The sequence below is a fragment of the Mirounga leonina genome, unplaced genomic scaffold (genome assembly GCF_011800145.1).
Source record: "Mirounga leonina isolate KUSES-001 unplaced genomic scaffold, KU_Mleo_1.0 Mir_366, whole genome shotgun sequence".
In the NCBI taxonomy this organism is placed as follows: domain Eukaryota; kingdom Metazoa; phylum Chordata; class Mammalia; order Carnivora; family Phocidae; genus Mirounga; species Mirounga leonina.
The window spans coordinates 9,739,549-9,853,050 of record NW_023270709.1 but is presented as its reverse complement, the minus strand read 5'-3'; the positions used below and the strand labels follow the sequence as shown (position 1 = coordinate 9,853,050).

Here is a 113,502-nt window from a genome sequence, read left to right as displayed (position 1 = left end):
ATGAAGGGGGAGTGTGGACATGGAAGGGGAGAGTGTGGAGATGATGGTGGAGTGTGGAGATAATGGGGAGTGAGCATGGAGATAATGGGGGTGAATGTGTAGATGATGGAGAGAGTGTGGAGATGATGGGGGAGTGTGGAGATAATGAGGCGTGTAAGAGGTAAACCAGACTTCCCCTCTTGTGCCTCAGTTCTCTTGCTACTACCGTGATTCCAACACCCAAGAGACAAAGAATCTTCAGGATTATTGCCTCAAGAGGGAAAATCATTCCCTTTTTTAATCTCCATCCCTCTTCTTTATCAAAGCAATCCTTCTGGAGGAACCTCACTACGAGGGCAGGAATGACCTGTGACCTGGGTAATAACTATGTGCATGGTAAATCCATGTACACAAAATCAACCCTGATAGGCTGTGTGAGGTATGTCAATGTCCACTTTTAGTTCTGGATTTTGTCCAGTCATCTGAGATCAGCAGGTGACTGTTTTTTCTTAGCACAGGTCAAATACTAACCTGGGAACCAGATAAAGCAGGGATGAGGATCAACCACTCAGTTGCCCGCTGGGAGTGAGTGAAGGAGAGAGGGTGGTGAGCTCCTGCCCCTCCTGCAGAGAACAGAGAGGCCTTGCAAGAGAATCCATGGCTCTGAATGGAATTCAAACCATTGGCTGAAGGTGTCTTGAGGAGAAAGAGATCCCTGTATCTTGGAGCCCAGGGCAACAAAGGAAGGGGGTCCTGGCCACAGACTGACCTGTCGCCTTAGGTTTAGGAATGTGGATTTCAAACACTTGGGGGAAAAAATGTTACTGCAACATGGCCAGAGAGTTTTAGAATGACTGCAAATCAAGACAAACAGGAAGTTCTAGAAATGAAATTGTCATTTCAGTCACAGCGTGGAGGGGCATAGCCCCTGCAGCTGAGGTGAAGCTCCTGTGAAGGCTCCACAGGAAGTTCTGCCCCCTTCACTCCTCCTGGGGACAGGACTGGCTGGTGGGTGAGTTTGGGAAGAGGAGCTGGGGATTCTCAGCCTGCAGAAGGCCGGTGTGCTGTGCTTCTCTCTGCCGCATAGGAACAGGGCCCGAGGGAGGGGTCTGCACTTGCCCAGCTGTGCCAACTGGGGGGGATGCCTCGCTGGTTGGCTCCCAGGATGAAGTCGGGGTCCCCCACACTTCAGCTGAGCATGAGCATCAGTAAAGCTGACATTACTTTTCCATCTGGCCCCTCTGTCCATCCTGTTCTGAATTTGGGTAGGGAGTAGGGGTATCATAAATCATACCAATTATGAAACAGTGGATGCCCAGTGTTTCTGTGGAAACAAAGCAGGTTAGTGGTTGCAGGGTTTGGGGGAAGGGAGGAAGGAATGGGGAGTACTATGGACTGAATAATATTCCCCCAAAATTCATGGAAGCTAACCCCCAGGGTGACTATATTTGCATATAGGACCTGTATGGAGGTAATTAAGATTAAATGAGATCATAAGAGCGGGGCCCTGCTCCCCAGGATTAGGGCCCTTATACCAAGAGATACCAGGGAGTTTGCTCTCTGTCCCAGAGCATGAACAGAAAGGTGACATGAGCACGCAGGGAGAAGGCAGCACCTACAAGCCCAGGGAAGAAGCCTCAGATTGAAATCTACCTTGCCAGCACCTTGATCTTGGACTTCTCAGCCTCCAGAACTGTGAGAAATAAATTTCTACTTTTAAGCCACCCAGTCTAGGGTATTTTCTTAGGTAGCCCAAGCTGACTCATATAGGGAGTGACTGCCAATGGGTACAGTTTCTTTTTAGGGTAATACAAATATTCTAAAACTGATTGTGGTGATGGACACACAACTCCATGAATATACCAAAAGCCATCGAATTGTGCACTTTAAATGGGTGAATTGCATAGTATGTAAATTGCAGCAATAAAACTGTTTTTTAAGCAGTGATAACATTTTATACACAGATTTTTTTTAAGATCTTATTTATTTATTTGAAAGAGAGAGCGAGCGCATGAGCAGGAGGAGAGGCAGAGGGAGAGGGAGAAGCAGACTCCTCTCTGGGCAGGGAGCTCGGTACGGGACTCCATGCTAGGACCCTGGGATCATGACCTGAGCCCAAGGCAAACGCTTAACCAACTGAGCCACCCAGGAGCCCTACACAGATTTCTTCTAGAACTTACACATAGTGAAAGAGAGTTAAGGTCAACACATGGCAGATTCCACCTGCAAAATGATGGGAGTAGCACATCAGACAGGAGGTTTGGGGCTTCAAGTGACTTTACAACAACCACATTTCATCTGGCACACTGAGAAGTCCAGATGAGGGGCCCTTCCAGGGTTGCCTTATTCAGAGTCTCAACAACCAAGAACCAAGTTCTCTTATGTTCCAAGCATCATACACAGCCATGCGCTGAGGTACAAAAGGGAACGCCTTTTTATGAGACATCTCTTTTTGAGGGCAAGGAAAGCCTTTCCCAGGAGGCCCCCGGAGACAGCCTCTTACCTAACATTGGCCAGAACGGAGTCACGTGACCACTCCAAGAAAGATCACTGCCAAGGGGGTGGGGTCACATGACTAGCTTAGACCAGGGAGCCCAGGGAAGCCATTCCCTGGGCACATGGGCTCTGTAAACAAGAAAAAAAGGGTGAGGAATGGATTTAGGTATGCAACCAGTGGTGTTTGCTAGTGAGCTGAATGATCTCTAAGGGTCCTTGCAGCTCAAATATCTGGCCACCTTGTGAAAAACCAATATGTAATGCTGGCTAAGTAGTGCTCCTTATCTCTAAGATTTGCCTCTTCATTCTTTTACATCAGCTCAGATCTTCCACTGAGAACCTCAGGATTCATTCAAGAGCTCAACCCAGGACAGGAATTTAGAACCACACTAAAAAGGTACCCAAAGTCACTACATTAGTTAGAATAACTTACAATTCGCTATGGTAATGAATTAATCCCAAACTATTAGTAGTTTCACATAACAAAGATTTATTTCTTCCTCATGTTGCACAGCCCATGTGGGTCAGCAGAAGGCTCTGCAGTCACTCAGCAATCCAGGCTGATGGAGGATCCACCAGCTCGTGACGCCACCATATTAACACAGCTTCAGAGTCTGATGTGACACAGAGCATTCACATCTGCTCATGAGTGCCTTCTGATTGGAAATGACACTTGTTTCTTCTTATAACCCATTGGCCAAAACTAGTCATATGGCCTTCACATAACTGCTAAGGATCTGGAAAGTCTTCTCATGTGCCTGGGAAGTAGAGAAAAATTAAATGGATGAACACATCTAGTCTATATCACAGACACTTTCCTTCTCAAATCATCAGAACCTGGACTCTTTCCCTGAACATGTCTATCTTCTAGTTCTACATTGACAGCTACTATCTGAATGATCAATTAATGTCTTGCATTAATTAATTAATTAGTTAATTAATACCTGATGACTTAATACATTATTTTTTAAAAGCAAAACCAATTTTTATTTTTTAGGAGGAGGGAGGGGCACAGAGAGATAGGGAGAAAGAATCCCAAGCAAGCTCCATGCCCAGCACAGAGCCCGATGCAGGGCTTGATCTCATGAACCTGAGATCATGATCTGAGCCAAAATCAAGAGTCAGATGCTCAACTGACTGAGCCACCCAGGTGTCCCAAAGCAAAACAATTTTTAAAGGACTCTCTTAGTTTTATTTCCTTATTCTTTTTTAAGTAATGCACATACTATGTAAGCAGATGACCAAAATAAGTGAACATAAACTAAAGGTTGGGTATCCATGAACATAGTCTGGGACTGTAATCAAATAATTTTATATTAAATATTAAATATATAAGTTCACATATTCAATTACAAATACAAGCATTATGCTATTGAAATAAAGCATAAAGGTGGGAAGTTCATATAAAATATTATAATTCATATTAATTCTAGGCAAACTGATAACAACTTTCCAACATCAAGTGGGTGTCTTGCAACACAGTTTTCATACTAACTACCTGGAGTTAGTATCACACTAACATAGGCTTAAAGGTTTCATATTCCACAAGACTGCCCTCATTTCAGATGCCAGCCACAAGTGGGGTTCCCAGGCCACATGCACTTCTGATCAACCAGCTCTACATTTGAGGATTCCCATAACCCTTTCAGGTTCAATAATTTGCTGGCATGACTCACAGAGATCGTTTAAAGCTTTACTTGTGATTTCAGTTGAGTATATAGGATGCAACTCAAAAACAGCCAAATGAAGAGACACATAGGGCAAGGTTTGGGGGCAGGAGGAGGGGGCAGACAGGAGGGGGCACAGAACTGCCATGCCTTCTCCTAATGGAATCTAACCATGTCATCCTCCCAGCCCAACAATGTGTTCATCAACTGGGAAGCTTTACTGAATCTCAATGTCCAGAGATTTTATTGGGGCATCATGATTACACACGATTACACATGATTGATGAAATCATTGACCACATGACTGAACTCAATCTCCCCTCTGTGGAGGTTGGGCTGGCCCAACATTCCAACCCTTAAGTGGTTGGTCTTTCTGGTGACCACATCCTAAAGCTATCTCAGGACCCACCCTGTGTTGCCTCATTAGCATAACAAAGACACTCTGGTCATTCAGGAAATTCTGTGGGTGTTGGAAGCTTTGTGCCAGGAACTGAGGGCAAAAACCAGATGTATTCTTTATTATACCATACAAACAAACCACATTTTCAGTCTTTCTCTTCATGCTCTGTTAATCCTACAGTATTTCTGATCAGGGATGATAATGACCATTTTCCTAATAGGATCATAGACCTAAATTAATATCATCAGGAAGGATCTTAGAGATTCCCCTTTTTTTACAGAAAAGGAAAGTAGGATTCATAGAAGTTACATTACTTGCCTAAAGCCAAACTAGTTGGTGAAAGAATTGGAATTCAATCCTAATCTTCTGCATACTTTATAGAAAGCTACAATCTCTTAATGCCATGTGGCTAACACACATTTTTAGAGAGGCCCAACTCCTCCTCCAATCCAGAGTTCCCTACAAATGTACCCCATAGCCCAAGTTAGCCCTAATTGGTTTCTACTTCCTGATGCCCCACCAGTGTGTCCCCAGCTTCTATCCTGGTCCTTACACAGAAGCAGAGAGATGACAGAGAAGAAACCAGTCAAGTTCCCCCACCATCCCTAGATACCACAGAATGACTAGAGCAGGCTTAGAGTCAGCCCAAGCAAGGGTATAAGGTAAGGAAATCCTTTCGTTTTATGATGATATGATGATATGTTCCAAAATTTCAAAACCCTGCAAAGGGAATACATTTATGCAAACTCTCCCTAGAGTGTGATTGACTGCTGTCTGATAATGGATTTTGCTTTGCATTTCATTTTAAAGTCAGAGAGCATTAACACCCACAAAGAAACTAAGTATATTAAGTGCATCTTGAAATTACACTCTGAGCTGATCACAGCAACACTGAGTGTACTTGTGTTTCATTTCTAATCCCTTGCTCCTGCTTATGATGGAGATGTTGATGAGGGTGAGGTAGGCAATGGGAGGAGAGGCAGGAAATGTATATCAACTATAAATTGATTAGTAAAATCTTGAACTATTTAATAATGAAGAATCATTGACCAATTGCCTATTAATGAAGAATAACCAAGAATCCTCATGAATCACTGCCTTCTTCCCTGGAAGACCAATGAATAAAGAAAGATATGAGCTTCTAATATGAAAGTAAAACTCAAAATTCTCATCTAAAACATGTGTTTGTTAAAAGCACAAACATACCATGTTTGTTCATCTAGGTCTTTTATCAAGAGATATCTCCTCTACCTGTTATGTATCCCTTCCCCTCTAAGGAATAAAAGAAATAAGTTGTTTTTTGACAATTCTTTCCCCTTCTCCCCCGAACCTCTAATCAAACAATTGCCTCAAAGATCACAATTTTCTTTTTAAAGATTTTATTTTTTTAAGTAATCTCCACACCCTACGACTCAAACTCATGACCCCGAGATCAAGAGTCGCATGCTCCACCAACTGAGCCAGCCAGGTGCCCCTCAAAGATCATAATTTTTAAGACCCCTAAGGAAGGATGAACTGTATTAAAACCTGATTGCTTTAGGTGCTTTTCGGTGGATCAAGCAGTAGTTCTTCAAGGCCAACCAGTGAACAATGATCAGGCCTTTTCATCAGAATTGCCTGAGGGGCGCTTTGTGACAATGAGATTCTGATGGCTTATTATATGAATGTGTAAATGCACTATGCTCTTGTTTGGGGCACTTATTTGATCTGTATTATATCAAAGTTGTTATTAAAAAGCAGTTGCTAGGGCTCCTGGGTGGCTCAGTGGGTTAAGTAACCAACTCTTGATCTCAGCTCAGGTCCTGATCTCAGGGTTTTGAGGTCAGCCCCAAGTTGGGCTCCACGCTGGGCATAGAATAATAAAATAAAAATAATAATTAAAAAAAATTAAAAATTGCCCTTCAAGTTATGCATAATTCATTTAATCAAAACTAAATTTTTTTAAACCTCTCTGCATTTTTTTCTCAAAATATAACACTTGATCATTATTGAATGGAAAAGACCATAAAAAGAAACATTTATTAAGTATCTGTAATATGACTAAACTCTGTACCAAAAGGAAAATTCATAACTTTTGATGATGTTAGTCTTTCATTCCCAAATGAATGCCTTGATTCATTGCCAAATAAATATTAAAGAATGTTAGTAAATCAAAAGAGTGATTATTTTAAAATGCTAATATTGGGAGTGGAAATAAAAGAGCAAAAACAGTGTGATTTATCTCCTGTTTTATGTGCTACAACATTCTCTAATTTGGACAAGTAGTTCCTTATATTCAATAAAACCACTAGGCTGAGTCATAAGAGCAAAGCAGCTACATAATTTGCAGGGCCCTGAGAAAAATAAAAATGCAGAGCTCCTTGTTCATAAAGCAGGAAAACAAAAATGATTTTTTCCTCTTTCATGATCTCTTTCTTGACCTGTCATGGTCATTTTATTTGTTTTCTTTTTTTTTTTTTAATATAATTTTATTTTGTTACGTTAGTCACCATACAATACATCGTTTTTGATGTAGTGTTCCATGATTCATTGTTTGCGTATAACACCCAGTGCTCCATGCAATATGTGCCCTCCTTAATACCCATCACTGGGCTCACCCATCCCCTTACCCCCCTCCCCTCTAAAACCCTGTTTGTTTCCTGGAGTCCATAGTCTCTCATTGTTCGTCTCTCCCTCCGATTTCCCCCACTTCATTTTTCCCTTCCTTCTCCTAATGTCCTCCATGCTATTCCTTATGTTTCACAAACAAGTGAAACCATATGATAATTGACTTTCTCTGCTTGACTTATTTCACTTAGCATAATCTACTCCAGTCCCATCCATGTTGATGTAGAAGTTGGGTATTCATCCTTTCTGATGGCTGGCTAAGATTCCACTGTATATAGGGACCACATCTTCTTTATCCATTTGTCTGTTGAAGGGCATCTCGGCTCTTTCCAGAGTTTGGCTATTGCGGACATTGCTGCTATGAACATTGGGTGCATATGGCCCTTCTTTTCACTACATCTGTGTCTTTGGGGTAAATTGCTGGATAGTGCAATTGCTGGGTCATAGAGTAGCTCTATTTTTAATTTTTTGAGGCACCTCCACACTGTTTTCCAAAGTGGCTGTACCAACTTGCATTCCCACCAACAGTGTAAGAGGGTTTCCCTTTCTCCACAACCTCTCCAACATTTGTTGTTTCTTGCCTTGTCAATTTTTGCCATTCTAACTGGTATAAGGTGGTATCTCAATATGGTTTTGATTTGAATTTCCCTGATGGCTAATGATGATGAACATTTTTTCATGTGTCTGTTAGCCATTTGTATGTTTTCTCTGGAGAAGTGTCTGTTCATGTCTTCTGCCCATTTTTTGACTTGATTATTTGTTTTTTGGGTGTCGAGTTTGAGAAGTTCTTTATAGATTTCGAATATCAGCCCTTTGTCTGTAGTGTCATTTGCAAATATCTTCTTCCATTCTGTGAGTTGCCTCTTTGTTTTGTTGACTATTTCCTTTGCTGTGCAGAAGCTTTTTTCTTGGTGAAGTCCCAAAGTTCATTTTTGCTTTTGTTTCACTTGCCTTTGGAGATATATCTTGAAAGAAGTTGCTGTGGCCAATGTCAGAGAGGTTACTGCCTATGTTCTCCTCTAGGATTTTGATGGATTCCTGTCTTACATTGAGGTCTTTCATCCATTTTGAGTTTATCTTTGTGTATGGTGTTAGGGAATGGTCGAGTTTCATTCTTCTGTATATAGCTGTCCAATTTTTCCAGCACCATTTATTGAAGAGACTGTCTTTTTTCCATTGCATATTTTTTTCTGCTTTGTCAAAGATTAGTTGACCATAGAGTTGAGGGTCCATATCTGGGCTCTCTATTCTGTTCCATTGGTCTATATGTCTGTTTTTGTGCCAGTACCATGCTGTCTTGGTGATCACGGCTTTGTAATATAGCTTGAAATCAGGCAGCATGATGCCCCCAGCTTTGTTTTTCTTTTTCAACATTTCCTTGGTGATTCGGGGTCTTTTCTCGTTCCATACAAATTTTAGGATTGTTTGTTCCAGCACTTTGAAAAATGTCATTGGAATTTCAATTGTCATTGAAGGTATAGATTGCTCTGGGCAGTATAGACATTTTAACAATGTTTATTTTTCTAAACCATGAGCATGGAATATTTTTCCATCTTTTTGTGTCTTCTTCAATTTCTTTCATGAGTGTTCTGTAGTTCCTAGAGTATAGATCCTTTACCTCTTTGGTTAGGTTTATTCCAAGGTATCTTATGGTTTTTCATGCTATTGTAACTGGAATCGATGACTCTCAGAGGAGAAGCGGAAAGCCACCAGGGAAAGCCACCAGAGAACAAAAGCCCCCCAAAACCGGTTTTCACTGAGCCCATCCCCCCCACACACAGGGGGCAGGGCAACTCTGCCCAAACAGGGTTGCCTGAGTAACAGCACGGCAGCCCCCGCCCCCAGAAGACAGGCTGGTAGAACAAGAGGCCAACAACCCTGAGGTCCCTATAAAACAGGTGGATCTTGCTTAGGTTGTGGCCAATAATTTGTACATTCCTTCAAACACCCCTCAACAGAATGACTAGGAGAAGGAACTCCCAAAATAGGAAAGACTCAGAGACTGTGACTTCTGCTACAGATTTACAAATGTCGGAAATGGACTTCAGGGTAACAGTTATGAAGATGATAGCTAGAATGGAGAAATCGATTAATGGCAATATAGAATCTCTAAGGGCAGAAATGAAAGCTGAACTGGCAGAACTTAAAAATGCTATCAATGAGAGCCAACCTAATCTAGATACCCTAACAGCTAGGGTAAACGGGGCAGAAGAATGAATTAGTGATCTAGAAGACCAATTGATAGAAAAGAAGGAGAAAGAGGAGGCCTGGGAAAAACAGCTCAAAATCCATGAAAACAGAATTAGAGAAATAAGTGATGCCATGAAACGTTCTAATGTCAGAATTATTGGGATCCCTGAGGGGGTGGAAAGAGAGAGAGGACTAGAAGATATATTTGAGCAAATCACAGCTGAGAAATTCCCTAATCTGGGGAATTAAACAAACATTTGTGTCCTAGAGGCAGAGAGGACCCCTCCCAAGTTCAAGGAAAATAGACCAATGCCCCGGCATGTAATAGTAAAACTTGCAAATCTTAGAACCAAAGAAACCACCTTAAGAGCAGTTAGGGGGAAGAGATTCCTACCTACAGAGGGAGGAACACCAGACTAATGTCAGACCTATCCACAGAGATCTGGCAAGCCAGAAAGGGCTGGCAAGAGATATTCAGGGTACTAAATGAGAAGAACATGCAGCCAAGAATACTTTATCCAGCAAGGCTGTCATTTAGAATGGATGGAGAGATGCAGAGCTTCCAAGACTGGCAGAAACTGAAAGAATATGTGACCACTAAGCCGACCCTGCAAGAAATATTAAGGGGGGTTCTGTAAAAGGAGAAAGACCCCAAGAGTGATATAGAACAGAAATTTACAGAGATAATCTATAGAAACAAGGACTTCACAGGCAACATGATGACAATCAATTCATATCTTTCAATAATCACTCTCAACGTGAACAGCCTAATGCTCCCATAAAACGGCACAGGGTTGCAGACTGGATAAAAAGACAGGACCCATCCATATGCTGTCTACAAGAGACTCATTCTGAACCTGAAGATACATTCAGACTGAAAGTGAAGGGATGGAGATCCATCTTCCATGCCTATGGACCTCAAAAGAAAGCTGGGGTAGCAATTCTTATATCAGACAAATCAGATTTTAAGCTAAAGACTGTAGTTAGAGACACTATATCATTCTTAAAGGGTTTATCCAACAAGAAGATCTAGCAATTCTAAATATCTATGCCCCCAACATGGGAGCAGCCAACTGCATAAGCCAACTGTTAACCAAAATAGAGTCATATTAATAATAATATGTTAATTGTAGGAGACCTCAATACTCCACTCTCAGCAATAGACAGATCATCTAAGCAGAAAATCAACAAAGAAACAAGAGCTTTGAATGACACACTGGACCAGATGGACCTCATCGATATATACAGAACATTCCACCCTAAAACAATAGAATACTCATTCTTCTCGAGCACACACAGAACTTTATTCAGAATAGACCAAATACTGGGTCACAAACCAGGTCTCAATCGATACCAAAAGATTGAGATTATTCCCCGCATATTCTCAGACCATAATGCTTTAAAACTGGAGTTCAATCACAAGAAAAAATTTGGCAGAAATTCAAACACTTGGAAGCTAAAGACCAGTCTGCTCAAGAATGTTGGGTCAACCAGGAAATCAAAGAAGAACTTAAACAATTCATGGAAACCAATGAGAATGAAAACACACTGGTCCAAAACCTATGGAATACTGCAAAGGTGGTCCTAAGGGGGAAATACATAGCCATCCAAGCGTCACTCAAAAAAATAGAAAAATCCCGAATTCACCAACTAACTTTACACCTTAAAGAACTGGAAAAAAAAGCAACAAACGATGCCTAAGCCATGCATTAGAAGAGAAATAATTAGACTGAAGCAGAGATCAATGAATTAGAAACCAGAAACACAGTAGATCAGATCAACGAAACTAGAAACTGGTTCTTTGAAAGAATTAATAAGATTGATAAACCACTGGCCAGACTCATCCAAAAGAAAAGAGAAAGGACTCAAATTAATAAAATTATGAATGAAAGGGGAGATATCATGACTAATACCAAGGAAATAAAAACAATTATTAGAAATTATTATCAACAACTATATGCCAATAAATTGAGCAACCTGGGAGAAATGGATGCCTTCCTGGAAACATATAAACTGCCAAGACTGAAACAGGAAGAAACTGACAACCTGAATAGGCCAATAACCACTAATGAGATTGAAGCAGTGATCAAAAACCTCCCAAAAAAACAAGAGCCCAGGGCCTGATGATTCCCTGGGGAATTCTACTAAACATTCAGAGAAGAAATAATACCTATTCTACTGAAGCTGTTTCAAGAAAATAGAAACAGAAGGAAAGCTTCCAGACTCATTCTATGAGGCCAGCATTACCTTAATCCCCAAACCAGGCAAAGACCCATCAAAAAGGAGAATTTGAGACCAATATCCCTGATGAATATGGATTCCAAAATTCTCAACAAAATCCTAGCTAATAGGATCCAACAATACATTAAAAGGTTCATCCACCATGACCAAATGGGATTTATCCCCGGGATGCAAGGGTGGTTCAACATTCGCAAATCAATCAATGTGATAGAACACATTAATAAGAGGAGAGGGAAGAACCATGTGGTCCTCTCAATTGATGCAGAAAAAGCATTTGACAAAATACAACATCCTTTCCTGATTAAAACTCTTCAGAGTATAGGGATAGAGGGAACATTCCTCAAGTTCATAAAATCCATCTATGAAAAACCCACAGCGAATATCACCCTCAATGGGGAAAAGCTGAGAACCTTTCCCTTAAGATCAGGAACACAACAAGGATGCTCACTGTCACCACTATTGTTCAACATAGTACTAGAAGTCCTAGCAACAGCAATCGGACAACAAAAAGAAATAAAACGTATTCAAATTGGCAAAGAAGTCAAACTCTCTTTCTTCACAGATGACATGATACTTTATGTGGAAAATCCAAAAGACTCTACCCCCAAATTATTAGAACTCATACAGCAATTCAGCAATGTGGCAAGATACAAAATCAATGCACAGAAATCAGTTGTTTTCTTTTATTTGTTTTCAATGTCATGCTCCCTCCAGGCATGAGACTGGTCACAGGTCAAGCGATGACTGCCATAGGAATACTGGGGTGAATGCACCCAAGCTCCCATGGGGCCAGGGGGCGGTGTGAGGAGCTGTCTTATCGAGGCGGGAGGTGAGAGAGACCACATGTGAACCAAGGCTCTAAACCCCATCAGTGCTGCAGTGTCCCATAGGACTACACTAACAAGACACAAATTCAAAAATAAAAACACACGATTAGTCATTCTTTTAGAAAAGAGAACAAAACCCAGCCTCTTTGATCAGGGGTGGGCAAACTTTCCCCCAAAATGGGGCAGATAGTGAATGTTTTAGGTCCTGTCTCAGTTGCAACTCCTCAACTCTGCTGTTGAATCTCCCACACAGCCGTAGACAATATGTAAACAATTAGGTGCAATGGTGTTCCAGGAAACAGTCATTATGGACATGGAAAATTGAATTTTATATGATTTTCATGTGTCATGAAATATTATTCTTCTTTTGATTTTTCTCCCATTTAAAAATGTAAAAGCCATTCTTAGCTCACAGATAACAAAAACAGGTGGCCTGTTGGATTTGGCCTGTGGGGAGTAGTTTGCCAACCCTTGCTTGAGAATATAGATTCAGTATGGGTGGTTAAAGAGCCTTTCATAGGGGCACCTGGGTGGCTCAGTCAGTTAGGCGTCCGACTCTTGATTTCTGCTCAGGTCATGATCTCAAGGTCATGAGATTGAGCCCCACGTCGGGCTCTGCATTCAGTAGGGAGTCTGCTTGAGGATTCTTTCTCACCCTCTGTCCCTCCCTTTGCTCACACTCTCTGTTAAATAAATAAATCTTTAAAAAAAAAAAAGGAAGTCTATAATACTCCCTCAATTCTATAAATCATTTTGATAGTGTGATCAAAGAGAAGCAATATTTATGAGTATTCAGAAGAGAGTGAGAATTCAAGTTAGAAAGCTTGGATTGTCTGGTTCTCTTCCATGCCAGCTAGATGCTATGGACTGAATTATGTCCCCCAAAATCCAAATGTGGAAGCCCTAACCCCCAGTGTGACTGTATTTGGAGATAGGGCCTGTAAGGAAGTGATTACATTAAATGAAGTCGTAAGAGTGGGGTCCTGATCCAATAGCATTAGTGCCCTTGGGGGAGAGACCCCAGACCTCACTCCCTCTCCCTTGTGAGGACACTGAGAAGGTGGCTGTCTACAAGCCAGGATGAGAGCTCCCGCCAGGAACCAAATGGTCAGCACCTTGATCTTGGACTCCAACAAATTTCTGTTGTTGAAGTCTGTGTATTGGCATCAGGAGAGACCAATACACTAGGCGACCTTAGTTTCCTCGCCTATAATATGAGGGGAGAGAAATGATCAGATAAATTCCAACGGCTTTTCTGGCCCTAACATTCTAAGATGTAAGAAAGTATTTAATAAAGTCTTTTAAAAAAGCACTCCTTTCTTTCATCCTTTCCAAGGTCATCAAAAAGTTTTCCCTCCTGGGCGCCTGGGTGGCTCAGTTGGTTGGGTGACTGCCTTCGGCTCAGGTCATGATCCTGGACTCCCGGGATCGAGTCCCGCATCAGGCTGCCTGCTCAGCGGGGAGTCTGCTTCTCCCTCTCCCGCTCCCCCCTCTTGCGCTCTTTCTCTCTCTCAAATAAATAAATAAAATCTTTAAAAAAAAAAAAGTTTTCCCTCCTTAAATTGTATTCATTTCTATGATTAGTACACATTGTGTGTGAAGGGGGTGGGGCTTTTGTAGGCAGTGCTTTGGAAACATGGAGTTTATCTAAAAATTTGCGTTCAGTCCCTTTAGAGTCACTGAACTTAAAACAACACCAACAAAAACACACATGGCTGACAATTACAATAGAATCCTGTTTCTCTTTTTCCTTTCTGTCGACAAATCTCTAACACAGAGTCAAGAAAAATAATCATGATCTTCCTACATCCTACCACCCCTCTTTAATTAGCCACTTTTGTTCTTGGTGCTCTCTCAATCCAGGTAGTTTATAAGTTTAACTGACATCAGAATTCTCTGGGAAATTTTCTTGGAATACAGATTCCTGGGTCCTATCTCAGACCTGTAAATTGAGATCTTCAGAGAGAGAGAGAGAGAGCCCCCAAATCTGTATTTGTTATTAGCCCCCAGTGTGATCATGATACAGCCAGCCCAGCAGAGGACAGGACGCGCCAGCCTATGTGGGACAGAGAGCAAGCACAGCTCAGCAACAAGTCGGCAGATGCGGGAGGGTGGGAGCGGGGTGCTTGGGGGCGCGCTGAAAGCTGGTAGTTAGTGCAGAGGGGCTGGGGCCCTGTGGGGCCCACCCGAAAAAGGTATCACATTGGAAAGGGCCCTGGGCCTAGAGTCACCACGGGGCGCACATGTGGCATTGGAGAGAAGCCTAGGGCTTCTCCCGAGCGCGCCACAGAGCTGAATTTCCCAGCCACGCTGATCTCACTCCCGACATCACAGTCCTCGCCACGGCCCCCTGCCCGTCCCTGCTCTTCTCCAACACTTCGTGCCTCAGCGGCTGTGGGACATTTCAGCCAGGACAAAGGCGTTGGTTTGTCTGAGCCGCAGTCTGGCCCCCAGTGACTGCCACACGCTGAGTAGCCGCACGACGTGTGTGTAGGGGCAGGGGGGTACCGTGAAAATGTAACCTGTGGTGAGCGTACCCCTTGGCCGGCAGGCTCACTTCCCGGAATCTGTCCCACAGAGGCGAGCACAGCGTGCGAAACGGCGGCGGCGGCCGACTCTCAGAAGGAACTGTCATCTCCTGCTGTCCGGGCACCCGGACTGGCCCTGGGACGGGCCCCGCCGACGGGAGCCCTCCCTGCGCCACGCCGGACTATGGACTTGACAACCTCAAAGGGTCTTCCCTTCCGAGCTCTCGAGGTGAGATGCTCGGGCCACATCCTCTGTCTTCTCTACCCCATTTCTTTCCCCTCTTCTCAGGATTAGCCGAGGGCTCCATGGAGAGGGGATGAAGGTAACGTTGAACTTCACAAGCTCTCTGAGGTGTCCGAGGCCACCTCTTCTGGCTGTGCTGGAAAGGGAGGGTCAGGAGCCTCCAGAGCACGGACCTCTGGAGGTCTGTGATTTCCCAGGGGAGGGAAATCACAGCTCCCGCCGCCCCCCCGACTGCACGTGGGACGCCCAGCGAATCCACCCCTCGCGCAGTCACCAAGCGCGCAGCTGTGGCCACGGGCCCGCACGTGAGCCACGGCAGGACCGGCCACGGGCCCCGCAGCACCCACCTCTGCAGGTGCGGGACGGACCCGGGCAGCAAGGGCAGGAGCAGTGGCCCAGGCCCAGGAAGGGGCAAAGGCAGCACTGCAGGGGGAGCAGGGGCACAGCCCCCCCCCCAACAGCCCCCCGGGGTCCTGACGCGGCACACCCGGCCCTCCCCCTCCGCGCAGGCTGCACGATGGGGCCGCTGCAGGGGCAGAGACGCCGGCAGGGGCATGGCGGGCACAGCCGAAGGCCGCAAGCCGAGCCGCGAGTGCCCCTGGCAGGGGTCGGCGACAGGAGCAGCTGAGGTGGAAGCCAGGGAGTCTCAGCTCCGAGCGGAGACCCAGGAGGGCAGCAGGGGGAGGTGGGGACCCCCGGATGGGGAGCTCCCCTCACCACAGGGCAGGGGCGCACACGACCCCCGCAGCCATCCTGCGGCCGCCCCGCCAGCGATGACAAAGGGAAAGGCTAGAGCAGCCCAGGGGCAGCCGACGCGGCTCCCCGGCGCACAGCGCCCCCAGCGCCCCGAGTCTGGCCATTCCCCAGCCGGCGGGGGCTGACACCACCCACCCAGGCCCTGCCGGGGCCGGGCCAGCAGCACCAGCTCCTCCGCGAGGAAGGTCAAAGCCAGCCGGGGGCAAAGCGGTCACCGGCCCACCGCGGGCTTGAGGGCTGGCGACCGTCTAAGGCCGTGCGGCTGCACACGGGCCAGTGAGGCGACAGCAGAGGGTGGCCGGGGCTGACATGCGGGACCAGAGAGCCCGCAACAGGAGCCAGAGCAGGACTCAGCGGCGGCCGGGGCCACACAGTGGCCCCAGAGCCAGTCGGCTTTCCTGACTTCGGGTCCGTGAAGGAACCGAGGTCAAAGACCCTCCGAATGAAACACGTCCTCGGCTGGAGTCCGTGTCCCACAGCCCAGCGGTGACCACACAGTGGATTCTGTGATGTCGCCGCGCTGCAGCCCGAGTCCCCAGGCTCCGGCTGGTCTGAGAGCCAGTGCCAGGGCCCCGCCTGGCCTCGCTGTCCCTGCTTCGCCTCCCTGGGCTGCTGGCGGGAAGGCCCGTCCACACTGCCTCCCCTCCTCCTCCTCGTCCTGGGGCCCGTGACTGCAGACATTCAGGCCACAAGCAAGGGCAGGACTCCTGTCCCCTCGGGATGGTCAGGGAGGCGGGGGGGGGGGGGGGGGATGCATCTGACCTGCCAGCAAACAGAACCGAATCGTCTCTCACGCAGCCCCAGCGATTCCAGAGGTCTGTGCTCTGGACAAACGCTCCGGGTGTTCCGGGACACCAGCGGGGATGCTGGCAGGGAAGTCGTGCCTAGCAGCAAACTCCGGGAGCGCCCACGTCCCTGAACAGAAGGACAGAGGAAGTACGGATGCACACACAGCGGACACAGACCGCAGTGACAGTGAGCACAGCCCGGCACAGAAGCGAGGCTGTACCTCACCTAACGCTGAGTGGAAAGCAGGTCACGGAAGGAGACACACAGAACAATTCAGACAGAAAATACATGCTGAGGGCACATGTTTGGAATCACAGTAGAGAAATGAGAGCACGGGAAACACAGGAGCCAGGAGTGGGGACGTCTGCAGGACGGGGAGGACGGAGACGTGAGCAGGGAGGCTGCCACAGAGTTGATACATGACAAAAACCTATTTGCCCCTTCCAATAAGATTAACAATTCCAAATGACAAGATCACAGGATCGCAACAAATTCTGTGCAGTGCCGTTACAAGGAGGAGAAATCATGCACATAAAGTGCTTGGCACGAACAGGTGCCTGATAATGATGCTAACATGAATACTGGGCTCAGTATTCATATAATGGTTCCTTTTCTCACAGCGCTAACCATCTAGAAAAAAAAAACCCTGAAAATATCCACTAAGTGATCAATAAGATGATAGAGATGCTGTTTTAACACTGAAGAGTGGAAGCTGGAGTAACCAAGGGAGGCCTTCTAGGTGGGACTTGGGGAATGAGCATGATTCTGTTAAAAGGAGAGATAAGAAACTTCACTGAAGTCGGGAGGAAATGAGTATCATGCATTTGTGGAAAAGCTTATAGCAGAAAACTAAGAAGAAATTACACTTGAAAGATACTTTTCAAATGACAATGTAAAATGAAGTCATTTGGAAGAAGGGTTTACTGTTATTTCTCCCTTGCAAATATGTTATACCAGAAACAAACAGGATAAGCAAACCTCCAGGTGACAAATGTAGCCCATGCAAGGTAGGATGGGGCGACAGGGTAGGGAGAGAATGTACCTGGGCTTGCAACCCACATCCCCACTGACAAGCTGGTGACCTTGGGCAAGTCACTTGAGTCGTGTGAGCTGTGAAACTGTGTAACTACCCAAGAGGGGTAGTTACGAAAGTCAAATGCACCAGCTACTGATCAGCTTCCACACCACACAAGAAATGCTGCTCACTCTCTTAAGTAGAAGAATTCCCAGGGAACCTCACCCAAGACATCGATCGATGCAAAGTGCCTCATTAGTAGAAAGCACTCAAGAAAGGGAAGCTGCCACATTTCCGGTCAAGATGCATGCTGTAGACTGAACATCTGTGTCCCCCACAACATGTATATGTTTAAATCTCACCCCCAATGTGATGGTGTTAGGAGGTGGGGCCTTGGGGAGATGATTAGGTCGTGAGAGTGGAGCGCTCATGAATGGGGTTCATGCCCTTATAAAAGAGACCCCAGAGAGAGTCCTCGCCCCTTCTCCCATGTGAGAAGACAGCTGTCTATGAACCAGGAGGCAAGCTTTCACCGGACACTTGAATGTGCTGGCACTGTGACCTTAAGCTTCCCAGCCTCCAGAACTGCCTGTTATGGAAGCCAACCAGCCTATGATACTCTGTTACCACAGCCTGAATGGTCCCAGACAAAGTGTGCCCTTAATTAAGCGATTAGGTGCTTACGAAACCACTGGAAGGGCTGGAGGACTAGGACCTGGGCTGGGCTTTCAGAAACAAATCCCACAACACCACCTGAGACCCGGCCCGCTTCGAAGGGCCTCCTCTGCCACAACCAGGATGCTGGCAGTCCGGAAGCTGCTGAGTGACAAAGATCCAGAGGTTCAGTGATGAGAAAGCTTCTGCCACTGTGGCTCCAGACACGCCCCTGGCTCAGAAAACACCAAGAAATCTCCCCCAGAACCACCCCTGCAGAGTACATGCCCTGCTTCCTGCCTGGGGGTCTGCCCAGGCCGCGCTCACGTGTGCCTGCCCGATGGCCCACAGGCTCCTCTGACTGGCTGACCATCTCCCCATCAACACTGGCTGTGACCCAGAAGAACGGCTTTCAGTGCAGGAAAACAAACGATTAGGAGGGCAGAATGAGTGCCGATCCCCCACCCCCACCCCAGGGAGCTTCTCTAACTGTGCCTGTCGCCTAGGAAGTGCCCAATACATTTCCAGCTAGAAACACACAATGAAAACTGATACGTGTCTTCCCTCTGGGTGTAGGGAAGAGTCAAATAAAAGGAGAAGGCTGACCTGTTTCTTTTCTTCCAGATGACTTTTTTGTTCCCAAACCGGAACGACTCCCACTGTTATCTACCCAGCAATAACACAGATGATTTTTTGGAGTAGCTGGTTTGCAAAGCAGCTGAGGAAGTGAAACTCCTAGGTAAAGTAAAAGAATGCTCCTTTCAACTAAGATGGTTGCCTTTTATGGCTCTTGCAGTGGATTCATTGAAAAGCTTTATTTTCCTGCAAATACACTGTTCCTTCTTAATGATTAATTAAGCCAACAAAGCCCTAGAAATCTCAGAAATTTTCTGAAATGCTTTACTTTCTTGCTTCCCATGAACAATTTCAAGACTGGTGACATTTGTTTCTGCAAGCGAGGTGAGGAGATGAGGGCGTTCATCTAACCTTCACCTACCCTACTCACCTCAGAGGTAAAGGGGACAACTCACCCTTCTGTTAAGAAGCCTCCACTGGAGGGAATGCCTGGCTGGCTAAGTCGGTAGAGCATAGCACTCTAGATTTCAGGGTTGTAAGTTCGAGCCCCACATTGGGTGTAGAGATGACTGAAAAATAAAATCTTTGGAGAAAAAAAAAGGTGCCTCCGCTGGGATACATGTGGGGAGTGCAGGGACAAGGTGACACATCTGTGCCCTGGTCATCAAGTCACCCCTTTGCATGATTCTGGGCGAACTACCATCTTCCCTGGCCTCAACGTTCTCACCTCTAAAATGGGGACTGAGCCTACTTTCTCCAGCACCTTCCATGGATATGAGGACAGAAAAGAAAACACAGGCATAGACCGCAGGCACGATAGAGCAGTAAGCTGGTCGGGCTGCCCCCTACTACATCACTGTGGTGGAGTCCTCACTAGTTCTTCTGCATTTCTGGGTAAAAATTCTTACTAGGGCTGATTTCCCTCTTTCTTTCTTACCAAACAAAGAATGCAGTCTGAGCTGCCAAGAGTGCAGCCCCAGGCTCCGGGGTTAAGAGCTGGGTCTTGGTGTCAGGACTGGATTTGAATCTTCTGCAACTGGCTGTGAGATCTTATGGGAGCCACTCAGTGTGTCCAAGCCTGTTTCCTCCTGGTCACCCTGGGTGCTGACAACGGCAGTAACTCCCACAGGGTGAAGCATGAACGAGGTAACACGCTCTAGTGCTTGCTGTGCCGTGCCATCCAGAGCTCGCCTTCACATGGAGCCATATGACAGCCACTGTCTGAGATACCCCCCAAATTGCCCTTGGTCAAAGGGAGACCCCGCCCAAGGTGACAGCCCATCCAGGGTGTTAGGTGGGAGGTGGAGCTTGCACCCAGTGAATGGTTGATGTGGGAGTGTAAAGGCCTGCTTCCTGCTTGCCCCAGCTGGAGACAACTCTGAAGGATCATCCCAGTCCCAGAAGCCCTCCTCCCCTGTAGGAGCAGCTAAGGCCTTTGTCCTGACTGCACTGTAGTTCAATTTCCCCTTCTGGCCAGTCCAGTTTCCTTCCCCATCCTACAGATGCAGATCCGGAGGGCACTCTCAGTAAACTTCCTGCATCAAATCTCAGTCTCAGAGACTGTCCCCAAGGAGCCGAAGACATGTATGCAAAGTGCCTCGTGAATAGGAAGAACTCAGTAAAGGGAAGCTCCGTCATCAAGTCTAAGAGTTACCAATCACAGGAGGCCCATTATTTTATGTACTAAGAAAGCAAAGTACCCCAAAAGGGAAGTCTAATGATAGGTGACCCCCACACAGAACCAAAACACCAACCAGAGTGTCCTCCCCGCAGAACAGGACAGCAAGGCTCAGCCACATGACTGGGTGAAGAATGGGGGAAAAACTGCCCTGATAATCTGCACTGAGCTCTCTGCAAGCAAAGAATTGAAGCTGAAGGAACCTCAGGTCAGGAGCACCCCTCTCATGCTGGCAGAAGCAAGCCTAAATCCTCTCTCGAAAAACTCAACATCTTTTCTCACCAACAGTGACGGCAAAACCTGTTCAAGTTGCAGAGATGTTAAAATAAGGAAAAGAGGTATTTATATTAGAATCAGTGATGTTCAGCAGCGTTCTGTTCACAAAGACGGGAGCACGCCCGGGTGTCACTCAGCAGTGGTGGTGACTCCAGTCATGGCCCGCTGTAGTTCACCGTAATCAAAGCTGCCCAGGGGAAATGAGCAGGTTTCCTGTGAACCTTGCAGCCGGCAGACCCAGACCAGAAGTCACTGAGATGAAAGCATAAGCCACTATGGGCAGAAATAACACATTCCAGTAAGCCTGATAATGGCAGGGAAGAGCTCAGAGTAGAGACTGCAGGGCCTGGGTCCCAGTCCATTTCTACTCCTAATTAATTAGCTCTTTGAACCAAGATAACCCACTTAACTTTCCTGAGGCTCGATTTTTCTCACGCCTTCCCATCAATGAGAGGGGGTAAAAAAGAAAAACTATCCTTCCTGCTCAAGTATTATATTAGATGAAACAGTACTTTGAAGAGTTAATAATTATTATTAAACATGTATTTATTGAATGCTTCCTACATGTTTTAGATCCCAGAGATACACCTTTTTACACATAAAACAAACCCCCTGCCCTTGTGGGGCTTACATTCTAGCAGATTCTAGTGTCGTGACTGTAAATTGTTCTTGCTTCTGCAGCAGACTTGCCATCCTCCTGGACCGCAGAGAAGGGTCATTTCCCCACGGGCAAGGCTTTGGACAGGGTATGAGAAGTGGAATATGGTAAGAGCCTACTTCCACACATACTGTTTAAAAACGTGTTAATCTGCGGCACGCTTGAGTTCTGGTAATGAGACATTTATTTGCTCGCAGGTCGTGCTGGGAAGGTGGGAATTTGGGGGAGGCGGGGGCGGCTGGAGACAGAGCACTCCTCTGATTGGCCACTGCCAGGCTCACGGTGTCCTTCCCCACTCCCGAGCGCCCCTCGGTGGTCCGGTCCCCTTGGATCACGCACCATCCACCGGGACCCTGGACGGGAGCACAGCAAGGGATGGCTTTCAGATGACTGCGACGGCGAAGCAGTGAAGTGCGGACAACTTTGTGTTGGGATCGCTTAGATGTAGCGGCTGTGCCGCCCTGGACATGCTCCTGGAGCTCTAAGTCCGGTTCCTCATCTGTACAGTGGGAATGGCGGTAGCTCCTACCTCCCACGGGGTTGTGGGGCTGAAGTGACATAATGCGTGTCAGGTGCACCGGACTCGGAGGGTACAAGTGTCCAGAAAATGACAGCGGTTATCAGTGCCGTCATTGTTGCCGTCGTTGCTACGGTGACCAGCCACCACGTCCCGTCTAGATGTAGGTCTGTGACGTTCCTGACATAGTTTCTGGAATGTTCCCATGGCTAGAGAATTTTCAGGGAATTGAAGAGTTCATTGCAGCTTCCTGATTAACACCTGCATGCCCCTCTAAGGGATGCCAAATCTGGGGGCCTGTCTGTCCTGCCTGCTGAGAGGGCGTCAGCTGCTGTCCGCTCACCTGTGCCCCCGTCCCTCCATCCATTCCCTCAGGCACCCGGCTGATATCTGGTGCTGCTCAACCCCCACAGGTCCTACACCGACAGTGAGGCAGGTAAGACAGGTAAGGAAGGATGAGAATGGGCGGGGGGGTGGGGGGGGGGCGGTTGGGAGCAGCTATTCCCTTCATCAGAGAATCCAACTCACCAGCTTTTCCTACTTCCGAAAGCCCCATGCTCTGAAATCTAGACTTGCTTCTTCATTTTGCCTTTGAATGTGCTTCCATTTAAAAGAAGACCAGCCTGGAGCCAGGAAAATGTGGCACACTGCCCCTTTCAGGGTCGCATATTACTCAGAAAACTCTGACTTCCTAGAATTTTTTGAAAATTCCAAATCTTGATTCTAACCTTGTCAAACAAAGCCACATTTATAAATAATCTTTTTTTAAAAAATAGACTTTATTTTTTATTTATTTATTTTTTTAAAGATTTTATTTATTCATTTGAGACACAGAGAGAGAGAGAGAGCACGAGCAGAGAAAGAAGCAGAGGGAGAGGGAGAAGCAGGTTCCCCACTGAGCCAGGAGCCTGATGTGGGGCTCGATCCCAGGACCGTGGGATCGTGACCTGAGCCGAAGGCAGACGCTTAACCATCTGAGCCACCCAGGCGCCCTAGACTTTATTTTTTAGAACACTTTCGGCTCACAGCTAAACTGAGCGAAGGTACAGAGCTCCCGACCCCATGTGCACAGCCTCCCCGACTGTCGGCCGCCCTCCCTAATCATCGTCTTCAATGATCACCTCTCATAAAATGAACTCTCCAAAGGTACAGAACCTTTTTTTCATGTATCTCATGGAATAACTTGCCCTGTGTATATAGTCACACTCTAACTTGGCAAAAAATTATGGGAAATGTACCTATTCTTGATAAAACCATAATTCAACAAAGCTATCAATTTTGCCTCCTTTGCTCCAAATTCTACTTTTTCTCCAAAGAAATCAAACTCTTTAAAACTGTAGCGATATTTTTGGGGAGGTGGGGTTGCTGTTATTTGTTTTTCAAGTGGGTTGTCCACATAGATCTTCTGTAACAGGGAGAAAATTCTTTCATCTCTTCAGGACTCAGCATCCATCTCATATTCGATCCCTTTCCCTTTGTGGTCTGAGTTCTTTTCTTTCTGCTTCTTTGGGGTTATTATCAGAACCACTAGGTTTGACACTTCATCTCAAAACCCATGACCCACAGGGATATGCCCACAAATACTCTGCATACGGAATAAACTTTTCTGTATGCAGTCTATGTATTCACCTTTACCATCAACCTTCTGGTACTTCTCAAGTGTTGTTTTTTATTCTCCCACTGACCGCCCTAAAGTCTGTTTCTTGCAAATTCCCAGGACTGGGCTGGACACACTGTGTGTATTCCAGTTGAAGTACAGTTGCTGCAAGCTGCCTTACACAGGGAAGAATCCAGAGTCCTTCCAGATGGACAAAAGTAAGATGGGAAGGCCCACGCTCACTTGTTACGAAGAAAGCCTCAGTTTTAAATTCCTTCTTCCAAGGAAGCTGGACTTGCTTCCCTCATTCCCATGGCATGGCTGAGCATTAGTGCTCACCAGCCCGGGGCATGGGGTTACAACTACCAACCCCAGGTGTGATATAACATGTTTAATTGAACTATACCTGACTCCTAATCATTCATTGCCTTAAGTTTTTTTTCCAGACTATCTTGACTCCCTACATAGACTGGGAGTTCCTGGAGGGGAAAAGCCATCATATTCTTTCTTTTTTCATTACTGAGTATTTTAATACAATAAAACTCACGAATGTTAGGTGTACGATTTAGTAAGTTTTAACAAATGTATTCAGTCTTACAACCAACACAATAGTGATATAGAACATTTCCATCATTCTAAAACGCTTCTTTGTGCTAATTTACAGCCCCCTCTCCCCACCCCCAACCCCTACCAACCACGGATTTGTCACTAGGTTTTACATCTTCTAGAATTGTACGTTAAGTGGAATCCTACAGTATACACTCTTTTACGTGTGGCTTCTTAACAAGATTTTGGGATTCGTCCATTGTTCACTCCTTTTTATGGCTGAATGGTATTCCACTGAATGGATAGATACTTTGTCTATCCATTCACCAGCTGATGGACATTTCAGTTGTCCCCGCTTTGGAGCTACTGTGAATAAAGCCGCTTGAATATTTGTGGACAGGTCAGAGTGTGGACATGTTTCCTTTTACCTTTGGCAACACAGAGGCAATCTAGGAACAGTCTAGGAGAAAGACTGCTGGACTGTATGATATATTTAACTTTAAAAAAGAAAAACTCACGCTCTGGAAGTTTTCTAAAGTGATTGTACAATCATACAATCCTGCCAGCAATAAACAAGAATTCTGGTTGTTCTGCATTCTCACCGACACTTGGTAGTATCAGTCTTTTAATTTCAGCTGTTCTGGGGTGTGTGGTTTCACTTCATTGTGGTTTTTAGTTTGCATTTCCCTTAGTAATGCTGTTGAGTATCTTTCCATGTGCTTATTTACCATCCATATATCTTCCTTTGTCGAGTGTCTACTGAAATCTTTTGTCCATACTTGGGAGGTTGTTTTAAGAGTTCTTTATGTATTCTAGATATGACCTTTGTCTGCTAATATGCTTTGTGAATACTTACTCCCATTCTATGGTTTGCCTTAACAGTGTCTTTGAAAGAGCAAAAGTTCAATTTGATGAAATCCAACCCAGTGCACTGGTTCTCTTTTGTGTGTCCTATTTAAGAAATCTTTGCCTAACCCAAGGTCACAAACAACTTCTGCTATGTTCTCTTCTAGAAATTTTATACTTTAGCTTTTACATGTAAGTTTACGATTAACTTCAGGTTGATGTTGGTATATGATGTGAGGTAAAACTTGAGTTTCCTTGTATTTCCTATGGATATCATGCTGTTCCAGCATATTCTGTTGAAAGTACTATCCTTTCCTCATTGAATTACCTCAGCAGCTTGTCAAAAATCAACTGATCACACATCTGTGCATCTATTTCTGGATTTGCTCTTCTGTTCTACTCATCTACATGTCTATCCTTATGCCAATACCACTCTGTCTTGGTTACTATAGCTTCATAATAAATCTTGAAATCAGGTAGTATAAGTCTTCCAACTTTGTTCTTTTTCCTCCTAAAATGTTCTGGTTCCTTCAAGTCCACTGCATTTCCACATAATTTTTAAATCAGTCTGCCAATGAAAGAATGGAAGTAAGGAAGGAAGCAAGGGGGTAGGGAAAGAAGGAGGGAAGGAAGAAAGGAAGGAAGGGAGGGAGGGAGGGAGGAAGAAAAGGAAGGAGGGAGGGAGGGAGGGAGGGAGGGAAAGGTAAGGTACAAAGAAACAAAGAAAGTAGGCCAGCCAGTCTGACAGGCTACAACATGGATGAACCTTCAGGACATTATGCTAAGTGCAATAAGCCAAACACAAAAGGACAAATATTATATGATTCCACTTAAACAAGGTTCCTAGAGTAGCCAAATTCATAAAAACAGAAAGTGAAATGGTGGTTGCCAGGGGCTGGGGGAGGGGAAATGGGGAGTTGTTTAATGGGTACAAGAATTTCGGTTTGGGGAGATGAAAAAGTTCTAGAGACAGATGGTGGTGATGGTTGCACAGCAATGTGAATGTACTTAATGCCACTAACCTGTACATTTAAAAATGGTTAAAATGGTAAATGTTATGTATATTTTATAATAAGAAATATATTATGCCTTTTTTAAAAGGGGCCTCCTGGGAATTTATTGCAATTGCATAGACTCTGTTGTTCAATCTAATGAGAATTGGTTCCTTAAAAACAGAATGTTCTGATTGGGGGGCATGACATATCTCCTATTAAAATCTTCTCTCAGCAAGATTTATTATACTGTTCAGTGTGCAGGTCTTGCACATGTTTTGTTCAACTTACCCCTAATGTATTTTATGCTTTTTGATGCTATTTCCAATTTTCATTACTAGCATATAAAAATTATAAGATTTCTGCATATTGACTATATAGCTTTGCTAAATTTATTAGTTCTAGTTGTTTTTTTGTAAATTCCTTAGGATTTTCTAGCTAGATGATTGTCATCTGTGAATAAAGACAGTATTACTTCACCCTTTCCAATCTGTACATTTTCTTTCTTTTTATTGCATTATTGCGCCTGTGAGGACCTTGGTACAATGTTGAACAGAAGTGGCAGAGCAGACATCTTTGCCTTGCTCCCAATCAGAAGAAATTATTCATTCTTTCACCATTAAGTACGAGCTTAGCTCCAGGTTTTTTGTAGATGTCCCTTACCAGGTTGAGGAGGTTTCCCTCCATTTCTAGTTTGCTGAGACTGTTTTGTTTTTTAAACCACAAATAGGTATTGAATTTTATCGTATGCTTTTCCTGCATCTGTGGAGGATCATAGGATTTTTCTTCCTTTGTCAATATGGTGAATTACCTTGATGTTCAATGTTGTATCATCCTTAAATTCCTGGAATAAAACTTACTTGGATCATAAGGTGGATTTTGTTTTTAATGGATTTGTTTGCAAAACATTGCCAAATTTTTGTTAAGGTGTCTATGTTCATGAGCTCTGTTGGTCGAAAAGTTTACTTACAATATCTTTGGTTTTGGTATCAAGAGGATGGCTGGGAGTTTCCTTCCTCTTCTATTATCTGGGTTTGTAAAGAATTGGTATTATTCCTCCCTAGACATTTGGTAGAATTTACCAGTGAAGCCATTTGGGGCTGGTTTTCTTTGTGGGAAAGTTTCTAACTGAATTCAATATATTTATTGGATATGAATATTTCAAATTGTTTCTTCTTGAGTAGGTCTAGGTAATTTGTGTATTTCGAGGAATTTATCCACTTCATCTAAGTTGTTGGATTTATTGGCATAATATTATAACACTCCCTTTTTATCATTTTAAAGTCCGTAGAATCTATAGCAACTTTTCCATGTTCACTTTTTTTTTATGTCCACTCTATCAAGAGTGAAAATAAACAATCAATAATTTGTGTCTCCTTTTTTTTTTTCTCTTTTCTTTTTCCTTTTTCCTCCTGGCTGGAGTCTGGTTAGATCCATCTGCCTAGAGGCTTGTCAATTTTATTCATCATTTTCAATTTTTTTTTAAGATTTATTTATTTGAGAGAGAGTACGGGGGGAAGGGGCAGAGAGAGAACGAGAGAGAGACTTTAGCAGACTTTCACGGTGAGCACGGAGCGTGATGCAGGGCTCTATCCCAGGACCATGAAATCATGACCTGCGTCAAAACCAAGAGTCATACGCTTAACTGATTGTCCTGCCCAGATGCCTCTCGATATTTTTTTAAAATCTGCTTTTGGTTCTATTTACCTTCTCTATTGTTTTTCAGTTTTCTATTTCATTGATTTCTGTTATTTCCTTCCTTCTGCTTAATTTGATCTTTATACTGTTTCAGGGTGGGAGTTTAGATCATTAATGTAACACTTTCATCTTTTCTTAGTCAAGCATTTAATATCCTAAATGTCCTTCTAGACACTGCATTAGCTACATCCCACAAATTTTGATATGCTGTGTTTTTGTTCTGATTCAGTTTAAAATACTTCCTAATTCGCCTTATAGTTTGGCCCATGAATTATTTAGAAGTAGGTTGTTTAATTTCTAAATATTTGAGGATTCTTCAGGTATCTTTTATTGATTTCTAGTTTAATTCTGTTGTGGTCAGAGTAATACTTTGTGTGATTTCAATCCTTTCCAATGCATTGAGAGTTGTTTTATGGCCCAGAATATGATCTTGGTCACTATCACAAGTGTGTATGAAAAGAATATTCTGGGGGCGCCTGGGTGGCTCAGACGTTAAGCGTCTGCCTTCGGCTCAGGTCATGATCCCAGAGTCCTGGGATCGAGCCCCGCATCGGGCTCCCTGCTCCGTGGGAAGCCTGCTTCTCCCTCTGCTGCTCCCCCTGCTTGTGTTCCCTCTCTCGCTGTGTCTCTGTCAAATGAATAAATAAAATCTTAAAAAAAAAAAAAGAAAGAAAAGAATATTCTGCTGGTTGTCCAGGTGGAGTGTTCTATAAATGTCAGTTATGCAACTCTCCTATCTCTTTCCTGAAGTGCTGTCTGCTCCTGCTATGAGTTGCTAAGGGACAAGTGTTGAAATCTCCACTGTAATTGTGAACTTGCCTGGTTCTCCCTTCAGTCCTATCTTTGTTGTAGGTTATTTTGAACCTCTCTTATGAGGTGCACATATATTTAGGATTGTTATGTCCTCTTGATGAACTGAATTCTTTGACATTTTGAAATGTTCCTCTTTATCTCCAGTAACATTCACTGTTCTGAAGTCTACTTTGATTGTAAAATAGCTTTCTTTTGTTTAGTGTTAGCATGACACATTTTCCCTATCTTTTTATTTTTAACCTATTTGTGTACCCTTATATTTAAAATGGGTTTCTTACAGACAACATACACCTAGGTCTTGCCTTTTTATCCAATTTGACCACCTCTGCCTTTCGAGTGCCTAGAACATTTACATTTAATGTTTAATAAGGTCAATATGGGTGGGTTTAACTCTACCTTCTTGCTATTTGTTTATCTTGTCTGTTCTTTCCTTCTCTTTTTCCTCCAATCTTCTTCTTTTGGATTGTTTTTAATGATTGTTTCCTCTCTACTATGGCTTCTTAGCTAGTCCTGTTTTATTTATGTAGTGGCTTCTCTAGGGTTTATTATATATATTCACTTACCATAATCTGTATTCAAATATACACATATAGTGCGAGACCCTTACAACAATATACTTCTGATTCCTCCTTCCACACTTGTACTACTGTAGTCTACAGGAAGCTGTGGCTGATTCAAGTGTGTGTAACCATGTCCACATGATCAGTATTCCCAAAACATAGCAACCTGCACAGAGCCCACTATACAGGGCAAAATGAGAAACGGAGTAATACATCCCATGTTAACAATGGTATCACTGTTTGGGGGAGAGGCTGACAGCATAGTCACCAATTAATCAGAACAGCCACCAACCAGCCTTAGCTCTGGAGCAGGGTACTCCGGGGCCTCCAACTGTGCTAGACATCAGCCCTTTATTTGCTGGATCAGGGTGGTACCTAGGAGATGGTCAAGAATTTCCATGACAAGGAAGGGGAGATGGGAGGTGGGACTTGGGACAGCAAGTTATTTACCAAGCAGCGTAGAGGTGTTTCAGTATTTTTATGCTGGTCAGCCATTCATATGCCCTGGAGGTAGGTCATGTGAAGCACTTCCCTAAATACACAGAATTCTCCGAGGGCATGAGACAGGTATCCAGGTTGGCCCCTAATCAAAGCCAAACACAGGAGCAGGGCAGAAAGAAAATATTCACAAGTGTGCTACAAAAACTCACGGCAGGTATTTACACTTGCCATTGATCAGACACTAGGTGAGGCAAGACACATTCATTATCTCTAAGCCTCAGCGCGACCCTGGAGCGCACACTGTTATTCTCAATCTACGGATGAGGACTAGGAGGCGTGGGAAGATCGGTCTGCCCCGGGTCACAGTGAAGAGGCAGACCGTCTTGTATCCATCTCACTCGTCCCGGCGCCCCCTTTGACCAAGGCTACTCCTTCCATTATGTGAAGAATGTGTTACTTACAAGTGTTTCACTTGTATTAAACAGTGTTAGCAATAGCAAACAAAGCCCAGGCCCATGCTTCATCTCTCTGGATTCCTGAAAGCTCCCCGTAATTAGCTTTCTCATTCTAGAAGAGGAATCGTGGCTTGGAGTTGGAGGCACAACACGGGTTAGCAAAGTTCCACGATTATGGGAAAGTAGCTTCGTAAACACAGCGCTCAAGCAACCCAACCCCAAATCCCTTAATTGGTGCCACAAGGTATGATCCTCAGAAGGCAGGACTCTCTGAAGCCTGCAATCTTCCTTAATTTAACATTGTCCAGATGCTGTGTATAGCAACTTTTTATTCTTTTTTTTTTTTTTTTAAGATTTATTTATTCATTTGACAAAGAAAGACACAGAGAGAGCACAAGCAAATGGAGAGGCAGAGGGGGAGGGAGAAGCAGGCTTCCCAGTGAGCTGGGAGCCTGACGCGGGGCTGGATCCCAGGACCTGGAGATCATGACCTGAGCGGAAGGCAACCGCTTAACCATCTGAGCCACCCGGGCACCTAGCAACTTTTTAAACTGGAAGGGCCTCCTGCCTTTTATTACTAAACCAAAGGACTGAAAGTAAGCTTGGAAGTTTAGATTCTATTTTATGGCGGCATCCTTTCTCTTAGGTGACCATACTGAGTTTTTGGATGGGAAACTGACTCAACTTGCTCAGTGAACTTCAGCATAAGCACTGTTCTCCTATGGCAGATTAAAAAACCACACCCACACCCTCTTCAAACGTAGGAGATGGGAGGCAGGAGGACAGAGCAGGTCTGAATTTTTCCTCAGCTGCTTCCAACTTCCTTATGTTGGCTAAGATTCCTCCAAGAATCTGGTATTTAACTGTCAAGCATTCTTGGGGCACCTGGCTGGCTCAGTCGGGTAAGTGTCTGCCTTCGGCTCGGGTCATGATCCCAGGGTCCTGGGATAGAGCCCCGCATCAGGCTCCCTGCTCGGCGGGGAGCCTGCTTCTCCCTCTGCTGCTCCCCCTGCTTCTGCTCTCACTCTCTCTCTCTCTGACAAATAAATAAAATCTTTAAAAAAACATGGGCGCCTGGGTGGCTCAGTTGGTTAAGTGACTGCCTTCGGCTCAGGTCATGATCCTGGAGTCCCGGGATCGAGTCCCGCATCGGGCTCCCTGCTCGGCAGGGAGTCTGCTTCTCCCTCTGACCCTCCTCCCTCTCATGCTCTCTGTCTCTCATTCTCTCTGTCTCAAATAAATAAATAAAATCTTTAAAAAAAAAAAAATCTTTAAAAAAACAAAACTGTCAAGCATTCTTAATTTTAGGAGGTACTGTGAGATTTTGATTTTTATGTCTTCATGTGAAATGTAAAGTTGATCACTGCAATGAACTTTGGTACATAATTAATAGGTATCAAGATACAAAGCAAGTTTATGAATCAGTTTGAATTTAACAAAATGGTGGATGATAAAATGTTCATTTTTTCAGATTTTATGAGGGAGTTCAGAGAACTTGGTGGATATGCAGAGACTGTTATGAAATGGCAGACACTACCATGATATAAGTCCATTCAATTGTCCACAGTTAATAAAAGTTTGTATAGGGATGCCTGGCTGGCTCAGTCGGTGGAACGTGCAACACTTGATCTCAGGGTTGTGAGTATGAGCCCCACGATGGGTGTAGAGATTACTTAAGAAAAATAATAAAATCTTTAAAAAAGTAAAAAAAGAGTCTGTATACTGGTTAAGAGCAGGGGCTCTAATTACAATCTTTGTTGCATTGCTCGTATGACGTTGGGAAAATAATTTAAGCATTTCTATGCCTAAATTTTCTTATCCACAAACATTTATCACCTATATCATTCAAGGAATCATACTAAGCACTTTGGGGATTCAAAGATAATCACACATATTTTACTTTCAAAAAATTTTAAAACCTAGTTGTGGAGACATAAGCAATACGTAAGTATACTGAAAGAGCATGAACCCTGGGGCAAGTCTGCCTAGACTGGGCCTCCAGCTCCACTACTCTCTTTGAGAACTAGAGCAGGTTATTTAGTTCCTTGAAGCTCAGTTTCTTCATTTCTAAAATGGTGAAAATACTAGTCTTTACACCTCAGAGTGTTTCCTAAGAACTAAATATGTTTACTACAAAGAGCTCATCAAAACCACAAAGAGATATCACTTCACACCCATTAGAATGGCTATTACCAAAAACACACACAAAAAACAGCAGAAAATACCAAATGTTGCCGAAGACAGAGAAGAGAGAAAACTGGATCCCTGCTGCATTGCTGCTGGGAATGTAAAATGTACAGACCCGTGGAAAACAGTATGGAGGTTTCTCAAAAAATGAAACCTAGAGTTAACTTATGACCAAGTGATTCCAATTCTAGGTATATATCCACAAGAAGTGGAAACAGGGACTCAAACAGATTTCTGTACAGCCATGTTCACAGTAGTGTTATTCACAATAGCAAAAGTTGTATATGCCCAACAGATGAATGGACGAACAAATATGGAATATACACACAGCCTTAAAAGATGAATTTTTGATACATGCTACAGCATGGATGAATCTTGAAAACACTAAGTAAAATAAGCCAGACACACAATACACACACACAAATATTCTATGATTGCACTTATATGAGGTCCCTAGAATAGTCAAATTCATAGAGACAGAAAGTGGAGTGGTGGTTACCAAGGGCTGGGGGAAGGGGTAAATGAAGAGCTGCTGTATAATGGGTAGAGAGAGATTCAGTTTGGGATGATGAAAACGTTCTGGAAAGGTATAGTGGTGATGGTTGTACAACAGTGTGATTATTAATGCCACTGAACTATACACTCAAAAACAGCTAACTGGTAAATCTTGTTATGTATACTTTATACATATATTAAAAAAAAGCTCAGCCTGCTACACAGTAAGTGCTCAATAAACATTAACTATCCTTAGTGCTTTTAAAAGAGTTCAGCAGAGAAAATTGTTTATGGCCAGTACATCATAAATGTAGGCAAGAAGGTACCATCTGAGATAGGACTTAATAATGGGTAAGACAGATAGCAGTTATAGTACTTATTAATATCAGTATTTTATGAATCAAAAAATTAGATGTTAAGTGACAGGGGCTTGCAAATGCTTTTGCCAAAATTTAAAACGATAAATTGACAACTATTATGCTAGGCATGGGGGTTATATTGATAAAGATATAAAACCTTCTCTCAAAGAGCTCATAATCCAGTGAAGGAGTCTGAAACACAAATAGATAAGCATGGAAAATTAGTATGTGCAAGGATCAAACAAAGCCTCTTATCTAAATCTAAATTTTATTGGATAGTTTGCAGTAGTTGGTCTTAACACTTAAAAATCTATAAAGAACTCTGGTTACATTTTACATCTCATCCTTGCGCAGGGGCCATGCTAATCTTCTCTGTACCCTTCCTAGTTCTAGTACATGTACTGTTGAAGCAAGCACTCTGGTTAGAAGATCTCCTTTTTCCATCTATCCTATTTTTCCTTAGGCCCACCAACCCACTTCTTTCTCTCTTCTACTAAAAATTGAAGTATGCCTTTCAATCTCACTCTTTAGTTTCTTCCACTTGGCAAAATCATTGAAATCACATTGAAAAACAAAATAATAAATTAAGTTACAACATATAGAATTGTAACTTAATTTATTATTTTGTTTTTCAATGTGATTAGTTCAAATGGTTTTGACCTACAAAAGCAGCAATTACACATGGTTCACCATTATGGTAACGCCAAAGTCCTTAAGATTTTTAAATCTGAATTTTATGTATTTAGAAATTAAGTACAACAGCAGTAATAAGACTTCATATTGGCAAGTGAACAGTTGATTTCCAACTTATAAATCTGAGACCTGTTTTTTATACCTAAAGCCTAATAGTCAATCTGATCTAAATCCAGTCAACCTTTCTGTCACGGTCAGTTACTTACTGAAATAATTAAAGTTTCATTTCTACTTGGAACCCACCTTTTAATCTTTACCCTGAGTTTCTAAGATTCAAGATATTGCTATTAGACAGGAGATGATTAACATTTACTGGCCAAGTTTCACCTGAGGGACCTATCATACAACAGAATATAATACAAACAAAAAGGAAGAGAGACAATTGACACACAAAACATGGGTCAATCTCAAAAATACGTGGAGTGGAAGAAGGTACATATTACAGTATTCCATTTATATGAATTCTAAAAAAGATACATCTAATCAACAGCAACAAAAACCAGATCTGTGGTTGCCTAGAGAAACCGGTAAAAAGGGCATATGAGAATTTTTGGGGGTGATAGAAATGTTCTCTATCTTGATCAAGGTGATGACTTCATTGGCTGGGGTGTAAGTCTGTTAAAATTAAATGATATGTATACTTAATATGGGTGCATTTTTTTTTATAAAAACAGTACCTCAATAAAGATGATTTACATAAAAGAAAATGACAGTATACTTTTAATTTTAATTAAAATCTATTTTTAATTAACAAGTGAAAGATGAATACCTTTAAAAAATTAATGTATTGTAGATAACACGAAAGTTTTCTTCGACCACCCTCTCAATCCTGGTTTTCATTCCTCATCTCTCCCATCTATACCTCCTCCCCCAAATAATTACTGTTACGGGTTTGGTATGGGTCCTTCTGAACCTTTAAAAATATATTTACATACATATATGGTCACAGAAAATGTACAGTATTATATTGTACATAAATATAATTTGTATAGATCTTTCTGCAGTTTGCTATTTTCACTTAGCATTATGTTTCTGAGATCTATCCATGTTAATAAAAAGTTTACTTCTTTTAAATCCAATACAATAATCTATTACATGACTATACCATATTTTATTTAAGCAGGCCATTCCCCTTCTGACAGATATTTAGGTTGTTTTTCCCTATTACATTTCACTAGTGTAGTGGTAAGTCAGTAGTTACTGAGGTGGCCACAGGGATTACAGGTTGTGTTCCAAGGGGACGTTAACCTTAGCGGTAAGGTTTAACTTTTTAAAATGAGAATGTATTCATTTATTATTTATATAGTTTAAGTACTGACTTTAATTAAAGAATTTTCTGATACATAAATTATCACAAAGAATGAAACAAAATCTGTAATAGGAAGCAACCATCTATTAAAATACAAGTAAAACAAACTTATAGGACATAAAAGTGTACTCATGGTTTGAAACATAAATACTGAAAATTAATGACCTGAGCACTAAACAAGTCATACAAACATTCTCCTACTCAAAACAATTGTAATTAAAATGTTGTCATACTGGTTATCATGGCATAAGTGTAATTAATACATGCACAAATACCTCATTTATATTTTTTGCTTTCTCCTTTTATGACTATGATGTCTTTCCCCATCCCTGAAATGACAGAAGTGAAAAAAAAAGAACCATTACAAATGATGGACATTTTAATATCAGAACTTTAAAATAGTAATTCACCAGTAATGTACTTCAGAACAAGTTAAAACATGCATTCAGAACTGTTTCCATATATTTTTTTTTTTAAGATTTTATTTATTTATTTGACAGAGAGAGACAGTGAGAGAGGGAACACAAGCAGGGGGGGTGGGAGAGGGAGAAGCAGGCTTCCCACAGAGCAGGGAGCCCGATGCAGGACTCGATCCCAGGACCGTGGCATCATGACCTGAGCCAAAGGTAGACGCTTAGCGACTGAGCCACCCAGGCGCCCCTCAGTACTTTTTTTTAATTAAGTAAGCTCTACACTCAATGTGAAGCTTGAAATCATGACCCCGAGATCAAGAGTCACATGCTCTACCAACTAAGACAGCCAGAAGCCCCAAATAGTAATTTTTTTAAGAGTAAATATGGAAAATGAATCATTAAAACTAAAGGACAAAATGGGGGATAAGCAAAATGAGATTTTTTTTTTTAATTGCATTTTGGAGTTTTGCTTTAAAATTAACTTCGACGGGGGAAATCGGAGGGGTAGATGAACCACGAGAGACGATGGACTCTGAAAAACAAACTGAGGGTTCTAGAGGGGAGGGGGGTGGGAGGATGGGTTAGCCTGGTGGTGGGTATTGAGGAGGGCACATTCTGCATGGAGCACTGGGTGTTATGCACAAACAATGAATCATGGAACGCTACATCTAAAACTAATGATGTAATGTATGGGGATTAACATAAGAATAAAAAAAATAATAAATAAAAAAAATAAAATTAACTTCGAATATATATACATGAGGACCAGAGAATTCATTCCAAATAAAATATTAAAGTCACAGACAGAATTCACAAATTGTCTGATATCCTTATGCTGGTTCCTATCAACTCCATACAATTCATTCCACCTCAGGCGTGGATATCAAAGATCAGCCCTGCACTTTTGAGAAGTATTTCCTACTAATACTATTTAAACTCTAAATATATCCTCTTTAAAGGCAAATTATTTCATGTTTACATTTGAGGCTGTCTAACGTCTTTAAGTCAATAAAAATTGATCAGAGATGCCAAAAATTACTCAAATGGAAGAAGCATTAACAAACCAGAAAGAAGTAAAAGCACAATAATTCTGATAACTAAGTTAATTTGTGTATAATTATTACAAAATATCATTCATTATATGAATCAAAAGGGATTACAAAGCAAATACTTCATTTTTATAAGAGGACTAAATCATAGCTAGCTTTAAACCTACGAACTAAATGACAGTAAGATGAGCAAAATTAAAAAGCATTACTAATTCCTGATCACCAGTGGCCCGGAGAGGGACAAGATATCATTTGAGAAGCTGTTACTAGACAAATACTGTGCGTATACTACTAAATCAGACATGGACTTGCCTTCAAGGAGCTCAGTCTAGGAGGGAGAGTAATAACTTAAGTTCAATAAAATATACATGGTGGGCGGAGTGCTGACAAAATCGGAAAGGTCAGATCTGCCTCAATGAGTGAAAAGAGGTTTCATGGAAATGACTAAGCTGGGTCTTAAAAGACCAAGCAGGCTTTAAAAAAATAAAAATTAGGCAGCAGAACCTGACACAGAAAGGCATAAATGTGGCCCAGGATAGATGAGGAACTGTAAGTAATTAGGCTAGCTAAAGCATAGTTCAGTATTTCATGGGGTAGTGGCAAAATACAAGGATGGGGAGCCAAGAGCCCTGATCCTGGAGGTCTTGGGAGCCATTCTCAACAATGTGGATTTTGCCCCTGAAGAATTTTAAGAGTGAAAATTCACTCAGGCAGTAAAGTAGGGATGACTCCATATGGGACAAGCTTACAGGTGGTTAGAACAATTAGGAAAACTATCATTTCCCAGGTGGACAGCAGTAAGGATAGAGACGAGGAGGTGCATGTAAAGGTATCTTCAGGTACAACTGATAGCAATTAGGAACTAACCAGAGGGTAGGAATAAAAAAGAAGCAACTAAAATAACTCCATGATTTCTGGCTTAGGTGGACAGATGATGGTCATCCCATTAACCAGAATAGGAATGCTGGGGAAAGAGGGTCAGTATGAAAAAGAGATAGTTCAGTTAGAGACCTAACACTGAGATCCAGGTAGATGCCCCATAAGCAGCTGGACTACTGGAATAGATCACAATTGATTTAAATTTATTATTTTAGTATTAGTTCATATCTTTCCTGCTGTCAAAATTCTTTTTTTTTTTTTTTAAGATTTTATTTATTTATTTGACAGAGAGAGACACAGCAAGAGAGGGAACACAAGCAGGGGGAGTGGGAGAGGGAGAAGCAGGCTTCCCACGGAGCAGGGAGCCCGATGAGGGGCTTGATCCTAGGGTCATGACCTGAGCCGAAGACAGACGCCTAACGACTGAGTCACCCAGGTGCCCCTCCAGCTGTCAAAATTCTATCAGCGATGTTAACAAGGGCAAAACTGACTTGACATTAAACTTTGGATGTCTCTCTGACCCTACAGACTCTTTAACTCAGGAATTAGCAGGAGAAAGAAATGACAAGAAAAAGGAGGGAGGAAGGAGCAGAAAAAAGAGATGTAGGCAAACACCTTGCTAACAGAGTTAACTTCCTACCTAGACATTACTTCCCTATGTCCTGGCTAGGAAACAAGGAGTAAAAGAGGGAAACCCACATCGAATCAGGCATATAGAGAACTATGCCACCAGAGCTATGGTTACTTGAACTGAAATCAAATGATAAGAATTCTCATCAAAAACTTACTCTCCTTACTGTAATTTACTCTTACAATCCATTTTCTCAACATTGTCTACAACAGAAGAATCTATCTACTTTTCAAGAGTAAACAATTCAACATCAGATGATGCAGTGTTAGACTTACCTGTCTTTCCTTCTTCTCGAATCCCAGTTTTTATCCTTATCTTTATTTCTTTTTCGTTTATGTGGGCTCCTACTCCGATCCTTTCTACGTCGTGAATACTCAGCATCCAAATAACTTCCACCAGACTGCCGTGAATCTACTGAAGCTGATCGCCTTTCTTCATTCCTGAAATAGGAATGGAGAATAGGAATGGAGGAATAGGAATACAGAACAGTTAGTTTTAACCACGAGTCTCCACCAAACACACAGACAAACTAGCTTAAAGTTGAATATTCTATATCAGAACAATGATAGAGTCGATATAAATAGGTATAAACTTATATTCTATATGAGAGGGCAAAGAAATATAGCTCTTACATGTTTTACCTCTTTACTATTTCACTAATATATTTGTCTCTCCAAAATTGTCAAAGAGCAATGTCAACAGAAAAACTCTGCTATAATAATCTTGAGCAATGACAACATAGAACAACTTAAGCATTTTAATGAATTATGGTGTGCTATTATTAATGGTCTTGGAAACGCTAAAATTTAGTTAAATAATAATGTAACAGATTAAAAAGAGAATATTTTCACCGGTAAACACCATGACATACTTTTCAGCATCATCCTCTGCTCTTTCCTGCTCTTCTTGCCAATGACTACTGAGTTCTTCCATGTGCACATTTATGACATCACGAATCACCTCAGGAGAGATAAGCACCCAATTTCAGATAAGATTTTTTCAAAAAATTATATAAAGCTAGAAAAATCACTGTTAACAATCATCCAAATATTTGGATCACAGAATGGACTGTGGGACATGAGCAGTTTGGAGAACATAAAAAAGTCAATGGTCAAACTGGAATATGAATGGTAGATGAAAGTACAATAATTATTGATAAACTTGTTGGTCAATCCCTATATTGTGATTATGGTAGGAAAACTATCCCTATTCTTAAGATATACTTAGTATTTAGCAACAAAAAATCATGGGGTATGTAACTTACTCTCAAATAGTTTAGAAAAAAATGAGATCAAAAGAGAAAAATGTACAGATAGAGAGCACAAATGACAAGCAAATGGGACAAAATGTTAACAACAGGTGATCTGGGTAAAGGATTTTCAATTCTTTGTACTATTTTTAGTTTTGCAACTTATTTGTATATTTGAGATTATTTACAAATAAAATTTTTTTTAATTTTATAATTAAGTCAAGATGACAAAATATGAAACATTCTAGTCACTTCACAGATACTTTTCTAAGAGACTATATAAATCCCTTACATCTAAGAGCCACTTGGAAGTTTTTTCTTTCCAATTTATCCATGCAGTCGAGCATAGGGCTGTTCAACCGGGAGGCACAGATGAAACTAAAATAGCTTACACTTCCCTCATGCCTAATTAGGAAATGTTTTTTTTTTTTTTTTAAAGATTTTATTTATTTATTTGTCAGAGAGAGAGACAGAACACAAGCAGGGGGAGAAGCAGGCAGAGGGAGAAGCAGGCTCCCTGCTGAGCAAGGAGCCCGATGTGGGACTCGATCCCAGGACCCTGGGATCATGACCTGAGCCGAAGGCAGCCGCTTAACCAACTGAGCCACCCAGGCGTCCCTAATTAGGAAATGTTTTAAGAAGGTACAGGGGATAACTGAATTTAAATTAAAAAAAAAAAAAGGGTTCCTGGGTGGCTCAGTCAGTTAAGCGTCTGCCTTCAGCTCAGGTCATGATCCCAGGGTCCTGGGATCGAGTCCTCCATCAGGGTCTCTGCTCAGTGGCAAGTCTGCTTCTCCCTCTACCCACTCCCAACCCCCCCGCTCGTGATCTCTCTCAGATAGATAGATAGATAGACAGACAGACAGACAAATAGTTAGTAGGTACAGGGGACAAGGGACAATCTCAAAGACACACACTACATAGTTCAGGACTGAGTTTCTCCCCACTTTAAGGAAACTTTCAAAGGCTCCCAAAGTAAAATGGAACAATGTCCAAAATCCTTAATAGAGCCTTTGAAACCTTTCATGATTTTACTACATCATGTAATTGAAACCAGCCTTATCTCTTACTGGATAGTTCAAAAACCCTAAGCTCTAGGCACCTTGGATTACTGATGGGTCTCTGGAAAACTCCTGCACTTTTATATATTTATATTAGGAATGCTAGCCCTTCGACCTGGAATATCCTTATCCACCATTTCCCCTCCTCTACCATATTCTCTTGTGAAAATCTAAGACATGTGACATGAGTCACACACACACCTAAATTCCCACTCTCAGCTCTAGCACTTCCAGAGTAGCCCAACATGACTCCAGACTAGTAGTAGCTCTACATGAGCTCCACGAGGCCCGAATGTTACTGGATAGTTTCCAGGTTCACCACATAGGAAAGGGCCTATGAACAGACATTCTTTACTGTTCCTGCTTCTCCCTTTCCTTCGAATGCTATCTTCTCTATAAAGCCTATACCAATCTTATCTTTTAAAAAGAATCACTCCTTTCTCCCACATATTTTGATCTCACTTTATTTTAGCACTTAACACAATCTGTATTTTGAAAGATGTTTCACTTGTTAAACTATACTAAGCTCCTCGTGGGTGGGGGCTGTGTGCCATTTATCCTTACCTACCCAATAGCAGTGTTATGCATAGTAAGTATAGAAGGTAATAAATTTTTTTCTAAAATTTGACAAAGTTTAGGTTCTAGTCCAAAGCAAACAAAAATTATAGAGGATATGAATGAAGCTAGAAAGAGATAAGATGTTGAAAAAGCCATGACCACAAATATGATAAATCACTGAAAGATTTGTAAACACTGAAGTTTTTACAGATGAAAGGTATTTCGCATCTGCTTCCAAAATTATCAGTGTGGAGGAAGGAGAAAGTAGGAGGTAGTGTAAGTATAAATAAAATGACAAAGCCATATGTTGATAATTGTTGAGGCTGAGTGACAGGGACAAAAGGGTTCATTAGACTATTCCATTCACTTTAGTCTATGTTTGAATATTTCCATAATAAAAACTTAACCATAAAATTGTGAAGAACACTAGCAGCAACACTTACCCTTGATTACAAGGAATGAAACTAGAGAAGAAACTACTGATGAACCATCAAGTATTTGAGGGACTGTAAGAATACTTAGGTAGTTATGACATGGTCCCAGACCTCTACTGCAAGAGTTAAGTCTAGAACATATACTTTAATTGTAAAAAGAACAGCATAAGATTTAAGTACTAAGCTATGTGGTACAGAGAACATAAAAGCAATCAACCAGTGAATGGCTGGGTCAACTAGCCCCTCATGGAGACAGTGGGCCTTAAACTTATCAAGATTTAAAAGAGACACGACAAAGAGCATTTTCAGGTGAGCAAACAACATGTCATTTGGATACAAAGACAAGAGTAAATGTGTGTAATCAGATATAGTTTAAGAGACATACTTGACTAAACCAAAAGAAACTATCCGATAAAATGAAGCCAGATTATGGACAGTCTTAGAAAACATAGAGAGAAGTAAGAAAATAATGTGGTAAGAATTTAGAGATTCAATGAGGAAATTATGTGTAGAGTCTGGGCAAGGTAATTCATGTACCAAAAAATTCATCAGCTCTATCCACTAAAGGAAGTCTGAAAATAAGTCTAGATATAGATCAAGAGATTAATATATAAATAATTTGTGCCAGATATTTTTTAAGCCCAAATATTTAACAGAGTGCATAAAAGCATGCTAAAACTTCTGTAAGGAAAAGACAAAGGCTATCTGTTGACCAATTTCTGTGTCCACATGCATTCTCAATCAATTCTTACAACAACCCTACAAAGTCTACATAAAATGTATAAAATGAGAAATGTTGATACTTAAAATGCTCAAATAAGTTGTTCAAGTCAAACAGCCAATGATAAACAGCAGGATCAAAACTCTAACACAGGTCTAAGGCCAAAATCTATGCTTTTATCATGATGTAATGCTACTTTCTCAAAAGCAGGTATTTTTTTAAGATTGTACAGCCTCTTTACATAAGATTTTTGTACCCTGAAAAGCCTTTGCCTGGCACAGTGGATCTGAAAGGAATGGAGCAAATACAAATCAGGTGTGGCCGCCTTGAAGATACCTTCTTTTAGATAACCTCTAAGGAACTGTGGAAATCCATACAGCAGACTTAGAAAACTTCTAAGGGAAATTTCTGTTCTCAACTAAGCTCTAAAAGATTATATAAAACTTACCTCAGTATACGATTTCTTGGTTATGTGAACATTCTTAGCTCTATAGGACTGGCGTCTTCTTTTATAATCTCTCACTTCTGCCAGGATTTCAAGGTAAGATTTTGGACTTTTTCGACTATTATCTAATAAAAGAATAAAATAAAATTATTATATCCTTGGAAGCTTTTAAATTCTTATGAATTAGCAGGAAGAAAGACCACAATCGTCCCGTATTTCAACACGTTTTCCTGCATCTAAAAACATCCTAAAAATTCTATATTATAGAAATAGGCTGTTTAATATCATTCCTTTTCTCTAACCGTTAGTTGAACCTAAGATTGTTAAGTACAAAGATTAAAGGACCAGCACAGCTGTAACAATCTTACAGAAGGAAGGTACGCTTAATGTAAGTCAGAGAGCAAAATTTCATGCACGGAGTAAATATCTTAACATGTATGTGAATATCAGATAATGCAAAACCATCCTATTCCAATTCAAAGTGGTCTGACAACTAAATCTTAGTAACACACAAAGAATGAAATGACAATTAAGAAATATAAAATTATGACATTCGTCTCAAACCTTGATTGACTTTGGCAGCCAAGTCTACAAAGAGATCACTGTCATTTTCAATAATCTGTGAATCAGAGCGCTTTTTCTTCGTCTCCTCCATTACAAAATCATAGAGGGCAAGACGATCAGCTTGGGTTAAATCACAAACACACCGTTTGTGATTCAGAGGAACTTCAACAGGTAATGAAGAATAAATCCCTAAAGTAAAAATAAAACCACAAGAATAAAAAATACATGAAGCATTGTGGACTTAAAATCTCCTTATCTTTAAACATGCGCTGTAATAATGCAACATTAACACAGTTGTTTTCATAGTAATCCCTTAATATACAAAATATCCATGTGATAAATGGTAAACAGTGATTTTATCCTCAATGCTATATCCACAGAAAGGATGTGGATGTTTACTATTTTCTCCAACAATGTTAGGACAGATCCCATGAAGGCAGGCAGTAATAACCATGAGATAATTTGCTCATAAGAAAACATTCTGGGTAACAATTTTTGAAAGGCTACCAATATTATAGAAGTAGATTATTAACTTTCTTTCTGTTTATATGCTTTTCCCCATAAAAGCTGGGGGAAAATCGCTTTCAAGAGGTAATACACATTGTAGTCCCTCTGAAAATAAATTATGGAAATATGAAAAATGGGTAAAAAATGTCTTTTTTATATGAGACATCAAGTTAGGTGTTCATTATTCAAAATATACCCCACTTGTACAATGACTCAGAGCTAGGGACCAAAACACAATTACTTAAGTAGCAGAAACCCCAAACTTTCCCAGACCAGAGAGAGATTAAACTGAGACTAAATTTTTAATTTTCTGAAGAAGCATTTTGGCATAACCGAATTAATTTTAAAAGTTAACAGGAGTGCCCCCCCAAAAGTCACAGAACTTTCTAAAATCTGCTCATTAATGAAAGAAAGTAAATACAATACCTTGATATGATGTTTATTAAACACTGAAGAAAATTTTTGTTTTGAGATTCAAATTTTCTCAAAGAAATAAAAAAATTATTGTAACTGTAAATAAAGCAATTGTTTTAAAACAATTCTTTCTAACCTTCATTATTCACTGATGCAAACAATGAACAGGAGCCACTAATGTTTCCTAGGTTACCCTAAAATAATAACTCTGGTTCACAGAACAAGATAAGATCAGTAGCTCTTCCCAGATACTTTTATTTGATAAATCTAACCTCACTGGCTTCCTAGGTAAAGAGGCAAAAGAAAAATTAAAATAAGAGCAAACTATGAACTAAGCACTACAACACAAAAAAAAGAGGTGACTTTACATTTGTCTACAAATTAAGAGGAGTGCCACATTGAATATGAGTTCATGAATAGCCATGGATAACAATACATGGTCATTTGTATTAGTCGAAGGGTTCTGAATTAGTGGAGAAGGGCTTCCTTTCAAGTCAATCAATTTCACTCTAATTCTAGTAGACAGTAGGAAAAGCCTTTTTATGCAGGCAGGTATTAAAACATTTAACTTGGTACTATAAAAATGAGTTAGCTTTGACAAGCCTAATTCCTTTGAATATAGGCTATAAAAAGCTGGGAGAAAAATACAAAGATTAGAAAACACTGATACATTATAAACAAGCTCCACATAAACCTTTGCCTGTTACTTTTAGACAAAGAAATATAATTTCCTCCTTAAAATATTCTGGAGTTGTCTTTATTCATCTTAAATTTCTGTATGGTCAAGATTGATACTTAAATTCCTTGAAATTCAACTAAAATTCCAAAGACTATAATATTGTGACAGTGGTTAAGATGAAGTTTAGAAATTTGAGTGATACTTTTAAAAGGATATCATTTGCAAAAAGGATACTGCATATCTTTAAATAAGGAGTATATTCAGGTTCCTAATTCCTCTTTATACTCACCCCAATTACTGAAAAAGAAAAAGTACAGGAAAAGTTAAACAACAAACTGCATTCAAATCATTGAGAACATAGATATTTCCGACAAAAAAAAAAAAAAAGGATAAACACAAATAAGCTGACATTTCCATAAAAAGTAAATTTTCAAACATAAGCTTCTATATGATTTAAAAGTATATCTGAATGTGCTGTAATCATATTAAATTCTGTGATCCTCTACTTTTTTTGTAGTAGCTTTTTTAAAACTGTGGTAAAATATACATTACATAAAATGTACCATTTAACCATTTTTAAGTGTACAGCTCAGTGGCATTAAGTACATTACAGTGTTTTGCAACCATCACCTCTTTCCATCTCCAGAACTTTTTCATCACCCAAACTGAAACTCTAACCTAGCTTTTTAGTAACTCTGATCCTTTCTTTTTAGTCACCTTTGCCACGACAGAGCATCTTAAACATATGACATATAATATTAAATATTCATAAAAAGTACTGGTTCAAAGCTACAAATTCAGAATTTTACAGAGAATTCATACAGAGTCAATTTCCAAACATCATAGAAAAAGAAGTTAAGGCCCATGGAGGTAAAAATGACTTGCCCAAGTCTCACAAGTGGTAAGAACAGATTAGGCCTAGAACCATTCTACTTGGGTCTCTTGAGGGTTCTTTAGTATAATGCACTGATCTTCAAATCATGGCCATGATTCAAATATATGTCATGAAACTGAAGTACAGCAAATAATACTGAAGGAAAAAGATAAACCGCTAAACATAAAATGACTGTTTATGATTAAAATTAGCATCTTGGTTATAAAATTAACCAAGGTAATTATATCTGAAAATAAGTAAGTAGATCTAATGGTTGTTTCAAGCTTTCACAAAGGTTAATGAATTGAGAATTCTATACACTGAGTGGAGACCTGGTATGAGTGATGAAATGGAAACATAAATATAACTCATCAAAAACTTATAATTTAGTACATGACAAACAAAATATTAATTAAATGGAAAATGTAAAATTGCTCATGTTAGTCATTCTTCCTTCAAAGTAAATAAATCAGTAAGATAGTAAAAGAGATTCTTGTTCTGGGCTATAAGATCTTAAAATGTCTAGACAAAAGTGGGCCACAAAAATAAGGTCCATTGAGAAACTGTAGAACTCTATACAAGATGAAAAAAAGTTTTAAAAAGAGGGTCACAGATCATATAACAAAATTCTCAAGGTAAATCTTAGTTTAAGAGAGTGCCAAAACAAAATAAAAGTTCCTCTTAACTTTCTACTGAAGGAACTATTTATTCAAAGTAATTCTTTGCTTTTGTAAAGAACTAAACTCAAGGTCCAAATCTACCTTATTACTTAGCCATATAAATAAAAAAAACCTTGAGAACATTCTCTAAATTACATATATAAAATTCTCACCCATTTCATTATCTTTATATCGCTTTCTATACATTAACGTGCTTAGAAATTAAATTGCTTAGACATAAGCAGCCAATTATTAGAGCCCGGGCTAGTTTAGCATTAATTATCTCCGTTACCCCAAACAACAATACAAGACAGTTTTATACTACAGACAAGGAAACAAAACCCCTCAGAAAAACTGTCATTTGTACCAGGCCAAGCAACTAGTTTCTTTCTTTAAAGGAGGCTTACACAAACCAGAACAAAGAACAGTACTAATAATAGCAAGCAGTGAGTAGGTACAAATTTGAAGTTTGTGGTATTCTTCGACTTAATTATAAGAGATAATAATGAATATATTTGATCAGTGATTCCTAGTCCATAAATTCCACTGAAATGTAGTTTCTATCAGAAAACAGAATAACTCAGTTCAGAGTATATACCAAATCCAAAATTTGGTTCTCAATCCACTGTGGCTATTACTAAGCCCCTAGCAAAGAAGTGTGAATCAATTTTTGTGTGCCTCTATTTCTTCACCTAATATGGAAGGGAAAATAGTTGTCCAGCCTATGTCAATGCTTTATGAAAGAGAAATGAATACATAAAAGAGCTATGAAGAAAGAATCTCTGCTGTATTTGAGCAGAAAATATCTACCAAATGAAGCTGACACCAAACACATTGGTCTAGTGTTAAATATAAAATGTAACTTTTCCCATGCAACTGTTTCCACAAGATTTTTCTTAAAAATTAGTAACAAATGCTTATGGGACAAAAATAGTTTAAATCATTAATTAGCTCAAACTATGATGCCACTTACTTTGACTATAACAATCACCATCTTTTCCAACTGCAGTTCTAGCCTGTTTAATTATCTGGAATTGTGAGTCCTTATCTGTCAAAAAAAAGCACCCATAAATACAATATGAATCATCAGTGTCCACAATCAAATTATTAACTTGTTTCCAATCCAAGCTCTTTGGGCACACTGACAAACCTCCAGAATCTGAAAAGTGGAAAAAACCTACACTGCTGCCTAGGTAATCTGAATGCAGAATTCTTTCAGATCTAGCTAGAGCCCAGTGAGTAACTAGATTTCAGGTAGTTTAGAAAACGTTATCATCAGGCATGCTGCAGTAGCTGCTGCAAATTTTAGCAACTAATAACAGCTACCATGTTTTGAATCCAGCTAAGTGTCAGGGACTATTCTAAGCATTTTACATATACTATATCATTTAATCCTCACAAAAGTGCTATTATCATCATCCCCCATTTTACGAAGAAATGTAAGCAACAAAAAGGTATAACTACTTGCTAAAAGTCACAAATCTACTAGTGACAAAACCAGGAGTTGAATCAGGGCATTGATTCCAGAGCCTGGAATTTTAACCTCCACATATGCTGTGAACACTTGGAACACATTTCCATCCTCAGTTTGTAAACTGTGTTGTATGGCCAGATTTTTGTTATATTCAAGAAAGAAGGTATCTGTCTTACTGTACAAAGCTTTGGAGGTTTTCACTGCCTATTAATGTAAGCCTGGTCTCTAAATTCCAGATTAAGCAAACTAGTTTCACTGTACATTAATTAATCCTACATTCTCTTAAGGTACGAAATGTCTTTCTTAATCACAAGCACACTTATAAAGTCCATTCTTTTGATAATTCAAAAATGAAATATCAATGCCTATACTATTTTTAAATTATAATCTATTAAATTAATACTTACTTAGAGTAATTGAAGGTATCTTCACATTCTCATAGAAAAAATCAGAATTATACATTTGATCCTAAACAGTAAAAACAAAAAAGTTAGTATTCGTGAGTAACCAATAATTGACTATTTTAAGATTTGACATGAACCAACAAGAGATTACTATCACTTAAATATTTCTTACAAAAATTTGCGCAATTAGGCAAATACCATTCTACCTCACAAATGACTAGTATTTTATGTCAGAAAACTTTACACTATACCTTCCAAATATTCTGAATTTATTCACGCATGAATTACATGACATATACATCATAAATATATGGTACCTCTTCTTCTTTGGTATAGCCCAGTTTCCTCAATCTGCAAGACACCATGTGCTTTGCTAAAGATGATTTAGGCATGTGATGATTGGAATCATAGGGACATATCACAACTTCATCCTATAAAAAAGAAAGAGAAGCAAAGAAAAAAGAAACATTTGTTTTTTAAAAGATTTATTTATGTGAGAGAGAGAAAGACAGCACATGTGCAGGGCAGAGGGAGAGAATCTCAAGCGAACTCCCTGCTGAGCACTGAACCCAGGTGGGGCTGGCCCCCAAGACCCATGAGATCCTGAGCTGAAGCAAAACCAAGAGTCAGACACTTAACCAACTGAGCCACCCAGGCACCCCACGGGAACATAATATTCAAATGATTATACCATTAAATGTTTACTACTTGATTAAGTAGTACTATCCATTTATCTCCTTTCTGGAGGCCTCTTTCCCAACCCCGTGTGATGTACGTGCAAATTAAAACAAAAAAAACCAAAAAACTTCCCTCAATCTCTCTCTCCTTTATAGTCCCCTCTCCACCGCTTCAAAGCCCAACACTTTAAACGATTTGTTTACAAACTACCAGTCAGTAGGTCACTAACAATCTTCTTGCTAAAGAAAATGTGTCAGGGGCGCCTGGGTGGCTCAGTCGTTAAGCTCTGCCTTCGGCTCAGGTCATGATCCCAGGGTCCTGGGATCGAGCCCCACATCGGGCTCCCTGCTCGGCGGGAAGCCTGCTTCTCCCTCTCCCACTCCCCCTGCTTGTGTTCCTGCTCTCGCTATCTCTCTCTCTGTCAAATAAATAAATAAAATCTTTAAAAAAAAAAAAAAAGAAAATGTGTCAAAACACATGTCAGACTCTTTAAAACATTTGAACTCTTCAAAGGTCACAATCCAATTGTCCATTTCTGTCATCCGGATACAGTCTTCATGTTCTACCTCTCTAGTTCTTCTACTTGGTCTTCTCTCAAGATGTCTTCCTTGTTCTACCTGTACCCCTTTAAATGTTGATGCTTCACATAAGTCAAACCAGTGACCTTTTGCCATTTGATATACACTGACTGGAAAATCTCATGGCTTTAATTTTCACTATAGAGAAAAGGCTCCCCAAATTTATATCTTTAGACCTTGTTCTCTTTTGAGTACCTTATACAAAAAAACCCTAACAATTCAATATAACAAAAATAAATTCATTATATTCATGGTCACCTGACCCCAAACATGTTCCTCTTATGTCTCCCAGTTTCAATAAAAGGTCCCATTTCCTCACACAGAAAATCACCTCTTCTTCCTCGTCATTGACATCTAATCAATTACCCAGTCCTTTTTACTCCTAAGTAACTCTGAAATCCCTCCACATAATCCATCCTCACTGTTACTTCCCCACTTCGGGACATCAGCATCGTTCTCCTGGATTACAACAGCCATTGCCTAACTGCTCTGCTTCTAGACCTGTTGTCCTTCCCATTCTCCACTCTGTGGCTACTCTGAATCCCAGGTCTGCCACTTACTATATGAACTTGGTCAAGGTATTTTACCTTTCTTTGCCTCAGTTTCCTTATCTATAAAATGGGTATAATAGGACTTTTCTCACAGAGCTATTGTGAAGATTAAATAAATTATACATGAGTTTATACACATAAAGCAATTCAAACAGAGCCTGGTACATAGCAAGTGTTCAAATGTAATCAATTATTAGTTTATTTTTTTTAAAGATTTATTTATTTATTTATTTGAAAGAGAGAGAATGAGAGAGAGCACATGAGAGGGGGGAGGGTCAGAGGGAGAAGCAGACCCCCGCTGAGCAGGAAGCCCAATGCGGGACTCGATCCCGGGACTCCAGGATCATGACCTGAGCCGAAGGCAGTCGCTTAACCAACTGAGCCACCCAGGCGCCCCCAATTATTAGTTTATTAAAAGGCAAACAGGATGATATAGTCTGGCTTAAAGTACTTCCATGCTTCCCCATTGCCCTCATTTAAAAACAACAACAAAAAAATCCAGATTCTTTAATACGGCTGACACAAGGACCTTTAAGATCTGGATCCTTCCCACCATCAGTCCCCTTCTTCTCTACAGCCTATGCTTGGCTATCTATCCTTAACCACCTTAGGTTTCCTGATCTGGTCACACCCTTTTGTATGGACTTCCCCTACCGCTGATGCTTCACCTAGCTAATTCAGCCACTGTTACCAGCTTAGAATTCACTTTATCCAGGAAGTCTCTACTGTCCTACCAGAGCCTATAATAAACAGCTATTCCACCCTTCACAGACTTTATCACATTATAATGTAGGCTGATTTCTCTGGATTTCCCCTCAACTACAACCAGACGGCAAGCTCTGTGTTAGAACCTGTGACTGCTGTTCACTAAACTTCAGTATTAAAACACTCTAGCAGAAAAGCGAGGCTTCGTTAACTATGTGGACCGCACCTATTCCAGGAATGATGGATGTCACGTACCGGGATTTTGAAACTAGTCACTCTCTTGAATATCAGACGTTGGTTCTGTAACATTTTGATGTACACTCACAGCTATTTGTCATAATTTTGGAATTTTACAAAGAAGTTTTAGAGAGGCAGCATAGCAATTAAACACAGAGATTCTCAGGAGCCAGAATGCCCAGGTTCAAAATCCCAATTGCTATTTACGAGCAGTGTGTCCTTGGGCAAATTACCACCTCTCTGGGTTTGTCCTCTCATTTATAAAATGTGGCTAACAGTACTCATTCGGTACTTGTAAGTATTAAACGAGGTAACTAAGGTATAGTCAGTGGCATAAGCAAAGTGCCATTTAAGTGTTAATACGAGAAATTTCAGGTTATTACGATGCTGAGTAAACAGTGTTAAGGGCATGGTAGGCCCCACTCAATAGAATTCACAGCTTCAAACACCGCTCTAAACAAATTTTAAAATTTCCACGACGCCTTTAACACAATAAATGTGAATTGTTTGTGTATAAATCAAATATGCCTTAGGTGTCTTCAGGGAATCAGGCATGTAATCTAAACCTGGGAGAAATTATTACTGCGTGATGAACCCAGAAAGAGCATTAGAGATCATGAATTATCCCACACTGAAGCGCTTCTCTTCCCCATCCCCCCAAATGAACAAACCAAAAAAATCAGGATTGTTCATTCTAATACACCTACCTACATTTTTTTTTAAAGATTTTATTTATTTGACAGAGAGAAAGACAGCTAGAGAGGGAACTCAAGCAGGGGGAGTGGGAGAGGGAGAAGCAGGCTTCCCGCTGAGCAGGGAGCCTGATGCGGGGCTCGATCCCAGGACCCTGGGATCATGACCTGAGCCGAAGGCAGATGCTTAACGACTGAGCCACCCAGGCGCCCCTAAAAGTTAAATTTCAAGTAACGTGGAAGAATGGTCACTTCCACTCTGGGTGCAAATTAAATTCTTTTTTTTTTTTTTTTAAAGATTTTATTTATTTATTTGACAGAGAGAGAGGCAGCGAGAGAGGGAACTCAAGCAGGGGGAGTGGGAGAGGGAGAAGCGGGCCTCCCGCTGAGCAGGGAGCCCGATGCGGGGCTCGATCCCAGGACCCTGGGACCATGACCTGAGCCGAAGGCAGACGCTTAACAACTGAGCCACCCAGGCGCCCCTACCTACATTTTTTTTAAAGCAATTCTAATGTTCAAAAGAGTTGTTAGTCACCATCTCTCAGTGATACCCTCTAATAATCCTAGAATCAATGCTGTCCCCGTCAGAAGTGTAGAATTTTAAGGCGGAAAAAGGAGAACTGAACTCCCAAGCTCTCTTGACGCCGAATCTGGTGCAACTGCTGTATCCATGTGACAGATGACAAAGCAAACGGGCAACACGTCTGCTAGCAGCACTCTGAGGCCGATTCACCTATTTTCTAATAAACCCCAGACCTGCCACCCCTCCTCACCCACCGCAGTTTTACCTTCTCCCCGAACCGAAGTTCCGCGGAAGGAGCGGCGGGCGCCGAGCGCTCCGAAGGCCCCCCGCGCGCCCCACCCGAGGCCCGCAGGCGTCAAGGGCGCCCCAGGCCGGGTCCCCGGCGCCCACCACGGCTCTGCAGACGGGCGGGGGCTCCCACGCGGATTCCTCCCCCGCCACAGAAGACCGCAGGCTGAGGGCCCCCAAAAGGACCCGGCGCGCAAGCCCCCATTCACCTCTGCCGCCTCCTCCCCGGGGTCCAGCCGATCCAGGCTCCAGCCCAGGGACGCCGTCACCTCCTCCAGCGTCCGGCAGCAGCTCTCCACGAACCCGCTAAGCTCCTGCTGCAGCCGCCGCCGTTCCTCCACCGGGGGCGGCTCGCCCTCCATGGCCGCGCCCGACCCGCCAGAAAAGAGCAGCCGAACCGGCGGCGCCGCGCGCGGGCCTCTGGGAGCTGTGGGCGGGACCAGGCCGCCACGTGACTGGAACCGCCTATAGGGAAAGGCCCGGGAAGGGCGGGAGCCGTCATTTTGAGAGGTGTTCCGGGTGTCTTCCAGGAGTCGCTGCTGGCGCAACTGCTCCCCGGTGCGTTTGCGCCTGGGCTTCCCTGAACTGCATTCCCTCCCGCCCCCACAACTTTTTAAAGAAATGGTTTATGTCGCCCTTTCGTCAGCTGCCGCTAAGATGCTCGGTCCTTCCGATGAAGCTAGGCCACGTTGGGATGAGGTGTGCAAACGGGGGCTGGCACCGGCTTCCGGCAGCTCCCGCAGGGCACTTGCCGGCACCGTGGCCTCCGCCTCGGAGCTCGCCTGCATCTCCTCGGCCCTCATGCTGCACGACGATGTGCTGGCGGTCACGGAGGAGAAGATCAATGACCTCATTAAATGTTGAACCTTTCTGGCCAGGCTTGTTTGGAAAGGCCCCGGCCAGTGTTAGCATTGGGAGCCTCATCTCAACGTAGGGGCTGGTGGACCTGCCCCAGGGGCTCGCGCTGCACCAGCCAAGGTCCTGCCCGGTCCACCACTGCCGCCGCTGCTGAGAAGAACGTGAAAGCAAAGAAAGAAGAATCCGAGGAGTCTGATGGTGACGTGGGCTTCGGTCTTTTTGACTAAACGCCTTTAAACATGTCCATTAAAAAGCTGAACTGTTTTTAAAAAGTGGTTTATGTCTACAGAAGAGTTTAAAGAGTAGCACAACAAGCATTTGCATAACCATCCTCCAGCTCATTAGTTGTTAACATTTGCCCATGTTTGCTTTCTCTCACTCTCTCCACACACACACATACACACAGAGCCCCACATACTTATTTTGCAGAATTATTTGAAAGTCAGTTGCAGCTGCTTAAACCCCCAAATATGCCTGTATGCATCTCCTAAGAATAAGAACATTGTCCTACGTAACTACCGTACATGGTCAAATCTAAGAGAATTCATAATTTCATAATATCTTCCAATGTTCAGTTTATATTCAAATTTCCCCAGTTGTCCCCCAAATTCCTTTCATAGCCATTTCATTAGTTTTTTTCAAACCATGAGCTGTAATCGGCTATCGTCTCTTTTAACCTGGAACGTCTCCCCACCGACTTCAAATTAAGTCACTGAATTTTGTTGGGAGCTGCAGCCAGTTGTCTTGTAGAATGTTCCTCTTTCTAGATTTATCAGATTTTCCCCTTATGATTAGGTTTTGTTCAAGCATTTTTGCAAGGAGATGTGTGTGACTCTTCATTACATCTCATACAGAACACATATCTTAAATTCTCCTTCTATTAGTAATGCTAAATTTGATCATTTGGTAAAGGTAGATGGTTATATCACTCCGCTGTATGACATTTCCCTCTGTGGGATGATACTTTGAGACCATATGAATGTCCTGTTCCCCAAAAAACTCACACAATCCTTCAGTGAACCTGTCATGTTAGGAGTTATAAATGATGATTCTCTAATACTGTCATGGCTTCTATATTTGTTAACTGGCCTTCTTAGCACACCTTCATTTTGTTGTTCACTATGGAATCAAGGGATTTTAAAAATTATTACCGATACAAGGTTTTAAAGCTAATTATTACAGAGCACCTGGGTGGCCCAGTCAGTTAAGCATCTGCCTTTGGCTCAGGTCATGATCCTGGGGTCCTGGGATCCAGTCCTGCATCGGGCTCTCTGCTCAGCGGGGAGTTTGCTTCTCCCTCTGCCCCTCCTCCCTGCTCATGCACTCTCTCTCAAATAAATAAATAAAAACCTTAAAAAAATAAATTCATTATTACGTACTCCATTACCATCATAATTCTCCTTGATGCTCCAATTGTCCCAAATTTGACCAGTGGAAGCCACTTAAACCACTTTGTGTCTCTATGACGTGTCCCATTAGTCCTTGAGTACTTCCTCTTCCTTGATTAACCCAGGCTTACTTTGTACATTTTCCTATCCAAGACCTGGAATCAGCCCTTTTAATTTCCCCAAGTGGTTTTAACTCCCAGAACCCAACCCCTCTTATATTATTTATTTTTACTTTTTTCAAGCCTGATGCCAAATCTTTGCTTCCTTTTGTGCTTGTTTCTATCAGATGAAACTGTGGATGGAATTTTTGTGAATAGCTATTTCCATGGGCAGATAGTACAATTCTCTCTCACACACACACACACACACAAAAGGTGATGAGTATAAATAAGCACAAAAATAGTACCCCCAAAATACAGAAATAGGCCAATAGCTGCAAGCAGCTGTGGGGTAAGGGATGAGTTCTGGTTTAGTTATACTCTGCCCACAACATCCCTACTTTTTATCTGCATTTACATGGTTAACCCAGCAGCAGTCTAGAAAATCAAAACTAGCCAAGGTCAAGGATGTCCTCTCTCCAGAACACAGCCTATCCCACCTCAGAGCTTAATGACAACTTTGGCAACAGCCTGAAGGTATACTCTTTCAACCTGAAGAACTGCTTTACATTGATGCTTACTAATCTATTTTTTATTTTTTTAAAGATTTGATTTATTTATTTGACAGAGAAAGAGAGAGTGCACAAGCAGGGGGAGTGGGAGAGGGATAAGCAGGCTCCCTGCTGAGCAAGGAGCCCGATGTGGGGCTCAATCCCTGGACCCCGGGATCATGACCTGAGCTGAAGGCAGATGCTTAACCGACTGAGCCACCCAGGTGCCCCTTATTAATCCGTTTAATCACCATTCTTTCAGAGAGAACTTCTGACGCATTCTAGATTAGGCCCCTATTATAGGCTGAATTGTGTGCCATCCCCACCCCTAACCCCCAATGTGACTATATTTAGAGATAAGGACTATAAGGAGGTAAATAAAGTTAAATGAGGTTATAAAGATGGGGCTCTAACGTGACAAAATTAAAGTCCTTCTAAAACAAGGAAGACATACCAGAGCTCCTTCCCTACCCTTTACTGCCTACCATCCAGAAAGAGAGCTTTTACCAGCAGCCAACCTAAGAACACTTTTACCTTGGACTTCTAGCCTCCGCAACTATGAGAAAATGAATTTAAGTCACATAGTCTGTGGCATCTTGTTATGGCAGCCCAAGCTGACTAAAACAGTCTCCTAGCTCCAGCATGAAGATCTTCCTTCATTTTGCCCAACACAGCATTTACCACATATTTTTCTCTTCCTTTTCTATTACAAGGGCTATTTTTGTACATGTGTTTCTACCATGGGATTCATAGCTTCTGGAACAATGCGTAGCACACAGAACTCAATACTTAGTGAATGAAGTTAATTACAAGTCCTCCAGCTTGGGAGGGGAGCAAGGAGAAGAAAAGGAGGTAAGACAAGGAAGAAATGAATGCTATTTTCACCCAAAGTCCCAAACGGCCCCAACAATTTAAGTATTATCTTACATATGATCTTTTTTTGTTCTTCACAATTAGCATCTCATTTGTTTGCCTATCTTCTAATCTATGCTATAAAATGTTTGAGTATATTAATAGATATTGCTGACATATGAAAATTGTCCCTCTGATTGCTTTATATGTATCTCTTGTCCCCACCCAGGCTGCAAATGTCTTGAAGTGAGGGGGCTTGTAAATTCTGTTGAATCCTCATAATACCTAGCCTAATACTAGACATAGTAAGTATTCAGTAAGGTCATGTTGATTTAATGACAAATGTCTGAATTTCAAAAGTTTCTCTTTGATACAAAGAATAGGCTTAGGGGCGCCTGGGTGGCTCAGTTGGTTAAGTGACTGCCTTCGGCTCAGGTCATGATCCTGGAGTCCCGGGATCGAGTCCCGCATCGGGCTCCCTGCTCGGCGGGGAGCCTGCTTCTCCCTCTGACCCTCCCCCCTCTCATGTGCTCTCTCTCTCATTCTGTCTCAAATAAATAAATAAAATCTTAAAAAAAAAAGAATAGGCTTAGATCTCATTGTCCTTCAACAGAGAGCCAAGAATTCTTCAGGACTCGTTTTTATAGGTTCAAGGACAATTCTTTCCTCTTAGGGGACAAAATGAAACCCCACGTATTTGGAGACTACCCGAATGGAATCTGACCCACTTCCCATTTTTCTAATGGTATTGTGGTGACTTTTGCCCATGCTCCTTAGAACGTATTGTCCAGAATAAACAAGAACTGGGTATTGACCTGTGGCCTGGACACAGGCTTCTTTCCAAGGACTCTGCATACAATAGGCACTTGAGAAATGTTGGAGAAACTACAAAAGACCAACGTCTAGCAAGAATTCGGGAATAAACTGTTTTTTTTTTAATAGTCTTAATAGGTACTTAGTAAACAGGAGGTTTTAGACATATCGTACAATTAACGGAAAGATGCTGATAACTACCTTGTGTGTATAAACATATGAAATCAAAACGCAAAAGCTTCAAAAGTCGAAAAGTTTATTGCCAGAATAGCAAACTTCATAAAGACACCTTTTTAAAGTACATAGTAAATGACAAGCAAAATAAACAGAAAGCTTTGAGCAAAGAGAAGCAAAGATTGCTGCTATCACTCACATATAGTCAAATTAATGCCAAACCAAACAGGTGCATGTAAGAGTATATAGGTTACATAATCCACAATCTAAAACTAAAGGAGACTCGTTCCAAAATGTTTGGGTTTGGGGTGGACTATTCTAGGGAGAATGGGAGAGAGAATTTTCTCCTAATACAGAAAATGGAAATATTTAGATGAGAAACAGAATGATGACTAAAGTGTCCATGATCAGCTTAATTTCATCTCCAAGAACAGAAATCTGTATTATAGGCCAAAAGAAGTACACGAATCGATCAAAAATCTAAACACAGAAGGAACAGACTCTAGATTCAATTTGTGCTATCCTTACAACTGATTGTCACTTCATACACACTACATCCAGCGTGTTACATACTTTGGGTGAGCTAAGAAGATAAAAAGCCAGAACAGCCTTTACTATTTGATTTCAACCAAGGTTATGTCTTCTTAATCATAGAAAGCTCTGTCACTATACTGCAAGCACTAGATTTTCTTTTAGTAAAGTATTTAGTAAAGTGAAAATTCACATAAATGAAGCCAAGGAAATAGCAACTAACTGACTACTAGTGCCCAATAGAGCTACTGCTAAAGGAGTAGGTGTAAGAGTAGGAAGAATTCCCCGTTGCATCAAAGCTTCCTCTCCGGGACCCACTGCGGGAACCAGAGCGAGAGCCGGAGCGGGATCCTGAGCGGGAGCCTGGGGCAGAAGACATGTTATAAGGGCTAGGCAAGCCCTTAGATGAAACAGAGGCGGCCTCCAGAAGGCGAAGGCCGGTGATATCTTCCACCATGGAGCGATTCATGGCATCCTTATAGGATATTTTTAATTTGGTTTTGGGGCAGGTCAGGATTTTGGCATAGCTGCTGGTGTCTTGCAGCCTCTGAGCCGCTCTGCCGTCGATGAACCCCTTCCTGATGGCTTCTTCCGTGCTTATCCTCCCATGCACTTCTGGGTCCACAAGGCCTCCGGTGAGGTACTGGAACTCCAGGAAGCGCTGACCTGCCTCGTAGGGGAGCCATTTTTCTTTTACTGCCTCTGCTGCTGACATCTTCTTCTTTCCCTTCATGCCTTCAAAGCCAATGAAGGCTTTCTGGGCGGGCTTCAGCCTGGTGGCCATATCTTGGTCAATCAGGCCCTGGGAGACTGCGTCCTGAAGTGACAGCTTCTGACCTCTGGTTGGGTGGATGATGCCGCCCGTGCAGGCCTGAGCCTCCAGAAGCCTCTGACCAGTGATGCTATCGACAATGCCCCGCTCTATTCCTTCCGTAATGGAGATCTTCTCTAGGTTTTCTGTGTCAAAGATGGCTGCAATGGGGCTCGATTCTTCCAGGGGGTCGGACAGAGAGCTGCTCCTGATGGTTATGTTCCTGACACTGGAGATGGTGGAAGTCTTACTTACTGACTCGTGTCGCGAGTTGTTAAACACATCATCGCTGACACTGCCCCCTATACCACTGCTGTTGCCGCCAACACCGTTTTTCAAGGAGATCATATCAGCAAACTGAGTGAGGCTGAGGCTGCCGGATCGGTACTGATCAAAGAACTTCCCGTCAATGAGGCCCTTGTCAACAGCGTCTTGAATATCATACTGACTGCCCGTCTTCCTATCTACCAGGACCACCCTGGTGGAGCCATCGGACCCAGTGATGGTTATTTCTTCCCACTCACACTCCTGCTCACACAGTTCTCTGAAGGTTTCATAATCTATCAGGCCCTTCTTGTAGGCCTCCTGAACAGACATCTCCTTGTTGGTTTCTGGGTCAACGATGACCACTCTACGCTTCCTGAGAGTATTCTTTTGTGATGTCTGCACCTCCTTCTTCTTTTCTTTCAGGGGCAGAAGACAGAGCCCTGTCTCCTCATCTTTGATACATCTTTCTTTTAGTTGCAGATAGGTAAGATTTTCTTCTGTGTTGGGGTCAAAAAATCCTTTCGTATCGTCACTCGGATCTGAGAGAATCTCACTGAGCTCCTCATTAAAGTAGCCCCTCTTGTAGGCCATGTCAACTGGCAAACGATGGCTCTCCTTCGGGTCGATGATCCCGCCCGTCGCAATCTGTGCTTCCAATAAACGAATGCCATGGCCCTTTTCAATGAGTTCCTTGTTCATGGCTTGGAACAAAGAGATGATGTTTCCTGTTTCAGGATCATTATACCCGGTGACCGCTCGTTCTGCAGACAGGAGCTTCTCTTTGAACTCAATGCCCACCAGGCCTCTTTTGTAGGCTTCCTCCACCGGTAACCTCAAGTTGCTAACAGGATCCACTATAAAGCCAGTGGCTGCTTGGGCTTCCAGCAACTCCAGAGCAGTACCAGGTCGGACCAAGCCTATTTTCATGGCCTCATAAATGCCAAGCTTCTGCTTCGTGGTCTCATTGTATATGCCTGCTATGCAACTTGAACCCTGAAGGAAGTCTTTAATTCTCTCGCCAACCTCGTCATAAGAAATCTGACCTGATTCCAGTTCATTTACAGTGGATGGTCTCAATATACCAGAATCTACCAGCTCAGAAACGGTCACCTGTTGTCTGATTCCTTGGAAGGACATACTTCTCTTCTGCACCGACAGCAAGAGCAGACCAGTGTGTGGTTCGATTCTGCACCGTTCCCTCAGTTGCATGTAACTGACTTTCTTTTTGGTGACTGGATCCACAAAGTTTTTCTGACTATCTCGGGGATCATTCAGGGACCGATACAAATCTCTGTCAAGCAGCCCATGGGCCAACGCTACATCTTTTGGCAAAAAGACGCTATTCACGGGGTCCACCACACCCCCTGATGCAATCTGGGCCTCCAGCAGGCGCATTCCAGTTTCTCTGTCGATCAGATTTTTCTTGATGGCTTCCGAAACCGAGACCGTCTTGCCCGAAAACAGATCGTCAAAACCAGTGACAGCTTTCTCTGCAGTGTATATCTGCTGACGGTCATCGAAGTCGATGAGGTCCCGAGCGATTGCATTGTCCACAGTCAGCTTCTCATTCCTGTGGGGGTCGATTATACCGCCTGTAGCTGCCTGGGCCTCCAGGAGCATGACTGTGGATTCTGGGGTGATTAGTTTCTTTCTCTTGGCCTCCACCAGAGAGTACTTCTCCTTGGGGGAAGCAGATGCCCCAGCAATAGCTCCTGCACCCCGAAGGAAAGGCTGGATTTCAGAGGCAACTTCTTCCACTGACTTTTTCCCCTTCAACAGTTTGTCCAAGGTTGTTTTGTCAATCAGCTGGCACTCGTAGAGCTGCATGGCCGTCACCTTCTTCCTCAGTCCATCGAACACCAGCTTGGAGGAGTCAACGGTCCACTCACACTCAGTCTGGGTCTCCCGATGGGACCCGTAGGGGCGCTGCTTGAGCTTGTCGATTTCCCTCTGAAGGCGGGAGCGCTCTGTTTCCAACTGCGACTGCGTCTCCCGGGTGGAATCCTCCAGTTTGCGCCTGTACCGCTCCTCGATCCTCTTGATCTCTGCCTGCAGTCTCTCGATCTCGCTCCTGAAGCTGTTCTTCTCTCTCTCGCTCTTTTCTCTCTCCGACTCGATCTTCCTAATGGTCTCTTCCTTGCGGGAATACTGGGTTTTCCACTGATTGAGGTCATTCTGGATTTGCTGTTTCTCACACTCCAGGCGTTGTTTCAGCCTGCTTTCCGCCTCCAGCGTTGTCTTCAGGCGAGTGAGCTCGTCCTCCAGCCTCTGCAGCCTGCTCTTGTCCTGCTCCAGAACTTTGATCTTCACCAGAAGGCTCTCTCTTTCCTGCACCACCTGAGTGCACTGGTTCTTTGATTCCTGAATCCTGTTAGATGCCTGGAATTTAAAAAGAAAGAAATGGGAAGAAATAATGTTTTGATTGTATCATATGGCGATCATAATTCAATCTCTTCTCCTACATTAAAAAAAAAAAAAACTTATTTGCCTGTGTTCCTCTGTGTTCCTTTGCTATGCTGCTATTTTATCTTATAAATTCATGAAAAAAAATTCCGTAGATATAGGTTGCCACTTTGATAAATGGCTTCATACTTACTATTTTTTTTTTTTTTTTTTAGAAGGAACTAGGAGAAGTTGTAGACCTCTCTTGTTCTTAACAGGAATTATGGTTCGAAAAAAGATGGGGAGTTTTGTCCCCCTGCTACACCTACATACCACCTGTTACAACTATACTAACATGTTTAATAAAGCAAAATAAATCTGTGGACATATACGCACCCCATACCCAGCCCCACACAAATATTGTCTACAGAAGTCAAATGTATTAGAACTTCAAGAAGGCATTTTTAAATTAGGGGTTAAAAGAAGAAAAGGCAAACAAAAAGAAACATATGAGGGTCATGATCAAAAGAGAATAGAATAGTGCATGCAGAAAAATCATGTAAGCAAGAAAGAAAAAGTGATTTTAAAATTGCATAGAAAACCCCTTTAATAAGGCTTTTATTTAGAAAAATTTCCGTGAAAAGTGCAGGTCAGAACTCACTAAGCAAGAGCTATCTTCTAGAAGATAGAGTGGAACATTCAGAAGACAAACTCTGAGCTGTTGTACCCCTGCTGATGTTCGAAAAGCCTGGCCAGATAGAGGTTCCACATAGACTGGCATCAATGCAGGGAGAGAACAGAAGGGCAAACAGCACTGAGATCACTTTAAAGCAGTGGCCTGGGTTACGACAGATAGCAGTACAGCAATAAACAGAAAAAGCAGAGTGTCTGTGAGCAGCCAATCCCAGGAGCAGAGCACAGCCGAGATGAGATGGAAGTGGAGTGAATGATTTCAAAGACAGTGAAGCTGTGATCAAATATTTGTGAATACCTCTAAAGCCTGCTTTTGGAATTTCTCAATTTCCTGTCTCAAATTTTCCCTCTCTCTCTGTAAATCATTAATCAGCCCCTGCAGTTCCATGGTCCGGTTGTTGCTGATCTGCAGCTGGCTCCTGAGTTCAGAGATGGTCATGTTTTTGTCACTATCCGCCTCACTCCGGCTCCTCCTGAGGTCGTCGTACTCCAGTCTCAGGTTCCGAAGCTCTTCCTCCAGCATCAAGTGCTCCTTGGTCAGGTTCTCTGTGAGACACTGCAGCCTCTCGATTTCGATTTTGCTTTCATTCAAGCTTCTGCTCTTATCCTCTATCACCTTCTGGAAATGCTCGTTCCTCAGGTGAGCTTGTTTGACACTTTCCTGCTCCTGAAGCAACTGCCGCCTCAGGGCCTCGACCTCAGAGGAGAGCCTTCTGAGCTCCTCCTGGGTCCTCTGCTTGTCCCTCAGGTGGCTGTCCAGCACTTCCCTCTGCTGCCGAAAGTCATCCTCACTGCGTTTCTTGACGATGGACGCCTGCTCCAGCTGCTGGGTCAGGCTGGTGATTTTTATCGCCTGCTCCTTCAGAGACCTCCTCATGCCCTCCAGCTCATCCTCCAGCTTCTTCCTTTTCGATGAGTCTTCTGAGGCGGCCCTCCTCAGCCGGCTCAGCTCCTCGTCCACCTTCTGCTTCTGCAGCTGCAGGTCCTTCAGAGAGCTCTGGAACCGCGCAACGTCCTGGTCCCTCACGGTCCTCTCCTGGGAGACCCTCTCGTAGTCGAGCCTCAGGCGCGTGAGCTCTTGCTCCTGAACCTTCAGCTTGCCGATCGTCTCGGTTGCACTGCTGTTCGCTTTCTGCAGCTCATACTGGGCCCTTTGCAACTTCGCGTTCTCCTCTTCCAGGCACTTCCGTGCACTGGTTTCCGTCTCTATCAGTTGCTTTAACCTTTCTATCTCCTTGTTTTTGTCCTGGATCGTCTTGGCAGCGTCATCCAATGACTGCTTGTATCGCACGCTCTCCTCAGTGCGCATCTGAGTGACCTGCCTCAGCTCGATCTCCAGCTGCTGTTTCCTCTGTGACACCTCGGTGCCGGTGGCCTTCTGCTGCTGGGCGTTTTCCTCCACCCTCCTGAGAGTCTCCGCGGTCTGGGCCAACGTGTTCTTCAGCCGCTTTACTTCCTCACACAGGCTCCGGTTTTCCCTGGTGAGGTTGTCGATCTGGGCTCGGTAGCCACTGGTGTCCTCTTCCTTCTGCATGGTGAGCTGGTGGATGGTTGTCTTGGTGACGTTGATCTCCGTCTCGAACTGGTTCTTTAAGCTAATGATTTCCTCATCATAATTGTTTCTTACCTTAGCCAGTTCATTCTCATATTCCCAGCGGCGCTTGGCCTCCTCCTGAAACTCAGCTTTGAGTCTCTCTATCTCCTTGTTTTTGTCCTGAATGGTCTTTGCAGCCTCCTCCAGGGACTGCTTGTGTCTTGCGTTGTCCTCGGAGCGCTGCTGGATGACCTGCTTCAGCTCGATCTCCAGATGTTGCTTCTTTTGCAGCATCTCTGAGCCACAGGCCTTCTGCTGCAGGGCATCCTCCTCGGCCCGCCGCCGCTGCTCGGTGGTCTGCAGGATGCTGTCATTGAGCCTGACGATTTCATCCTTCAGGTCTCGATTTTCCCTCGAGAGGCGGTCAAGCTGGTTTCTCAGATTTTTGGAATCATCCTCTTTCTGCATGGATATCTCCTTGATGGTGGTCTTCGTAATGTTAATCTCTGTTTCATACTTGTTCCTTAAATTACTCATCTCCTCATTATAGTGGTTTCTTACCTTTGCCAGCTCATTTTCATATTCTCTCTTCCGGGCGCCCTCCTCCTGCAGAAGAACCCTCAACCTTTCTATCTCGTACTCCTTCTCCTTGATGGCCTTCTCAGACTCCATTTTCTGCCAGCCAAGGCTCTCCTTCTCACACTGCCTGGCCTTCTGCAGCTGGTCATAGTCACTCTTCTGTTGGTCAAATCTGTCTTCCACAGCCTTCCTCCTCCGCTTCTCGTCTTCGATCTCGTAAGTCAGCCGGGTGATCTTCTCGTTGAGTTCTTTTATTTGGCCATAGCACTTGTCCAGGTTTTGCTTCGCTGACTTCCCATCCAGCTCCGCCTGCCTCTTGAGCTCCTCCAGGCTCACGAGCTTGGCTTTGAACTGGGAACATTCCGCCTGATATTTCTGCAGGTTCTGATCCAGGAATTTGTTCTTGTTGCAGTTTTCAGAATTGGCATCCCGGGCCAGTCTGAGCTCCTCTTCCAAAACTTCAATCTTGGTATTTTTCAGCTGGGGAAGCAAAAGCAGAAATTAGGTTGAAAGAAAAACATTTCACACTGTAAGCCCATCACGTGGTCTCATTTCTCTTTACACGCCCGCATACGTGCGTGCACACCACACACACACGCACGCAGAAGCACACATATAGAGTGATATGAGGGGAAAGCTACTAGACAAGAACGCGTGCTATCTGTGTTCTCGTCACAATTCTTCCATCAGCTATCTGTATGATCTTGGCAAATGATAGAACACCTTTGAGTTTCCCTTGCCTCGTCTGTAAATGAGGCAATTTCTTCCAAGATCAAAAGCTTGAGATTTCATGAATTATGTTTCCTTTATTTCAAGGTAGAAGGTTTTCATATAAACTCAATGCGTGTATTAGAAATGAGGAGTAAATGAAACAATTATTCAACATAAAACAATCCAAATCCAGCCAGTCCAGGATGTTCTCTTCCTTAATTTAACACACACACAAACAAATAAAGCAAATCACTTGACCAAACGATAAAGGAAATTACTGGGGTTTTTTTGTAAGGTGAAGTAGCTAGAATTTTGTAAATATTACCTAACTCCATTCAGAGCAGTGTCCTGGATCACAGAACTAACACCTGACTTATGGACAAACTATATACCAGTGAGTATGTCCAAATCCAGGTTATAACAAGGCAATAACAATAATAAGGTTCTATTCCATTTTCTTTTCTGATCCTCCAATGAAATAAAGTAAATAAATTACCTTCAGATCTTCCAAACTCTTCAGCATCTCACTTAAGAATCTATAATAGTCTCCAGACCTTGTAAGTAGTTCTATGTACCGAGCATGCAGATCAGCAGCCTTGCAAAAGAAGGAGTGAAAGAAATTATAATTTAAAATTGCAAAGATAATTTAAAGAGTGAACTCCCTTCATTCATGTGTGCTTATTCCAAAATCTAGAAGTACAACAAAGCAAAGGGCTGATACCATTGTATTCCAACCTCATGACTCTAGGATGTTTCTCCTAAGCCATCCGACAGGTGATGTTCTCTGACATCTTTGGGAAGAAGCTGTCTTTTAAAAATCTACTAGACACTTTCCACTTGTTAAAAGCCTCCCTCATTAAACCTAGACTTGAAGCCCAGTTTCTGCAAAGATTCTAGCATAGAAACACTAGATAGAGACTTCCACTGACCATTTCCTAAAATGCATCGGGTATTGATGGCTCACGCTAAGGGAGCATAACCTGCTATTAAACCTGTTTTGAGTAGGTACCCTGTAACAAAGGGTGCATTCAGGGTCTGCAGGGAAGACAGGAAGGGGACAGGGAAAAGAGAAGATGCAGGAGGGGCAACTAAGAAACATGTAATGACATAGTTACCTCTTGCAGAATCACCCCAGAGGGAGACTGCACCATGGTTCTCTTGATAGGTATGTTCAGGAGAGTCTCCAGGCCTGAGGTGTATGATGCAAGCTGGAGTTCATAATCCTGCCGAGTAAAAAAGTTTAAGATAAACCTACCTAACGGACTTAAAAGAGTCACTGACAGCTACAATTCCACGGTTTTAAATAAATCATCAAGCTGTATTTCTAATGACCAACCCCAAAGGTTGTCAGGTACTGATGATGTCCAAGTAGCTAATATATTACATTATTAAACCAAGTAGTACATCTTTATATACCAAATGAAGATTTTTGCACATACTACCAGTGTAAAGAATGGAGACCAGCTCATTCCTGTAGATACTGCCAATGTGCAATGAATTCAGGTTAATGGATGACAAACTTTCTACGGTCTGTTCAGGAAAGAATACATAAAGCCATAATCGCTATCCTCAAGAAGTTTATAGTCTTTGGGGCACCTGGGTGGCTCAGTCGGTTAAACATTTGACTCTTGATTTTGGCTCAGGTTATGAGGTCGAGCCCCACATCAGGCTCTGTGCTCAGTCTGGAGTCTACTCAGGATTCTCTTTCTCCCTCTCCCTCTGCCCTTCCCCCTGCTCACGCACGTGCATGCACGTGCACTCTCTCTCTCTAAAAAAATTTTTTTAAAAATCTTTAAAATTTAAAAAAAGAGGTGTGTGCTCTTTAAAGTAAATCAGAAAATAATGCAGTTAATAATAGAGATTTTTAAAATCTGGAACACTTCACAAATTTGCATGTCATCCTTGTGCAAGAGCCATGCTAATATTCTCTGTATCATTCCAATTTCAGTACATGTGCTGCTGAAGGGAGCACAGTTAATATTTATTCTTGATGAAATGCCAACATTCAGGGCGCCTGGGTGGCTCAGATGGTTAAGTGTCTGCCTTCGGCTCAGGTCATGATCTCAGGGTCCTGGGATCAAGCCCCGTGTCAGCTCCCTGCTCAGTGGGAAGCCTGCTTCTTCCTCTCCCTCTACTGCTCCCTCTCTGCTTGTGCTCTCTCACTCTCTCTGTCGAATAAATAAATAAAATCTAAAAAAAGAAAAGAAATACGAACATTCTTTATCGAAGCTAACATACCTTAATCGAATTTCCACAAAGTTCGGCAATTTTTTGAACTTCTTCTGATTTGTCTCGTTTGCCACATATTTCATTGTGCAAGTTCTATATAAAAAATAAAGTATTTATAAACATCAAAGTGTATAAATAATTTTACATAAATGTTATTTCACTGTCGAACAACTGTTTTTCCTCAGTTTATTTCTCCACTCAATGATCTCACAGTTAAACCTTAGGAGATGAGCATGTTTTCTCCTCAGAAAAGAGAAGCACGAAATCTTCAACTTTTTTTCTCTAAGAGGAAAATTTCTAATCTGTGCTCTTTTCTGATCCTAACACTTCTATTTATAAAGATACTTTGCTACAATATTACATTATTTCTAGTTCATAATTGATTTCTTTGTAAGTATCTCAATTGTTTTTTTTTTCCTCCAGGCCTTCTGCAAGCATTCACAAAATGAACTAGTAATATTAAATATTGTTTCGAACCTAGGTACTGCTATGAAAACCAGAGGAAAATACAGCTCACACCTAGCGTTATCTAAGGGAATGACCAATTGGCTTGTACCTTCTGCTCATTCAAAAATCGCATGACTGTGTTGGAGTCACCAAACTTCATGGATTCTAAGGAATCCTGGCGGCGTTTGGCATCATAGAGCCACTTGCAGAAAGCCTGATAGTTATCACGGTAATTCCTCAGTTGCTTAATTTGTTTCTCCAAGTCCCACAGTCTGGAGAAAACAGGATAAAATTGTTAAAGCAGTGCCACTGTTCCTGAAAGCATTTAACAGTTATCACATGACATCACACAGTATCACCCAGTAATTCTACCTGCTGCATGCTCAAGAGACCTGAAAACACGCACCCATACAAAAAGTTCTACATGAATGTTCCTAGGGACATCTTTCATGATAGCCAAAAAATCATCAACAGATGAAGGAATAAATAAAATGTGGTATAGCCATATGGTAGAATATGATTCAATCATAAAAAGGAATGAAGGACTGATACATGCTACACTAGGGAGTAACCTTGAAAACATTATGCTGAGTGGGAAAAACAGTCACAAAGGACCACACACTGTCTGATTCCATTCATAGGAAATGTCCAGAATAGGCAAAGCTACAGAGACAGAGGAAAGACAGGTGGTTGCTTGGGACCAGAGGGTTGGGAGGTAATGGGGAGTGACTGGTAATGGGATCGGGGCTTTTTTTGTAGGGTAAAGAAAATGTTGTCGATGTCGATTGTGGTGATGGTTACACCTTTCTGATACACTAAAATCCACTGGACTGTATACTTCCAATGGGTGAATTGTATGACACGTGAATTAGTTACCAATAAAGACGTTTGTTTGGTTCATTTTGATCAATAAAGATGTTTTCAAAAAAGGAGTTACTAGGGCGCCTGGGTGGCTCAGTTGGTTAAGCAACTGCCTTCGGCTCAGGTCATGATCCTGGAGTCCCGGGATCGAGTCCCGCATCGGGCTCCCTGCTCAGCGGGGAGTGTGCGTCTCCCTCTGACCCTCCCCCCTCTCATGCTCTCTCTCTCTCATTCTCTCTCTCAAATAAATAAATAAAATCTTTTAAAAAAAAAAAAGGAGTTACTAAAAGGAACTACATCAAAATTCAGGATACTTTTAAACCTTCATTTGGAATAAGGCATTTCTTTTGTATAAGATGTAATTTTCTTACATTTCCAAAGAACACTCACTCAGAGCATCTACTCCTTCCAACAGTCCTAACAAGAGTTTATAGGGCCCAAAAGAGACTGAGCAAAAAGGGCGCCTGGGTGGCTCAGTTGGTTGAGCGACTGCCTTCGGCTCAGGTCATGATCCTGGAGTCCTGGGATTGAGTCCCGCATCAGGCTCCCTGCTGGGCAGGGAGTCTGCTTCTCCCTCTGACCCTCCTCCCTCTCATGCTCTCTGTCTCTCATTCTCTGTCTCAAATAAATAAATAAAATCTTTAAAAAAAAAAAAAAAGAGACTGAGCAATGGCTTCCGCTTTTTCCTAAGAGCCTGGAGAGCACCTCATATGGGTTGATTCAAGCTGGTCTATTGTGATTTAGCTACTTCCCATTGCCAACAAAGCTACCTCCAGGCAGTCCAAGAATAGAGAGCCCCTTGTGCCTACCTTAGACACCAAACCAAACCACTACTTTTATAGTGATTATTTCAAGTGACATTATCTTGGAACAACCAAATGGGAAGAAAGCAGCGAAAGAGGTTGGCACACCTGTAGTCTATCTGTTTATCTATTCTTTGCCAGCGGTCTGTCAGCTGTGTGACTTTGTCACTGAACTTGCCCAGGTCCAGGTCGTAGAGTGGATACTGCTGTGAGGTCTGGGAGTGCGTCTGCTGGGCTTTCTGCAGCTCTGTCTTCATGGTGGCCAAGAAGGACTTCTTCAAGTTCAAGTCATTTTTGATTTTCTGTCACAGGAGAAAGAAAAGAGTACAAATTAATCTCTTGGAATACTTGTATTTTTAAGTGATAATCAATCCAGGAAGATGTATTTACTGATTGCATTTTCCAATATTTATGTCCATGATCTATTTCCTTATGCTACCCTGTTAATAAAAGATTCGGTGTGAGAAATTCATTTGTTTGCGAAATGCTAAATACCATACTCTATTCCGTTCCTGAATAATTGTAACACATATGAACGTTCTTGAAGAGGAGAAGTCTTGTAGTAAAGGAACCAGTTTAATTATGTTTAACTCTGCTTTCCCCAAACTCATCTCACCACAAATTACCTAGGCACATAGTTCCCGCTAGCACACTTTGGAAAACAGTGTCCTAGAGATAAAGACAGACGTCAACCATGTATGGCCAGTGAAATCCAGGAATCCTCAAGACTCATAAAAACTTAGTGAAGCCTCAGGATTGGGGACTGAGCAGTCCTGCATTATTTCCCATAACCCGGGGCACTGTGATAACGGGATGTAACTTTGGTTACCTTCAGCCCACAGCGGTAAGCTTCCACCTTATCCAGATCCAGGCTCACGGTTTCCTCTTCGGTGAGTCTGGCTTCGTACACCTTTAACATGTCTTCTGTCTGCAGGATGGCCTGGAGTAGAGCTCTCACCGTGCATAAGCTGTAAAGAGCCAAGGAGGCCAAGAACATTGTCGGTGATGTAATTAGCCTTTGAAGGTTTGGCTCTGGCCACTATTAATGAAAGAATGTTAAAGCTGATAAAAATTCATTTTGCCTATTTTACAAGCTGCAGGAGGAATAAACTCCCTCCCTCTGCCCCCGCACCATGATTCAGACAGCCCTTGTGCATTCACTGAAGATTTCGAAGTCCTGGCTCTTACAGATATACCTTAGCTGTAAGATGCATTAGATTTCACCACAGTGGAATGAACACCAAGGCTAGACGACCCTCTCTCAGAAGCACAGAAGAGTGTAAGTAAGCCTGTAGTGAGTCGAAAAACTGGAAGATAAGGCCGCAGTGAGTCAAGCATAGAAAGCAAAGGAAGTCTGACAAAATGAAGCCTGAGAACAGCAAAATGTCTGTGGTCGAGGTCAGTCGCGTTTACCTGTTTAAGTAGCCATCTGTAACACCATTGATGTTTTCCAGTTTCTGGAATAGTCCAAATACCTCATTCTGTAAATAGCAGTATTTTTCTGAACCTCTGAAGTTAGCTAGCATATCTTTCAGCTGGTTGAGAACTTCAGCAATTGCTTGAGAATCGTTCTGCACACTCTGTTCAAAAAAAGAAGGAAAGTGCTAGATTTAGCTGTCTGATTCTTATCATCATTTTTTGTCCCGAACAAGTCCACTAAATGGAAAAGACTCAAGAGACAGAGTTGACATTTCATTTCCTTCTTCAGGGAGGCCTTTCCGGCACTGTGTAAACATGGCCCTCTTTCTTAGGGTATCTATCTTGCATTTCCTAATGTGGTGCCCAGGTGTGGCTGAGCAGAAAAGATCCCGGAGCGGGGAGTTAAAACACTGGGGCTACGGTCTCAGCTCTGTCCATGGCTTTGAGCTTTTACCAGCCCCCCTCCCCCGCCCCATCAAATCTCTCCGTGTCAGTCTCCTGTCTATAAATAAAAGTAATTCCACCTGTTTAGCCCGTATCATAGGTGGTTTCAGGCAGCAACCAAATTAATGTTTATGAAAACTTTAAAAATGAACGAAGTACGACGTAGCCTGATTCAGCAACCCGTAAACCAACACAAAGATGGCTTAATCCCCAGCCTGGCAACCTTCTACAAATTTGGAGGCATGGCAAAGAAAAAAGGAAATCCTGCCAGAAGCCTGTTTTCTTGAAAATTAGTGCTTCTTCTCTATAAATATTTAAACCAGTAGTTTTTTTAATTAGTTTGCAGATAAATTCAAATATAGCTGGAATCAAGCAAAACAGTACTGGATGCCTACCTTGAGCTCATTTATTTTCACTGTGATGTGGTGCGTAGACCCTTGGTCTGCTAGAAGGATGTTTTTAAGGGCCATTCTGCCCTCACAGTGCTCCATCTGCCTGCGAACCTTCTGGAGCTCCATCAGCATCCAAGTTTCCTGCTTATCGTTTTCTCTGTTGGTTTCAATCACTTTATTATGGTTGAGATCTTGGCAGGAACTATGATGAGTGATTTCAGTTGTGGTTACTGTAAAAACATGTTAGGACAGCAAAAATCAGAGAATTCCTAGCTAGAAGGGTGCTCGGCCTCAAAAAATACCTATACTGCACAAACTGTAGCTCCCTCCTTTGATTTGATCCGGAAAATTTAGTGTATAGATGACTTTTGATATGTTATTTCCCAAAGAAGTGATTCTGAAACTAGTTGTAAGCAAACTACTTTCTGTTAAAGCTGTGTGTGTGGTGGATACAAAGAGAAAGACGCTGCACACCTGTCTGGTGCTGGGGGTGGCCAGGGAGCTGTATGACCAGGGTCTGGTAGTGCTTCTGGGCATCCGTGAACTGAGACTGCATTTTCCGCTTATCATCATCTCCAAACATCTCCGAGCCCTGGCTGTTTCTGATGAACTCTTGGTAATGTAGCTCAAGGTCAGATATTGTCTTCATGTAATCTTCCTGCCGCATCGTTTTCAGCTGGAAGTAAACCAGGCAGGAGTGTTTGATTGTCCCCATAGCGTGACCAAGAAGAGTGCCGGAAAAAGCCCTATGCTATCGGTGGCTTAAGGCAATACTTGTCAAAGGCTGATGAAGATATAAAAGGTCTTTGGGGCTCCTCGGTGGCGCAGTCAGTTAAGCACCTGACTCTTGGTTTCGGCTCAGGTCATGATCTCAAGGTTGTGAAATCAAGCCCTGCGTCAGGCTCTGCGCTCAGTGTGGAGTCTGCCTGAGATTCTCCTTCTCCCTCTGCCCCTTCCCCCCTCGTGCTCTCTCTCTCTCTCAAATAAATAAATCTTAAAAAAAAGAAAAAGATATAAAAGGTCCTTGAGGATTCCAAGTTTGCTCCTCAGAGCCATGGCAGTGGGTTGTCTATTTTTTTCCTGCAGAATTTTATTCGCCAAAGGAAATATTACTCAGAAGTCGCAAACCTAAAGCAGATCATAGCAAAGCTGCTCTGACTGAAAAGAGAAAAGGGGGAGTAAGGGGAAGCACCAGATGTATCCACTCTGTGCCTCTCTCCTCTCTGCTGGCCCTGTCATCCCTAGAGGACCCCCTTAAGCTAGGATTCTTCAGACCATAACTCAAAAACCACTGATCTAGAGAACGAATGCTGTGGGTGTTATTTCAAGAATTCTATCCCACCTTTTACTTCTGTGATATCCAGTTAGTAATTTATGACCTAGCTTTCCATTACATCAAAGGAGAATAAGATCCAAGGTATTACAGGACCACATGCCTTTTCCATGGTACTTCTGGCTTGTCAGGAAACTGTAATTTGTACTTCTGTTTGTACCAGAGCCAGCCACGTGTGAATCCCTCCCACTCTATGTGGGATGGACCCTAACCACTCAGGCAGGCTGAGCTGACTCTCCTGGTGACATACAAAAGCATCAGCTGCACTGCTAGGAGGTCTGCCTGGCAGAAACAAGCACCACGGGGGGCAGTGTGGAGCCTCCTCCAGGCAGCCCGAGGGGTCCTGAGGATGTACCTTGGCGATAGTCATGGCCCTGATTTTCTCGATGTCGATCATGCAGTAGTGCCAGGACACCAGGCTCTTCATGTTGATGTACAGCTGGTTCCACAGAGCCAAGATGGCCTCATAGTACTGCTCAATCCTAGAAGGCACAAGGGGAAAACACACCGGAGTCCCCAGGAACTAACAGAGTAATGGGCAAGTGTATACTTTTTAAACACTCAACATTTCAAGGGATCTGGACTAAGTTACTCTCCAAAAGTTCATTCTCAGTGAACGACATTCGTAGAGGTAATTCACTTTGTTCTCCCGTTGTTTGTCAGCAACTTTTTAATAGACAGAAGTCTACCACGCAGGATGACAGGAAGAAACCGCTCATGGGATGCTGATGGCTACTGCAGCTTGGAAGCGAGCACGTGGGCTTGTTATGTTACCTTCCTTATTCTGTGTATGGCTGAGGATTTCCATAATAAAAGGTGGACAAGACTCTGCCGCAGACAATCAGTACAATGAATGCTCTACCTGCTTGTTGATGAGCAGGTATTAATATGAAGGGCATTTTATATTTGTGGCTACCTGCAAAATTACTGATAGTCTAAAAAGGGAAGAAGAACTTTGAAACAATGCCCTCAAGATACATGGTAGGAATTGTTTCCTCACAGACATCTGGATCCAGGAGGCACAGAGAACTCCCATCAAAATCAACAATAGCAGGCCAACACTAAACATATTGTAATTAAATTCGCAAAAGAGTGATAAAGAAAAAAATCTTAAAAGCAGCAAGACAAAAGAAGTCCTTAACTTACAAGGGAAAACCTGCAAGGCTAGCTGGAGATTTCTCAACAGAAACTTGGCAAGCCAGAAGGGAGTGGCATGATATAGTCAAGTACTGAATGGGAAAAGGCTGCAGCCAAGAATACTCTATCCAGCAAGGCTGTCATTCAGAGGAGAAGGAGAGATAGTTTCCCAGACAAACAAAAACTAAAGGAGTTTATGACCACTAAACCAGCCCTGCAGGAAATATTAAAGGAGATTCTTTGAGTGCAAAGGAGAGACAAAAAGTGACAAAGACAAGAAAGGATGAGAGAATATCTCCAGAAACAATGACAAAACAAGTAATAAAATGGCAATAAATACATATCTATCAATAATTACTTTGAATATAAATGGACTAAATGTTCTAATCAAAAGACATAGGGTGTCAGAACAGATTAAAAAAAAAAACAAGACCCATCTATATGCTGCCTACAAGAGAATCATTTTAGACTAACAGACAGCTACAGAGTGAAGGTGAGGGGGTAGAGAAACATTTACTATGCAAATGGATGTCAAAAGAAAGTCAGAGTAACAATACTTATATGGGACAAACTAGACTCTTGTTTCTGTATTTTTATCCTGCTTTGGTTAGGGGTAGTAATGGCCTCATGGAATGATTTTGAATGTGTTTCCTCTATTCCATTATTTGTAAGATTTTGATAAAGATTGTCATTAATTATGTATTTTTAATGTGGTCTTGAGCTTTTCTGTGCCAGGAGATTCTTGATTCCTAATTTAACTTTCATTCTTGTTATTGGTCTACGAAGATTTCCTATTACTTGGATTCAAGATTCATGATTCAATCTTGGTAACTCGTACATTTTTAGGAATTATCTGGGGTTTTTTTCCCCCTAAGTTATCTGATTTGTTAGTATATAATTCTTTAGAGTAATCTGTTATCACACTATGTATTTCTGTAGTTAACTGTTGTACTGTTTTCTCTTCCATTTCTCATTTTGATTTTTGAATCTCCTCTCTTTTTTTTCCCCCCTTAGCTAATGTAGTTAAAGCATTGCCAATTTTGTTTCTCTTTTTACAAAAACTGGTCATTACTTTCAGTGTTATGTTATTGTTTATTCTGGTCTTGATTTTATTTATTTCTGATTTTTCTTTGTTCTTTCCTTCCTCTACTAAATTTCAGCTAGGTTTCTTCTTTTCCTGGTTCCTTGTGGTATAATGTTAAGTTGTTTATTTGAACTTTTTTTCTTAATACAAGCATTCACAGGTAAATTTCACCGTAATATCTGCTTTTGCTGCATCCCATAGGTTTTGGAATATTGTGGGGTATTTTCTTTTGTTCTGGGACATATTTTGATTTGCCATTTGATTTCTTATTTGGCCCATTGCTTGTGCAGTAGTGTGTTGTTTAATATTTACATATTAAATATTTACTATTTAAAAAAAAGAATTGTTTCCTCTGGTCCCCGTACACAGTCAGACATTCTCTTTTACCTTCCAATAAAAACTGGAATCTTCAACATAAAGTCACATAACAATGCAAGGGGACCTTCCTGAGGCTCCTTTTTTCAAGGGAGGGGATTTTAGTGAAAAAGAGTATGTCTGTGTTTTTCATATAAGCATTTGCCCTATTTCTCCACACTCGCATTCACGTTGTGGCTACTAGAAACTTCAACAACTTACTTGCACGAGAGGTCTACAGCCAGAGGATTTGGAGGAGGGATAATCAGACCGACAGAAGGGACGAGCATGTCCACACCTCCAGGACCCGTCACATACCACTTGCTGCGCTCATTATTGTCCTTCAGGATGCACTCATCCCCTTTGTGCACGATTTTCTGTAAGGCAAGTGGCCCGTGTTTTGGCTTTACTCATGAGTACACATGTTAATCTTTTTTTCTCAAAGAGAAATAGAGATAAAACTGTGCAAACCATTTGAGCTTTTACCTTATTATTTTTCTTTATTTTATTTTTTCTAAATAGGCTCCACGCCCAGCGTGGAGTCCAACATGGGGCTTGAACTCACAACAATGAGATAATGACCTGAGTCGAGATCAAGAGTCGAATGCTTAACTAACTAAGCTACCCAGGTGCCCCTTATTATTTTTCTTTAAATGAAGGTGATCTTTATACATCCCAACAATACTGATGCTTTAAATAATGCACCAGAGCCTAAAAGGTATGTATAAAATGAATTAGGTAAAGTAACTTTCTAAAAGACAGCCTGGGGAATCCATCAGTAAAGTGAGAAATCCTTTTGTAAAGCAAAAATTCACCCCATGGCTTTCCTATTTTTGTGAGTTCATATTTTACATTTTAGATTTACTATGCAAAGTTACTTGCCTCACACATTCGCTCTTAAAATTTAGAAGTAAAAACAAGAAATTCTGGCATCAGGTCCCCAGAAAAACAACTTTCTAAATTAACTCCACCATCCAAATACCTTATTTTTTAAATTAACTCCATAGCTTCTTGAAAGGGGTACACTTCGAATATGACAACTATCCTCACTGGTGAAATGTAACAAGCTTGATATTTACGTATTTCAATCTCTATTTCAACTTCTCCTCTCCATGCAAGTTCTTAAAATATTTTTTCCTGCGAGAATAAACTCCATTGTTTTAGAACATTTATCTAAGCAACTGATCATATTTCTTAAACCCTCCGTAATTTTTATAAGAAATCAGAGCTGTGGGAATTACATAAATAACTAGTAAAACCAAGTCATCTTTCCATATAGATGCTTGTATTTACCGCAGAGCCCACAGAGTTGATGGGCTCAGTGACTGCAGAAAATCTGCAATGATAGTCACTTCATATGCAGCATAATGGTCACATTTCTCATTTCTTTTATGTCAGAAATTCAAAGATCTTTCAAGAAATTTAAAGACTTTAAAATCTAAGATTTAAAGGGTGATCACAAATAAAGTTTTGCATATTAGAAGAAGAAAAGTGTTAAGACTTAAAATGAATAGTCTAGGGACGCCAGGGTGGCTCAGTCGGTTAAGCGTCTGCCTTCAGCTCAGGTCATGCTCCCAGGGTCCTGAGATCTAGCCCCTCGTCGGGCTCTCTGCTCAGCGGGGAGTCTGCTTCTCCCTCTCCCTCTGCCCCTCGTCCCACTCCCTCTCTCTTTCTCTCTCTCAAGGAAATAAAATCTTTACCAAAAAATAAAATAAATAAAAAATAAAATAAAATAAATAGTCTATAAATAACCGCTGTCCTAATTATTAAAAACCGTGCTAGGACTTAGAACAGAGCTGCTGCATTTTTCCACAGCTTGCTGCTTTGTGTATGAAAGAAAGGCATTTTCTGTGCTGCTCACTGAAACCTGGATTAAACTCGACTCCCTCTATTGACAAAACTCTCTGTGTAAAGAAAGGGAAAACTTGGGCTTCATTCTGAATAACCGAGTGCACACCTGGTCTTGTTTGTAGTCACAGAGAGCCCTGAGAATGATGGGTTTGTTGCTTCTATAGTCTGGGTTCCGTGGTTTCAGCTGCACGATCTTCTTGGACTTGTTTACCAAGTTCTGTACCTGACGCTTGTATTCAAGGATTTTCTCTCGTTCTTTCTGCAATTGCAAATAAGATCGTGTTTTCATCACATAAATACTCTGTGAATTTCAGAGAAGAGCTGCAAGTGACACCAAAATAGCTGTTACGATATGACAAATAAGAAATTGCTATCATTGTCTGAGCTCCAAAAAGCTACAAATTCCTCTATGGGCAGGGACTCTCAGGACCTTTCATAATGAGCCACTTCGGAAGCTACAGAGCCGTGAATTGAGTGGGCGGGAAAGACTATCATTGTGTGAAAAGCCTACGTAGATGGAATTTGAAGTATGCTTTTCCAAGGGAAATTTCACGCCAAGTAATCAGTATTCTCTCTGTTTTTGCTTTGTGATGATACCTCCAGCTCTTTGATCTGTTCCAGCAGGCGCTGCAGGGGCATGTTCTTATCACAGGGGTACTTCTTTCTGATGGAGTCCTGAAGGCCCTTCAGGTAGGCTTCGGTTGACTGGGCCTCTTCAAAAAACTATTAAAGATGAGCATGATCGCGTGTTAATGAAAAGGCAGTCAGTAAACAGCAACATCTAGCATTTCCATGTCAAGGACTACCTTCCCGGAGTCTATTTAACAGGTAGCTAATGAAACGATATTAACTCATGGGACAGCAAGAGACATCTGAGTGACTGGTGCCCAGGTTACCAGTCTGTGCTGCTCTAAACTGAAAGCCAATAAATGGTATTTGTAAAATATTTTGAAGATTGTTTTTGGTGCTTTAAAAAAATACATTCCAAAAAATAAGGTATTAGGACCTAAACGACAATTAAATTACCACTAAGCATAAAAACCTGAAAGTAGGCAGCATTTTCTTTGAGGTGAACGTCAATGCACTTGGTGATCTGAAGAATCCAGCTCCACTGTGTCTGAAGAGTGTCCATATAGGCCTGAAGCAAGAAAACATCAGCTGTCACATCCGTTCTTTGATAGATATGTGAGTCCGACTGAAAGCTATGAAACATTTTTTTATCAACTACCAAACCAAGCAAATGTTTTTCTAAAAAGTGAAAACAGAATTTCCCAACAGGGAACTCATGGTACCGTAGAAATTAAACTTTAAAACCAGTTTTAGCAAATAGATACCATTAGGAGTATTTGTCAAAATACTCAAATGGCATCGCTACCGACCAATCAGAATTAGAGTAGACACTAGATGTGACACTGGAGCAGGGTCCTTCCACTGCACCCTGTCCCCATACAGCTGCCAAGATGACGGGCAAGTCCAAGGAACCCATGCAGAGGGCTTGAGGGTCTTAAGGCAGTGACTCTCACCAACTGATAGGAAAATACTTCCAACCAATATGGCCATACCAGTTGATGTCATACCAGCTAATGTCAGCCTTGAGCACAGCCCACAGATGGCAGCCTAGGGCAGAGGTCAGCAAGCCACAGCCCAAGGGCCACATCTGGCCCACTGCCTGCATTTATAAATAAAGTTTTATTGGGACACAGCCATGCCTGTTCACTTACATATTGTTATGTTTGCTTTCACACTATAATGGCAGAGTTAAGTAATTTCGACAGAAACCAAATGGTCTGCAGACCTAAAATGTTTATTATTTGGTCCTTTCCAGAAAAGCGTGCCAACTGCCAGTCTAGGGTGCTGATCCCAAAATATATAAAATAAACTTGTCATGGCTTTATGACAGATAAGAATCATTCATCTGTATAGTCTTTACAAAAAGTTCCCTTTTTTCTCTAATGAAAATATAAATCTCATGAAGCCTACCTCAATTTTGTCTGAAGCCGGATGCTGATTGAGGACAAGTTGGTCACTTTCTTGTTTAAGCTTATTGAGCTCTTTTTCCTTAACTTCCAGTTGGCTCATGCGTATCTATAAATGAAAGAAAAGCAAACACTTCAGAGCAAGTCACCATTAGCCTTCCAGCACTTCCGCCATGTTGAAGGGAACTTAGAACACAAAACTGCATTGTGGAAATGAACAATGTCAAAGAATTGTGTTATGGTTTCCTCAAGAATCATAGCATTTTTAAGACCAAAAAGGACGTTTGAGGTCATCTAGTACATGGCAGAGGCCACACTGGTGACATGTCTTTTTTTTTTTAAAGATTTATTTATTTGACAGAGAGAGATAGCGAGAGAAGGAACACAAGCAGGGGGAGAGGGAGAGGGAGAAGCAGGCTTCCCGCAGTGCAGGGAGCTCCATCCCAGGACCCTGGGAACATGACCTTAGCCGAAGGCAGACGCTTAATGACTGAGCCACCCAGGCGCCCCCCTGGTGACATGTCTTGCCCAAAGTCACACATAAGTTTTAATCCACCATCCTACTGTGCTACACACCCTCTGGGATATCTGAATGCCTAATTCTGACTCGATCTGCTGACTTCCAGGATGTTAAGCAATGCATTGCCCCTCTAAAGTCACCGGAAAAGCTTCCAGAAAGGAATGGCTCTCCATGACCATTTCAACAGAGGCTGAATGACAAAGGAGTTGATTAAGTTATTTCAAGGCCATTCATCCCCATCTCAGGGCCCTCCCAGGCAAGAGCCTCACATCTACAACCAGGAGGGGTGAGCTTACAGAGAAGGCCTCCTGCTTCTGGGCAATGTTGGTGTTCCGATCACTCCAGTCATAGAGCAGCTCCTCCTCCTCACAGTCATTGATCCACATGATCTCTCGGGACGTGGCCTGGATGATGTTCTGCAGCTGTCGTAGGTGATCCATCCTCTCAAAGGACGCTTTCTACACAGGAAGTTCAAAAGCAGCATTAGGATCACAGCATGCACATTAATGGTGTTCTCTGCAGATTCCAGAGATAAGACTGTGTGGTCCCTTTCACATAAAAAAAAAATTTTTTTTAATTTTTTATTGTTATGTTAATCACCATACATTACATCATTAGTTTTTGATATAGTGTTCCATGATTCATTGTTTGTGCATAACACCCAGTGCTGCTCCATGCAGAACGTGCCCTCTTTAATACCCATCACCAGGCTAATCCATCCTCCCACCCCCCTCCCCTCTAGAACCCTCAGTTTGTTTTTCAGTCCATCAACTCTCATGGTTCGTCTCCCCCTCCGATTTCCCCCCCTTCATTCTTCCCCTCCTGCTATCTTCTTAAAAAAAAATTTTTTTTAATTAATTAAATAAATAAATAAATCACATGAATCAATAAAATGTTCACTGACCACCTAGTATGTAAAAAAAGACCCATCCAAACTTAACAATGAACAGGGAGTACTTTTAGATTCAATGGAATAACCTAATTCAAGAGGGTCTTGATTCAGACACTGATGTTTGGGTTCAATAATTAGTTTTAGATTACAAAGGGAAAATTAGAATCTTAAAAAGATAAATTAAGCTTTTCCTGCCTTCTTCCGCACTCCCAAAATTCAAGGTACCGTTAGTCACACCCAGACCTAACAGGACAATTGTGTCACAGCTAGCCACATTATTTAAAAAGGATCATTGCCGGGGTGCCTGGGTGGCTGAGTCAGTTGAGCTTCTGACTCTTGATTTCAGCCAGGGTCATGATCTCAGGGTCCTGGGATCAAGTCCTGCGTCGGGTTCTATGCTCAGCGGGGAGTCTGCGTGAGGCTTCTCTCTCTCCCCCTCCCCCATCTTCCCCTGACTCAGGCGCGCTCTCTCTCTCTCTGTCTCTCTCTATAAATAAATAAATAAATAAATAGGATCACTACCAACAAAGAAATACTGAAAAGGTGAAGATTGGGTGACACAAATAGGCAAAAAAAATGGCAATAGCTCTTCTTCTTACCAGACCAGTGAATTGATTTCCATTTTGTCATAAAATGGTGATGATGGTCTAAGAAACTTCTATCTGGGGAAAGTAAGTCTTATTTTTGCTAATACTTCATAAAAAGGCTACCATTCACAAGTGAAAAAGCTTTATCTCTTTAATTGCAAGTATTTAAAATAGGTGCTATCTATATGACGCTCAACTTACAAACAGAACAGCGCTGGGTACTGTCTTCAGAAAAAAATCTTCTAATACTCACTTCTAAAGGAAACGCAGCAGTAGAAATGAAAGTCGCATCTACAGGCCCTAAGTATATACTTCCAGGTACTCCCATGGTCATTAGGTGCCTCACGCCCAGGCGTGCTCCATTTTAATGGAATGGAACACAGAGATGTCAGAAATAAGTCAGCTTACCAGCAGGTTTTCATACTCCTCCTCCAACTGGTAGATGGCAGATTTCTCACGCTAGAAGAAGATAAACAGTGAGTAATTCTTTAATTCCCCTTGTGGGTTGGTATACAAACAGCAACCCTTCTCTACCTCCTTTTTGTCAGATAATGACTTCAGATCACTCAGTAGAAAGAAGTGTTTGCTCTACAGAAACTTTTACCCACAGGGACCTTTTCCCAGTTGGATGTGAAGGCAACCCCCACCCCCTCCACTGGCCTGGGGGTACCATCTTTTAGATCTTAGAGAAAAGAGGGAGGAATTTGGTCAGATACTCAAGTGAACAAAAGTAAGGGGAGAAAAAAAGGCAGAAGTGAAGATGAGTATCTCTGGTCTAAGTAAAGAAAAAAAAAGTGAGGGATTTAGAAGCATGAAGATCTGGGGGGAACCGGGCACTTAAAACCGGGTGATTATTTCATGCTATAATTCTTGACCCAGCTTCAAGCCAGTCCTTTCAGCAAAGGAAAAGTGTCAGGAAGAGACACATAGAAAAGAATTCGCCAAGCACACAAATCTCTACGATTGCTGTGCTTTGTCTATTTGAAGAGATGCTCTGCTTTCTGAAGAAAAAACAAACAAAAAACCCGACCATCCCCCAAAATACTCATCTACAAACTACACACAAATCCACATGTGTATGCCCTTCGCCTTTTGCTAACCTCTTCCTTAAGAGTTAACACAATCTCTACTAGGTCTATCTGAGTCCACTTCCCCATTTATGAAATGGGATTTTTAGAAGTTTCCAGTCCGTTGGGGAAGATATCTTGGGCTAATGTTTACAGACAAAAAATGCCCAGGATTGAGGAACTACACAATCCTTAGGTATGCTTTTTCAAGACTCTAAAAATGAAACATCTCAAAGTACCAGGTCGGCTTTGATTTTGTCCAGTTGCCAGCGATAGTCCCCGATGGTGTTGTGGATGCTTCTGTGGCTGCTGATGTGCTGCTCCACTGAGGCCAGGTCCACGCCCCAGGCCACCAGATCCATCTCCGCCTGCCGAGGGAAAGAGAGTGTGCCCTTCATGTCCGATCCTTTGCATCTGATTCACTTTACCCAGAGCATCAGGGGTCAGAGCACCAAGGGACATACATAGCTTCCATTCCGATAAGACTGAAGATGTCAATATTCAATATTTTCAAAACCAAAAAAATTTTGTAAAGGCTTGGAGTTCTCAACAGCAAACGGGGCTGGTCCGCAACTTGTTGACCCCCAGCTCACCATGGCTGAGGACAGGTGATGCAGGAATGAGATGCTTGAAAGCTAGATCATGTCCTCTGAAGAAAAAAAAATCAACCTGGGTAGAAGTGGTGTGTGTGTGTGTATAACAGGTGTGCATATCTACGTATGACACGTTAGAAATTACTGGTAGAAGTTTCTATATTCAGTCATTTTAAACTGCTAATACTTCATAAAAAGGCTACCATTCACAAGTGAAAAAGCTTTCTCTTTAATTGCAAGTATTTAAAATAGTTCATTAAGCTCAGTCATGTACTATGTCCCAAGCTAAACAGCCAACTTAAACGTATTTTTCATTGTTTATTCCTTTAAATTGTTTTGATTCCTGTAATTATCAACTCTTTAAACTCAGCATTTACCATTACCTTTCAGGACGCCCAACTCCCCATAACCCATTTCAAAGAGAAGTTACCATAGAGCATACTCAAAGCTCATTTCAATTAATGTTGGCAATATTAAGATGGTGGATTTATTGGGGAGAAGAGATGAACAGACATTTCTCCAAAGAAGACATACAAATGGCTAACAGACACATGAAAAAATGTTCATCATCATTAGCCATCAGGGAAATTCAAATCAAAACCACCTTACACCAGTTAGAATGCCAAAAATTGACAAGGCAAGAAATAACAAATGTTGAGAGGTTGTGGAGAAAGGGGAACCCTCTTACACTGTTGTTAGGAATGCAAGCTGGTACAGCCACTTTGGAAAACAGTGTGGAGTTTCCTCAAAAAGTTAAAAATAGAGTTACCCTATGACCCAGCAATTGCACTATTGGGTATTTACCCCAAAGACACAGATGCAGTGAAAAGAAGGGCCATATGCACCCCAATGTTCATAGCAGCAATGTCCGCAATAGCCGAACTGTGGAAGGAGCCAAGATGCCCTTCAACAGATGAATGGATAAAGATGTGGTCCCTATATACAATGGAATATTACTTAGCCATCAGAAAGGATGAATACCCAACTTTTGCATCAACATGGATGGAACTGGAGGAGATTATGCTAAGTGAATAAGTCAAGCAGAGAAAGTCAATTATCATATGGTTTCACTTACTTGTGGAATATATATAAGGAATAACATGGAGTACATTAGGAGAAGGAAGGGAAAAATGAAGGGGGGGAAATCAGAGGGGGGAGACGAACCATGAGAGACTATGGACTCCAGGAAACAAACTGAGGGTTTTAGAGGGGAGGGGGGTGGGAGGATGGGTGAGCCCGGTGATGGGTATTAAGGAGGGCATGTATTGCATGGAGCACTGGGTGTTATGCGCAAACAATGAATCATGGAACACTACATCAAAAACTAATGATGTACTGTATGGTGACTAACACAACATAATAAAATAAAAAATAAAAAATAAAAATAAATTAAAAAGATGGCAGATTTATGTGAGCTCTTTAAAAGTCAAATCTGACTGCCTTTCTAATTTGAGTCTCCCCCACTTCAAATTTAAGAACGCCACATAATAAGAATCAAGCATTCTATTCCACAAGCCTATCATCTCATCTTTCTTTTGCACAAGCTCATGTAAATTTCCAAATCACCTGTGTCATCTCTTAGACATGCCAAGGGCAAACATTCCAGTCTGGTATTGCAGCAAGAACATAACACACATTGTTCTAAGCCACATCCATGTCCTAATACACTTGGCGAGCCTTCAGAGAGGGGAGACATTTCAGCCAGACTGTCGAAAGTTACCTAGGACTTTGACCTGTCCCTCCCTCAGCTCATTTGGGCTTTAAGGCAGAAACAGATGAGTACACTGGGAAGTTAATGAGATGACTAGGCTCCCGTGCCCGCCCCTCATTACCAGCCAGGAACCTGTGCAGTATCTGACCTGTCCATCAACAGAAGCACAAATCAGGGAAACAAAACAAAAGCCTGGCACAGGAGATGTGTGACTGCCTACTTCATGGGGCCTCGAGGGACGGGACGCTGCTCCCTTATCAGCTAGCTGGGCCCGCAGCTCAGTCCCCTCGGGAGTGAGAAAGAATGCGGGCTATGCTTGGGGGAAGAAGGATAAGAGGGAAAGGGCCCCAGAGAATCCCGGAGCAAATGGGCTGTAAGTGATAAAAAGACTTTTAGTTCCTTTGAACCCCTGGGGGCCAGCTGATCTGAAGTGCTTCGCTCATCAGTTGCACCTATTAAAAAATACTCCCCCACCAAGACACAAAACTGAGCCCACGAGATAACGCCATTTTCCAAAACTTAAAAAATGCTGAGCCTTCGCGACAAAGGAGTCTCACAGAGCTACACCCAACGTGAATGCGGAAAATGACCAATTATGAGCTGTCCTTTTATGTAACTGTCATACTAAGGAGAAATTAAGGGATTTGATGTTTCATAAATTATTTGGTTCAAAGGTTGTCTCACCTAACATCACTTACAATGTAGTTCAAGCCCCATCAGCTCTGCCAAGCCTTCTTTTCAGGGCTCCATTCCCCAGGGCCCAGAGCACTACCCCTCCCCCAGCCCTATCTGAGCAAGATTTTATTACAGCTCAAATAGCAATTAACCCCACACTGCTCTGGACAGAAATGTGGCATGTGGGTGTACATGTCTTGTTTTCTTCAATAATACTCACTTTCAGGACTAAGAAACACAGTTTTTGAACACTCACTTTCAGGTATGGTGCCAATACATATAAAATTTAGCTCAAGAAATGTGTGTTCAAAGATCAAAAGGGAATTTGAAAACATGCAAATAGGACTATAGTTAGGTTTCTGGGATTATTACTGACTTTTCTCCTCTATAAGCCCCACCTTCTGTGATAGTATTGCATAGTCTTTATGCTAAGTGGAAGAAAAACTTAAGTAACTGATTGAATGAATGTATAGACCCATAAACCCTCACCACCACTTAGGAAAGAACACATACAAAAAATCTCAAGTGGTTGAGGAACTTTAGAACCACTGCTCAACTGGTCCAACAACAAGCAGTAAGACCAATACTTCTTACAACCACAACCACATGGCATCACAAACGATGTCTGTACAATTTATCAGTCGAACGCATCCACCTTCTCCAGAGAAGAGTGGTTCACTAGCATGAGGTTTTAATTATACAATTCCCATCTACATGATTCTGGCATATTTCTAGTGCCACCTGTTCATCAAAGGGCGTAATGACCACATAAAACCACACAACAATAATTAGCAGGTGAAAACACTTTGTAGAAACTGCAGTTGCAGTATACTTTGGGAAGCAAAGTATACTTTGGTGGCCATTATTTCGCTCCCCTCCCACACCCGTGATGTAATGATTGCACAAGAACAACTGATACCTCAAAAATATAAGGTGAGCAACTGATGAGCCCAAACCAGAATATCCAGTTTTACTGTGTTTCCAGCTCCTCTGATTTAACATTTTAAATGAACTTCCACGACATTTTTAAGTATCTATCAGTAACATAGATGAGGTCACTTATGACTCAGGTAGAACAATGAAGTTTTTAGCACATAAACTCCAACACATTTTCAGGTTGTGAACGGTAAAAGCTAGATATTCAAAATCTACTAATTAAGTTATACCTGTGCGGTAAGTTTTGACCAGAAAATAATGAGGCTCATTTCCTAAGCCACAAGAAAAGAAAAAAAAAAAAAAAAAAACTGTCTGAAGTTTTATTTATTTCAAAATAGAAGCCTTCAATTTAAATTATATACGAGGCGGGGCGCCTGGGCGGCTCAGTCGGTTAGGCATCCGACCCTTGATTTTGGCTCAGGTCATGATCTCAGGGTTGTGAGATCAAGCCCTACATTGGGCTCCACACTGGGCATGGATACTGCTTAGGACTCTCTCTCTCTCTGTCCCTCCCCCACTCACTCACAAGCATGCACACACTCTCTCTCTCTCTCTCTCTAAAAAGTAAAAAAATAAAAATAAATTGTATATGAGGAAAATACGGAAAACAGCAAGTTTCTGCTGCCAGCTGAGATCCCAGACCACTCTGTGGCCAGACCACCGGGGCTGACCCTGACCCACTCAGGCTTGGAACATTCGAGAATCAACTTTGTCTGGAAGCTGCTTACCCTCTGCTGTCTCATCCACCCCAGACATTCGCTGGTGAGGCGCTTGGTGAATTCATCCCACCCAGAGCCACTCTGACAGGTGTACCCTCCACCACCCTTAGAGCTGGCCCTTCGGACTCGAGGGACGCTGATGGCTTTATAAAGGGCTCGCATTTGCTCCTGGAGCTGAAGCAGTCTGAAAAGAAAGAAACACAATCACACTGTTGCAAGAAAACAGCCTATGACCCCATGTTCTGGGCAAATGTCCCCCCTTCTGAGTCTCCTTTATTGTCAGGATGGAGGTCACAAACGTTTGATTTGAAGAATTCTTTACCACACGACTTGAATTCTCAATCACATACAAAATCCTCAATATTGTGACGCTGAGTCTGAAACATCACGGGAAAGGTAGCCGGCTTTGCCTAACCTGGTAGCACCTTCTGCTTTCCCCCCAGATTTCACCCGGGGAATTAGCCTCGTATCCTGGGCCCCAGGTACCGTGACAGCAAAATCAAGACTACCCGTCTCTACTTTAACCTGCTTTCCCAACTCTACAAGTCTCATTTTTGTCTGCACGAAACAGCGCTTGACTTGGTATTGGACTCTTAAAAGTCAAATGCTGTGCCAAAGGCCATTGCTGCTTCCCAAACGGAGGTCCGGTGAACATCTCGTAACATACTCAACCCTTCGGTACAAGCCCGCTCCTTTGGGCGCATCTATGTAATTCTGTTCATGGCAGCTTTGTGATTCCACATGAGGTGGAGGCAGTGATCTTAGTCAATTTGGACACAGTAGCTACAAAATACCAAGTGAAGCTGTGCTCCCTTCGAGGGAAGACCTGGGCCGTGGGATGGAGCGTAAGTGGGGACGCCCGCCTGCATCTGTGCTCTGTGGTAGGAGCAATACCTTTTCTGATAAGCATCACAGGGCTGGCCCATCTGTCGCATCTCTCTGATCAAGCTATCGGTGATTTCCATCTGATCATTGGCCTGGGCAAAACACTCATCCAGTTCTCTGCTCCGAGCCAGCTGTATTCCATCTCCGTATTTCAGTTCCTGAAGGAAAGAATTCACATGAAGGAAACACGTGGAGAGAATGCTTCACTTGTGTTCATGCTGGAGAGAAAAGCTTCACTTGTGTTAATGGAAGCAAAACCTTCTGCTGTGAACTTAACAAATAGTCTAAGTTTTCCATTTTGCACGTGACTGCAAAAAAAAAAATTCCTAACTGGAAAATTACCTTATTGATTTGAGACAGGTAGGTAAATATAGAAGGATTCATGAAGCGAAATTTGTTTTGTGTTTTAAATTTTTACTAGGCTTTTAAAAGCGTGTTTATGGAACACTGATCTTTCCCTTCCTTCAATGTGTTAAGTGCTATCTTTCATATTTACACAGGACGTTCAGCCAATGGGAATTTCACTGGGGTAAGAACATGGTCCTATTATACTGGATAAGGTCTTATCCACACAAGCTGAGCTTTTCCTCCATCTTATAGGATCACAGTTTTTCAGTTCTTAAAAAGGAAGCTATCTAATTCATTGTCTTGGGCCAATCGATTTCCTGCTTCTGATGATGCATGACCCTTATATGAGATGTCACCTGTGGGGAAACTGGGTGATGGGCACACAAGAGTGCTTCTGTGCTATTTTTACAACTTCTTGTGAGTCTATAATTATTTTAAAATTAAAAAATGGTTTTAGAAAAGGAAACCGTCCTCTTTTACAGGCAAAGAAGCCTGCTGCTTCAGGACCATAAAGCTCCAGCTTTCCCTTAGAATTTTACATTTGCTGCTTTGATTGGGCTTCAGCCAAATGAACCTTCTTTCTCTTGTGTGATTCAGAAATGGTAGCAAATACGCTACATTTCCCTGACGTTATTACACTTCGGTGCACATAAGTAGAAACACACTGAGAACATGATGCCAGGTAAACTTTGGGAACCACATGTGAAATGTTTCCGTAGCCACTACACATCGTGTCCAGGTCAGGTGCTCAACATTAAGTCGCCGGAGCCTCCCGTTTTCCTTTAGGTAGGGGAATCACGGCTCTGTGATGAGGAGTGCGCTAAAATCAGAGACTTGAAACGACCAGAACTAGAACCAAGCTAGTTTGCTAAGCCCCAAATATCCTTGTACATGGACTAAAGTAAGGTTATTTTTTTAACTGGGTAAAATAAACCAGAATGCACCTAAATCTCTAAAATTGAGAAATTAGAACATTAAGATATTCTCCAAACAGAACCCTTAAAATTCACTTGGTTAAAATCCCTCCTTATATTTAACAGGGGTACTTTGTGATGGGCCAGATTCCAGGTCTAACCCCTACATGAATGTCCACATCAGGGAGACTGGAACTCAATCCTTTCATGGGGAGATACAATAAATCAGGGGAGGGAGAGAGAAGGGGTCTACAGCCCCACCATTCTCTAGTCTGTTTTTAGCAAACCCATGGCAAATTCGAATGCTAGCTACAGTGTTTTAAAATAAAAACTTTACACATACAACATCGCAGGGTCCAGGATTTCTAAGCCTGTTTCAATGAGAACCTAAGCTAATATACAGAAATATCATGAGGCTTTCATAAAGGCTACCATTTTCCTCAATTTTTAATTGCATGTTTTCTGTCTTTCTTTCTTTCTTTCTTTTCTTTCTTTCTTTCTTTCTTTCTTTCTTTCTTTCTTTCTTTCTTTCTTTCCTTCCTTCCTTTCTTTCTTTCTTTGTTTCTCAAATAGAATTGTTCTCACAACATGGTGACATACACATGTCAGGTTGTGTTTCTAGGAAGAGAAAGCATTACAATAATCACACAAATAATAATAAATGAGGGGTTGTTGCAAATCCAAAAGGGTGGCCATCTGTAGTGTAAACATCTGCTGGGGAAAACCTGGATGAGCACTGGTTCCCATTGTTAAACCAACATTACAACTAGGTTAAGAAGATATACATCCGGGCGCCTAGGTGGTTCAGTTGGTTGGGCGACTGCCTTCGGCTCAGGTCATGATCCTGGAGTCCCGGGATCGAGTCCCACATCGGGCTCCCTGCTCAGCAGGGGGTCTGCTTCTCCCTCTGCCCTCTTCCCTCTTGTGCTCTCTGTCTCTCATTCTCTCTCTCTCAAATAGATAAATAAAGTCTTTAAAAAAAAAAAAAAAAGATACACATCCCTCTCTGGTTCGTTTTGAAAAAGATAATCTCTAAACCCTAAGTGTGCGAAGGAGGGGCATGAGTGAGGAAGCACGGGTCAGGGGGATAAGTCGAAGCGAACTGGGAACAAAGCAAGATGTGGCTCATGCTTGAGCAGGACAAGCAAGCTCACCGGCTGCACGATCAGCTCTGCCCGCATCAGACAGTCCGCGCAGTTCTGGAGAAGTTCCTGGATGGTGTTCTGGTTCTGATGCCTGGACATGGTACCGGTTTGACTGATGAAACAAACACAAAAAAAGCAGGCATGGATTTTTTTTTCCCCATTTCGAAATCATTTCGAACTTTCAGAAAAGTTGCAAAAAATGCAACAAAAACACTCCCTTGGACCCTTCACCGAGATTCCCTAAATGCTAACATTGCTAAATTCCTTTATACCCCTCTTCCCGCCTCTGTCTGTGTATTTATCTATGGATACATACGCTTGTCTGAACCATTTGAAAATCATCATAAACTGTTACACCAAAATATTTCAGCATATGTGTCCTAAGAATAAAGACATTCAATTATATAACCACAGTACAACTATCAAAATCAGGGCATTTAAAACTGATTGAATACGATTTGCTAATGAAGAGAACATTTTCCAATTTTACTAAATAGCCCAATAATTAGCAAAGTTGGTTTTTTTTTTTCCAGGTCCAAGATCCAACCCAGAAATAGTCCCTTGAGTTGTAAAAACACATTTCTAGCTGCTTATCTATCACCTTTCCCGCTTCATCCCACAATAATTGACAATGTGGAATATCTGCACGAGCCCCTCCAAGGGCAGACCTCAAGGGATCAGACCCAGAGCATGAAAGTTTCACTGGCGAGTCTGGCTGAGGAAAACAGTAAGAAGCATGAGATGAGCTTATTCTACAAAAATATTTTCTGCAATCACAGTAAGACAATAATGATAAAGAAATACGGTGTCAGGAAAGTGATGGGAAATGTAAACCACTTTAATGCAAAAACAAGCCACTTTTCCTTTCAAGGTGACCCTATGGAATATTTTTCTCTACAATGATAGTCACCCAAATGTACACCTCAAATGAAACGCTTTTTTAAAAAAAGATTTTGTTTATTTATTTGAGACAGAGTGAGAGAGCAAATGAGCTGGGGAGAGGGACAGAGGGAGAAGGAGAAACAGATTCCCCGCTGAGCACGGAGCCCAACGAGGGGCTCGATCCCAGGACCCCGGGATCATGACCTGAGCCGAAGGCAGACGCTTAACCAACGGAGCCACCCAGGCGCCCCAAAACATTTTCTGGTAGATGCATGGCAGAAACCTTAAAAGAAACCTGGTGTTGTAGATGTGCCATATCTTAAAGAAAAAGACTGCAGGAATGTAATGTGCTCCAGACACAAGCAAAAAGAGCAAGGTATAATAAAAACAGTCTTGCTTGTTAATTCGCCAAGACACATTATGCCAGGGCACAGCCTCCTATAGCTTAGTTTAAGAGAGATTTAAAGCATATTAAATTATTGTTTAATGTTCAGGAAAAGGCCTCCTGAACGCGCTGCAAGAAGCCTGAGTTCCTCACAGGGCCCCAGAGCCACCCAGGCCCCTTCAGCCAGGGCCGGCCTGCACCTGCAGATAAAACGAATGGTCTGATGCCTGTTTGATGTACTGCACTTTCTCCCCTGGTGTATGGACCTGCGTGTGTGTGGGGCGGGGGGGGGGTGTCTGTGTGTGCTGTAAAGAAAGAGTTTCACTGTTTTAAAAAAAAAAAAAAAAAAAAGGTCGGGGGGAGTTGTAAAACCCAGGCTATACTATGCACAGATGGGGTAAAATTGCAAGAGATTTCTCCCACGGTGCCTGATGCTGCATCTTTTCACACTGGAGAGGCACTGACTTTCCCTGCCACCTCTTTGCCGGCCCTCCCTGCAAGCAAGGCTCCTCAACAAGCAAGGCTCCTCAACAAGCCGGCACTAGCTGATGTATGTGGGTGAGGACCCAAGCTCTCCCTGGGAACCGCTCCCAGATGATGACACGGCTCCTCCAAGCAGGCCCAGGCAGAACGCTGCCGAACGGCCCACCTATCAAAACCAGCACGCCCCACCCCTCACCCCCCATGAATGCAGCCTTCTCTTCCTTCCACACAGAATTACACAGGAAATCTGGCACATTACATCACTGACATGTAAACAGGACTCCATCAGTTGTCACAACTTGTGCAAAATTCCAATTGCCTTAGAATCACAGGAAAGAAATTCAAGAGACAAAAGGAAAAAATTGGGAAGTACAAAAAGCTCATTTAGAACCCTAGGATGGATAAGGAATTAGGAAGGTCCTGTGTAATTATCTTTGTTTTCTTTCTTGAACGGGGATGAGAGTACCTTTGTTTGGAAGCATTTAGTGATTGTTTTCAGCAGTCTGGTTCCCACATAGAAAGCCAGTCCTCAGTTTATAAATGAAGGGGCTATCTCTTAGTGCAGTGGAAAGTCAGGGTCCCTTAAATGACTTAATAACTCATGCTGTTATAAAAAGTATCACAAATTGAGCTGTAAGACAGAGCTGATAGGGGAAACTGGGTGAAGGGTCTATGAAAACTCTCTAGTAGCTTTGCAACTTTTCTGTAAAAGTGAAATTATTTCAAAATAAAAGTGTATTAAAAAAAAAAAAAAGCAGGGAGGCCAACTCAGCTGTGAATGAATGGACCACAGTGTACATACAAGTCTTTTTAAGAGTGAGTTTATGACACTAAATTCTAAATTCATTTGACAACAAAATATAAAACTCACCAGCTTCTTGGAAACCAACTATTAGTTACATGACACAGAAATGAACTGTATCCAGCAAAAAGGGAGGTGAGGAAGTTAAATGTTGGCTTAAAATACTGGTGGACTTTCTACATTTTTTTTGTCCCCTCCTCCTTTTAGAAGACATTCGTCTAGAGAGTGGTTGACATCTCTATAAATTTAGATGCCATCTTAACTGCTTCCTCTCCACTACATACATCTGAACTTAAAACAAAACAAAACAGAAAAACCGAGGCAACTTCATATGTTGCTGATAATTCTAAAAAGACTTCTTCATGCTTTACTAAAGGACCTGCCTATGTTCACCACACATGCCCTAGATATCCACTAAAACCCTGTATGTGTTGCTTGGCAATTAAGTGAATAGATTAAAAACAATACAGGAAAGAGAAATGCACAAAAATCGAATTTTTTTAAGGGTCAACAAAAAAGGAAAAGCTAAGTGTTAGAACAATGTAATGAAGAATCTTTGGCCTTGCTCTTTGTCTATAGGAAAATATGATCTACTTAACCAAATTCCATCTGACACACAACTTCTCAAGACTTCGCCTGGCTCTTAAAGCAAGATCCACGCATCCCATCTTTCATCCGTAAGAATCTCATTTCGGTCCGAGGTGTGGCTGAGAACAACCTCTGGACACAGAGCTAGGTGAGAAAGGGAACCAGGTGTACACTTTTTCTCATAGGTCGGTCGGTCGGTCAAAACCAGACAGAGGAAGGGAAACTCGGACCCACTGAGGTTTGGTGACTGGGGAAAAGAGAATCTACTTTCACGTTCAGTGTGAGTGTCTTTGGCCCAAGGGAGGATCCACGTAGAAATGGCTGTACTTAAATCAAGGAGCCAGTGCGGGCAAAAGGATCGTGACTCATGGAGTCGGTCCGGCGTCAGGCACTCAACCTTGTGCAGTGCTGGATCCTTCAGCCGGGAGAGCTGGCTTCGGGGAACACGTGTGTTTTTTTACAGTTGTGCGCCTTTCACAACTTCCTAAGTCAAATCATATTTTTTTTATTGACCACGTAACAATTCCAGAACTTGGGGGGGCTCAGTTGGTTAAGCGACTGCCTTCGGCTCAGGTCATGATCCTGGAGTCTCGGATCGAGCCCCATATCGGGCTCCCTGCTCGGGGGCAGGGTGTCTGCTTCTCCCTCTGACCCTCCCCGCCTCTCATGTGCTCTCTCTCTCTCTCTCTCTCATTCTCTCTCTCAGATAAATAAATAAAATCTTAAAAAAAAAAAAACTATTCCAGAATTTTTTTTTAATATCAGAAATGTCTAGACCTGGGTTTTCTCATGTGTTAGCCTAGATGATACTTAAGATTTATTTAGCTCACTCTTCTGTAACTCTGTTTCACAAAACTACCAAACGAACTCACTCCTACTGAGAATAATATAAAAGTCTGTTCTGTCTCATGGCAGTGAAGTTTTCTCTTCAGTTCATAAGTGAATGGGAAAATATAAGATTCTGTCATAGGTGAAGAAATAGTTTTTAAATAAATGTACTTATTTAACAAGCTTAGAAAGATTTTAAAAATCGCTGGCCTCAAAGAACTTTTCAGTACTGGTACTTTTATATATTTATATAAATGTTGGGGTGCAGAGATTTTAAACCATGGTGGGAATTTAACGAACAAGCTCAAAGTTCATGTTTTAAATCCCATTTCAGTGACAAGGAAGATGAAAGATGTCATGTTAAAAAAAAAAAAAAAAAAAGGCCCGCAAGAAAACAAAACTCACTTGGCTCAAATCAATAAAAAAATATTGACTTCTAAGCTAAAATCAATAGCTGTCCTTGAAAAAAATAACATTTGTCCTCCAAAGTTCTTAACTGTTCTGAAATACTGGTTTTTATCTTCAAACTTACAAAGGCAAATGATTCATACGACAAAGAACCTGCCTGTACAAACATTTTTTTTTAATTCATTCTAAAACTTGTTTAGACAAGTAATGGTTCGAACAGTTTACATAATGATCCGTTCAACAATAGCTAAAAGGAAAATGTGTTTGGATTCTAATCTATATTTTAAGCTTAGAGCATACAAATATGTGAACAATATTAGAGAGCTTTCTATGTTTTATTTTACTACAAACAAATAACATTCTCTTCTTAAAAAATAAGATTTCAAAATTAGCTGTTTTAAGACATTAGTTTAACACTTACTGCCAAGAATATTATAGGAAAAAAATACAAGACAAATATTTTGAACAGAGGCATGCAACATTACAAGGTAATTTTTTTTTACTTTTTGTTTTTAATCTATACTGCTCATTACACACATGGCCCATGCCAACGAATTTTGTATTTCTTTTTGTGGATATACTTTCTCTCCTATTGGATTCCTTCTTTTCTTCCTTCCTCTCTCTCTCTCTCTCTGCCACCATCTTTATCTCTTGCTTTTCTTTTGTTCATTCCATCAACTTAGGGTCCTGAACAGGTACCAGAAATGACATTTTATGTCTTTTTATGTATTCAGGTTCATAGAATAATGGCCTTAGAAAGGCTCAATAAATATTGATTGGAAATTATAATTATACGATGCATCAATTAATATTGATCTTAAAGCCTATTTGCTTAGCTCTTTATAATTTTCAAAGCATTTTAACGTATACTATTTTGAGTTTCTTTAAAGGATCTTAAAAGGGGAAAAGTGATCTTTTTACTTTCTTATTAAAGGACGACATTATACCTCCAAGACACACCAAACACACTACACACTACACATCAGTCAAAATGTCATGTATCCATCCTTTGGAAGTCACAGACCAAATGCTACCTCCTCCCGAGCTCTTGGCGTTCCCACCTCTGCCCTTATTCTGCTACTAGTTACCTACACACCTGTCTACCCCAGTCCTGGAGAGCAAAGTCCTACATCTTAGTCACCTGTGACTCCTACATGCACCTAACAACCCAGTTTTGCACACAGAAGTTACTTAATGAATGCATGTTTGTTTGGTTTAGTAAAGGAGAAGAAAAACAAAAGCAAATAAAAGACTGATCTGAGACTATGCCCACCATCTCATTCCCCCGATTTCCAAAGCCCAAGTCAGGTAGGGCACCTGTCCTGTCCCTTAACCCCCATTCCCACCCCAACAATGTGCAAAAAAGGTTTTTTTCTATAAGTTTTAGAAAGGGGGACTCCTCTGAGCCTTCATTTTGTCCTTAACCAGGAGCTCTGGAAGTAGTCTCTAATAAAAGCTCTACTTCCTTTCCATTTTTTTTATTTTCACACTGTTTTCGGTGGACTGGAGCATTGTGGGGCAAACGGATGACACACCATTAACTTCATGAACACTTTGAGGTCGGGTAGACTAAGAGTCCGTTCCCTGCTCAGCCACTTCTACTCATACAGCCTGTGATTTTGAGCAAATGCAGACTCACTGTGCTTGGAGTTTGTGCATCTGTAACATGTAGGAACACACCCACCTCCTACGGTTGACATGATGCCTCAGAGGAGCCAGGAAGGTCGGCAAAACCCCGCACAAACCCAATCCTCACGGCTGCTGCTGGTAGGATAGGATTCTCAGATTTCAGTTTTATTTTTCATTTTGTGTTTTTGTCTCAGTGCATAATTTTGAAGGATTTTTTGCATCAAATTGGGATAGGGTGAGAAGCGCAAAAAAAAAAAAAAGATGAAAAAGATGAAAAAGAAGACATGGATTAGGTACTAAATGTGAGGCATTTCAGAGGTTCCCAAAATTATTAAAGGCCTGAAAATAAAAGTCTGAGACGATTCAAAGAGAGTGACACATTTTAACAGCACAAAACTTATTAAAGGGACAAGAAGATTCAGAAAAAGATGCCCTCTTTTCCTTCAGTAAGTGGGGATGATACATGAATATTTGGTCCTTACAAACTTAATGCCACAATAAGGAATTTCTATTTTGAATTATTCCCCTATGGGAAACCTCCCATTCATTCTGAAACCTAAAAAAAAAAAAAAAAAAAAAAAAAAATCATTTATAGGTTATCTGGTTATTCATCAAGAAGCCAGCTCCTTTTTAACTTTTTTTCGGGTGCCACATGAAGCAAGGGATGTTATGTTTGCATGCCAAAAAATTTCATTTCAGGGGCACCTGGATGGCTCAGTTGGAAGAGCGTGCAACTTGATCTAGGGGTTGTTAAGTTCGAGCCCCACGTTGGGTATAGAGATTACTAAATAAATAAACTTTAAAAAACAAATAAATAAAATTTTTTAAATGTAATTCCAAGAAAGAATTTAAACTTATTTGCTAAAGCATCAACATTTTCATGAAATGTAGATTTCACATTCGTGAGGTCCTTGCAGGTCCTGGAACTGTCCAGTCCCAGGTGTTGGTAATAAGATGTAAATGGTTGGGCTACAGTAACATTTTCCAGGATGTTGCCTCAAAGGAGAAGCTCGCTGAGTCTTAGGGGCTGTGGGGGGAGGTGGGGTGCCTTCAATATCAGAACCACACCTGCCATTTCCCACTCAGTGCAGGACAGAGAAAGAGCAAAGTGAAGGGTGGGGCAATGCCCTAAGCACCATGGCCTCCAGACTGAAGCACTCCTTCTAGAACCTCCTCATCTGGAAAGACTGGTTGGCTGAGGGTTGAGTTAGACTGCCCGAGTCACACCCAAGCCCGCCTTTGCTCCACCCTAGGCAGTCAGCTCTGAGGCATTAGGGGCATCAGCAGGTTTTGTCTCTTTCCCAAGACATTTCAGTCGCCTGAACAACAATGAAATTATGCCCATATTTAGAGAAAAAATTAACTGCTCTTGAAAGGTGTTTTGTAGATCTGACCAACATGAGTTGGCTGAATGCAGCATCATACTGTGTTCTTTCCTAAGCAGATGGAAACCCTACTGGATTAATAACAAAAGAATACAATGGTTATGAAATAAATATTTCACAGGAATGCAAGAGATTAAAAGAGTTTTATTTTTTTTTAATATTTATTTATTTATTTGAGAGAGCGAGAATGAGAGAGAGAGAGAGTACATGAGTGGGGGAGGGTCAGAGGGAGAAGCAGGCTCCTCGCTGAGCAGGGAGCCCGATGCGGGACTCGATCCCGGGACTCCGGGATCATGACCTGAGCCGAAGGCAGTCGCCCAACCAACTGAGCCACCCAGGCGCCCCTTAAAAGAGTTTTAGATAGAAGAGTTTACAAGGACAAAAGATGAATTCTAATAGCCAGGGTTTGATCTTTTCTTGATCCACTGTTGTATTTTGGATTCAAATGTAGCTCAACCACTAACTAGCTGTGTGACCTAGGCCAAGTCATAAAGTCACTACTTTAACCTCAGTTTTACTATCTGTAAAATGGGAAGCTTGAGATCATGTTCATAAGATACCTGGCACATCACAGGTGTTTGCCAGGTAATGGTAACTATTATTAACCACTGATCTGATATTTTTATAAAAGAGGGAACTTACTCAAAGTTAATAACCATGTAAGTGTTATCTGCCCTAGATTAAGCTACACTGAATCTTACTTTGCAATCACTTCCCAGAAAAATATTTAGAAGATCCCTGCTGTGAGTCACCTGGCTCCAAGCCTGTTTTCCCAGACTCTCCCTGGCCTCTCTCCTCCAGCTCTCAGGGCCAGCTGCCATTCCACCTCGCCACAATCACTCTCCTGTCCCTCGGCCAGGCCACCACCCTCGGTCAGACTCATCAGCTCTCTCCTTCATACCTGATGGCTTCCTTAAGCCAACTCCCTCCGCACCCTGCACGCAGCTGCCGCAGGGACAGTCCCTGCTCCTGCGATGCAGGACACTATTCCTTGCAGCAGTGAAATCGGCAATGGCTCCCCTCTGCTTATCCACATTGCCCACCACGGAGTCAAGGCTCTGGCCCCAACCTGCCCTTCCTCCTGACGTCTTACCGCTTCCCACTCAGACAGGAGACCACTCTACAGGCCTTGAATGTGCTCCCGGTTTTTCGCCTCCCAGACTTCTCTCATGCTCTTCTCTCCCCCTGGAATGCTCTCTGCCCACCCATCTTGACCAACCGAAACACTCCCAAGTCTAATTCAGCACCACTTTCTTTAGAAAATCTCACTAGTGCCTCCACCACAGATGTTATATTTAAGAAGCCTTGGAGTCATTGATACCCTCCTGTCTGTTATCCTTTTGTATCATGGTGCTTATTTTACTTTAAAGAGCTATGTTCCTTTCAAGAAGTCTTTGTATTTTCACCTTTGACTCTCCTTAATGCCTAACACACAGCACATGTGCCTCATTTGCTGAATGAATGAATGAATGAATGAGTAGAATTGAGATACTTTCATTGTTTAAGTACAGGAACGTCCAGTCTACTACAAAAGGTACATAGCCTAAGGGCACAGGCTGACAGGAGGACAGAGGTGAGCAGCTGTGGGTTCTCGTGCCAACTTAGCCATGAGTGGACACGGGGATTTAGGGCCAGTCTTACTCTACTCATCTCCAAAGTGGAAGAATGAGGCTTCTGTACACTTTTGCACTCTCCCCAGCTCTAGAATTCAATGCAAATGGACCCATGTATCTCTTGCTAAGAAAGAGGCTTCTTTTTAAAAGATGGTTTAAAATGAACTTTAATATCAAATAGAGATCACATGTATTTTGGCTTTGAAATCACAAGTTCTAGAGAAAAGTAAGCATTAACTTTATAACCACATATTTCTGCAGCTTACTGACTATATTTGGCTTTTAATCCTCCAACAATATCCACACTTTGATCAGCAAAAGATCCAACTGTGGGACTTCGTCACTTGGCCACCAAATTTCACTACAGATCTGTCATTTCTTTTATTCTTTTTTTTTTTTTTAAGATTTTATTTATTTGCGAGAGAGACAATGAGAGACAGAGAGCACGAGAGGGAGGAGGGTCATAGGGAGAAGCAGACTCCCCGCTGAGCAGGGAGCCCGACGCGGGACTCGATCCCTGGACTCCAGGACCACGACCTGAGCCAAAGGCAGTCGCCCAACCAACTGAGCCACCCAGGTGCCCTGTCATTTCTTTTAACCACAGGAATAAGGCTGTGGTAGTTCTGCCTAAATTGAAAGCCATATTAATATAACATCCTATACAAGCAAAATTCACAGTTTAAATTTTCAAAAATATACCTCTTACATCATCAAGCACTTAACTTTTACCAAACTTTGAAATACTAAGTAAAGCAAAAGAAATGAAAGTAGTTGTGATTCCATTCAGACCACAATGAAGAAAACACAAAAGATGGGTGGGCAGGGAAGGAGGGAGAACTGCAAATGAGATAAAATGCTGTCTTAACAACTGACAAGTGTTATTAATATAAAGCACAGACACAGGAAGATGTTTTAAATTCATCTTTAAAAAAATAAGATTTGAGCTTTTTACACACTCAAATTGGTTTATTTAGGGAAAGATTAAATACAAACACCGCTTATTTAAAATCCCGATTATTTAAAAAAAAATCACTCAGACAATAAAGTGGCAGTTTTTTAAATAAACAAGCTTAAATTCAACCAATAGTTTTCATGCCAGTTTTCGTGCCTTAAAAAGAAACAAAACCCTTTATTTGGAAAAACTTGGGGGCAGAAAAGCACTTATTAAATTCTTAATCCTCCTTCATTTGGCAGAAGGCAGTCGGGTCAGAGACGGCATCCTCCTACGAAGTACATGCTCTGGGACAACAAATCCCTCCGCTCAAAACCATTTAAAAACACCAGAAAAAAAGGTGTGCGGGCAAGCCCCATGTCTCTTCAGTCAGTCATCGTTATTTCTAAAATGCACAAGTCAGCAGTTGCGGGCAATTTTTGTGTGTGTGCTAATTCTCTAATTCCAGAAGGGTCAGCCACACCACTGGCTGGCCAGGCGTGCTGGGACAATCCCCATTACTGGATCCAGAAAGAAGGGCCCCATGCTGACTCCAGCCCCCAAGCAAGACGCCCCGCTGCCCCAGCGGATCAACATCAAAGCGCAGAAAGAAACACCCGTCCCCCAAATTACGTAATTCAAAACTTCAGTCTGTTTTTCCTTCCCAAAGAGACGTAAAACTTGACATATTTATAAGCAGCTTTTAGGTTGGAAAAACAGAACACAAGAAATAATACGATGGGAAAACATTGAGCCTCCTCGAAATTTAGTGTATCCGTGAAGAATCCTTATAAACCATGGATCTTTACGCAGTTCATTAGCCGATATATTAATTCAGTACAAATTTACCTCTATAGGAGGCCGAGGGAGTGAAATATTCCATTAACAGTAATGTTTACTATCAATTAAAAAAAATAAGGCTCTAGATGAACAGAATCATATTTTTATTAAAAAAATACAAAATCAAAATGAAATACTTGGTTCATAAAATGCCAGGGGGAAAAAAAATTGCTGCTCAAGAATCCTTGCAAAATTCTGACTTGACTATAAATGTGTGGATTAAAAGAACGTGCTTCCCAAATACAGGAAGACTGGGAGGGAAAAGTAAAGTGTCAGATTTAATCGGTTGGCCAAGTTTTAGAACAAACTTAAAAACCAAAGTGATAACTGGCAAAACTTTCTCCCCATTTTTCCTGGTACTTGGCCACATTTCTCCTGGAAATCCCCGGGGTGCATTATGTTCAGAAAACAAGAGCTCCAAAACTGAGACAATTCTTCGCTAACTCAAAAAGAGGAACTCAATTGTCAAGATGGGGGGGGGGGGGGGGGGGGGCGGGGAATAAATACAAAAGTAAATCGAAGCAGAAAACAGGTCCCAACTCGAGTAGTCCCCGCCTTCAAAACTGCTGGTAAAACAAAAAACTCCTGGAGTGTATTCAGGTTGCTCCTCCCCAGCCTAAGGCCACAAGGCAGGGTAAGTAATTTTCTGGAACGCAGGCCAGTTTCCCAAAAGCCCTCCTTGGGAAGGGCTTGCAGGGGGGCGGGAGGGCGCGGACCGCAAAATTCTCACGGCTCTCGTGGGCATCCCCGCGTCCCGCTCTGGGGACCGAGTACATGCAGCCTCATTATCTTCCCGCATCCTCCCAAATGACCCCCGCGATCAGTTTCCGCGACGATTCTGCAGAGCAGACCTTGCCCACATCCCGGGGGGCCCTTGCCCGGGCAGGCCCCCAGCGTCGCGGGCTGGCGCGGATGAGAAGCGGCGCCCTCCCCGCCACATGTCCCCCGCTCCCACTCGTAGACCCCGCGCCCTCACTCCGCTACCAATAATACACTGAGGTCCTTCCTCCGGGGCTTTTTTAAAAGGAGGAAACCAAGGGCGCAGGCTCAGGGCCACAGGTACGCTCGCCCGCCGGGGCTGCGGCGCAGCGGAGCAAGGGGGACAGGCGCGTCCCGGCGGAGCTCGGACCTGGGGCCGGCCGGCTGCCCCTGCCCGGAAGCTCAGTTTGGGTAGCAGGGGAGACCGAGGCGGGGCCTTCTCGGGACCGGACCCCCCGCCGCCCCACGCGCAGCCTGTGCCGAGGGGGGTGGTCTCGGGGTGACCAGGCATTTGGGATAAGCCATGAGAGGTGGAGGAGCCCCGAATCCGAACCCTGGCTACAGGACAGGCCGGAGTCCCCGCTCCTTTACTGTTGTTCTACTTTTGGTTACAGTTGGTTAGGTTGGGGGGTTTTTGTTTGCTTTTTTTTTGTTTTGTTTTTTAAGACTTTATTTATTTATTTGACAGAAAGAGAGAGCGAGCGAGAGGAGGAACACAAGCAGGGGGAGTGGGAGAGGGAGAAGCAGGCCTCCCGCCGAGCAGGGACCCCGATGCGGGGCTCGATCCCAGGACCCTGGGATCATGACCTGAGCCGAAGGCAGACGCTTAACGACTGAGCCACCCAGGCACCCGGTTCGGTTGGGTTTTGTTGTCGCAGCCCCGCCCGGCCTCCCACCTGCCGGCGGGGACAAAGGGGATGGCAGCCGGGCCCCTTTGTCCCGCGCAGGGGGCAGTCCTGGAGGCAGAGACCCCCGCGGCCCGCTCGCCCGCCGCGTCCTCCTGCGCCCCTCGCGGGCCAGCCTCCTGCCCCCGCTCGCGGGAAGGGAGGAGGGCGGGACGGAGCACCCGTTCGCAGGGAAGCAACCGCTCCTCTCCCGGCTCGCACACACACACCCACCCCGGTGTGAGCAGCGCACGGGGCCGGAGGACACCGGGCTCCTACCCCAGCGCCAGCAGGAAATGCTTCCATGAACTCCAGCAAAACCACTTTCCTCCTTCAGGACCTGGCTTTTCTCGCAGGTCAGAGGAGGGCTCGGTCCCTCCCTTTCCCAATGTGACGCCCACGGCCGCGAGCGCCCCGTGCCTGCCCGCCGGCCGGTACCCACCAGTAGCCGTCCGAGTTCTGGTCGGTGGCCGTGCAGCGCCGGGAGTAGTACATCCTGCTGGTGCCGCCGCCGCCGCCGCCGCCGCCGCCGCAGGTCACCTCGTAGCGCAGGTCGGGACCGGACTCGGCGCGGGTCATGCGGCCCAGCGTGTTGAGCCGCGGGTGGGAGCCTCCGTTGCAGCTCATGTCGGCGGGCACTCAGAGAGCCGCTCAGCGCCGAGGCATAAGCGAGGGCGGGCCGGCTCGGAGAAGGCGGAGGGGTTCAAAGGAAAGGCCCCAAACCGGGAACCGGGGCGGGCGCGCAGATGGGTGGCGGGGACGCTCCTGGCCACCAGGAGGGCCGTCCCAGCCGCTGCGAGCGCGGCGCGGCGCGGCGGGCGGAGGTCTGGCGCGGGGACCACGACGGGCGGGGAGCAGGAGCGGCAGGAAGAGCTGTGGCTCGGAGAGCGGCGAGGGCGCAGAGGAGCTGGCTCGCGGCTGGGTGTTGGTGTTGGTCGGTGGGGACGCGAGTCTCCTCCCCGCTGGCACCCGGCGCCCAGACCCCACCTGGCCGGTTTCTTCCCAGGGCGGGGTGCAGCCGCCGCGCCTCCCCCCCCCGCCCCGCGGGTGTCACCGACGCGCTCGGGCCGCCCCTCCCCACCTGCGCCCGCCGGCCCGCGGCTCCGCCCAGAGCCTCCGAGGCCCGGGGGACGCCGGCGGGGGCGGGTCCGCGAGACCCGAGCGCCCCGGGCGCGGCGACCGAGGGGAGGCTTCGGCTGCGGCCCCTGCTTTTCAGGATTTCCTCGGTCCCCCGGGCGGAAATAGGCCGAAAAATGAGGCCCATTCGCTTGGGCGGTTACTTATTAAACATTTACTTTTGCTAATCCCTGGAAACGGTGCCGGCCAAGCTTTGAACAGAAACATAATTGAGAAGAGCAAGCTTAGATAGTGAGGTTTCGTTTAGGGAGCTTTGTTTGAATTTTCTTTTACTCCAGGAATCCAGAAAAGTTGTCTCAGAAGTCCGATTTCCGACGTGTAAAACGAACCACCACTTTCTGGGGAAGTCTTCGCCGTGAATAATTAATTTCTTTGGTGTGAGGATTAAAAGGAACACACTAACCACTTTTCCATGAAGCAAAAGGAAAATATACATTGTAATTTATTTTATTTTGCCAGCTGGTCGTCATTTTGAACAAGAAATTGCAAAGACTTCCACCTCCAGACCCAGTCTTTAAATTTTTAAAGAACCTTGGGAAAGTTTGTCTCACGCCCCTGAGCACCTTCTTCCTTGACTCATCACTTTCGAAAGTCAGCTTTTCCCACAAATCAGTGGCCTTCCTGGGACTGCAGTCTGAGAGCAGCAAAGAACCCTGGACAGAGATCATCCACTTGGGACAGATGAGTAACTCTGAGCCAGAACATTCCAGCAACTTGCTCCAGGGCCCCTCCCAGTTAGGTGTGAACCACACTGTAGTCTCTGGGACCAGGGTTGAGGTACAGACCCAGTCAGACGACCCAGAAAAAGCTGTTTTTATAATTTGGAAAACCGTTAAATTACTCTTTAATAAACACCATTTAAAGATCTTTGTAGTAAGTATTTGTCATCTTCCCAAGCAATGCCCGTTAACTTACCTTCTCACACGATATATTCCAAAATGTCTGTGAACTGAAAAGAACAAAAATGGAACTATATTTGCATGTCCTAAAGGGAGCGGGGTAGTTTTCTAAAAGTTCCCATATTATACCACCGCTAATCACACCTCACTTTGTAGGCACAAATCTTCAACAAAACATGCTGTTCTTTTTCTTCCCGACTGACCACAGAGTTGACCAGATTAAATACACTGAGATAAAAGCTTGTCACTGTTACCACACTCGGTAATTCCCATCACCGGCTCAGTTTCCAATCCTTTTTAATAAATGGGGACGTGATAAAGTTCAAATTCAAACGCTCACACAAACACGGATGTACAGACAAGAACGGTGTTTCTTCTGAAAATTGAATCAGTGGCCGCGAGTCAGTATCAGCACCAATCACCCATGATATCCATTGGTTGGAGGGGAGAAAAGCCATTTGGGGTGTTAGTGAATAATGCACATAATTTAATGTAGGGTGTTTTGTTGCCTCTATGCATCTCATTGGTTCAGCAAATAATTACAACCTACTGTATGGGAGGACCAATGTTGGACTTTGGAGAACACGAAGATGAATGAGGCATAGTCATTGCTCTGAAAAATATAGTAAACCTTCAATTAAATTCAGGGATTCCTTTATTCTAATAATGTGTAATGAGAAGGTCATGCAATCGCACAGGAGAATTCTTAAAAACAAGACAAATCTATGAACCACATTCCACTGATGACAAAGCTCTACCTAACTCACATTGGGTAGTCAGGAGCCTGGCTACACATAGATCCAAACAGCACCCAGACTCACAGAGAGCTGTTCGATCTATTTATGAAACAGGAGAAGAGGTGAAAAGTACAACCCACCAATTACGCACCTCTGGCTACCATTACTTGGTAGCCTATCCTATAGCTTCCTGAGCTCCTTTAGGTATTCCCAGGTAGGTGAACGGCTTCCAGCCAACCAAACAGCCAGGTTTGGGAAGACAATGACTTCCATATATCTTTCTCTAAGGATGATAAAGGAAGATAAAAGGATGAAATAAAAGATTGACATGATAAATGGAATCCAGACATATACACATTAGTTGTCTAAATTGGCTCACCTCATAGAAGGTCCCATGGTGAAGGTTAGGGATCAGAAGACTAGAGTTCTGATCTTAGTGCTACAATTTACTTGGGCAAGAGATCAATTTCTTCACATGCAGAATGGAAATAATAATCTTGCCCTGCCTATTTTATACTAACTATGTGAACATTCTTGAAAACAGGAACATTATATAAAGCTAAGGTATCACCCATGAAACCAAAAGCTCTGTGCTAGATGGAAATTTTAGGCTTTAGTGTCTTTGTCTTTAATCCCCCATGAATCAATAAAACTCCCTTTTGCAGACATTTAACCTTCATTCACTTAAAAAGCAGTTATTAAACATCCACTATGCGGGACCCCTGGATGGCTCAGTCAGTTAAGTGTCTGCCTTCAGCTCAGGTCATGATCCCAGGGTCCTGGGATTGAGTCCTGCATCGGGCTCCTTGCTCATCGGGGAGCCTGCTTCTCCCTCTGCCTTCTACTCTCCCTGCTTGTGTTCTCTCTCTCTCTCTCTCTCTGACAAATAAATAAATAAAATCCTTTTAAAAAATTAAAAAATAAACATCCACTATGAGCCTCACCATAGGCTCAGCGCTGATCACACGAAGATGAATAAGGCAGGGCTCCCTTTCTGCAGGATATCAAGCCTGTGATAGGAAAACAAATCATTCCAATACGTTCGATACCTTATTAAAAAGGCATGTTTATAGAATCTTGGGAGCACAGAAGAAGGGTTTAGCTTATTTCTTATAACCAGGTTTAAAAAGTGCCCCATCCAAAATCTGGCAAAGTCCTCACTAGCTGACCTAACTAAGGTCAGCTATTTTTTTCCCTGCCACTTGTAGATATGTCCGTTTGTACTGTTAGAGACAGATAACTGACATGTAACTTTCTCTCTGGCCGACCTTGGAGATGACCTTGTGGTTAGGTAAGAGGCATCAGTCAGATCCTGAGCATATTTTTAAAACTAAACAGAGCACCTTGATTTCAATGAGATTAGGAGGGATCATTTACTTGCTTAAAATCCCATGGGAACCCTCTCATATCTCTTTGTTGGTGAAATGATATCCCTTGGACACAGAAAAGATTTACAGCCCGTGAATTAAAATAGCCGTTCCGCCTGCCAGGGGAGCAGTATTTTAACAAATCAGAACTACTAAGCTAGGATTGGAACTATAACGTGAGGTAAAGAAAATGCCTCTTAAAATAGCAGATAATTTAATTTTGGGTTTAATCTTTGCTTTTTCTTTCTTGTGAGTAAATTACAATCCTCCAGGAATCATTAAATCTGGGTTCTCAGTATCCCCAAAATAAGATTGATCTCTTAAAGTTGAAACTACTCATTGAAGAAAGCAATTTGATAAACCACATAAATTTCATTTCAAAAATAGGAAAATGTTGGCAACACATATACATATATATATACAATAAATAGCTTTATTATCCTTTGTTCAAATGTCCTTCAGGAACCAGAGAATTTTTCTGTTTGTAGTGGTTTTTCGTTTTTACCAGGGGAAGGGGGTTAACTTTTAAAAACATTAAAAAGCTGAGAGAAACTTCTCAAATACGTTTTCTGTCACTTGTAGTGAGAAGATTTGTTGTGGTTGCCAATTGTTTTGGTTTTTGCACAGGTCATATCTAATAAATGGTGCCATCCTTTAGGTTTTAAGAGTCTGGGGTTTTTTTACTGCCTTTAATTGGGTAGCATAGATATTGGGGATCCATCCATGCTTTCCTGCCTGATCCTCTTTTGCATTAAGAGCCCAAGTTGCAAGGTTGAGGGGCTGGACGTTAAGGGCATGGATGATGGGGAGCACAGCTTTGGACCACCTAGGGGCCACCCACACCCTTGGCCAAATGACTTCTAACCTGCCACACTAAACAATAACTCACACTAATTTTTAGTGGGTAAGGCACACAGTCAATAACCATAATACAGGTGCCAAGTAAGTTAGCCTTTTAAATACGCCCTTCAAAATAATTTTTTAAGCTCATCATGATTGTGAGGAACTGTCAGTCTGTCACATTGGGACAGGAACACTTACTCCAACTTCTATAAATATAAAGTCAAGATGCAGATGATTGCTGGTAAACCCAGTTATCCTCAAACGCCACATGGATATATAATGTGCTAATAGCCACGTGAGGAAAATTATGAATAGCTACTTAGCCTTTACTGAAGGAATTCAAAACTGATGTTCCATAGAGAATTTCAGAAACAAATGCTGCCTTAAAGAATTGTTATACCAGCTGTTCTCAAAACTTTTAGAGCCTTGGAACTCTTTTTACAAAGGAAGCTCTGTGAGAACGGCCAATAGCCAGAACAGATCGTGGGAGCGCTAGACTGGCCAGAGCTTGATGGGAGCCCACTGTCCTCCCACAGCACCTGCCCTGTGTCTTCTGGTGCTATAGCCCGAGAAAGATTTCCCCAACTAAAATGCCATATAAGCCAAAACCCACATTTTATTTTTTTTAAGATTTTCTATTCATTTATTTGAAAGAGAGAGCGAGCGAGCGCACGCGCAGGAGCTGGGGGGAGGGGCAGAGGGAGAGGGAGAAGCAGACTCCCCGCTGAGTGTGGAGCCCAATGTGGGGCTCGATCCCAGGACCCTGAGATCATGCCCTGAGCTGGAGTCAGACGCCCAACAACTGAGCCACCCAGATGCCCCCAAAACCCACATTTTAATAAAATAAAATAGTGAGTCCTGGAGAGGTTAAGAACCTTTCCTGAGTTACTTAGTATCTAAAATATCAGAATTCTGTCTGTTTCTGGCCTCATGCACTATGTCAAAATTCCTGTACAGTCCGACATGAAAGCATACATTTCTGAGCAGTAATTTGGTATCAATTTAAAACCAAGGAACTATCTTATTAATTGTTATTTTCCCACATTAGACACATAGGATGTCTGGAAATTCGGTCACTACAAAATCATCAGCCTGCTCTGCAAAAGTCACACCAAGAAAACTTACTCATTATATTTAGTCCTATTCCTATAGGTGAGGTGAGGTGAGTGTTTTTCTTGGTGTCATCAAATCACAGTGCACGTTTTTGTTTTGGTTTGGTTGGTTTTTTTAAAATACAGCTTCCATCATTTAGAAAAAGTCAAATCACGGGTTCATATACAAACAACATAAAATCAGAATGGAAATGAAGCCATAAATGATCTGACATCTAATTTTGGGGAGCATGTAATGCAAAGGACATGTCACCTGGTCCCTGAAGTGACCATCTTTCAAAATTATAGATATTCATAGGCAGAATAGCACTTTCCTGCAACCATTATCATCTTATCATCAGGAAGGATTTATTGCAGTTATATTGTTCCCTGCTGCAGAGAAAAATGTCCACATAGAGGAGTTTAAAGAATAAGCTCCTGTCTTTAATTATCTTGACATCTGAAGCATGTAACACAGGAGACAAAATATGAAACATAAACCAACTGCTAGTAGTAACAAAAACACAAAAGGGAGCATCTAAATACAGCAGGAGCTGGAGGGGGAAACTCTCAGCTTCAACAGACTCTCCTAACCTAGGGTTGCAATAGTTTCATTTTGTCAGAGACTTGTTAAGATCACAGATCTGGGGGAAGAAACAGAGTTTCTTCAGAACAGAAACAACTCAGAGGCAGTGAGAAGTTTCATTCTTTATCCTGGCCCCGCCTGTCGGGGGCAAAACCTCGATTAGACGTGAGAGTTTGCTAGCAAATCAAGTAAAAGGTTTGCTTAGAAGGATGAATCTGAAGTTGGGGATTCCCCACTCCCCCACAACTGTTTGTTTGCTGTAAAAAAAAACTCAGAAAAGGTGGGATGCAGAGAAGCTAAGGAAATTTCATCTATAACTACACCATCCAGATGAGGCAATCACACTATGCATTTGTGGTAGATTTCTTTCCAGTTTTTTTTTTTTAATGAATTTTTTTTTTACCTGATGTCAGATTCTATATATAAATTTGTATCCAACTTCTTAATTTAGCATTATACCATGAGCATTTTCCAACCTCATTTAAAATGTCTTGTCAGCATTGCCTTAAAAGGTGCTTACCATTTTGTTGTTTGTTTTTAAAAAGGCTCTTTCAAAGTGGCAAGGCCCAGATCCTGGGGCTTTCTATAGGAGTGATTCACCCTGTTCTAGAATTGTTCACATCAATAGCAAGTAGCATCCACTGCGGATGGGAAATGAGACAGGGAGAGGCAGAACTGAAGCAGTGAGCCATCCTCACATGGAAGGCACTAACAACAGCCACCAAACATGTTTAGGAAAACAGCCCTGCCCCGTCAGGGGCCAGCAAGTCCTTGCAGGGTCTTCCAGCAATCCCTCTGTAGCCCTCAGTATAAGGGTTGCAGACATCCGAAACCAGAGGGTTTTCTCCTAAAACCTGTAGGAACCCGTGGACATTTGTACTTGGGAAGCTCTAAGAGACTGGGCTACTTCTGGTTTCTTTAATCAGCTCCCCAGGACTTCGTGAACTGAACATTCATCTCCAAATGAGAAACCTTCCCTTCAGCAAGATTTGGATTCAAGAAAAAATCATGCAAATCAGGAGAGCCTACAGGACTGTTTCTTCTGCCATAAATTAGTGCCCATTGCAACAAACCTAACTGGACTTGATTTGTGCATATTTAGAGATTTGCAGAATCTTCACCTGAAACATTTAAACCATGCTGACATCAGACAGAAAGGTTTCAAATTTAGGGAAGAGTTATAGCACAGTTCCAAGGCAGTTTCAACAAACCCGGTGAAGCAGTTCTGTCTTGCAAGGGTGGGTGTGGAGAGCTACACATCATTCTCGTTAAACCTGTCTGGCGGCTCCCTGAAGTTTTACCTGCTTAGCAATTTGACTTCAGCTGGAATCAAGCAAAGCATCTGGAGTCCTTTCCCACCAAGGTAATGAGGAGAAATGTCACCTGTCATCTCTAAACAACCTTTTATTTTGCTTTACCGAATAAGAAAAAAATAATCTCATGATTTAAAATTAGGATTACTGCATTCTTAAAACAAAAATCAATATTTATCTTGGGTTTGTAGCCCTGAGAAAATATGTAATATACCAAAGGAGGGTTTTTTAAGCCTCTTTTTTAACTGCCGAGGGACTTGTCTTTGTAAGAGGGAACTGTATTAACATGGAAAACATCTCATTCCCATTGTTATCATTAAAAATAAATGTTAAGAGGATGGATGTAGTCCATTTATATAGTCATGGATGTAGAAAGAAGACAAATGTATTGTAAAGTAAAAAAAAAAAAGAAAAAAAGGATGGGGGCCCTTGGCTGGCTCAGTCAGTACAGCGAGCAACTCTTGATCTCAGGGTTGTGAGGTTGAATCCCATGTTGGGTGTAGAGTCAACTTAAAAAGAATAAATAAATAAATTAATTAATTAATAAAATTTTAAAAGTGATTCATTTTTTTAAAAAGGCAACTTTTAAGCCATATATATAGTGTGGTCAGACTTTACATTAAAAAGTATGTGTTCGAGGGGCGCCTCGGTGGCTCAGTTGGTTGAGCATCTGACTCTTGGTTTCCGCTCAGGTCATGATCTGAGGGTGGTGAGATGGAGACTCACATGGGTCTCCCACTTATTGCAAAGTCTGCTTGAGATTCTTTCCTTCTCCTTCTCCCTCTGACCCTCCCCCCTCTCTCAAATAAATAAAATCTTAAAAAATAAAGTATGTGTTAGAAAAGACATATAATGTAATCCTAAGGCATAAAGCTTATTAATGGAAGATGAGTACGTAGAAGACTTACTTGTTAGAGTATATATTTCTAACAATAGATCTATAAAATAAAAGTATGCAATTTTTTAGGAAAAAGGTAGCTTTCATATCTAGTTTGGAAAAGGAAAGTGGGATTCCCCAATACCCGAGTCTTAAAAATTTGGTATTCATTGGGCGCCTGGGTGGCTCAGTTGGTTAAGCGACTGCCTTCAGCTCAGGTCGTGATCCTGGAGTCCCGGGATCGAGTCCCGCATCGGGCTCCCTGCTCAGCAGGGGGTCTGCTTCTCCCTCTGACCCTCTTCCCTCTCGTGCTCTCTGTCTCTCATTCTCCCTCTCTCAAATAAATAAATAAAATCTTTAAAAAATAAAAATTTAAAAATTTAAAAAATTTGGTATTCATCAATATGAGAATAATAATTCTAATTCCATTTATTTGTACAGCACCTTACAGGGTTTTTCTTTATTTTTAAAAATTGTAATAAATATATATATGGCACAAAATTCACCCTTTTAACCATCTGAGTGTATAATTCAGTGGGATTAAGTACATTCACAATGTGTGCAACCATCATCACTATCCATCTCCAGAACTTTTTTGTCATCTCAAACAGAAACCATGTCCCCGTTGAACACTAATGCCCTCCTCCCCTCCCCTAACCCAGCCCTTGGGAACTCCTGTTCTATTTTCGGTCTCTATAAACTTGACTATTCTAAGGTTCCTCATATAAGTGAATCATACAATTTTTGTTATTTTTTGTCTGGTTTATTTCACTTAGCATAATGTCTTCAAGGTTCATCCACGTTGTAGCCTGTGTCGGAATTCCCTGCTTTTTAAAGGCTGCATAATATTCCACTGTAGGTAATGAACACATTTTGTTTATCCATTCATCTGTTGATGGACGTGTAAGTTGCTTCCACCTTTTGGCTATTACGAATAATGCTATGTTGTTTTTTAAGTAAAATTACTATAAACTTATTCCTTTCTTTACACTATCCCCCTCCTCCCAGAATTCAGAACTGTACTTTTTTTATTTTTTGCTTTTGCTTAGTTATCTGTTATTGTTAATTTATTCCCCAACTCTCCCCTAGTTGAGTAAATATTTTCTCAACACAAAGATTCACAACAAGTATTCTATTAATTTCATCTGCTTAAAAAAATCCTTCCTGGGGCACCTGGGTGGCTCAGTCGGTTAAGCATCTGCCTTCGGCTCAGATCATGATCCCAGGGTGTTGGGATCAAGCCCTGCATTGAGCTCCCTGCTCAGCAGGGGAGTCTGCTTCTCCCTCTCCCTCTACCCCTGCTCGTGTGCTCTCTCTCGAGCTCACTCACTGTCTCTCTCAAATAAAGAAATAAAATCTTAAAAAAAAAAATCCTTCCTGGTTGGGGAGGTGGGAGGTGGGCGAAATTGGAAAAGGGGATCAAAAGATACAAACTTCCAAATACAAAATAAATAAGTCATGGGGATGCAAGGTACAGCCTGGTGACTATAGTTAATAATACCGTGATACAATTATGAAAGTTTCTAAAAGAGTAGTTCTTAAAAGTTCCCATCACAAGAAAAAAAATTTTTTTAACTATGTGTGGTGATGGATGTTTACTAGCTTTGTGTTAAAAAAAAAAAAAAAATCCTTCCTGGAGTCTTCTGAATTGTTCTAATCCTCTTCAGACTGGCTTCTCCACAGTTAACCTGGGAGCTCCCTTCACTGTCATTCTAAGGCTTCCTTTGCCTGCCATGTTGTTTGTACCTTCTGTTTTCTGGATCCCATGCCTTTCACTCTTGGTTTATTCCCTCATTTTGATAGCGGTCACCATCCACCAACTTTACTGAGAAGAAGTGCATGGGAAATACCTTTTTGGAGAACTTGTGTGTCTGAAAGTATCCTTATTCCACCACATACTTGATTGATAATTTAGCTGGGTAGGGAACTCTAGATTGGAAATCATTTTCCCTCAGACTGTTGGAAGCATTGCTCTCTTCTGTTTGCAGAGTTGCTTTTGAGAGGTCCAAAGCCACTCTGATTCTTTGTACATTTTATGAAACTTTCAGTAATTAGGATGTTCTATAAGTTTTAGATAATAACATTTAGGGAGTTCAACACCCTTCTTGTTTGGTCCCCCGAGCAGGAGAAAAAGAGTATATTATGGTTCTCAAAGAGTTACTATAGGAACAAAGTCAGCAGTCAATAAACATGGCAGTTATTAGAAGAAGAGGAAAGTGGATATTCCTTTTTTCCTCCCTCCCTCCCTTTTTCTCCCTTTCTCCCTTCCTTCCTTCCTTCCTTCCTTCCTTCCTTCCTTCCTTCCTTCCTTCCTT

General features: G+C 42.4%; 2 protein-coding genes, 1 non-coding gene and 2 pseudogenes across 4 annotated transcripts; 1 reads left to right on the top strand and 4 right to left on the bottom strand.

Annotated features, from left to right (window-relative positions):
• Positions 1 to 33,391: 33,391 nt before the first annotated feature.
• Positions 33,392 to 33,504, bottom strand: LOC117997557 (annotated as a pseudogene).
• A 1,006-nt stretch (positions 33,505 to 34,510) lies between these two features.
• SNRNP48 (small nuclear ribonucleoprotein U11/U12 subunit 48) lies at positions 34,511 to 52,760 on the bottom strand. The gene is made up of 9 exons (XM_035030818.1): positions 52,566 to 52,760; positions 48,422 to 48,535; positions 48,108 to 48,168; positions 47,200 to 47,274; positions 43,094 to 43,282; positions 42,533 to 42,654; positions 38,933 to 39,021; positions 38,337 to 38,501; positions 34,511 to 35,418 (listed from the first exon to the last, which is right to left on the bottom strand). Exons 1-9 carry the CDS (start codon positions 52,716 to 52,718, stop codon positions 35,370 to 35,372), a joined length of 1,017 nt encoding a protein of 338 aa, XP_034886709.1. The 5' UTR covers positions 52,719 to 52,760; the 3' UTR covers positions 34,511 to 35,369.
• Positions 52,761 to 53,013: 253 nt separating this feature from the next.
• LOC118027211 lies at positions 53,014 to 53,830 on the top strand (annotated as a pseudogene).
• Positions 53,831 to 57,157: 3,327 nt separating this feature from the next.
• DSP (desmoplakin) lies at positions 57,158 to 102,970 on the bottom strand. 2 transcript variants are annotated; one of them, XM_035030817.1, is made up of 24 exons: positions 102,780 to 102,970; positions 89,930 to 90,032; positions 87,523 to 87,671; positions 86,638 to 86,812; positions 82,234 to 82,362; positions 81,336 to 81,386; positions 79,745 to 79,906; positions 78,933 to 79,037; positions 77,995 to 78,090; positions 77,550 to 77,675; positions 77,059 to 77,211; positions 75,324 to 75,478; positions 72,882 to 73,008; positions 71,668 to 71,869; positions 71,197 to 71,423; positions 70,352 to 70,518; positions 69,768 to 69,906; positions 69,047 to 69,240; positions 67,384 to 67,546; positions 66,837 to 66,920; positions 65,714 to 65,821; positions 65,095 to 65,193; positions 63,870 to 64,367; positions 57,158 to 61,078 (listed from the first exon to the last, which is right to left on the bottom strand). In XM_035030817.1, exons 1-24 carry the CDS (start codon positions 102,962 to 102,964, stop codon positions 57,851 to 57,853), a joined length of 6,825 nt encoding a protein of 2,274 aa, XP_034886708.1. In that variant the 5' UTR covers positions 102,965 to 102,970; the 3' UTR covers positions 57,158 to 57,850. The 2 variants fall into 2 exon arrangements, with proteins under 2 accessions (XP_034886708.1, XP_034886707.1); XM_035030816.1 differs by having other exon boundaries at positions 62,073 to 64,367; positions 102,780 to 102,964.
• On the bottom strand, positions 66,464 to 66,570 carry LOC117997551. The gene has a single exon (XR_004675850.1). It is a non-coding gene; the product is annotated as a U6 spliceosomal RNA (small nuclear RNA).
• Positions 102,971 to 113,502: the final 10,532 nt, after the last annotated feature.

What these genes read in the sequence shown, in the direction of transcription:
- SNRNP48 (XM_035030818.1), bottom strand. Translation starts at nt 52,718, where the DNA reads ATGGAGGGCGAGCCGCCCCCGGTGGAGGAACGGCGGCGGCTGCAGCAG. An exon ending in GCTATACCAAAGAAGAAGAG is followed by an intron (nt 48,169 to 48,421) that starts GTACCATATATT and finishes TTTACTGTTTAG; the next exon opens with GATCAAATGTATAATTCTGA. An exon ending in GGCTGCCAAAGTCAATCAAG is followed by an intron (nt 42,655 to 43,093) that starts GTTTGAGACGAA and finishes TTCTTTTATTAG; the next exon opens with ATAATAGTCGAAAAAGTCCA.
- DSP (XM_035030816.1), bottom strand. Translation starts at nt 102,964, where the DNA reads ATGAGCTGCAACGGAGGCTCCCACCCGCGGCTCAACACGCTGGGCCGC. An exon ending in AAAATGCTGCCTACTTTCAG is followed by an intron (nt 77,676 to 77,994) that starts GTTTTTATGCTT and finishes CATCTTTAATAG; the next exon opens with TTTTTTGAAGAGGCCCAGTC. An exon ending in CTTACCGCTGTGGGCTGAAG is followed by an intron (nt 69,241 to 69,767) that starts GTAACCAAAGTT and finishes CTCCTGTGACAG; the next exon opens with AAAATCAAAAATGACTTGAA.